This window comes from Gouania willdenowi, chromosome 18, assembly GCF_900634775.1.
Source record: "Gouania willdenowi chromosome 18, fGouWil2.1, whole genome shotgun sequence".
In the NCBI taxonomy this organism is placed as follows: Eukaryota; Metazoa; Chordata; class Actinopteri; order Blenniiformes; family Gobiesocidae; genus Gouania; species Gouania willdenowi.
The window spans coordinates 23,449,130-23,568,267 of NC_041061.1; the positions used below are offsets into that span (position 1 = coordinate 23,449,130).

General features: G+C 40.2%; 3 protein-coding genes across 5 annotated transcripts; all 3 read right to left on the minus strand.

Annotated features, from left to right (window-relative positions):
- Nucleotides 1–11,239: 11,239 nt before the first annotated feature.
- Nucleotides 11,240–12,377, minus strand: LOC114480240 (C-C motif chemokine 4 homolog). The gene is made up of 3 exons (XM_028474194.1): nt 12,217–12,377; nt 12,029–12,140; nt 11,240–11,427 (listed from the first exon to the last, which is right to left on the minus strand). The coding sequence occupies exons 1-3, from the start codon at nt 12,287–12,289 to the stop codon at nt 11,334–11,336; spliced, it is 279 nt and encodes a 92-aa protein (XP_028329995.1). The 5' UTR covers nt 12,290–12,377; the 3' UTR covers nt 11,240–11,333.
- Nucleotides 12,378–15,663: 3,286 nt separating this feature from the next.
- On the minus strand, nt 15,664–79,463 carry tbc1d14 (TBC1 domain family, member 14). 3 transcript variants are annotated; one of them, XM_028474190.1, is made up of 14 exons: nt 78,974–79,463; nt 68,213–68,930; nt 57,116–57,239; nt 39,159–39,283; nt 36,794–36,876; nt 36,600–36,717; nt 36,011–36,117; nt 32,050–32,130; nt 31,892–31,980; nt 31,734–31,805; nt 24,390–24,518; nt 24,192–24,301; nt 18,642–18,900; nt 15,664–17,530 (listed from the first exon to the last, which is right to left on the minus strand). In XM_028474190.1, the coding sequence occupies exons 1-14, from the start codon at nt 79,020–79,022 to the stop codon at nt 17,462–17,464; spliced, it is 2,133 nt and encodes a 710-aa protein (XP_028329991.1). In that variant the 5' UTR covers nt 79,023–79,463; the 3' UTR covers nt 15,664–17,461. The 3 variants fall into 3 exon arrangements, with proteins under 3 accessions (XP_028329991.1, XP_028329992.1, XP_028329994.1); XM_028474191.1 differs by lacking the exons at nt 68,213–68,930; nt 78,974–79,463 and adding an exon at nt 63,661–63,786; XM_028474193.1 differs by lacking the exons at nt 57,116–57,239; nt 68,213–68,930; nt 78,974–79,463 and adding an exon at nt 46,070–46,428.
- A 4,758-nt stretch (nt 79,464–84,221) lies between these two features.
- kiaa0232 (KIAA0232 ortholog) lies at nt 84,222–103,992 on the minus strand. The gene is given in 9 exon segments (XM_028474189.1): nt 84,222–85,026; nt 86,894–86,924; nt 86,927–86,999; nt 87,111–90,483; nt 90,581–90,665; nt 90,762–90,831; nt 93,966–94,103; nt 95,240–95,816; nt 103,713–103,992. Coding segments are annotated over 8 exon segments (4,149 nt in total). The 5' UTR covers nt 95,477–95,816; nt 103,713–103,992; the 3' UTR covers nt 84,222–84,884.
- Nucleotides 103,993–119,138: the final 15,146 nt, after the last annotated feature.

Sequence of the window (119,138 nt, forward strand, 5' to 3'; positions counted from 1 at the left end):
CAAAGCTCTCGATTTACAGGTCGGTCTACGTTCCAACCCTCACCTATGGTCATGAACTTTGGGTCATGACCGAAAGAACAAGATCACGGGTACAAGCGGCCGAAATGAGTTTCCTCCGTAGGGTGGCTGGGGTCTCCCTTAGAGATAGGGTGAGAAGCTCAGTCATTCGGGAGGGGCTCAAAGTAGAGTCGCTGCTCCTCTGCATCGAGAAGAGCCAGATGAGGTGGCTCGGGTACCTAATTAGGATCCCCCCTGAACGCCTCCCTAGTGAGGCGTTCAGGGCACGTCCCTCCGGAAGGAGGCCCCGGGGAAGACCCAGGACACGCTGGAGAGACTATGTCTCTGGGCTGGCCTGGGAACGTCTCGGGGTCCCCCCCGGAAGAGCTGGAGGAATTGGCCGGGGAGAGGGAAGTCTGGGCCTCCCTACTGAGGATGCTGCCCCCGCGAGCCGGAAACGGCTAAGCGGGAGAAGATGGATGGATGGATGGATGATGCTCTTCAACCATTGATCTTTGGGATTCATGCAGATGTATCGACCCCTTCTGGTTTTAAGTCTGAAATAAGAAATCAAAGTGAACTTGATAGTTAGAAAACCTCTAAGACCAGTAGTTCAACATGCTTTGATACACTCACATGACTCCTTGCAGTGGGCAGAGCGGGTCAGTCATGGAATATGAGGTGATGAGGGTTAAGTTAATCCTTCTTAAAAATAACGTAAAGCAGCAGTGTTGAGGCCCGTCTATGTCCGTGGACAAAAGGTTATGATGACATATCAGAAGAAAACGATAAAATAACGTAGATCACAGCTCATCTTAATAATAATAGTCTGTAATATTTACATGGATTTGTGCCTTAATGCATCACTTTAAAGTGCTTATAATCCACACAGCATTTAAATGGGCATTATTATGCTATTTTTCACCCATCCCCATTTGTTGTAAGAACCCAAACAAAGTATTTGAAATTTATTTTCCCAAACTCACCTGTTTTCCAGAGTTTTAGTGCTATAAAAAGTGACTTTCAGAGCTGTTTTAAAAACGGGTGTTTTGAGTTCTACTTATGGATATTCATGAGTAGGTGTGTATGTAGATGTAGACTTCATGCCTCACTCTTGCTGGAGAGATCAGTGATCACCAAAACAATTTTCTTTTTTCTATCCACACACTGTTATTGTTTTCAGCCAAACAACTGCACATTATAGTAAAACACATGGCTATTTAAGCAGCTATTGTGATTGTGAGTCCGTCTCAGCTCTTTATGCTGTGTCTTTGTCAGAGCAGCAGCAGCGAAGTAATTCAGCTGCTTCAAACACTCAGCGCAGTGTTACGCTGCTAAGTCACTTTCTTTTCCTCCTCATCTCTATTAACTACAGGAATAGTACATTTAAGGTGAAAATCATTTGTTTTTGTCCAACAGTTGCATCGCATTGTGTCACAAACACGTCATATCAAGTCAAAGGAGATACGAGGTGATATAACGGATATTAAAAATAGAACTGCTCCCTGGGTGCTACACCGTGGCTGCCCACGGCTCCTTAGGGAGGGGTTAAATCTAATGCACCCTTTATGCTTTGGTTATTCTGTTTTAAAACCAAATCAAAATAACAAATAAGGGTTATTTTGTGTTACGGAGTTAAACCAAAACAGAAATACAAAAAACCAATAATCAAACAAGAGAGTTTTTCTGTTTTAAAAATAAATCTTCTGTTTGTGTGATATTTGGATATTTATGGGGAAACTAGGACGAGAGCGGCATGTTTTAAGCTAACCACACAGAGGGGACCAACAGACAAACTTTTACTCTGCTGCGTTTGATAAAAAAATATTTTGTTGCAAGTTTTCCACCTCACACCGATGGCAGAGGCGTAATTTGTACATAAATACATCAAAAAAAGGATGTTACGTAAAACATGCACATGATATGTGATTAAAGGGACCAGATGTGGTGTAATGACTCTACTGGTGCTCCGCGTTTCTTGTGATCAACTTCCATGTGTGTTAGTGGCTAGCGGTATTATAGCGTGCAAAATAAATATTTTTACTGCCCTCAAAAAAGCTGTAAATGTTTTTGCAAAAGTGTCAAATCATAGAAGTTCTAACATCTATTGTTCCTCAAATCAGCCTCACAGTCGATAGTCAGTCACTAGTTTATTTGGATACAATTTGGACAGTAACACTGTAAAGATCTCCTACACCATAAAACAATTAACTTTAAACGTGAGCATCTTTATACAAGCTAAAATATCCTTGGACTGCATGAAAACAGGAGCAGGACAAGAAAACTGCTGAAATAAATCCTAAACAGTACCATTGTGTGTGGAGACCTGGTCCAGACCAGGACCTGTGGAGGGAAACGAGGTGCAGCGGACCTTTGCTCTTGCTCTAGGGCTTGGCACCTGCCCACACTGCCAAAGGCACCAAAAGCTGGTTCAATGGCTATGGTGTTACTGCGCTTGATTGGCCAGCAAACTGGCATGACCTGAACACCAGACCCAACAATGCAGATGACCTGAAGGCTGCTCTCAAAGCAACCTGAGCTTCCATTACGCCTGAGCAGAGCTACAGGTTGATCACCTTTATGCCACGTGGCACTGATGCAGTAATTCATGCAAAAGGAGGCCCAACCAAGTATTGAGTGCATAGAAATGAACATACTTTTCAAAAGCCTTACATTTTTGTTTAAAATATTCTTTTATTGATCGTATGTAAAATTTAAATTTTCCGAGACACTGAATTTTGGGTTTTCATGATCTGTAAGCCATAATCATCAAAATTTCAAGAAATGAAGGCTTGAAATATTTCACTTTGTGTCATGAGCCTATATCATATATGGGTTAGCCTTTCTGAAATGAGAGACAAAAAATATTTAACATTTTCATGATATTCTAATTTTTTTAGATGTACCTGTATGCTGTTATGATTCTGTTTACTGTTTCATGCATCATATTAATGATAATTTGACAAATCATTTAGTCTTGTAACACATCCTTATGTTATCATTGTCAGGAGTGACTGTCCACCTCTACTAATGTGGCTGCATTTTTCATTAATTGTTTTTAATGTTGAAAACCAATCCTTGTTCTATTTCATAATATTTTGTGAGATGTCTCACTATGGGATGCAACCTCTGTCTGCATTCCTCAGAAGCATTTATTTCAATCTGCTAATTCTGATTGGCCGGTGAAGCGCATCCGACCGCTAGGGGGAGACCAACCTCCTATAAGAGGACGCAGACAGACGTGCACCATTCAAACACCTCTTCTCCTCTCAGCTATCTCACGTTTTTTTTTGCCAGTTTAACTGTCCACAGGTGGATTCTCTTTATTCCAGTCGCCGGACGCTAGCAGAACTAGCACCTGCTCTGGACCACAACTAGTCTAGAAGTGGGTAGAATACAGCTCTTACCTTGCTTTGCTTGGTAGGTGCTGTCCTTCGCTGCCGAAAGGTAATGAACCTCCGAGCCCTGAATGTTCTTTCTCTCCTCACTGCCTATCAAGCCGAACTCTGTGAGGATTTTTCCCCGTCTCAAGACCCGGTGACAATGGAGGAGATATTCACGGTTGCCAATGTGTACCTCCGCACCCAGTGCTGCTCTGTGCAGGCCATGAGGAAGGTGATGGGTAACATGGTTATCCAGGAGCGGGCCCGCTGGCTCGACCTAGCCAAACTGTCCCCGGTCACTTAGGGTCTGCCTCCGAGAGAGGGTACCATCGCTCCGTGTTTGGCTCCTCTCTCAGTGGGTGCACTGGAGTGCTTGACATCTCTCTCCCTCAGGATAGAGAAATGGACAGCGCTCGCAGCTCCGCCTTGTGTGTTACGGACGATATCAAGGGGTTACAGGGTGCAGTTTGCATCTGTCCCTCCCCGTTTTGCCGGCGTGAATCACTCTCGGGCCCACGGGGAGTCGGCCCGTGTGCTACAAGAGGAGATCACATCCCTGTTGCGCAGGGGCGCAATCTCAGTGGTTCTATTCCAGGTACTTTCTGGTCCCCAAAAAGGGGGGTCCGGGATCTGTCCCAACCTGGCCCTGAACAAGTGCCTCAGGAAATACACCTTCAGGATGCTCACGCATTTTTCACTATTGCGTCTGGTGCACTTTGGTTCAGATCTGTCAACCTCAAAGCATATTTCAACATTCCAATATATCCTCCTCACAGAAAGTACCTGTGGTTTGCTTTACAGGGAGTGTGTTACGAGTACTGCGTTCTCCCGTTTGGCCTCTCTTTGAGCCCAAGGGTGTTTGTGCACTGCACAGATGCTGCGATCGCTCCACTGAGGAGGCTGGACATTCGTCTGGCTCGGTACCTGGATGATTGGCAGCTTTTGGCACAATCGGTGGTGGAGGCCAGGGCACACACGTGCATTCAGCTGAATCACCTGTCAAATCTGGGATTTGTGGTGAATGCGGAAAAGAGTGTGCTGTCCCTTCGTTTTCCTGGATTTTTCACTGCGCTCAGTGCCGTTCACCGTGCATGTTTCACCGGAGCGGGTGAAGACGTTTGGGTCGTGTCTCGTGCTGTTTCGGGCGGGCACGTCTGTTCAGTTCAGACTGTGTCTTTGTTTACTCGGGTTGATGGCTTCGGCCATACTTGTGATCCGCCTTGGTCGCTCCACATGGGCTCGATCCTGTGCGTCATGGCGCACGGAGGGTTTTGGTTATGCCAGAGTGCAGCGCAGCTCTGCGCCACTGGCGTGCCCTGGACTTCCTGATGGACGGGGTGCCTATGGGCATTGTTACGTCCAGTAAGGTGGTCTCAATGGACACCAGGTTAACAGGCTGTGGTGGCAATCACGAGGACAGGGCTGTGAGCGGTCACTAGAATGCGGTCCTCCAGTGCGCTCACATAAATTACTTGGAGAGGTCAGCGATGTTCCTCTCACTGATCGACTTCCTTTCGTCTCTCAGGGAACATTATATCCTGGTGAGGACGAACAATACCACTGCGGTGGCGTACATCAACCGTCAGGGCGGGTTGCGCTCTCGTCGATTGCTGTCACTGGCATACACACTGATTCTGTGGAGTGTTGGCCATCTCCTCTCGCTGAGGGCAACGCATGTCCTAGGGATCATAAACGTGGGCATTGACCTGTTATCCAGGGGCACGCCACTTCACAGGGAATGGATGCTGCACCCAGAGGTGAAGCGGCAGCTGTGAGTCTGTTACGGGGTTAGCGTAGACGAGGGGTGATTGCGCTCTGATTCCCTCCACCCTGTCCAGGGTGAGGGAATGTGGTCACACACTGATCCTGGCTCCACTGTGGCCGGCCATGCATTGGCTGGCAGAGATTTACCAGCTGCTGTGTGCACATCCCTGGTAGCTCCTGCTGTGCAGGGACCTGGACTTGGACTTTGGACTTGATTTTATATTGCGCTTTATCACCACACTGAAGCAGTCTCAAAGCGCTTTACATATCAGCTCATTCACCCATTCACTCTCACACACCAGTGGGACAGGACTGCCATGCAAGGCGCTAGTCGACCACTGGGAGCAACTTAGGGTTCAGTGTCTTGCCCAAGGACACTTCGACACATAGTCAGGTACTGGGATCGAACCCCCAACCTCTCGATCAGAAAACGACCCACCTGAGCCACGGTCGCCCACCTGCTGTCATAGGGGAGGGGCACAGTTTTCCACCTGTGTCCAGACCGTCTGGCACTGTGGGCTTGGCCCGAGTGGCTTAATCTGTCAGCCGTGGCATTATCACAAAGTGTGATTTCCACCATACAGAGTGTTCAAGCCCCCTCCACAAGGTCTCTTTATGACTCTAGGTGGAGGCTATTTGAGGGATGTTGCCTCCAGGGAAACCACATCCCTTTTTAGTGCCCGGTGGGAGTGATTTTGTCATTTCTGCAGGACCTGATTGACAAAAACAAAGCCTTTTTCCACTGTGAAGCTGTCACGTTGGCTTGGGGGACAAGTCGGCCAGTCAGCAACCGCTGATCTGCCAATTTCTGAATGCTCCTTATTATTATGCTCCTCCCTGTGTCCAGATCTCTGGTGCCATCGTGGGATCTGGCGGTGGTTGGTGTCTGACTTTTAAACACACAAGCTGTCAGAGACGACAAACAAGTCCAAAGTTCCACAGAAAAAAAAACAAACAGAAGCTTGAGAGATTGAACAGATAGTAAGAAAGTGTGGCAAACTAATGTGGTGCTGAATGAGGTAACTATGTAGCCTTTACTGTATAGTGCATTACCGCATTCTGTATAAGTAGCAAATCAATTTAATTTTAGACGTCTGTGATGCAGTTCACTAATTTCTGTCTGTCATACAAAGATCTACATAGGCCTGACCTCCCAGTAGTGTTGCCAAAGTCACCTTGAAAAAGTAATCATACTACTGATTACTCCAATTAACCTAGTTACTTTACTGATTATTTAATTCTAAAAGTAACTAAGTTAGATTACAACTTACATTATTAGTTTGTTGGTTAACTGATTTTGCCAAAACTTATTTTAATGGGAATGCATTTTAATAGTAATGTCAACAATGTATCATCCCGAAACTACTACTCAAAACAAATACATGTTTTCATAAAAAATAAAATGCATCTGTGCCCGATCAAAACACTAAGAATCTTTAGCCAAACTGGTTGAAAACTCACAAAAAGCCACAATATTCCACCTCCAACATTTTTTATTTTTTCAGTTTGAGCTCATTCATGATTCATGTGCTGATCAATGGAAGACTTAGAAACAGATCTGGAGGCTGGTTAGGAGGAGCTTTTCTCTTGTGTCATAACTATGATTGCAGCTCATCTTACTATTGCAGGCAACGGTTGACAACCTTTTCCACTGTGAAGGTGTATTTGGTGGCGATTTGCCACCTGTCACGTTGGCTTTGGGGATAAGTCAGCCAGTCAGCACCCACTGATCTGCCGATCAGTAGCGTAGGCTCCTCCCCGTGTCCAGATCTCTGGTGCCACCGTGGGATCTGGCGGTGTTTTTGGAGGGACTTAAACGTCCTCCGAACCACTTTTTTTTTTTTTTCTTGATTGCACATGCTGTCAAAGGTCAACACTACAAGAAGTGCAATCATTATGAGACAGCAATGCATGTTTTGTTGTTGCAATAAAATAAATTGATTTATTTTATTGCTTAATTGTGACCATCACCAGCCCTCCCGAAGGAAGGGTGAGAAATCTTTTATTATAAGTAGGATACAAAAAGGGAGAGCAGTGTTACACCTAAGTGGAGAGGGAGGGGGAGGGGGAGGGGAAAGGCAGCAGAGAGGAGAGACTCAAGGTACGAAATAGAAAGAATGGGGAAGAATAGATTGTTTTACAGTGAGGGTGAGATATTTAGTTGTAGAAGTTTATTATGTTTTGTACTCAAGCCAATATAGTGACAAGTGTGAAGCTTAGCTATAATGGTGGTGGCTGTGGACAGGGGGAATGAGTGAGTGGTAGTACCTAAAGCAGGTATTTGGGATTAATGTGTCTAAAGTTAAGCCCAGTATGAGTTTTACCCCACATCCCAAGGCGTGCCAGTGCATCATAGACCAGTAAATGTGCAAAAAAAACGCTACCGCAAACCCAGAAACTGCCCCGAGCCCGCAGATGCAGCCAGGCCATCAGAAAGAGCACCCGGTGCAACCCGCCACCGACCCCAACCACCAACTCCAATGCCCCCCGCCAGCATCCTGCCCCGACCACCCACCGACACCCAAGCACTCAACCCCCGAGGGAAGGGCCCAGAGAGCCCCCCCGCCCGAAACCCCAGCAGCGGAGCCAAGGCCCACTCCCAGCAGACGGCCAGAGCCGCACCAAACGAGCAGCCAGCGGGCACTTGCCGGCGGGCCCAGAGCCAGCAGGGACCAGACCCCAGGCCAGAAGGACCCAAAACGGAAGCAGCACCAAGAGCAGTGCCCCCAGGGACAGCGACCACGCCCATAGTCGCCGAGGGCACCAAGGGGATGCTGCAAGTTGCCGCGCCGGCCCCCAGGCACACCGACCAGGCACCCCAGAGCGTGCCAGATTGCCTTTCCTTGATGCCGTCCACGCAATGAACCCCATCCAGCCTATGTATATATATGTGTATGTGGTGCGATAGCTCCGGAGGGTGGAAGTGGTTGTCCCACCCTCTGGGGGGTGGTGTGTTGAGGTGTAATTAAAATTGGAGGGATTAGTAGGGCAGCCAGAGGTGGGAGTGCCGCCCCCGTGCCACTACTTAGTAGCACAGGCGGCGGCCCTCTCCACCCCCAGCCCCACCATCCAGCCCCCCAAGGGTTGGGTATGTGAGTGTGGTGCAACAAGTGGGTGAGCCAGACCAGCTGGGAGTGAGTGATGTGCCCATGTAGGAGGCCTGTCTGGTAGGAGCCCAGCCCATCCGCATGGCGGGCCACCGGAGAGGGTAGATGGGGCAGACGGGCACGCGGCACTGCGAGCAGCACAACTGGAGAGCCCCCAAACCATGCCGGCCGTACGGAGCACGGCGGGACCCCCCCCACCCAGGCGGAACTAGGCACCAGCCACATCCCCAGCAGCCCAGGAGGCGACCCCCGCTGCCAGCCGACCCAGAGCGGCCCGCCCCGCCAAAGCAGGCGGCGACCGAGCAGGAGAGAGGCCAGCCCCCACACTAGGGCCAGCCCAGGCCCGCACGACATTGCACCCTCCACAGGTGGGCGGCCCCGGCTCCCCGACGAGAGAGGACGCCACCAACCACCCAGGCGGGGCCACCCCGCCAGCCACGGACCGACAGGCAGGCGAACCCATGCACCCCCAGCCAGGCACCGCAACCCCACACCAACGTCGCCAGCAGAGCACCCCCCTCCCACGGAGGCCACCCCCAATAACCCACACACCGACATGAGACACCCCCGACGCCAGCACAGCCTGGAGGACAGTGGGCCCCAGCCACCAGCCCCACCCCGCCCAAGGCGGCGCGGCACCCCGCTGGACCGCGGCCAGTCTCCGGACAGATTACCCTTCTTGCTCCAACGAGGAGAAGAGGTGATTATTTTGAATGGTGCGCGTCTGTCCGCGTCCTCCTTTTATAGGAGGTGGGTCTCCCCCTAGCGGACATCTCACTCATATTACTCATAGAAACAGGGTTATTCATAAACCAAAGTTAAGAAGCATGTTAAAATAATACTTAAATAAGAAAATAAATTAATAAAATAAAAAGCAAGTTCAAGTTAAAAGCAATGCAAATTTGTATGTTTTGCACTACACTATTGAATGATTTTGATTATTATTTATTTATTTCTGTTACTTTTGTCCCACCCTTTTTGTCTCGACTTTGAGGGACAAAAGAAACAATGCGCAATGTCCGGTCAATGTCAAATTACCCTGGACACATTTGATTGATATAGCACCTATTTATTGACCGTGTGTGTGTGTTAGCTCCACTACAACTCAGCTGAAATACTTCCAAAGGCACATAGACTAATGTTGGATGACAGAATTTTTGTATATTCAGTTAACTTCATTAAATAACCTAAAGCACATTTTACTTATCTTGGAATATTTTCTTCAACACGATAGTGATTGTAATTAGCATTGTGGCTTGCTAACAAATTAGCATTGGAATGAAAGAACTAATGACACAAAAGGCAAATTACGGTCTGCTGTAAAAACGTGATTGACTTGCACACTGACTCCACAGGTCAAATAAACAGCAAGAAATGTCAATAACTCCTCAAATACCCAGTCAAGAACAGTTAAAGTTTTGTAATTTTCATAGAAATATGATCAATTATTTTTTACCACCCCCCCAAAAAAACTACATTAAGTCTAAAATTCAAACAAAGGTATGGTGCAGAGAGCTATTCTGATAGATGTGTGTCAACCATACAATCTTTGAACCTAAATATATTACAATGGGCTCCACTTTAGTTTCCCTAATAACTCAAATAAAATAGAATAAAGATAATACAAATACAACAGTTTCTTTTCCTGTAAGAAAATGTAGATTTTTTTTAGATCTACGTGAGATATCCACGCATGACTCGTACATGTGTTACACTGGACTTCCACTGGATGCGTAACTACTCTAACATCATTGCTGCAACAGCTGCATAATCCGCAGTTCGTCAATCCCCACCGCCTCCGTTTGTGATGCAGAACAGTCACGTAAATGCAAGTTGTAGTCATAGAAAAAGAACCATGAAGCCATACAAAGTTCATTGTGTCCTCCAAGATTACCAAAAGAAATCGACTCGGTCCTGCCCTTGTAGATGTTCTGCTTTTGTGGAGATTATTGTGATTTAACCAGGGAAAAGTGCAATATTTATTTGTGAAATACAATCCACTGCCACCTTGTTCAGGGTGTAGCCCTGCCTAGCGCATGACAAACGCTGGAGATAGGCACCGGCAGACCGCCGCCATGCTGAAAAAGAACAAGCAGGTCAGAAAATGGATGGAAATATGATCTGCCTCGGACATGAGGTATTTAAACACACAAGCTGTCAGAGACGACAAACAAGTCCAAAGTTCCACAGACGAAAAAACAAACAGAAGCTTGAGAGATTGAACAGATAGTGAGAAAGTGTGGCAAACTAATGTGGTGCTGAATGAGGTAACTATGTAACATTTACTGTATAGTGCATTACCGCGTTCTGTGTAAGTAGCAAATCAATTTCATTTTAGACGTCTGTGATGCAGTTCACAAATTTCTGTCTATCATATAAAGATCTACATAGGCCTGACCTCCCAGTAGTGTTGCCAAAGTCACCTTGAAAAAGTAATCAAACTACTGATTACTCCAATTAACCTAGTTACTTTACTGATTATTTAATTCTAAAAGTAACTAAGTTAGATTACAACTTACGTTATTAGTTACATTCAGCAGTTGCCGCCGACATCCCTCACCCCCTTAACATTAAATGACAACTGGTTTTGCCAAAACTCATTTTAATGGAAATGCATTTTAATAGTAATGTCAACAATGCATCATTCCGACAACCTACTACTACTACAAATACATGTTTTCATAAAAAATAAAAGTCTCTCGAATTTACTTAATATAAATCATTTTTATTAATAAAATATAAAATAAAGACAGTATGTAGCACGTGACTTGTCGCATACGTGAGGCAAAAATTGTAACTAAGTGATTTGGATAAGTAACTTTAATCTGATTGCTGGTTTGGAATTAGTAATGCGTTAGATTACTTGTGAAAAAGTGGTCATATTACAGTAACGCGTTACTAAGTAACTAAATTACTGGCATCTGTGCCCTATCAAAACACAAAGAACCTTTAGCCAAACTGGTTTAAAACTCAAGAAAAGCCACAATATTCCACCTCCAAAATTTTTTATTTTTTCAGCTTGAGCACATTCATGATTCATGTGCTGATCAATGCAAGACTTAGAAACAGATCTGGAGGCTGGTTAGGAGGAGCTTTTCTCCAGTGCCTCGATGATGTCCTTCACCCATTTAGCTTCGGGATTCACACAGATGTTTCGCCTTCTTCTGGTTTTAAACCTGAAACCAGAAATCAACTTGGGGTTAATAGTTCGAAAACCAACCTGATACCCTATCTTTTTCGTCCCGTGTACCACCTTTGCATTTTGGTCAAATCATATGTACCCCCTCTTCATATCATAGGTACCATCTCCATAATTTTTTTTGTTTTTTAATTTGTGGAACAGTGGGCTCTCTTAAACCCCTGACTGTGTCTTGAACATTGCTTTCCTAAGGCTTAATATACAAATTCAGAACAATAATTGGCATTTAAAGTGGAATTTTAAGAAACCAAAAAGACCATGCAACTTCTATGTGATTACTTCAATAGTCAGCAAATACATAACTATTGTCTCCTTTTGTCAGACGTGTGATAAAATGGCCTCTACAGCATAAAATACTCCTGTTTCAAAAAATTAGTAGTATTTAAGCAATATTTTAATTGTTAGTTTGTGGTGAAGTTGTTAAAAAAAAAAAAAAAAAAAACTAGAAATATCTCCTGAATATTTCTAAGTTAATTGTTAAATCTTTCCGAGTACCCCATGCAATGTGCTCCTGTACCCCTAGGGATACACATAACCCTGTTAGGGAACCACTGCTTTAAGATCAGCGTCATACTCACAGGACTCCTCGCAGTGGGCAGCGCTGATCACTCCAATTGTACGAAACGATGAGGTTTGCGTTAAGCTCCCGTGGATAGAACTGGAAACAGCAGCTCTGAGGCCCGCGTCCATCTGTGGACAAAAGGTTGTGATGACATTTTAAAGGAGAACACTTGTGTCACATAACTATGATTGCAGCTCATCTTACTATTGCAGGCAGCAGTTGACAACAGGGCAGCTCCCATGATGCACAGCAGTAGGATGTAGGGGGTCCTCATCATCTCAATTTAATGTCCTTCAAGAGTCAACGAAGCAGAGGGTGAAAAGGGTTTTCACTTGAAAAGGAGGTGCTGCATCGTATTTAAGGCGATCAAAGGTGCCTCTCCTTTCATGAAGGAGGTGGGCTTGTGGTTTTTTTTTTTTTTTTCAGGTTACTAAATGTTGATTTGACAGAATCTCTCCACACAGGAAATGCACATGTGGTTTGACGCTGAAACATCCGTTTCTCAACGAAACATGTTGATGATAATATCAAAGATGACTGACAGGAAGCAAAAAGGATCAATACTTGTCTGAATTTTAAAATCTAAAAGCTAACATTTGACTTTGTATATGACTGAACATCCCTCATGACATCTGGCCAGTCTCAGAAAGCTAGATTATGATCTTTGGTCATAATCCTGACCCTGGAATCTCTCAGGGTTTTGTTTAAGGACCACCTTTCTTCAGAGTTTAATCATTTGCATCACAAACACATCACCCAGCATTGTGGTCCCCAACCTTTTTCCGCTAAATGTCACATATTCAACCAAGCCGACCAGTGTATATTACAATATTACCTCCACCAAAGAGGTAATATTTTCACCACCTTTTATTTATTTGTCTGTCTTTTAGCAAAAGTACTGAACAGATTTTGATGAAAATTTAACCCAAGATAGACCTAACGCCATTGAAGATTCCAATAAATTTTAGAGGGGATAGAGATCAATTTACTAATTCTGAATTAATATTAAACATAGAAAAATTATCATCATTGGCTAAATTTCAAAATTTAATGTCGGTTCATAATGGACCGCTTTTTATAAAATTGGCTTCTCAATTACTCCACTAAGTTTCATCCAGATCGGATCTGGCTTGTGCATTTAATCAATCAAAAAAATGGGTGGGGGACGGGGGTGCCCATATATTTGGACCTACTGTATTGAATAAAATAAACATTTATTTTATTAAATAAATGTAACCATCACCAGTCCTCCCTAAGGAAGGGTGAAAAAAAGCTTTATTAAAGGGAGAAAATAAAAAGATGGCAGTGTTACACCTATGGAAGAGGGAAGGGAACAGGGAAGAGGGAGTCAGGGTATGACAATGTTAGAAGTGGGGAAGAGTGTGCTATTTTAAGTTGAGAGTGCAATGCAATGTTATAAATTGTGCATATTGTGTTATGGAGTTTCATCACGTTCACCAGTCTGGTGACAAGTGTGGAGAAATTGAAGTGGGTGACATAGCACCCAGCTTACTGTAAGTATAATGGTGGTGGTCATGAACAGAGGGAAGGAGTGAGTGGTTATACCTAAAACTGGCTTAAGAGAATCCGCCTGTGGACAGTTAAACTGGCATAAAAAAAAAAAAACTTGATATCTGAGAGGAGAAGAGGTGTTTGAATGGTTCGCTTCTGTCTGTGTCATCCTTTTATAGGAGGTGGGTCTCCTCCTAGCGGACGGATGCGCTTCACTGGTCAATCGGGATTAACAGATTGAAATAAATGCTTCTGAGGAATGCAGACAGAGGTTGCATCCCATAGTGAGACATTTTACGAAATATTATGAAATAGAACTCCTGTTCACATTTTGTCCTGGCACTGAGGACAACATTGCAGGACTTTTAGTGTGTGTTCACAGCGATCAATCCCAGAGCGGTTAAAAGCAAACCTTTCGTCTACACAGACAACATCCCCAAGCAATCGATTCACGCAACTGCAACAGTGGCTGTTTAGAGTGGAACAAAAACTGTGAACCAAATTAAGGTGATAGAATTCTCGACTGTTTTCTTTCCATTTAACCCGAATCCAGGGGTTCCTCCTATCTTCTTCCCTATTCACTTTTCCATACCCCACTAGGTGACGTCATAACTAATAATCCAATGTCGGCTAAGGTTAGTGATATCTGCCATGGTGAAAAAACTACAAAATACCGACAATGGACTACTAAAAGAGCATTTATAACACTTTCCCCTGTGCCTCTAACCGCTGATATCTCAAATATCACAAGGTTTGAATGTAAATCAAAGGAAAAGAGGCTACAAGGAACACAAGTGAAACTAAAAGAACATTGGTCACATTGAGAATGGTTGCTCACACTCACCTTCCACACAGAAATATTAAATTGTTACATTTATGCAAGATATAGCCAGGCCTACATTACGTTGTAGGCATACAAATGTACAACCACACAAAGCAAAATATGTTGAATAAAACAACTCGGCTAAAAAGGTCTCTGATCCCTTTTTATTGAACAACGGAGTGCTCTGTTTTCAGTCTTTGTGAGTTCCCGTGAGTGCTTGAATGTGCGTGTCCCTTTGAATGTTGTTGTTGCAAGGAATTGTGGGGCAGCTTTATCTGGCCTCCATGGGTAAAGGAAGCATTAGTGTTTCTTAGGCTAAAGGAGGTTATAAAGGAAGCATTGAGCCTCCTTTCCTTAGCTTTTAGAGAATTGGAATGCTCCTCATCATGGCCTCCACTTAAACACTTCTGGGGGTTAAAAAAAAGTTGATAGGAAAGGAGATAGGAGGGACTATTCCCGTTACTATATGATGCATTACTGCAGACAGGCTTCAATGATCAGTGAGGTTCGTTTATGGATGTCTACCATCATCTCGGCATGCTCAGGGATTGGCTCAGACATTTGTTTGTCAGGTCAAGCGTTCCAAGGTCAATGTTGCTGCTTCCCAGTCTGTAGTTATGGTCTGTGCCATCCTAATAGTAGTTATTTTTTTGTGACGACAGCAGAGGTTCCCAATCTTTTTTGTCCTGTGCACCCCCTTTGCATTTTTGTCAAATCATGTGTACCCCCTTCATATCATAAGTACTCTCTCCATAATGTCATATGGTCTTTCATTTGTGGAACAGCGGGCTCTCCCATCCCTTAAATGGGGCTTAATCTACAAATTAAAAACAATGAGTGGAAGTTAAAGTAGAATTTTTTTTTTAAACACCACCTCAACTTTTATGCGATTACAGCAATTGTAAGTTAATGTGGTCTGCTATGTAAAATGTAGCTAATCATCGTCTCCTATTGTCAGAAGTGTGATACAATGGCCTCTACAGCATAAAATAATTCTGTTTCAATAAATTCCAAGAAAAGTTTTTTTTTTTTTTTATTGAGCAATTGGCTAAAAAGGAACTAAGAGCATTTCCTGACTTCTTTTTTTTTTTTTTTTTAAATAAATTGTTAAATCTTTCCAATTATCCCCTGCAGTGTGTTTCTGTAGCCCTGTTTGAATATATATATTCACACTTGTCAAAAAAAAAAATTACAATTTGACTAAGAATACAAACCAAAGATTAAGGTCATCAAATACTGAGCATTTCCAAAATTAACTCAACTGTGAGGGTGGAGGAACATACAGTTGGGTTGTACAGAAACAAGCTCCCATGTGACATTGTGCAGCTTTTTATTACAATAAAAACCACCACTTACATACATTGGATTTCAAGTGAGATAGTTGCATGGTGACCTTCTGCTCTCCCTATACATTTATCTTCTCTACAGTACACAGATCTGAAATTAAAGTCAGATAAAGCAAAACAAGCAAAATTCAACACAAGTTCATATAAACCTGATTATCAAACTCCAGTTTCCTTACATTTAGCAGTGGAACTTTTGTTTGGATCCTCATTGACGATTTTTTTTTAACATACACAACGAAAGAGGAAACTCACATGAACACACTTTAGCTCGCACAGTGGATGAGCTGTTTTAGAGAGCTGTGATGTGAAGGTGAGGCACAGCTCAACTCAAAGGCCTGCTCGGATGTGCAAAAAGTTTTATTGCATTTCTGTGGGGACGCCACAGTACGAGAGAGATAAGTGCATTAGAACGAGTGATAGGTTGAACAGCGGGGAAAGTTAACAGTGACCTCACAACACAAACCTAGACAACCAATCAAAGCAGATTACAAAGCAGCAGCAGTGGTGTTGGAAATCTGACCTCCAGCTTCAATTAAAATAAAAGAAAATAAAGTCGGGAGTTAGTTTGTTTGCTTTTGGTCAAATCAGCTTTACTTTTCTCTAAAAAGTAAAATGCACAAAACCCGTTGGTTTGTAACAAAGAATTGCTTGAAAGTGTGAGAGCTGCTTGTGATCAGTTAATCTATCCTGTACAATGATGGTACATCAGGAAAAATCTACATAACACGACAGAGCAAAACTAAAAGTCAAAATTTGTCAACTCTGTAATGTTTCCTTCACTATAACACCGCAAGAGCTGATTCTGCATTAAATTAAATTAAAAAAAAAAAACACTTAAAACATTAAGTGCGTCACAAAGGTAAGTTGCACAGGAAAACGTCTTCACTTCAGCGCTTTACGGACTAAACAATCAAGTCTGTTTTCGGTTCAAAACATCAGCCACGAACATTGGTTCACTTCATTGGTTGCGATTCAGTAAGTTCAGCGTTCGTCTGCTCTCTAGTGGACACACATTGAACTGTAAGTGCAGGTTAGGGCTTTGCGATAACTTAAATCTTCTGATAAATATTACACACAAACACGAAAAAGAAAGAAGAAAAAAAAACACCTACAGCTGTAACAAACAAACAAATCTCACCCAGTTCTCATTTCTCCAGACTTCACATCACGGGGTTAGAACGTGACATTAAAAGTAACAGCGTGCTTCTCCCAAAAGGCACTGATCATGTCTACAGGTGCTGATGTCTGGAAATGGTTTGGAAATAAACTGATGAGGAATGACCGGAAGAAAAAAAAAACAAAACTAAAAAAAGAAGCAATGAACAGAAGAGTTCCATGTAAGACGTTTCCACACTGCCATATTCCAGGATCAGCCGTCGTGAGGAGCAAATTTAAAGCTACGTTCGCCAAACAATCAAGAAAAATGAGCCGGTCAAGTACAATGTGGTATCTTAGTGGTCATCTGTGGTCTGTGTGTAGGAGTGTGTGTGTCTTACATTCTTCACTCACTCCCAGCGACAGTTTCCTGCTCACACTGGGAGCGTTTGGAGTCGGTTAAGGCCTCGTATTCCTCTGACACGGTCCTGCTTCTCCTCACTCCTTCAGGTTCTGTGTTTCAGTTTCAGAGCATGAACTCAGCGCAGCTCCGACCTAAAGCTGGTGGATCGTCCCTCGGGTCCAACGGGCCCATCAGAGGGTGTGTGTGTGTGTGTTTTTCCCTGAAGACTGGAGATCTCAGCGTGTCAGTGGGAGATGTTCTCCTCTGATCTCAGCTGTGTGATTCCAAACCAAGCTGCGATGATGTGGACTTCTTCTGCTCTGTCAAAGCCTGCAGGACCTGCACAGATGGAGGGAGGGAACACTTAGATAACCTACACAGGTAGGGTGACCATACGTCAGCTTTTACCCACAGATGTACTCTTCACGTTTTGTCCACACCGTCCGGCCACATTTTACAAACTCATCAAAATATCCGGGTTTCCCAGGGACTAATGCTGTGTAATATAACAATATGTCGTAGTCCGAAATAAAAACGTCTACAGTACGACATAACCCTTTGTTTATATCGTAATGTAATGTGTGTAGTCTTGGTCCCACTGTGTTGCTAAATTATCATGAAGCAGGCTAATCTACTCACAGCAACGCTGCTACTTTGCAGTAGCATGTTTACGTCACCCAGAGATGCTGGTTTACAGCACCGTTAGAAGAGCGAGCTGGTCCTGGTCCACGTGACTGTAGTAGGTCCGCCTTGTGTAATCCACCATTAGCTACTAACCGTCAACCACCATTTAAATATCCACAAAGCTGCTGCATTTGGACATTTTTTATTTTTGCACTACAAATTAACTTAAAACTCAGGACACTGGTGGCTTAAGATGTTTTGTTAGTTTGTCCATTATTATTATTATATCTACCCCAAACCCTGTGATTTTCTTTATTTGTAAAACCAAAATAATGCTGTGCCCTTCATTTATGTCAAAGAGCTCCAAACAGGTCTGCAGTTTAACCTGTGACACGTTTATTTTGTTTTTAAAATGTGAAAAATTACAGACTAAAAAAACTGATATAATTAGAGTATTTTGGACAGTAATGTTCTAAACTTTTCATTTATATTTGAGATAACTACCTGTGCAGTTAATACAACACGTTTGTATTGTTTCACAGGTATTGTTCAATGTTTTACAATAAAATAAGATTGGAACATTCAAGATGTATGTTGTCAGTTATACAAAAAAAATCGGCCGGTCAGGCTTTTAAAAAAATATAAAATAAAAAAAATAATAAAAAAATCGGTGATTGGTCAGAAAATTGCAATCAGTGCACCCCTACTTATTTATCTACTATATTGTATTTTTCCGTTACAAGGTAGATTCAAGAATCCTCTTTTTTGGAAGTTAAAACATGGTCACCCTATACAGAGGGCGCTCACAGATCTAAGTGGTGCAGACCTGTGACCACTTGCGGTTGCGGCTGCTCATGTGGATGGCAGCGATGTGCTGGAAGAGCTGATCAGCGGGGATGAGGTCGGGCAGCCGGGTGAGGAACTGGGCCATGTGGATGAAGTCCATGCAGGTCAACACGTCCTGGTACAGACGCAGCAGGCCCAGAGCCGTGCGGAACAGGAACTCCTCCCCGTCCCTGCAGAACACGTCCCACACGCGGCACGCCAGGTCCAGCGGGAGTGACTTACTGTAGAGGGTGAAGATCCTGGAGGGAAGGGGAATGTCAGCCATCGTTAGACTCTTATCATTACAACTCAGACTTCACTCCTCCGAAACACCACATCAACCCCCATCCTAAATGTATCACATTTTAAATATATAAAACTATATCTGACTACTGAATTGGCGAAGGCTCATATGCACTCAATGATATTTAGACATACTGTATAACCTTTTGCAGACATGGGCAACTGGTGGCCCCAAAAATTGTAATTCAAGACGTTGGAAAGATTACAAAGCCTAACATAATACACAAAGTACACAAAAACGCACAAAAAATGGAGTCCAAAAATATACAAAATCACTACAAAAACACAAAATGACGGGAAAATAAAGAAAGCAACAAAAACACAGAATAGTGACCTAAAAAACGTACAAATCAACAACAAAAATGCAGACAATGACAGAAAAATGCACACAATTACAACAAGAACATAATAAAACAAAAACACACAATTACTCCAAAATTAGACAAATTGCCAGCAAAACGCAAAAAACAAGGACAAAATTAAAAACAAGAACACAAAAAAATAACAAAAACACACATAATGACTCCACTAACACACAAAATGACTATAAACTGAAGTTCTACATGAGCTGTCTCCTCCACCTTTAATTGATTATATATGTAAAAAAATAAATAAAAAAAAAACCCTAACACTTGAATAAGGACCAGAGCCTTAACGAGAGGAAACTGTATAGTACAAAAGACAAAATTTAGCTATTGTGCTAAAGCTGTTTGCTGACATATTGATTAATATGTAATGTCCTAATTCAAATAAATAAATAAATAAATAAATGAATGAAGTCAAACTCCTGCCTCCAAACAGCAAACCTATAGGAACAGCTTTATTCTGAAAATACCTCAGACCACCTTTTAAAGTGCAGTTCGCAATGTTGGAAAGCTAGCAAGATTTGAGCTTAAGAGAGGGAAAACTGAGTATGCATACGTGTGCTCACACACAAAAAAGAGGAATATACACATTCCACGACCATACCATTCAGCGTAACCAAAATGTAATAGATCAAAAAATTAAAAACAAATAAACCCTGGTGTTTCCACAGACATTAAGAGTCATCCAGCCATCTTATTTTCTACATTTTAATAAAGTGCAGAATATATTTGAGATATACAAAGTAAAATAAAGTGAAAGCGCAGAGTGTCACAAATGCCACCAGATCTGTTTTATATTTTGGAAGCTGTTAAAGCAGATGGCCTGACGGGGGACCTCTACACTTTTAGGAAATGTTTAGAAGATTTCTGCCAAAATGTAACTAGAGAAGGGCAGGAGTTCAATGGACAACTTTGCATTGATTTAGACTGTCTAGTCAGCCATGTTTGAGATATTTCCATGTGCTGCCACTCAATTCACTTTGGTTGGGGGCAAACGTAGCTCAGTGGTAGAGTGAGTCTTCCAATAACAAAAGGGTTGGCGGTTCAAATCCTGCTCCATCCTAGTCATTGTTGTTGTGTTCCTGGGCAAGGCACTTTACCCACACTGCCTCTTATGAATGGGTATGAGTAGTGCATGAATGTTGGTGCTGAAATGGCAGCCACGCTTCTGTCAGTATGCCCCAGGGCAGCTGTGGCTACAATGTAGCTTACCACATTCTTTATAACTGGTGTGAATGAATATTGGTTTCTGTAACACTCTGAGTCTCATCAAAAAAGTGCTATATACAGTGGTATGCAAAAGTTTGGGCACCCTTGTAAATGTTCATGATTTTCCTTAATAAATAATTGGTTGTTTGGATAACAAATTCCAGTTAAATTTATCATATAGGAGACAAACACAGTGATATTTGAGAAGTGAAATAAAGTTTATTCGATTTACAGAAAGTGTGCTAGAATTATTTAAACAGAATTAGGCATGTGCATAAGTTTAGGCACCCTTGCATCTTATTGATTCTAATACTCTTAGCACTAATTATTGGAACTCAAAATTGTTTTGGTAACCTCAGTGATCCTTGATCTTAGGGTCTGGATTCTGGTGGGAGGTATTTTGGACCATTCTTCTCTGCAGATCATCTCTAGTTCAGTCAGGTTTGATGGTTTCCGAGCATGGACCGCCCGTTTTAAAGCACACCATACATTTTGAATAATATTCAGGTCTGGGGACTGAGACGGCCATTCCAGGATGTTGTACTTGTTCCTCTGCATGAATGCCTTAGTAGATTTTGAGCAGTGTTTAGGATCATTGTCTTGTTGAAAGATCCAGCCCCGGCGCAACTTCAACTTTGTCACTGATTCCTGGACATTGTTCTCCAGAATCTGCTGATATTGAGAGGAATCCATGCGCCCCTCAACTTTAACAAGATTCCCAGTGCCTGCACTGGACACACAGCCCCACAGCATGATGGAACCACCACCAAAGTTACTGTAGGTAGCAAGTGCTTTTCTTGGAATGCTGTGTTCTTTTTCCGCCATGCATAACGCCCCTGGTTATGCCCAAATAACTCTATTTTAGTTTCATCAGTCCACAGCACCTTGTTCCAAAATGAAGCTGGCTTGTCCAAATGTGCTTTAGCATACCTCAAGCGACCCCCGTTTGTGGCGTGTGCAGAGAAAAGGCTTTTTCCGCATTACTCTTCCATACAGCATCTCCTTGTGTAAAGTGCGCTGAATAGTGGAACGATGCACAGTGACACCATCTGCAGCAAGCTGATGTTGTAGGTCTTTGGAGCTGGTCTGCGGGTTGACTGTGACTGTTCTCACCATCCTGCGCCGCTGCCTTTCGGAGATCTTTCTTGGTCTTCCACTTCGGGCCTTAACTAGAACTGTGCCTGTGGTCTTCCAATTCCTCACAATGTTCCTCACAGTTGAAACTGAAAGCTTAAATCGCTGGGATAGCTTTTTGTATCCCTCCCCTAAACCATGATGTTGAATAATCTTTGTTTTCAGGTCATTTGAGAGGTGTTTTGAGGCTCCCATGTTGCCACTAATCAGAGAAGATGCAAAGAGGAAACACCTAGAATTTTCCTACTTAAATACCCTGACTCATGATTGGATTCACCTGTGTATGGAGATCAAGGATCACTGAGGTTACCAAAACAATTTTGAGTTCTAATAATTAGTGCTAAGAGTATTAAAATCAATAAGATGCAAGGGTGCCTAAACTTATGCACATGCCTAATTCTGTTTAAATAATTCTAGCACACTTTCTGTAAATCGAATAAACTTTATTTCACTTCTCAAATATCACTGTGTTTGTCTCCTATATGATAAATTTAACTGGAATTTGTTATCCAAACAACCAATTATTTATTAAGGAAAATCATGAACATTTACAAGGGTGCCCAAACTTTTGCATACCACTGTAAATCCAAGCCATTATTACTATTATTCTATTATTAACTCAGAGATCAGAAATTTTAGAGTTCTGAGTTGACTTGAATGCAGCATTACATTTCTCGGTCAGCTCGGTTCTTTTTTTTTTTTTTTTTTTTTTTTCCAGCTCGGTTCTTGATTGGCTACATTCCGTTCCACGTCACAAACCACGGGGTCATGAGTTGGAAATTGTCAGCTTTCCTCACATACACACACACAAGATATTTGGTTACGACTATTGAACAAGTTTAATATTTACTGGTGCAGCCATTCCCACGAGAGGGTGCCCTGGGAGTGGCCTTCAGAAGAGATTAAATGTCGGAGTAATCAGTGGGCAGGTGTGCCCGAGGACAATACAGCCTTATACATTCAGAAAATTGTGAAGTACTTGTTGTTATTTTGTCATTTTTTTCATCCTACAATACATGGATTGGTATATCCAACCGGACATTTACTCCAAGTATTTATTTGATTCCATCCTACTACAGCGTTAGCACATGTTCATCCGACTCAAAGCAACTTAGTCCCCAGGGGAATCTATAAGACATAAAATATCCTGGCGTTTGCCGTTCTTGATAGAGAAGGGGAAAATCAGGACTAAAACAGCCCAATTATCTCTGTGTGTGTACCCCACTTCAAACATCTTAAGGCAGGCAGACACTACGAATATTTTCAATCGTTGTACTCAGCTCCAGCTCAAAATTATGTGACGCAATTGCAGAGTCCGAATGTGCACAGCTCACAATTCATGTTCTCACACTATATGGACCGACACTCTGACGCGACCCAACTGCTCACACTGTGCGTCCATACACGACACGTCGGGGTCTTGTTTATGGAAATGCTACGCTATTAAAACAGAAGAAGCAAAAAGAAGTGGGTAGACACTCGCAAATCTCAGCAAATAGGGTTTCAAAAAAGGAACATGCGGCGATGTAATGGACCAGGAACTGGCTGGGCACACGTTGGTAGTGCGGTCTGTCAATTTCACAGCAGTCCTATGGTGTTCGTGCATGCGCAGTGGGAGAGTTTGAGGTAAGCCAACTTGTTTGATTTTCTTGCGACCATATGATTGCTGATTGGGTGCTGGTCATGAGGTGTTAATCGCTTCTCGTGACCTTGTGTATACTACACGATGCACGACACACAATTTCACACGCATGAAGGCATCTGATTGGTTCTTTCCATTCGGACAGAATGGTAGGGATTGGTCCAGAGTTTGTCCAGGCTTCCAGCTGTTACAGACGTCTGATTCATTCTCTTCCTTCCTATCTGAATACATCATGTATACTACTCTCAGAATGGAAAGACCAGTTCACCCAGTCGAACAAAAAGTGTTTCTGAACAGGATTGCAGAGTCCACCTCAAGAGTTAAACACGTTAGTGAGGCTATCAGGGTTTGTTGTTTGAATGGATGGATTAGAGTAAGTGTCGACTCCAGTCCATTTAGAATACATTAACATCAATCTAAGGATAGCAACTTGACACCAGTCTGACCGTTAAAAAAAAACATTAACCATGCAATCTAACTATAAAGGCAAGACTTTTGTTTTTGCTCCCATTTCTTATGAACTGAACTCAAAGATCCAAAACTTTTTCCTTTTTTCAACATTTCAGGAACGACTCTTGTTTAAAAACAGTAATCAAGTCCTGTTCCTGTTTAAATATCACACACAGAAATCAAAACTCAACAAGAAAACATGACTGATAAAGATATCACATATTATTGTACATAGAAAAGTGTGTGTGTGTGAGAGAGTGTTTGTGTACCGCAGACTTCAGTGCACACAAAGCCCATCCTGTTTCCTGTGAAACCCACCTGACATTTGTAACACAAACATGCAACAAACACACTGTGTGGTGACTGTCTTAGTAAAGAAAGAACGGCAACAAAATGAAACGGCACTAAAAAATAAAGGGGGAACGACAGACAAACTAGCGACACTCACCAGTCGATTAAATAAATATCAGGGCTCAAGTTGTTTTTCTGGAAATGTGCAAAAAGCTTTGGTAGGTTTTCTTCAAAGAACACTTCAAAAGCTGCAAAGTAGGTCAGCATCTGTGGAAACACACAGCCTCAGCGTACACGCACAGTTTATCTGCCAACGTGAGAGTGTGCGTGTGTGTGTGTGTGTGTGTGTGCTGACCAGGCTGTGGTCCACTCTGAAGAAGGCCATCTGACAGGGTTTGTTGAGCAGGTTGGTGAATGCTATGAAGGTGTCGGCTGTGTCCAGGTTCAGGATCAGCACAGCTGCGATGAATGACATTCCCTGCACCTGAACACACAGAACACGATTGAAACAGTCTTATTATACTTTTTTCTTCCGTCGTTAACTCCTCCCACACTGTTTGTCCGATTTTGACAATTACCTTAATTTCCGGGCTATAAAAAGCACTGTTTTATTGGCAGCATTACAATTAGCAATTTTCTAAGAAAAATCCACACAAATGCCGCAGCCAAACATAGGCCGCACCCTATTGGTTGATGAGGATGCCCTTCAGACAACTCAGCCAATCAGAACGGGCAGTTAGGCGGGCTGCTGTACTCAAGTTAGATTTCACGAAAGTGTCCGTGTTTCAACTGATAAGTTTCCTTTACTACATGAAGTCTCCTCCTCACTAACCCACGACTACAAATCAGAAAATTTACAACTTTTTAGGGTCACTTTTTACTGGAACCAGACTGATACACCGCTTCGGCCGTGAACTACCGCAGACCGATCACAGCGACAAACTGGCTGACTTTAACTGTAGATGGAGCAGAGCTCAGAACAGAATGGATACAGTACAGTATCCAGGCTGTTCTGATCTCCGCTCCGTCTGTCTGTCCTCCTCAGCCTCAGAGTCCAGAGCACCGATCAATCCTGAACAAACTTAACGCAGTGATTTAACAACTTTATGCTGATTATCCCTTTATTACAAACTGGCTGATGTTTTACTTCATCCACTCTGCTGCTGCTCGCTCGCTCTATCTCCGACAACATTTCTACACGTCATTGCTATGATGAGGCACTGTACATCAGGACAAAATGAGTGATCAGAATGATTCAGTGCAAGCAAGAACAATATAATGTTAACAATTTCATTGTTCCACCTGGTCTAATGTGACGGAGCTCAATTTTGTGGCGGCATGAAGCTTATAAAATCGCGTCACTGTTTAAGCCGCAGGGTTCGAAGTGTGAGAAAAAAGTAGCGGTTTATAAGAAATTCATAAAGTTCCTGAGATTTATGCTTGTACTTTTAGAATTTGTAACTTTTTTCTTTTCCATTCATGATGCCATGCATGATGCTGGCAGCTATGGCTTGGAACAGCTAGCTCCAGTTGAGCCTGCCATTGCAGCCCTGATAGTTTCCCAAGATGAGGCTGTGAGACCGGATGCACGCTGCCCCCGGCCTCAGTGCAGGTTGACTGATGATCTTCTGACTCGCAGTTATAACATTGCTGCCTGAATGGGATGGTTAGGTAATTCTCTGTCACACCTGGTACTGGCTTTGTCAAGTACCTTGCAGGATTCCGGGGGGTCGCCTGCAGCTCAGTCCCTCAGCGATGCCTCATTGCAGACATTCGCATTTATGACCAGGGAGCAAGGCAGGCTAATGTCGACGATAACGCTGACTCGTCGCCAGGCTGGCCAAGCGAGGCAGCAGTTTGCCAGTTTGTGCCAGGCTCCACATGCCCCTCCTAGGCAGGGACATTTGGCAGGAATGGGTGCAGATCACCCATACCTACGGCCGACTGCTCGTCCGTCTGGGCAGCCCAGGGGCCTGCAGGTCACAGTGCAGCCACACGTCCGTCTGCTCGGGGGCCAAGGGGTTCTGCACCAAGTCGCCGCCCCCCCCAGAGCCCCAAGGGGCAAGGGGGGCAGAACCTGAACCTCATGGGCCGGTCGTCGGACTCTTTTCTCAAGAGCTGGGAAGAACAGACCACAGACCCTTGGGTAGTGTCCACGCTATCCAGAGGTTACACAATACAGTTCCGATGCCAGCCCTCTACATTCAGCGGGATCAAACGCACTGTGGTCAGAGATCCCGTAAAATCCCTTGTGCAACGTCACAAGGTAGTCACCCTTCTGGGGAATGGTACCATCAGGCTAGTGGAACCGGAGGGTTGCCTCAGCGGGTTTTAATCTACTTATTTTCTTGTGCCCAAAAAGAGGGCGGACTTCGCCCAATCCTGGACTTGAGGGGGTTGAACCGGTTTCTCAAAGTTCTCCCCTTCCATATGCTGCGTGTAGCAGATGTCCTTCGGACTGTCTCAGCAGGAGACTGGTTGGTGACGGTGGATCTGAAAGATGCTTACTTTCATGTTCCCATTGCACATCATCACAGACCGTTCCTTCGTTTCATCTTCATGGACAAGGTTTATCAGTTCAGGGTTCTGCCGTTTGGGCTATCCCCGGCCCCTCGAATATTTACCCGGTGTGTGGCAGTTGCTCCGTCACCGTTACAGGCCAGCGGAGATTCAATACTCCCTTATCTGGACGACTGGCTCGTCATTTCTGGAAGAAATGACGAGAAATCCCTCTTTCCAGAGGGAGCCTCCGCCATCCTAGGCCTTCTACGGCGTTTTCAGCATGGCGCCCTCCTGCAGTATGGCCTGGTCCTGCCACTCATGGGGATGCTGGCCTCGGCATCCATGGTTGTACCACTGGGGCTTCTAACACTGCGCCCATTTCAGGTGTGAATGAACAGCCTGCATTTAGACCCCAGCTGCCACCGGCACAAGGTGGTCAGGGTGTCTGCCCAGTGTTTCCTTACCCTCCGACCCTGGAATAAGGAATACTTAATGTCGGGTGTACCCATGAGGAGGGTAACCTCCCATCGGGAGGTTGTCGAGACGGACGTCTCTCTTATGGGTTGGGGTGCTGTGTGGCAGTCCAGGACTGTCAGGGGCCAGTGGAGTGCCCAGCAGAAGCGGCAGCACATAAATGTGTTGGAACTTCAGGCTGTATTCCTGGTGCTCAGGCACTTTCTCCCTGTTCTGAAAGATCGGCATGTTCTCGTCCGGTTGGACAATACCTCAGCTGTGTACCACATCAACCACCAGGTCGGCACCAGATCTCTGACGTGTCTGCGGGTGGCACACCGGCTCCTCACGTGGGCTTACTCCAGCTTCATGAGCCTCCGGGCAATGCATGTTCCTGGTCTCGGGAACACTTCCGCGGATCTCCTCTCCCCGGATGGAGTGGAGACTTCACCCTGAGGTGGTGGCTGTGATATGGGCCACGTTTGGCAGAGCAGCAGTGGACCTCTTTGCCTCAGAGGCAACGACTCACTGCCCTCTCTGGTTCTCTCTGGGAGAAGAGACCAGCCCCCTCGGGCGGGATTCCCTGGCGCATACCTGGCCAGACGGCCTACTTTATGAATTTTCCTTCACTCCCCCTCATACCAGCTACGCTTCACAGGGCCCAGCAGGGTGGTCTCCACCTGCTTCTGGTTGCCCCATGCTGGCCAGGAAGACCATGGTTCCCACTGTTGCTCAAACTCCTGCGGGGGACACCGTGGCGTCTTCCGGAGATGAAAGACCAGCTGTCTTGGGCCAACGGCCGCATATGGCACCCGATTCCGGGTCGTCTGAGGCTGTTCTTGTAGCCCCTATAGTCGTGGACCCACTTTTGGCGTCCTGCCATAGGGCGGTTGCCCACACAATTTTAAACTGTCGAGCACCATCCACCAGGGCGCTTTACGCTAACAGGTGGAGGCTATTTGTGGAGTGGTGCCACTCTCACAACGAGGTGCCGGGGACACAATACTGCGTTTCCTGCAGTCAGTTTTAGACAAAAACAGGACTACTGTGGTTGCTATCTCAGCCAATCATACAAAGGTGTTTGGCCAGACAGTGGGCTCACATTATCTGGTCAAGCAGTTTTTGAAAGGGTCGCCGTCATGGGCCTTGCAAGTTGTCCTTCAGTCCCCTTCCCAGCTGCCCTTTGAGCCGCTGGGACACACTGATTTGAAGTGGCTCTCTCTCAAGACGGCCTTTCTTCTTGCTGTGGCAACGTCGAAACGTGTGGGGGAGGTGCATGCCCTGTCAGTGAGCCAGGCATGTCTTCGCTGGAAGGCTGATGGCTCTGGGGTGAGTCTCACGCCAAATCCTTAATTTTTGCCCAAACGGTTGCCCCCTCGTTATGTGAACCAGCCAATCGAGTTGGCTGCCTTCAGTCCTCCAGGCTCCTCTGGGGGGGAATGGCGAGCCATCAACACTGTTGTGCCCTGTGCAGGCACTTAAGGCTTACATGAAAGCGACAGCTAGCCTACGAACGACAGACTGCCTTTTCGTCTGCCATGGAGGCTGTAGAAGGGGGATCGCACTTTCTAAACAGAGACTCTCTCACTGGGTAGTGGAGGTCATTCAGTATGCCTATAGTGCACTGAACATCCCGGTGCCTCAGGGCATAAAGTGCCATTCTACTAGAGGCATGGCCGCGTCATGGGCCGCCTTGAGGGGCGTTCCTCTGCAGGACATCTGTGCTGCAGCTACCTGGTCCTCATCATGCACCTTTGGACGTTTCTACAGGGTGAACGATGCTGGTGTCCTGCCTATGGCAATGGCCGTGCTGTCCACAGCTTCAGACCTTGAGTAGGTGAGGATTCTTTCGTGACCTTTCTGGTATAAGTCATCCAGTGCTTTAAGCACCGCCTCTGGCGGTCAGTAAGGATGAAATATAACGAGAGTTACGTATGTAACTACGGTTCTATGAATCCTGGATGACCGCCAGAGCATCCTGTCACTTAGGATCCTTGTGTCCTCGCGAGAAGATTTTGACAGGAACAGATCACCTGATGACACCGGTAGATATAGACTCTCCGTGTCATCCAGGGGTCACAGGTGACTTTGTTGATATAATTACTCGACCTGCGCATGCGCGAGATGGAACATCCAGTGCTTTAAGCATTGTCATCCAGGATTCATAGAACCGTAGTTACATAAGTAACTCTCGTTTTAGAAACTTGAAAGCATGTATCACTCTAGTGTGAGGACACAAGCAGCCGTAATGCAGCAAGATCAGCTGATCAAAGCAGAGCAGACGCTCTACATTCATACGGCAGATGAATTCTATCTGTTCTCTTCACCTTGGATAATGTTTCTCTTAGGTTTACAAGCTACTTATCCCGTCTGTTCTCACTATCTCTCCTTGACTCGTGATGTGTGGCAGACTGGATGCTGACTGAAAGCGGAACGCGCGCAGTCTGCCGAACATACCGAGTCAGAGAATGGTGAAGCAACTCATTATCGAGTCCCACTTTGAAACTTTGAATTATATTTTAGGGCGGTTTCTGTTTTTTTATTTTGTAGCTATAGTCTTAAACTTTTGATCAGCTTCTTTTTTCATTTTGAAGCTCTACTTAGAACCTTCTTATGATCCAACGGTGCAAAATGTAAATGTTTGCAATTTTTCAACTGGCCTTAAAATTTTGATCAGGAGTGTATGTCAAAAATATTTGATCATTGAAGAAAACACTCTCTGTTCCAGCACAAACAGACAGGTTTGAATACTTTTTAAGTCTTGCTGCTGATTGGCTTAAGTCGAGCATCAGTAAATGGAATGAAAGCAGGTTAAAACAATATTAAAAAAACTAGGATTTTTAACTCGTGTGCATCACTTGTCTCAAATGTAAACGTTGCACCTTTCAAAGATCATCTTCATGACTAATTGTGTGTCAGCAGCAGGTTGAGATTTGTGCTCATGTACGTGGTTGAGTTCTTCCTTTACATGTACTGGAACAAAAGAGAACATCTTGAGCTCTAATTGGTGAAAGTTTACTTGTGTGTTCTGCCCCATGCACACACACTTTCCATGTGGGTGAAGTGGTTTTTGTGCAGGCAAGTCCCTCTGTTCCCACCTGAAGGGGGGTCATCCTGTATCTAGGGCAGATGTGAAAGTAATGGATTACAAGTACTCGTCTCATGTTACTGTAATTGAGTTGCTTTTTATAGGTACTTGTGCTTTTTTGAGTATATTTCTAAATCAGTAATTTTACTTGTACTAAAGTACGTTTTAAAATAAGTAAATTCTTCTTTTTTTTTTTTTAAATGATCAAAGGACATTGTGAAACTACAAGAATATGAAATGACCAGACAACAATCAAATGCATCCCATCATAGCCAACCAACCAGATTAAACGTAATGCACGACGCCAAAACAACATTAAGTGGTTAAGAGTTCATAAATTTAGCTATACTTAGAGCCTGATATTTTTTTTTATTTAATTCATTGGTGTATTTTATTTAAAAACCAATTGTACATTTTGACAAACCTTTTATTTTATTCCTTTGTGGAAAATAAATTCAGTTTCAATTATGCAAGATTTTGTCTCTTCAGTGCTATTTAATTTAGCTACTTTTAATTTGTACTTGAGTATTTTATGTATTCCTTATGCTGCGTTCATATCGACTGTGTCTTCTATGGCACAGGACGCATCTGCTGCACAAAACGTACAGCAGGGTCCGCATTATCAAAAAATGTCTTCATTAGCTTCATATGGACGTCTGAAGCGAAGCACCGCCCACCAGTGACACATCCAACTGAGTGAGTTTCACTGCCTGTTGAAGCGAGGAGCTGCGCTCCTTTTTCTACTCTCACAAACAAACGACCAGTGAAAAAAGTCAGTGTGATTAACGGCTAATGCTATCCTAGCTCAGTGCTACAGAAAGAACTTTTATCTGCTACTACCACCTCCTCGCTGATTCTTCTCCACGCCAAATCCTTCCTAGTCCGGTCCCGGTTATAAAGGCCGTGTCATACAGCTCCAGGTGGTCACACACAGCTTCTACTCCATGGTTGAATGGGTGAACAGACCTGTTTCCGTGTTGACGGCCTAACGTCATCGTCAACAAACACTCCGATTGGCTTTCGTCATGCGAAATAGTCGCAGGAGTTCAATATTTTCAACTCTTGCGTAAAATCGGGAGCACGCGCACGGCCAACGCTCTTGACGTGTGGATCGGACCGCACAGGAATGATTTTGCATCTGACTGGGACACATCTATCCATTGACTATGTATGTAATCTGGATGTACGGACATTTGGTGACGCATCCGGTGTGAACGCAGCATGACTTTTACTTAAACTTGAGTACAATTTCAATTAAGTAACAGTACTTCTACTTCAGTAGGATATATCAGTACTCTTTACACCTGTGTTTAGGGACTTTTACTTACAAGTGACATTTTTTTTCTGCAGCCGACATGTCTGACCAATGACTAATGTAATGAAAACAAAACAAAACAAAACCCCAAACAATGTCATGTGAGCATGCCAGCTGCAGGGTTTGAGTCAGAACAGGAAGTCAGTCATAATGTGCACAAAGTCCCTGCAAACAAACCACAACTAGAACAAACCTCAGTGCAAACATCGACTGAGAACTTGATGGATGTTTCACGAGTAAGTGTAGTTAACTCAGGACTAGCCAAGAACCTCCACTCAGCTCTTTAGCTCTCTCTTTATTCTGACTAACAAAGAAATGTGTGAATACTGTGTCAGACTCACATAACCCACATCTGGTCGGTAACATGTGTAAGCTCCCAGAATGCTGTGCAGGACATCGTGATACGGGCCGCCCTGAGGAACAACAACTGTTACATTTAACACCAACACTTTGTTTCTCTCTCATGGAGCTTCAGTGGAGGTTGACATGGTTAATGGACCTGCTGGAAGATACACAGCTGGGGGAACGTTCTGGAGATGTCCAGCTTGATCAACTCCAGGCTTGACTCCCGGTCTGAAGAACCAGCATCTGGAACACACAGCAGAGTGTTGGGAAACACAAAAAGCAGCTGGAATGGACTGTTGTGCATGTCCATACCATCGGGTTCTGAGTCTGAGGCAGGAGCAGCGATGCTCTTCCACTTCTCTTTGGCTCGGGCCAGACAGATGTTATACAGCTCTAAAGGGAAGGCACAGGGACAAACCACAGGACACTGGATCACATCATACATGTACTGACGTTCATGTGTACTGTGCTGCCCTCTAATGGCCAAACCATACACTAAACCATGTGTCAAACTCAAGCCCCGGGGGCCAAATCCGGCCTTTTAGAGCAGTGTTTTCTCAAATGGGGGTAGGCGATTGCACTACAAGAGGTACTTAAGAGAGAGATGAAAATTAACAAATGAAACTATAAAAATTACGGGGTTTTAGGTTGTTTATTTTTAGTTAAAAATAATAATCATACTATTACCAGCAACTCACAAAAAGACAACAAAAAAGACAAAAAATAAAAATATACTGAATAATAAAAAAAACAAACAACAAATGCACAAAATGACACCAAAAATACATGCACTAAGAGAAAAAAAACACAAGATCACTACAAAATACACAAGAATAACAGGGAAACAACCAAACAACACTAAAAACGCACAGACAGAGATAATAATTCAAATATTACCAACAATACACAAAATGACAATAACTCAAAAAATTATGATATAAATGATCTTGATTAGAACATGAAATGAAAAAAATTCAGCTATAGTCACACATCAGGTGGGAGATAACCAGAAATAATAAAACCTCTACATCTACTCAGGAGGCACTAAATACTGTTTCTTTCCACTTATTATCAAAATAAAATTCTTTAAAATGTGTGTTATCACTCATTCATTCCATCATTATGATCTATAGTAGTTTTTTCATAGTATTCTGAGTAAAATGTTGTAGACGGACAAACAAGTTTAAGAACCACTGCTTTAGAGCATCCAATTCGGCCAGCAGGACAAAGTAAAAATAACAGAGGAAACATAAATTATCACCATGCAAAAATGTCCCAATATAGTATACATCTGGGTATTTCTCAGATACTCAATCTTTCCATACAATCTAATGTGAACTCACTACACACTAATGTTGACGTCAAACTTGATATGAGTAGTACGTTAGTACAGCAATTGTTTTGTAGCTAAATCTCAAATATGAATCCTATGTGGTACAAAATAATGTTTGTGTAGGGCCTCCAATTTTCCGTGATCGCGTGAAACAGATTTTTCCCCCTTTCTCTATACATAAAATCAGGCCACAACATGACAAGGAAATGCCTTGCATGCACGTTTTGGGACAATATCACACATTTACAGGCTACTTTTCACCAGAAAACAGGTGAATGAATGTGTAGCAAACTGGCAAATATGTAATATAAACTTGTTTTAAATCTTGTGCTTTGTGTTACAGTTTTACTAGTCATCGTGTTATCCTGTGACTGAAAATGAACGCAGAGCTTCATCTCAAGCATGTTGTTAATGTGTTGTGATGATTAAGTAATTCAGATGATTGAAATCTAAAAGGCTCTGGTACAAAGACGGGTTTAGCTGTTGGCAAGGTTGGGGTCAATTACATTTTGCAGTTACAGCGCATACGGAAAGTATTCACAGGGCTTTGCTTTTCCCACATTTCATCATGTTACAGCCTTATTCCAAAAGGGATTCAATTCATTTTTTTCCTCAAAATTCTACACACAACACCCCATAATTACAACATGAAAAACATTTTTTTTCAAATGTTTGCAAATTTATTAGAAATAAAGAATGAAAATATAACATGAACATAAGTATTCACAGCCTTTGCTCAGTACTTTGTTGTGGCACCTTTGGCAGCAATTACGGCCTCAAGTCTTTTGGAATGTGAAGCCACAAGCTTGGCACATCTGTCTGTGGCCACTTTGGCCCATTCCTCTTTACAGAACCTCTCGACCTCCATCAGGTTGGATGGGGAGCGTTTTCAGATCCCTCCAGAGATGTTCAATGGGATTGAAGTCTGGGCTCTGGCTGGGCCACTCTAGGACATTCTCAGAGTTGTCCTGAAGCCACTCCTTCGATATCTTGGCTGTGTACTTAGGGTCGTTGTCCTGTTGAAAGATAAACCGTCGCCCCAGTCTGAGGTCAAGAGTGCTCTGGACCAGGTTTTCATCCAGGATGTTTCTATACATTACTGCATTCATTTTTCCCTCAATCTTGACTAGTCTACTGGTCCCTGCTGCTGAAAAACATCCCCACAGCATGATGCTGCCACCACCATGCTTCCCTGTAGGGATGGTATTGGCCAGGTGATGAGCGGTGCCTGGTGTCCTCCAAAAACAACGCTTGGCATTCACGCCAAAGAGTTCAATCTTTGTCTCATCAGACCAGAGAATTTTGTTTCTCATGGTCTGAGAGTCTTTCAGGTGCCTTTTGGCCAACTCAAGGCAGGCTGCCATGTGCCTTTTACTAAGGAGTGGCTTCCGTCTGGCCACTCTACCATACCGGCCTGATTGGTGGAGTGCTGCAGCGATGGTCGTCCTGCTGAAAGGCTCTCCTCTCTCCACAGAGGAAACCTGGAGCTCTGTCAGAGTGACCATCGGGTTGTTAGTCACCTCCCTCACTAAAGCCCTTCTTCCGCGATCACTCAGTTTAGAGGGACGGCCAGCTCTAGGAAGAGTCCTGGTGGTTCCAAACTTCTTCCATTTACAGATGATGCAGGCCACTGTGCTCATTGGGACCTTTAAAGCGGCAGAGACTTTTCTGTACCCTTCCCCAATCCAGTGCCTTGAGACAATCCTGTCTCGGAGGTCTACAGACAATTCCTTCGACTTCATGCTTGTTTTGTGGTCTGACATACACTGTTAACTGTGGGACCTTATATAGACAGGTGTGTGCCTATCCAAATCATGTCCAATCAACTGAATTTAACACGGGTGGACTCCAATTAGGCTGTAGAAACATCTCAAGGATGATCAGTGGAAACAGAATGCACCTCAGCTCAATTTTGAGCTTGATGTACAAGTGATTTCTTCGTTTTTTATTTTTAATACATTTGCCAAAAATCTCAAACGTTTTTAAGTTGTCATTATGGGGTATTATGTGTAGAATTTTGAGGAAAAAAGTGAATTTAATCCCTTTTAGAACAAGGCTGTCACATGATGAAATGTGGGAAAAGCGAAGCGCTGGGAATACTTTCCGTATGCACTGTACAATTATGTTCTCAATTGCTAAAGTTCAATTACAATTAAGCACAATTACTGAGCCTGAAATAACTAACCTAATAAAAGTCAACCTTTCTCCTGTGTTAGCTTTCTGTCAGCATCTATTATGATAACGGCTCCTATATCAGCTATAAAATACACTAAAAACAAATATGCATAATCTAATTTCCTTCCTATCTATTGGTTACCTTGTTAGGCTAAATAATCAATGAAAACAAAGGTTTGGTGTGGGCATGAGAGCCTTTTTTAAAAATGTAAAATGGTAAAGCTTGATATAAGACATTTTAATAATGATTAACTACATATGTGTAGAACGGTACATAAAACTGTAATATGATTCCCCAGATTAGTGTTAAATTGACCATTTTTTTTGCATTTTCATGGCAATGACAATTACAAAGTCAATTATCTAAGCTTCATTACAATTTCATTAAGATGGCAACTGTTTTTAAAATTACAATTGCAAGTACAATTACGCCATATTTGTAATTAATTATCAATTCCCCAATTACAATTATAATTGACCCCAAGCCTGGCTGTTGGTGTAGTAGCTGAACTGGTGATCATTTTACCTGGTGACACGTCACAGCAGAAGCATCTACAATAACTCGACTGTGCAAAATTGGAGGGTGACTCGAAGGTTGGCGGTAATTAAAGGTTTCACAAGTAGTGTTTTGAGACCATGTCACACATGTTGATGGTATTTTTCTTGTTAAGCAAGTGGCTGAGGGTCTAACAGTGTGGTGACATAATCTCGCGTGATTTCAGTGTAAATCACAGACTGAGAAGTGCTGTTCCATCACTGTCGTACCGTGGGTGATGTTGAGGTCGTTGCCCACTGCCAGGCTCCAAACCTTGCCTCTGACACTGGGGGGGATGCCCTGCCACCAAAGGTCCCTCACTCTCCGAGACGTGCGCCTGCTCATGTGTGACATGCAAAAATCCAAGACTGTTAGCACAAAAACCACCACAAGGTGGCAGTCATGGCTAACAACACTGAGTGCAAAAGCTCTGAAAAATTGCCTAAAATGTTAATATACAGAATACATTCAGTATGTAATATAGATATCATACAAACATTTTCTCACCATTTAACACCATTAAACTCGAATGAACACTTGAAATTATTTCTAGTGTTTGGTTTAATTTATTGGCCAGTCAGAGCAAACACAGTCTACACTCTGATATTCATTGACTTGAGGTTAAAAAGTGTCTTACTTTGTTCAACACCCCAATACATCTTCAGATTTTGAATCTGACTTGATTCACTTGAGGTTTCCAGTTAAACTTGTGGCCTATTAACTCACATAGAAATTTTCAAATACTCGTTCAATGTGTGATTGATCACTATTTTTGTGTACATTCTGTGTGTATTTAGTGTGCCATCTCCCTGCACTCACATGGCGCTCCAGTTAGGTAAGATGTCCTGGTTCCACGTTTGTGCTGCTGAGCCGATGCTCTCCTCCAGCTTACAGCGGTCTTCCAGCTGCTTCCTCCTTTTCTGGGCTTCCTTCAGCTCTGCACAGAACACAAGAAGTCAAAAGGCGTCAAAGCAGAATCAGGCTTGAACACGCACGTGTTGGGAAACGCTCACCTCTCTTCTTGGCCTGGGCCACCATCTCCTCATACTGCTGTCTGTGCTTCTGCGCCTCCTCAGCAGGCTTGGCAGGCAGATTACTGTTACACACACACACACACACACACACACACACACACACACACACACACACACACACACACACACACACACACACACACACACACACACACACACACACACACACACACACACACACACACACACACACACACACACACACACACACACACACACACACACACACACGCGCGCGCGATTAGGAACTGTCATACGTGGAAGTTTTCCTGTGGTACAAAAAGGGATGCTAGAAAAATAAACAGGCCTATCTCAGGGCGAGTGCGTATTATTCGTTTAAATAATGAAAAGGCATGTGCAGAAGGATTGCAAGACAAATACCATGATGCAGGCAATTCCGTTAGCCTCTACACTTTATATTTGTATTAGGGCTTTCTTCCTATTGCTTCGATATTGATACGATATCAGCATGAATCATACATACTTTTATGTAGATACGAGAAAAAACTGACCCATTATTATTAACGTTTAGATACAATTTAACCTTAAACATGGAAATATTCTACAATTGAATAAAATAAGAACAAAATAAATAAATTAGAAGACTCTGAACAATAACCTCAAAACCAACACAAACTAATTCAGGGTTCTAACCAAAGATTTTCACAGCGTAGGAGGATCGAGTGGTGCACAAGTGTTGTCGGGGGATCCAGGGGAATCCCTCCCCCCAAAAAATTGAAATGTATACCTTCCTGAGGGCTACATTTTGTGAAGTGAAGCTAAAGTTTTTTTTAATTTTTTTATTTAATATTTCTTTCTTCCGGCCTTACTTTAAAGCCAAAAGTTATTTGTTGAATTGGTGAAAGGTCATGATGATGATATATATAAATACAGTTTATATCAGCAATTCTCAACTAGTGGGTCGGGACTCAGAAGTGGGTCGCAGACCTGTACTGGGTGGGTCACAGTCAAAAATAAATAAATACTTAATGTCTCTCATGTTGGATTTGTCTTTCCTTTTGAAAGAAACCTTCATTTGACAGGCATGCTGTAAAAATGCATGTTGCACAGGAAAATGTATATGTTTGTTTAAAAAAAGAGATATATTTTCAAAAAAAAGTGGGTTGCGATTTAATGACCGTGACAAAATGTCTATATTATATATTAGGTCCTCCATTAATAAATACTCACACACACTGTAAAGACAAGAAATAACATTTTATTCAAAAGACCAAGAGGCGCTTTTCGAATTTAAATGAGGTATTATGTGGGACCCGCAGTAACATTGGGACTGTTATGGACAGGTCTGACCCGAATAAAGCCGATGTCTCTTTAAGCCCGAACCCATTTCAACCTGACACTATTCACATCTGTGTACGCGCATGTAGAATGATCTATTGCGAGTAAACATGTCGAGCAGCTTTATGTGGCACTACACGCTACGTCCGGTTGAAGCAACACTGTTTATATTGGACAGTAATTATGGGTTACAAAGAAGAGGATGCACACAGGCAACATGGGGGGCAGCCAAGTGGCTGCAGGGGTCCTCAGGTGAAGTCGGGGCCCCCTACGCTTAACAGAGAACCCTGTAATTATATTCTTAAAAGTGAAAAATTATAATTCAAGTTAACTTCAGTTATAAATATATATATTTATTTAGTTTTTTACTATCAGTTTTTAATTGTGTCCGCTGCTTGATAAAAGTGCTGAAGTGGAAAGTCCAGTGGACTGCTTGTATCAGGGATTTTAGATGCAGGCCGATATCATTATAGAATTTGTTTGCTCATATCGGACCAATTTCTGAGATTAGTATCAGATTGAGACACTTTACTGGAAATCCTGGGATACCTACCCTGAATTCGAATTAGTTGCTAAACTACGTTCACCAAAAACCAATTTTACAGAAGTGATCCTTAAATTAATTTGGTCCGAAATATTTCCTTTGCATATTCTTTACTAGATAGATTAAAAAAATACATTTAATTGTCTTTTTTCACCCTGAATGATCTAGACATGGATAAGAGGATAGCTGCGTTCCCAGTATTCCCAGTCCAGCAGCAGCAGTGCGGTCTGATATCCCTCGATTGTTTCCTCGAAAACAGGATCATCTCCTGGCTGGAGCCCCAAATTTCTGACAGAATTATCCCACATTGTATCCATCTCCGTTTCCACTCACAAAAGAATGTTTCTGTAATGGAGCCCGGCTCAGGGAGGCTCATAAAACTTTCAGCAGCGCATACAGCCAGAGCCTAAACAATGGTGAATGAGGTCTAATGACAGAGCATAAATAGAGCAAAGCTATGCACTGACAGACTGATTGATTGATTGATGTACATCTACGTACGCAGGCCTGTCCTCCAGGATCAGGGCGGTGGTGGAAAGGGGCTCGAAGTCCAGGTTCTTCCTCGCACTCTGCCTGGGAGACGTGGGGTTGTCGGGTCCAGCTCTGCCACTTTTAGTTTCATATTCCTTCAAATTAAATAAAGCAAGCACAACAAAGACAAATAACGAATGTTAACTTTAAACTTGCTTTTCTGGTTGGTGACAGTTATATTTAGAGATAGGTGAGGACAGCAGGGCCCCTGGGGTGTTCACTCAGTGTGGATATTCTCTAAAAATTGTCACTTTGTATTTCTAAGGCTTAGTACAGCAATTCTCAACCTTTTCAGCCCGCAACTCCCAAAATAAAGAATCAAGAGACCAGGGACCCCCACAGTATCTGAGGGTGGTTGAACCACATTTATTTATTGATCTGAATAAAATCCACTGTTATCCAGGAAGTGTATTATTATTTGCTTCATAGTACATAATTATCTTAAAGATGCGACCAAAAATGGTGGAAAAGGTGGTGAAATGTGAAATTGGTTAAAAGTTGCAAATTAGAGTGGCCAAAAACAGACAGAAAAGTGGTAAAAAAAAAAAAACCATTCAAAGTGTCCATATTGGCTTAAAGGTGGCAAAAAAGTAGGAACAATTTGTTTAAACTGTTAAGTAGGAACAAATGGCATGATAAATCGTGAATGTGGTTAAATTGTAAAAAAAAAAAATAAGCATGAAAACTGGTGAAAAGAGGTTAAAAGTGACAATAATGGGTCAACATATGTGACATTAGGTGGAAAAGTTGGGGAAATGGTTTAAAAGTGCTGAAAATGTCTAGAAAGTGGAAAAAAATGTTCAGAAAAGGCAATGAAATGTGATAGGGAAGTGGCAGAAATGTAGCAAAAATGCATTAAAAGGAGCAAAAAATATGGCAAGAAAAAGTGATGAAAATAGGTTAAAATATGGTAAGTTTGCTGTTGTTGCAGAAAAATTGTCTAAAAAAAAAAAAGAGAAGGAAAAAAGGGCTAAAATTGTTAAAAAAAAAAAAAAAAAAGATTCTTAGTTTCTTGAAGGCATCTGGCGACCCCCGCCCAGTGTCTTGCGACCCCAAGGTTGGGAATCCCTGACTTAGTGGACTGTGAGATGCACGAGCCATAAAATGATTCCATATTAAAAGACAAAAAAAGTAAGCTGGTGTTATAAGAATAATACTGGCTTACTTTACTTTTACAATAGAATTAACCAAATTTCTCCTCGAGGATGAATAAAGTATTCTGATTCTAAATTTAAATAATTGTGTGCATTTATAATCGTTTTGCTACATCACCTTGTGTACATGTGAGGGAAAGAAGAGAGAAAAAAAAAAAAATTGTCATTTGGCACTTTCAGGATATTCTGTTTTTTTTCTCTCATTATGTCTACATGTAGACAATGGTTACCTCTACATGTAGAGCAATCTCGTCGTCACTACTATGCATGTTTTATTCATGCAAATGTATTCTTGCATGAAAGCATTATTTTTGATTTGTACGATTTTTTATAAACTTGTATCAGATTAAACATTTGTTTTTATACTTCAACAGCTAACAGTAAACGTGTGATTGTAGAAAATAAAATTCCTTAAATTCCTTCTTAATTTAGTGGGCCTGTGGAGTTAAGTGCAACACTAGATTAGCACAAAATGTAAGGAAAGACCTTAAAAAGGTTTGACAGAGTGAATTAAGCTGCACTAAATAAGTCGAGGGTAATAGAAGCACAGATACACCCACAGAGGGTCTAAAATGGCCTGCAGTGTGCTGAGTAATAATGCAGGATCAGCCTAACCTGGTTCTACTGCATGGCTGTTCACATGGATCAACTAATGGATCACAACTAATGTGATAAAGCTCATGTATTAATTAATCTGCCTCTTTTGTATCAGTGCCTGGTTTCTATTGCCGCTACATGGCAAGTAAAGCTAATCAAATTATATTAGATTTCAGTTTAAGCAAGCCATTAAAATGCTAAGATTAAATATACATGTGTAATTATAAATGAGATAAAACAATATTTAGTTTGAGACTTAATTAACCTAATAGTGGCTTCAAATATCGTACCATTAATAAACAAGTTTAAAAAGTTGCTCCCGTGATTGATCTTTCTCAGGCTGTACAATGGATGACATGCGAACAATGACAAATCAGATTACACATAACTAAAAGTAGCTTTAGTGTTAATAAAATACCAAGTTGAGAGGATATTTATTTTGAGACTTAATTAACTAAAAGTGGCTTTAAATATAATACTGCTGCAAAAACTTTTAAAATAAGTAGCTCCCATGCTAGCTTTCAGGCTGTAAAATGTTTTGCTACATGCTAACATGCGAATGATGACAAAGCAGAATACACACAACCAAATAAAGTTTAAGTGGTAAAAATAGTAGTTTAGTTTAGTAACAGAATTTTTAACAGTAACAGAATTTTTAGCTTTTAAGAAAGTAACCAAAAAGGAACTACTAAATCACACTCAAACGCTACAACTAAGGATGCAGTCACACAGGTTTAGTCCCAAGGCAAGGGAAGGCATGGCAAAATTTGTATGGCGTATTTCATACACAAGGCAACTCAATGTGCTTTACATTATCTAAAAATGCAACAGAAAACATTAAAAAGCAATAAGAACATTACATTCAGCAGCAAAAACACTTAAAATCATCTGTAAAAACATTTAAAATCATCAACAAACTCATTACATCAACAACATGACCAAAAAACTCCCTCTCAGTCATACGCAGTAGATAAAGAGCGTCTTTAACTCTGATTTAAAATGCTCTCGTGAGGCTGACTTCAGTTCTGTTGGCAGTTTGTTCCACTTCTTTGCAGCATAACAACTAAAAGCAGCATCACCATGTTAACTGTGAGCTCTGGGCTTCACTATCTGACCAGTGCCCATAGACTTGAGAGACCTGCTGGGTTCATACCTGACTAAAATGTCACTGATGTATTCTGGACCAAACCCATTCACAGATTTACAGACAAAGTGGTGACAATTTTCATTTTCAATTTATCAGCTTGGTTTGGCTCGGTTTGCGTTAAGAGCGCAATTTCTGATCTGTTCTAAACAGCCTCTGGTTGTTTTACATAGTGAACCACTTGAGGGCGGCGTTACTGCAGTAGAGAATTCTCTTTGCAGAAAAACAGAAACCCAAAGACGACGCTCTCAACAATAGAAGTGTGACAATATCTCGATACGCCGATATATCGCAATATTTTTTCGCACGATCGGTCATCGATATGCTCGCGCTAAGTATCGATTTAAAAAAAAAAATATACATAATATTTTTTTTGATTTAAGATTTATTTTATTATTTTCAAAACCTTCTCTGCTTTTTCACTAAAATGTGCAGGTAGGTCTTCACAGAAATGTTGTCACTGTTTGTTGAAGGAACCAATATATTGTTTACTGGAATATTGCACTATAATGGTGTCAATGGTAAAAAATACCCTATTTTTTTTGTTTAAAGAAAGCACTATTGGAGATACTTATTGTGCATGTTGACAGAAATGTTGCACAAAAATAGTGTCACTGTTCATAGGACACTTTTTCAATTTATTGTCTTTCAGAGATATAAAATTAAAATTTAATTTTTTCACTTAATCTTTTTTTTTCTTGTCCTAAATTATCGTAGATTGCATTCTGACCAATATATCGATAATCACAGTGTTATCAAATCGTGAGATAATCATTATTGTGTATCGCATCGTATCGTGAGGTACCCAGAGGTTCCCACCCCTACTCAACAATGGGTCAAAGCGAGAGCTTAACAATGCACAGGAACTTCTGCCTCCTTTGTTTGTACTTTCACAACATTCAACAATGAAGCAGCAACAAGTTGCTGTGTTTTTAGTAGTTTCAAAGCCCGGCTCTTCCACCATCCCGTGTGCTGTATGTCATCGCCGATACTTCCTGTGTTTAATCTGCTCTGAGAGCGGTGGGTGTTCATGCCTCTCCTCATCGTTCGATGCTTCAATTGTAAACGCTCCGAGACAGACAAAAATAATCGCTCTAGAATTAACCCGTCTGATCCGCTCTAGACTTCATTTACGTGTTCACACCACCCAAAAGAGGCGGACTAACCAAGCAAAAGAATCCTACAGCGTTTTAACCGCTCAAAAAATTATTCTGGATACTGTGTCAACAATACCTTCCAAATCCTCTCCAAAATTGACATTGTCTATCAGCTCACCAAATTTTATTTAAATCCGTTCAGAACTTTTTGAGATATCCTGCAAACAAGCGTCCACATTAACAGACGGATGGACGGGCGAAGGACCAACAAAAATCCTAAAATCTTGTCTAACAAGGTCAAAGCTGCTGCTATTTGGTATAGTGTGTACAATATGGTTTGGCATTGCTTGTGAACGTTATTGTACCTTCTTTGTACAATCTTAGTATCTATAATATCTACCTATTATACCTCTCAGACACAAACTATTGTGTTAAAGAGTAAAACATTTCACATGAACTAGGCTAGGTTGCTGTTTAGCTTCTGTGCACCTGATTGAGCAGCAGCATGTGAATGAAGTGGGTTACCTGGAGCAGTGCACTCTGGGATTCAATGCATACTGCAGAGGAAAAAAAAAAATGATTTGCTAGGGGAGGGGTGGAAGACCACACATCTGCTCAGATGCAATGCAGGGTCTCCCATTAAAGTGAGGCACAAAAAAGTCCCAAAAATAGCTCAGCTAGTGTATGCAAGAAAGAGAGTTATAGAACTAAGACAATATAAAGTAAACCCTTAACAGAGACTTCAGATGAATTAATTTTACAATCCAATGCCTCTTGTTCTCATTGTTTCATGTGACAGTGTAGGGTTTCTGTGATGGCTGAGATAAAACTTTTGTGACAGTGTTACCGGACACTCTTTTCATACATCTAATAAAGCACTAACATTCCCACTGCAGCGTTCTGTTATGTTGTCAGCAATATTGGAAGTCGTAATATTTCTACACCTTCACAGAATATAAATGTATTACCTCAGCCAAAGTGAACCTAATCTGAATATTTGTTTGTTTGCCTTTTAGCAGGATTACGTCAACAGTACTTCACAGATTTTGACAAAATTGTATCCAAAGATAGACCTTACACCACAACATTTTAGAGGAGATCCAGATCAATATACTGATTCTGGATCAATTTAAAAAAAAATAATCAAAAATTAACATCTAGGTTCATAATTCAACGATCTTTACGAAGTTCGACTCCGTTATGTCGGAGTGGTTCCTCAATTTGAACCCCAACATTGAAATAACTCATGCCCTGGGTACACTTTGCCAGAACCACTGCTGATCTGTTGTTTGTTTGTGCTAAGCAGCTAGCTGTTAGCCTAGCAATAATGGCTGATTCATTTGCAGAGCTCCAGGCAACTGGGAACATGCTGTAACCCAGACATAGTCAGATTCTAGTTAATGAAATTAACTGTCGTGAGTGAGATTATATAAGTGCACACATCATCCCATTCTGTGTTGTTATTGCTGGATTTAGGAAAGATTGCATGATTATTACTTAAAAAAACAAATTAAGTATAAACTATAACTTGTTTATGAATTATTATTACAAATACTAATATTTGACACATGATAACCCTTAATACTCCTGTTTTGCATTGCATGGCCACAGAGGACAGTTTCTTACTATAGCAAACCTTAGGGTTAGTCCAAGACAACTTCATCCAGCCAGAAAAATGGGGCTAGAAAATTTAGAAATGTAGTTTATGGTTTATCTGCTCGACATGCCAAAGGCACGTGGGAAGTTTTGATTTTGCTTATGTGACGCATGAACTAAACACTTTGGCACTGCCAGTAAGGGTTAACTAGATGATTTATATTACAATTCAAGGAAGATGAGAGGAAGAAGGAAAACAAAATCTAAATAAGAAAAGGCAAAAAATCCTAAGCTGAATTGGTCACTTAGAGTAAAAGAATAAGGCTTATTAAAAAGTAAGTAAACGCTGAGGTTTTGGATTACATGTTTGTGGGGTATGCTATGCTAACTCGCAACTCAATACACACTATTCCTCTCTTTTCTCAGATCGGTAACACTTTACTTGAAGTTTTATACACAAAGGCTGACATTACGCTGTCATTATGACATGACACTCGTCAGTAGCATGAATAAGGTGTCATGAAGTAATTAAGTGTTGTTCGTTACCCTAACCCTACCTAATCCCACTAGATTCCTCCACCTAACCCAAAAAAGGCCAACATAGCTCCAAAGGTGTCATAATTTAGATAACGACACTGAATGAAAGCATAATGTCAGCCTTATGTGAAAACCTTCAAGTAAAATGTAATTTACCTGTGGAGTAATTCTCTCAAACTACTCCACAGGTGCTAGTTCTTATACGAGAGGTGGAGTCAACGATGATGGTTTGTGATGTAAGAAACCACCATTCAAGCCAATAGCAACATTCTATTGTAATAGCTGGGTCCATAATAATGAACTAATGGGACTCTAAAGTCAGTGGCACCGAGCAGCAGACACGTGTACAGTTGAATCGCAGCTCCACAGGGAAGCCAATACAAAAACAGCAGGAGCATCAAAACATGGTTTACTCCAATGTGACAGGAAAAAAATCTGGGAAATGCTGCGACATGCTGAGGCCAACACACACAGACACACTCAAACAAAAGACAGTGCTTCTGCCTTCCCACGAGTGCTTTAGTAGAGCCAAGCTCAACACCGCAGGCCAAACTCCAACACAAACACACAGACGTGACTCTGACACATCAGTAAAACCTCTTCTCTGTGTGCTACACAAGCATCACCGTTCTCCCTGACAGCGGCGAGCTCCACCAGGCTGTTCAGTGAAACCCGAGCCGGTGCTTTCTCCTCCTCCGACCAAGGAAGGTCAGTGTCCTCTGATTCTAGCTGACAAGCACAGACAAGCTCACTCACCATGAACGCTTTAGTTTCTTACAGAGAGTCAGTCCTCTGGTGGGGGTTCGCTCCCAGAACCCTAATCTCGCGTCATTGCTGCTCTAGAGGGCTCATTCCTGGCAACAGGACACCCGGGAGGAGGAGGAGGAGGAGACGAAGGGCAGGGGGACACAGGAGCTGCTGACGGAGGGACACACCCTGCATTGCAAAGGAAAACAATGATCCTCTCCTCTACACTACTCTGATCTGCTCTGCATCGGGTCTATCACTGCCTCTGCTAGTGTGTGTGAGTGTATGTGTCAGGAAATCAGCACCGCCGTCTGTTGTTAGTCAGCGTCACTGCGTGGAGAAGTGCTCTGCACTCTGCTGTATCCAGGCAGGCATTCTAATCAAACCCAGATTAATAGCTTGGGTTTTCTCAATTCTCTTAATCCAGCCAAGATAGAATGATCAGTTGCAGCCTTTCTTGACAACAAGGAAGTAAAGATTGTCGGAGTCCTAAAGTAAAACCCTTTAAGAATTACAATAAATAAAAAAAAGATGTCAAACAAAAAAATAAACAAGGCAGGTCAGGTTCATTCTCTTCTTTAAACATCAATGTAATCTCAGACAAAAAACTACAAAGCTCCAAAATACACAGATCATCATCATGATATTGTGAAACTATCAACACACTCAAATGGAACCGATTTGGTACACATTTACTCATAAAATATTTTTGCATAAATAGTCATCTGTCAGCTTAAGAATTCATGCGTTTGTGAAAAAGAAATTAAATTCTGAGGTCTTGGCTGTAATATATATATATATATATATAATATAAAATGCATATATAAATAAAATCTCCAAAGAACAATCTATGCTTGTCACACCGGTTGAGTAACTAGCTACTCAATCCTCACTATACCTCTTTATTCACAATTTTCTCAATCCAACCAACTCGCACCGGATTGCAGAGTTGACAAGTGCTAGTCTTTTATAGAACCTAACAGTGGTGGTTTGTGATGCAAGAAGCCACCAAAACGTCACAAACCACCATTATCAGCCAATAGCCAAATTGTATTGTAGTAGCCAAGTTTCAACCTATAGAGGGCAGTCACTCTTATATTTTTACAACAAAATATGTTAAATTGCAATACTTTGACTAAAATATCAAGAGTTGGACAACAATCAATCAACAGCACTTGTTTATAAGCAGAAAAAAGTGGGTTGGGGGGTTAGTTAAAAAAAAAAAAAAAAACTACTTCAGTTGGGTCAGACTTTAAAACCTTAAAACCTTAAGCTGGGATATACGTTTCCTAAAGCAACAATATTACATTTGAAACACAAGCAGTTTACAATCAGAGATGCTAAAATAACTAAGTCAAAGCTTCACTTTTCAGATTACGTTGACCAAAATGCTTTTGAAATCAGACGGCTGAATCTAGACAATATTAAAATTTTTAGGATAAATAAATAGGATTACCTCAATATTTGTATTTTTTATTTTGTCAGAGAACAAGTTGTTTTTCTGACACGAGTGACTTTTTCACCCCAAGCTTTAGAAAACCTCCAACACTGAAATTGAAAAAATTGAACTGGGGGTGGTGGGGGTCCTCCAATATCATATTGTGAAAGAATTTCAAAAAAAGATGGAGCTGCATATTTTCCTGTTGATAATTATACCCATTCCATTTTTTTCTTTTTTTTTTTAAACGTCCCCAAATTAAAAACTAATTACATTACATGTTTTTGATAAATTTAACAACAAATGTAAATGTTCTTTGCTACAATAACCAAACCAAACAGTTGTGAGAGCCTGAAGGGACAGACACAACTACACCATTTAAAGCCCCGTTTATTAAAAACAGCAGGGGCTCGAGGTTAAAAAGTAAAGGAGTAATACATTAGTTTAATTTCAGACTCCTACTTACTCAAGTCCGTGCAGCAACAAAATGGAGAGACTCAGTGGGTGACAAAGTAATTATTTCTCTGTAGCAGAGAGGTTTAAATGTAGCGGGACATTGTAGAAATGCAGTGTTCAAGCATCACAAGGCAAAGGTGCAAACTTCAGCTTCTGTTCTCAAAGGGCAGATAAGAAAAGTGAACAGGGTGTTCAACAAAAAACCCAATGTGGCCAGTAAATTACATTCAACAGCCAAGCAAAAAACGTACATGGGTACACCATCTTCAGGCCCAGCTTGAAATCCTACCTTGTTATCGGACTCCTCAGGGCTGATACAGTTACAAGCACATATCAGATGGGTGCTACAATGTCAGGTACATGTGCTTAGCTCAGAGCCAACAACCTCCAACAGGAAATGTTTCAACGTTATCATTTCAACAAGCTACAGGTTGGTATTTAAACTATGTGTGGACTGGACAGCCTTTTGGGCAGCGCTCTAAATGCAAATGCAGGCTTGTCTAGTGTCTCATGCAAAATAACAGGCATCTCGGGGCTCTGATAATATACTACCATCTGGTTCTTTGCTTTAAAAGCTGTTGTGTTCTCCAATTTGGCTCGATGAGCATTCTGGTTCACCCTCAGCAGAATAAGTAGTGTTTAGTCCCCAGCTGGCCATCTGGCACAGTGCTGACGAAGACTCAACATCCTCAGATTCATGCTGCATACCTGGCCCAAGAAACTGCTTACATGAGTTACGCTATACTCAAGTATATAATTTTAAACTGGGCTAAGTTAGAAGACAGATCTGCTTTATGAGAGATAAAAGACAGTGTAAGCCTCAGATCACTGAGAAAACTAAATAATTTACTCTCAAAAGTTGAAATTGATGCTTGCAAGTTTTTTATTATCTGCATCAAAGATTATTGCTTTGCTTTCAAGGCACTAGTATATCGACAGATTTAACAGTTGATGTTTTAGTGGAATTGGTGATCAATCACATGGCTGTGCAAGGTTTCATGCTAGATGTGAGGGTGATTTGCCGGTTGGCAGTAATTAAAGGTTTCAGAAATAATGTGCTGGGACCATCTCACACATTTCCATTGTATTTCTCCCATTAAACGAGAGGCTGAAGGCAGTGTGGCTAACGTCGCTCTTGTGATGTAATCTTGCGCGATTGCCATGTAATCATCCCAATTTTGTTAATCGTTTGAAGCATATAAAACGTACAATTAATAACAGTAATATATTAACCCTAATCAGCAGGTTTGGTACATTTTCAGCTTTATAGTCAGTGACGCCAAAAAAACACCGAAAGGAAGCGGAAAAGTATAACGTGAAAACCCTGAAATAGAATTGGGAAAATTTTGGAACGGAAAATCGGAGGCCCTACAGTCATTTGACTTCAACTTCGGAAAAGTTTTGTGCATTACATTGTGGGATTGGGAAACCCGTAGAAGAAAGTAAAAGTGGAAAACTTTGTTTAGGAAGTGTTTTTAGTTCATTCTTACCACAATTTCTTGAGTTTCTTCACCATATGAGGAGGATGGTGATTCGCTTGACACCATTTTTTGTTCTGGTTTGTTCAACGTGTTCTCTAATACGACGGCACTTCGATTTCGGCTGTTTTCCAGTGTTTCCGGGAAAAGCCACAATATCAACATCTGCCATCATTTTTAGCACAACTTTCAATTTGAGAAAACAGCAGAAATGTCTCTGTCGGTGTTCAATGGGTCACAATGGCATCAGTAGAGAATGAGAACAACTTTTGGATGAAATACAGGCACAGCTTTAAAAGATGTTGGCCATCGTCACCAGCAGCTCTAAGTTATTATAGTCAGAAGTGTTTCCTTCATTACTCTTTATTCTTATACAAGATATTTTTTTGCATTGTTAATTTAAAAAAAAAAATTAAATTCCAGTACAAAAAGTTGATTGATTTCTATGAATTATTAAGGATGACCTGAAACAGCAACATACAATGAATTACCGTCCATCCATTTTCTGACCCACTTCTTCCTTTTTCCAGAATCACGGGGTTCTGCTGATGCCCATCTCCAGCTCTCAATGGGCGTTAGGCAAGGTTACACCCTGGACAAGGTGCCAGTCCATCGCAGACAATTAATTGACATATTTGCATTGACTATGATTACCAGTCAAATATTGAAAAAAGACTTGTGCTAACAAAAGGTTATTCAATAAAATCAAATCATAGTGTAAAGTAAGTGTGGTGCAACAATAAAGTGTGATCAACACCTGTAATAGAGGGTATCACAAAAATATTATGTAACGGCATCACTGTCACTTCCCACAAATATGGTTTAAGCAGCTGTTCTATTGTGGCTTTATTATATCACTGTTTTTTTTAAGTGTCAGGCAACATAACAGGACTAAAAAAAACCTATTCAGTACACAAATGTGCAGTGGAGCAAACTGTAAAGCTAAATTATCATTAAAACTCAATTCATAACCAGACCATGGCTGTGTGTATGTACCTTCTATTCATCAGTCAGTCACACAGACGTTTGTTAGTTCAGCTCTTGCCTCTAATTCGTTTCTATCCAGAATCTAAACAGAAAGCAGCTGTTTGCTTTTCAGCGTGTGGAAAACTAAAGATTGCCGTCGGACCTAAACGTCACTAAAGAGGAGTGTTTCTGCTCCAGGCTTTGTGTGCACAGTGTTTAACAGTGCAGAATTTCACTGCCAGGTTCTCATATTGTCATTATATTACCTTCAATTTATGGCTTTTCCAGGAATATATTTAAATGTTAACACAGATCGACCACATGCATATCACTGACCCAAGGCCGTAGAATAAGGAGTTGATCAGGGACAGTTTTTATTAGCATTGCTAAAATAATAAAGGTGGAAATCATAGGGTTATGTATATAACCCCGGTTCTATGAGTAATATGAGTGAGATGTCTCACTATGGGATGCAACCTCCTCTGTCTGCATTCCTCAGAAGCATTTATTTCAATCTGCCAATCCTGATTGGCCGGTGAAGCGCGTCCGTCTGGGAGGGGAGACCCACCTTCTATAAAAGGAGAACGGGACAGACGCGCACCATTCAATACAAGCACTTCTTCTCGTAGTTCGAGCAAGAAGGGTAATCTGGTGAGACATCTCACTCATATTACTCTAGAACCGAGGTTGTATACATAACCCAACGTTCTATTTCATAATATTTCATGAGATGTCTCACTATAAGATATGAAAACTCCCGTAGTGCAGACATGCTTATCGAGCGGGACTAGACCCCAGGGCAGAAGTCTGATCACATCAGGACAGCAAAACCGCCTATGCCAAGCATGGGGCGGAAACGTCCAGCATGTAAAAACAGACAAACGTGAGGGGCGAGGTCCAATTCTCCGCCACACATGTCCTGAACAGACACTCCCCTGAGCAAAGCCCAAGATGTGGCAAGATCTCGAGTCGAGTGTGCACGCAGACCCTTAGGTGGCTGCAGCACCACCCAATGTGACAGGCGTTACTTAGTAACAGGCTTCCATTTGCGGGGATTGGCCCAGGAGACAAACAGCTGATCGCATCTCCGGAGGCCCTTTGTCTAGATAAGTACGAATTGCACGAACTGGACATAACACATTCGGCCGCTGCTCACCCTGTGAGGCAGAAAAGGCCAAAAGGTCAATGGGAGAACACCAGCCCACAACCTTCGGCACAAAAGCCGAGTTGGGTCTCAGGATGATCTTCGCATCACCTGGGAAAAGCTGAGCGCACAATGGATGAACCAAGAGCGCATGGATGTCACCGACCCTCTTGGCCGAAGCCAGAGCTAGTAACTAGACAGCCTTAAGAGAGGTGAACTTCAGGCCCACCTCCTCCAGTGGTTCAAAAGGAGGACGTTTAAGTCCCTCCAAAACCACCGCCAGATCCCACCAGAGATCTGGACACGGGGAGGAGCCTACGTGCCCCTTCATAAACCGGCATATCAGCGGGTGCTGACTGGCCGACTTATCCCCAAAGCCAACGTGACAGGCAGCGATCACCGCCAAATACACCTTTACAGTGGGAAAGGCTTTGTTTTTGACAATCGGGTCCTGCAGTAATGACAAAATTACTCCCACCGGGCACTGAAAAGGGATGTGGTTCCCCTGAAGGCACATCCCCTCAAATAGCCTCCACCTAGAGTCATAAAAAGACCTAGTGGAGGGGCTCGAACACGCTGTATGGTGATAATCACACTCTGTGATAATCCTACGGTTGACAGATTGAGCCACTCAGGGGCCAAGCCTACAGCGCCAGACGGTCTGGACGCGGGTGGAAAACTGTGCCCCTCCCCTGTGACAACAGGTCCCTGCGCAGCGGGAGCTGCAAGGGACATGCACACAGCAGTTGGTAAATCTCTGCCAGCCAATGCAAGGCCGGCCACAATGGATCCACCAGGATCACTGTGGGACTGCATTCCCTCACCCAGGACAGGGTGGAGGGAATCAGAGCCAACAGGGAGAACGCGTAAAGAAGCACGCACGGCCAAGCGTGCGCTAGTGAGTCTATGCCGAGGGGAGCTTCCGTGCTGCGCAGGGAGAATAATTTTGTGCACTGCGTGTCTTCTTCCCCTGCGTACACTTCCACCTCAGACTGTCCGTAACTACACCGCATCACCTCTGGGTGCAACATCCATTCCTCATAAAGCGGGGCAGAGCTGCACCGCACTCTGGCATAACCAAAACCCTATGTGCAACATGACGTACAGGATCAAGCCCATGTGAGGCCACCCACAGTTAGAAATTCCTCATGTGAAGGCGACCAAGGACGAATCACGAAGATGGCAGAAGCCATCAAACCGAGTAAACAAAGACACAGTCTGAACTTAACAGACGTGCCCGCCCAAAAACACCCGAGACACGCCCCGAACGTCTTAAACTGCTCCGATGAAAAACGCAGCGCGCAGGAACAGACCCAGGAAAATTATTTCCTGTGTAGGGGACAACCCGCTCTTTTCCACATTCACCACAAATCCCAGATTTGACAGGTGATCCAGCAGAATGCGCGTGTGTGCCCTGGTCTCCACCTCCGATTGTGCCAAAAGCAGCCAATCGTCCAGGCACACACACCCCTGGGCTCAAAGAGAGGCCGAATGGGAGAAGGCGGTACTCGCAACACACCCCCCGGAAAGCAAACCGCAGGTACTTTCTGTGAGGGGGATATACTGGAACGTGGAAAGGCGCGTCTTTGAGGTCGACAGACGTGAATCAATCGCTCTGTCGTACCAGGGAGGAATGCCTGAGCATCCTGAAGGTGTATTTCCTGAGGCACTCCCGGATCCCCCTTATTTGGGAACCAGAAAGAACCTGGAGTAGAACCCCTCCCAAGATCGAGTGGGAGGGCCACGGAGATCGCTCCCCTGCACAGCAGGGATGTGATCTCTTTTCACACCGGCGAAACGGGGAGAGACAGATGCAAACTGCAGCCTGTAACCCCTGGATATCCTCCATAACACCCAAGGCGGAGCCGTGAGCGCCCTCCATCTCTCTATCTTTTGGGAGAAGGACGTCAAGCGCTCGAGTGCACCCACTGAGAGAGGAGTCATACACGGAGCGAACAGTCCAAAAACGCACCGGAGAAAGCAAAAGAGACGAAGCTAGAAAACGAGGGAACATTAGCTTTGTCATTAGAGGAGAAGAGAATGGTCAGACAGTCTTCTTCCTCCTAGACTGCGTGTGTTGTGTCGGCACAGTAGCCGCCGTCGGAGTTGCAGGGTTCCCGGGCCAGGTGGGCGGGCCTCAATGAGGCTGTGACGGAGCCGGCCGGGGAACGGAAAGTCTCGCTGCTTTAAACTGCTGACCCTGGGGAGCAGCCTGAGGGAAAGCCCTCCATCGCACCTGGGGAGGCAGAGAGCTTCATCGTCTCTCTTTCTCCTCGCAGCGCCGGTGCATCGAAGACAAAGCGGAGCCAAAAATTCCTTGTGGAACAACGATGACATCCAGGATGTCACTTTTCTTCCCGTCAGACAGTTTGGCAAGGTCGAGCCAGCGGGCCCACTCCTGGATTACCATGTTACCCATCATCTTCCCCTTGGCCTGGACAGAGCAGCGCTGGGTGCGGAGGCACACATCGGCAACCGTGGATATCTCCTCCATCTTTGCCGAATCTTGAAACAGGGAAAAATCCTCACAGCGTTCGGCCTGATAGGCAGTGAGGAGAGAGAGAACATTCAGTACCCTGACTGAGAGAGCAGCGGCCGTATATGTCCTACCGGACAGGTCCGACTGAAGACAGTTCTCTCTGGACGGTAACACGGGCTTCTAAGGGGACACAGCGGGATGTCGAGGGAGTAGGTGAGCCTCACAGTCGAGGGATGGGGCACCTGACAGGGTTTTTCCCTGTGAGTGGGCAGTCCTTCCAGGGGCGCGTCACCTCACCGAGCAGCTCAGGAAAAACAGGGAGGACCTGTCTCTGAGCAGTGTGCGAAAAGGGAAGCTTCTTCCCCTCGTAGCAGGACCTGGTGGTTTCAGTCACCACGGTGGGCCACGGAATGGCCAGCCGGGCCACAGCACGCTTACACACATCCACTGTGTCCAGGCTGGAAGAATAGGAGACAGGCGCAGAGCTCTCCATCCTGAGAGGCAAAAGAGGCAGCAGGAAGTTCGCTCCGAGCCGGGGTGATGAAAGGTTCGTCCTCCTCGTTCACACCCGAGCCGAGAGTCAGAGGAGTTCTCATCAAACTTTCCATAGTCAATCACGAGGACATCTTCGTGAAGCGGGGAGGGGGTCGCCGGGTTGAGCTGGGAATCCCAGCTGGAATCCTAAGCAGCCGCAGTGTCCATCAGCGGAGCCTCTACCACACTGGCCTCTACAGGGACGTCGTGAGGAGGGAAGGAGTCCTTCTCGGACAGACCAATCTGGCGTGCCAGCCTCCTGTGGAGGGTCTGAGCGTTGAACGTGGCGCAGCCCAGAGACTCAACTGCCATACAGGCATGTTCCAGATCCAGGCCGGTGGGGCAGACTTTGTCTATGTGGGGGTAAAATCTCCGTAAAAGACATGCACAGAGGCAATCCCCGGAACTTCCCGATCCCTCGGTGAGAGGAGCTTTAGTCTCCATCACCACGTGGTGCAGTCGGGAGAGCAGGTGGCTTAGGTTGCACTACCACAAGGTAGCTAGCACAAGTACAAGCAGGGACGCAGGCCAATGTGTGCCGGACCTTCCGAAGCTCGGGTACCGCAGCACCAGGAGCTGGAGCCAGGCTACACACTTTTGTGAAAGCCCAGAGGGAGGACCAATGTGCGTACAGGCCCGTGGGCGCCAAGGCTAGTGGGACCAATATGACAGCGAGGTGTGCTGAGGTCAACGCACCGGCCTTGCGGCAAGGGGCGTGTAGTGGGGCAAACACCGAAGTGAAAGAGCCGCTGGGGACAATAGTGTGCCGGAGCAATAGCGTTGGAAGGAGCCGTCAGCTGGAGCCGAGGCTCGGAGGTTCACCACCTTTCGGCAGCGAAGGACAGCACCTACCAAGCAAAGCAAGGTAAGAGCTGTATTCTACCCACTTCTGGACCAGTTGTGGTCCAGAGCAGGCACTAGTTCTGCCAGCGTCTGGCAACTGGAATGAAGGGAATCCGCCTGTGGACAGTTAAGCTGGCAAAGTAAAACGTGCGATAGCTGAGAGGAGAAGAGGTGGTTGAATGGTGCACGTCTGTCCGCGTCCTCCTTTTATAGGAGGTGGGTCTCCCCCTACCGGCCAATCAGGATTGGCAGATTGACATAAATGCTTCTGAGGAATGCAGACAAAAAATTATGAAATAGAACAAAAGTTCCATGAAGACATAATATGATATCAGTACTTTGGACAATGTTACAATATTTGCTAACATCATAAAGTCTGCCATGAGACGATTTCAATTCGATTCAGGGGACTTTGATCAAACATTATATCCCCATTTAACACAATCGGTTACATTTCACCAACAGCTGGATGAAAATAGCAAACAATTGATTTAGTTTTTATTTTTTAATTGGCCTGGGTCGTGTTTCACAGATAATATTGATCAATGGTGAGTTTCCATTAATTTGACCGGATCATTATTTAACCTATCGATCCAGATCAATGGACCATTACACAACTTTATTTGCATGATAAAGGCAGACCTCCTGTGACTTTACCTTTTTAAATGAAAGGAATATGATACATTTGAAGACCCAGCAATTTGTTTTTGACACAATAGGGGATTTTTTTTTTCGTATTTTTGTGCATTGTCAGTAACTCAGGGTGCTTTATCCTTAATGTTCACACTTACAGTTGTTACAATGCCGTCATCATGTTGGCATGGTTACTTTGAGACTTTTACACAGTAGTTTTAGTGAAAAGAAATGTGTTGCACTTTATTTTATGATGGCAGTGTGTAACACGGGATTTTCTTTTCTTCAGTAAAAATGTGCAAAAACACTAAAAAATAAATAGATGTTTTGAAGAAAATAGTTTTGACTCAATTTGTCCTCTGAATGATCAATATCTTTGGATGAACATATACAGCAACTTGATTTTTCATCTCTAAGTTTAATTTTGATATTAACTGGGTAGAATATCGTGATATATCTCGATAATATTGTATTGTGACCCAAGTCTCGTGATACTTATCGTATTGCAACATCCTTGCCAATAGTCACCACGAGTGGCAAGACTTTCAACAAAAGATTTGAGAAGCAGTATATTTGCCCTTTGTCACACCAACTTCAATTTTACCTTTCCTCTCATTTTCCCTGTTTTTTTAAGGCCATGTTAATTTGAAATAGTACTTTATGCACGACTAGTCATAATGTTGTGTTGGGGTGGTGTGTGATTCCCTTTCGCACAGTGCAGATGGTTCCTCTGTGTATTTAGCCTGGTTTTGACTACGTCCACATGACCTTTCCCCTGAAGAACCACTAAAGTGTGACATTTGATTTAAAGTGCTCATTTAGTCCAAAACATCAATAAAGCAGGAAAGATTCAGTTGAGGAAACATTAACACAAAATAGAGAGACTTTCTCTACCCTGAAACCAATGTAGTAGAGCTGGAAAAGACACAGTGGAACTTCATCCCTGAGTGTTCTTTACTTAATGTCCTCAAATTTTAAGGAGTCAGAAATATGAGTATGTGACAAACAAAAGAGCTGCTGAATATTTTCATTGATGTGAAACACATTTACAGAAAGGAAAATCAATATTGTTTTGTGTTCTAACCTTTTGGATTTTCTTGGGATCCTTGATGTGACCTTCCCTTGGTGGGACTTTCCCAAACAACTTCCAACCAGGATCCTTCTGCTCCTTGGGGTGGCTGTCCTTCACCCGCCGCGCAAACAGGCTCCTGCCAGGGAATGATGGAGAGTTAAACTCAGTTAAACAGGGCAGATCATTACAGCAGTAGCTTAAGGTAGAGTTTCACATTGTGAAAGAAAATCTGTAGATGTTTGAACAAAAGCCACTAAAGCAAGGTTTGTATAATTCCATGCAGCATCATGGAAGGGCATCACAGGGTAAAGCAGTCAGAGTTAAAGGAGTGACAAAGGTCATCTCTGATGCTTCAATAAAAAAAAAAGTGTAAGCAAGTCGAGGATTTTACAGTTTTCACTAAATTCAATCCCAGAAAACAGGTTAACATGGAAAAGCTTTATAGGTAATTAGAATCAAGCAATGACAAAAAAAACCATATCAATATCTTTTTTAGATAATTACAAATATTTTGTTTTTCCTTAAAGTTTTACCAGTAAGATCATTTAGGGTCAAAGGCACTGGTGCTAAATATTACACAGACTTTTATTGCCCGTGTAAGTGAGTTCTGTAGCACGGCTTGTTATACAGTATATATATTATCGTAATATCATAAAATGTGATTTTTTCTTTTTTTTTTTCTGCACATGCTGTCAAAGGTTGGTGGGAGTTTGATTTACCTAAAAAACGTCCAATTGGTTAAAGCAGATAATACTTCTCCTTACTATTCCTGCACTTTAGTGTGTGTAATGTTACTGACTGGTTAAACTTAGTAAGCTTTATTTCATTGTTTTATATCTGTTTATTTATTTATCGACTGTCCTGTTAACTTCAGAAAATGTTTAAGAAGTGCACTTTCATGAAACGTACAGTAAGTTAGATTTGTTGAAGGGGTAAAGCCACAGATTTGTTTGCTTTGTTGTTGTAATCTGTGCTTTAAAATGTATATTTTACATGTATTTAAAGTTTAAATATATCTGAAATTGTTTATTATGAAACAGATTGATTTATTGCTTGTGTTCATTGAAAAATACATGACAAGAGCCCCTTGAAAAAAACAATTGCAATATTGAGGGGGGAAAAAAAACAAAAAAAAAAAACGCACAATTATATTATTTTCCAAAATCGTTCAGCGCTATGTGTGTGTAGAGAGAGAGAGAGAGAGAGAGAGAGAGAGAGATTTTCTGTTTAATGAAAATTGCCAAAAAAAACTATTCACTTTCTGAAACAAGAAAAAAATCTTACTTATTTTTTTTAATTATTTCTCTTTATCAAAAACTGGCCTCAACATGTCGAAGCTTCACATGCAGGTTTCACACATTTAAATGCTTTTTTCTCCAGAAAACGGTTGACTGAATGTCTAGGAAGTGTGACAATCGAACCAATATGTCCAATTCTGCTCAAAATCCTGTTTAATTATCGCGCTACATGTTACAGTGACACTAGTGAACATGTTATCCTGTGATTAAAAATACACAAAGCTTCATCTGAAGTGAGTTTTTAATTTGTTGTGATTAACAAGTGGTTCCGATTGATACGAGTGCATTTAAATCTGGAAAGGCTCTGGTAAAAAAGACAGGTTTAGCTGACCTGGTGATGAGTTTACCTGGTGATACATCATAGCAGATGTGTTGCACCTCCGACAACACAACTTTGCAGAACGTGCAAAACGGAGGGTGATTTGCCAGTTAACTAATTAAAGGTTTCACAAATATTGTTTTGGGACTATTCTCACACATGTTCACGTCATTTTTCTCATTAAACGGGTGACTGAGGGCCTAGCGTTGTGGCTAATGTCATCACCGCAATGTAATCTTGTGTGATTTTAGAGTAATCATCCTATTTTCTTAAACATCTCAAGTATAAAATGTAAAATCAATGAGTAGTTAACAAATTACTCCATTCAGCATGTTTGGTACGCTTTTGTGAAGTGAAATAGCTAGTAAAGGTATCTAAACAGGGAAAGACAAAACTTTTAAAGGCCCTAAATACATACATGAACATACATGCACACACACACAAAGAGAGTTCAGATCAGGTTAAACCTTACATTGAAAAAGCAGATTCAGTTTTTTTTTTTTTTTTTTTAACGAGCCAATCAGAATTTTGCCACAAAAAAAAAAAGTTGTACCAGTTTTTCCCATACAGTCATTTATTTGTAGCAAACCGCCACAAATACTAGTAGAGCTGTTCGTCTTTGGTTTGTGTGTGAAGCATGTCATTACAACTCCTGTACAATTTGGTGGTGGTATGCATTGCCTCCACCAATGCAACCAAAGAAGAAGACATGCTTCTTAAGGCGCTTGGTCTGCCAGAGAAGAAGAAGAAGGTGTTGCAGAAGCAGGAGAGGAGGCCAAAAACTGCATTTTCGGTTTTTAACCGAAACATCGCGGCCGAAACAGGACGTTGTGATGACTCTCAGCGGTCTGCGTGTGTGTCTGGAAATAGGCCAACGTGTCTGTGGAGCGGCCGTATCCCAATACATCCGAGCACTAAAGAGTCTTCTAAATAGAGAGTAAGATGGAGCAAAATAAATCAAAGGTACACACTCAAGTGCCATTTATGTTTCTGTCAGGTCGACACCTGATGCGCGTCTCCAAAAAATCCGATCAGCAGCATTAATTCCCAGATTATAAAGATTATTACTTGAATGGGATTAAAGGAGCGCACAAGATATTATCCACATCACAATAAATGTGGAGAACCTGCTTGGGGATGTGCACAGAGCAGGAAAGGAGAGCAGAGCTCAGAGTCACTGTGATAAAGCAGAAAAGCTGCTCTTCATCACAAACTTAAATGCACGCTGTGTTTGTATGAGAGAACATATTTAATTTGACTCTCTTTCAGCAGCAAAATAAGTTATAGGCCTGTACATTCATATTTAATGTACACATAAGTGGGGTCAAGTTAACATTTTATTTTATATTGTCCATTGTTGGAATGTCAGTGAAAAACATTCTAATTTTAAAAATGGATTTATTCTTTGAAGCATTACCATTAATTTATGCATTTGAAATGCTTTACTTTTTAGTGAGGTTAGTACATAGTCACACAAATGCACTAGTACTAATAATTGACATGATCATTTCTTTCTGTGCTTTGGTTTTCAGCCTTGGTTTTCTCATTTTCAGTTTGAATGCTTAGTTATAAAGACCCCTCGGTACAAAGCTTGAACTTCTATTAACCTGTTTCTTTATGAATGTAGCTGGAAACTCAACATGTACAAGTCAATACACATTAACTCACACTGTTCCTAGTGTTGAGCTGCTGATGCCTGTTGGGCAGTTAAGTTACCTAATTTATTTATTCGACCTTATTATTTTAATTCAAGTTATTTCTAAAGTCATTGTTTTTCCCTTTCCCCCCCCCCCCCCCCCCCCCCCGGGAAAACCCACCACCACAAATAAATTCTGGTCCTGTGGGAAACACTGCTGTACTTTAATAACCCCCCCCCCCCACTCTGAACACTCAACAACCCGACTGGCTGCTCACTGTTTGCCTCACATGTCATCCTCTAAAACTAACTAGACAAACATTAACTACATTTAATGGACGCTGAAAGGCCTGATGACATTTCCGTTTGCCAAGACAACCCGTTTTGATTTTCTCAGCATTTAATAAGTTACTTGTGAACAGTCCTGCTTTATGTACACTATTCATGTGTGTATGTGTGTGTTCAACCTGTGGCATGTAGTCCACAGGTATGTACACATACCTGCCTGGGAGACTTCAGGGTACAATAAAAAAAAAAACAACTATAGTTAAAGGACACAGGCAGGTCTAACTGAATGTCAACAACGTGCAGTGATTACACTGGTGGAGTCTTTGTGATCACACTGATGGAGTCTTTGTGATCTTAGGCGTGACAGTTAACCCACAAACACAGCATAATATGTGCATGAACAACTAGGGCCATTTATCAAACATGTAGATAAAAACTTTTTTTTTTTTTTGCAAATTCGAGTTTAAAAACATTCTTGATTTTTATTTTTTTCTTCCCACCACAGTTTTTTCTGACTTTTTTGTGTTCCGTCCTTGTGGGTTACCGTAGCGCGATATGAGCTAGCCCCCTCTTTGTTTACATTAGTTTACCCTTTGAGTAAGGCGTGTGTGCGCCACAGGCACGTTTGATTTTTTATTCGCACTATGATGAGATGCTAAGGGAAAAATGTTATATTTTTGTAATTGTAATGTTAAATCTTATAAAATATGTAGTTATGTGATTGCTTAATCATAAAATTTAAGCTACTGTGAAGTTGCTGTTGCACTTTTGCTTAAACCTGAGTTAAAGCTTGAAATTGTTGAATGATAGAGCCTCATTTACTTTTTATTTTGGACAATCACAGCTATAAAGTTGCACTTTTGACAATACATCTGATGTCTGCAGTAATTGTTAAGTGCATTGAAAGAAAAAAAACAAAAAAATCGAATTGAAACTCAAAATTGGAGAATTTTTTTTTTTTAGGCAAAAGCGCCCAGCCCTTGGAACAACTGAACTTAGTGATGGTCTAAGCACAAATTCCCAGGCACTCCTGTGGCCACAGATGTAGCTTGCCTGAGCTTTCCAAAAGCGTACAAATTTCCAGTTAATTTCAACAGAAGATTTTAATGTTATTAGTTATCGTTTGGTTGTTAAAAAACTATTATATTTAAAAAATAAAATAAAGATTAGCAAAAATATTAATGCTCAATTGATATTAAGGGATTCAAATCCACTTAGATGTGCACTTAGTTATTTTAACTTCTACAGATCTATAATTTAACTTGTTTTTGCATCTTATCTTTATTCATTGACGGTAGAAATTGCTGCTACATATATTATAAGTTACATAAGTTATATATAATATAAACTAAAATGGGAATGTCTCTGAATGCCATTTGCGTTTAGGTTTCATAATCACCAGGAATCACTGCGGCTGAACCACTGCACATTATCTGTTGTTTCATTTTCCATTAAATTTTCTGTCAATCGTCCCTGTCTTGAGCCAATGATCCGTTTTCAGTTGAGTGCACTTATTTTGAAATAAGATCATAAAACGGACACCTGCATCGCTACAAAGCGGTTCTCGCAAAATAGCCATAAAGTTAAAACGATCACCCTCGTCATCGACAGAGTTGGTATTTACATAGAATAGACATTATTTTGGAATCGATTGCAAACAGTTTGACAAACAATTAAAAGTATTTGCCCAATAAACTAGAAATCACTCGAGGACCATAGTTTTAGAAAGTAAAGTAGCTTTCTGCCGAAGCAGAAAAGTGTCTTCGAGAAGTGTTTTACTTCATTCTTACTGTGATTTCTTGTGTTTTATTTTCCAGAGAAGGATGACCGTCAATAGCTTGACTCCATTTATGTTTAACTTTTTTTAAAGGCATCCATAGTGATGGGACGTTACTCCGCATTTGGCCATTTTCGGCTTTTTCCGTTAGTCAAACGCATTGATTACGGTGGAGACCAAAAAACAACAACTTTCAAGTGTCAATTCTGAACCTTCAGCATTTGTTCGTGAGTAAACTGTCTTCGAAGTATTGATCTATGACAGGGAAGCACAATACATCGATCGTGATCTACTGGTAGATTTAATGTTCTTATTTATTTTTATACTGTTGAATGTTTTCTGATGCATTTTTTTGTTTTATCATGTAAAGCACAGTGAATTTCCTTGTGTAAGAAATACAAATAACTGTAATAGTAATAATAAGTGTAATAGTGGACATATTACAATCTAATTATTTACAATTATAACCCCTCCAACATTAGATCACACGGTAGATCGTGAACAGCTGTCAGTGGTAAGAAGTAGCTCGCGAGCCAAAACAGTGTGTGCACCCCTGATCTATGAGATTACACTATGACTATCTGTTAAAAAATATAAATCTGCAGCAACTTTAATTTCTACTATGGTTTAACAGTGGGAATTATTGGATAAGTCAACTGTGATCAAGGAGTGGTAATCATGAGTGATCCTGTGAGTCACAGTAAAACAATGAAGACCTATCAATGAGCCAACATGAACTGTAAGACTTAAACAGCATTTTCAATCCCTGCCCTCAAACCTCAGGTTATTTGCATTCAGCATGGCACTACAATGCTTGGACTTGAGAGCTGACTGTCTGCCGCTATGCTCCAGTGCTCAAGTGGAACACTGAATTTCCTAAAGCCCCATCAGAGGCTTTTTTTTTTTTTTCAAACTGGCACCACTGATGAAAGCAGGTTGTCATACAAGCATGATTCTGGTTGAATGTCAGGAAATAAGATGTCCCAGTTCAGCTTACAAGAAAAAACTGACGTGGACAGGAATGACTGGGTAGTCCAAGAGCTCCACTTAAGTTTGAACTTTTCTCCTCAGAAAAAACAAAAACAAGCAGGATGGAGAAGCAGCTTCAGGCTCAAGCAAAGCACTGAACCACATCAAGCCATTACTACAATGTTAGTATTTGATCAGAGGGTGCTCCTTCTAATCACTGCAGTGAAGGTACAGCAGATAACTCGCTCACTCTGCTGCAAGAAGCCCTACCTGTCGATGTAAAGGAGAAGAGACGGAGCTGCCATCGGGCTCTTATCACAACACACAGGTCACTAAGTCTCAAAGCTGTGCTTCAGACACTCTGGGTCACAAGAGCTGAATGTCCTGTGATTGGGCAGGTTAAGAACAGCAGGGGAGTAAACAGCTCGTCAGTAGCTTGACCGTGAGCCCGCCCCCCTAGGGAGAAGCCACCAAAGAAAAGGAAAGGGGAGGGATGGTAAGGGACAAATGTGAAGTGCAGTGAGTGAAGGAGAGATTTCTCAACATGACTATAATATACAAAAGAACTGCTGTCCAATCAGAATAAAAAACTCCACACAAAGATATCATTTCCCACTTGTGTTTTCCTGAATGATTCAGGTCTACACAGAAAAAAATCACTCCAAAAATGTTTAACAACAGCTCAAATGGTGCTTGAACATTCTGACATATCAACGCAATTCTCAGTTTAAACTAAGAGCAAAACAAGAGGTCAAATAAAGTAGGGCAGGGCCATTGATTAAGCCCCGTCTGGCTAATTTTGCTTACATCCATATAGCTTTAGAGCTTATTTTCCACTAAAATAATATTTCAAGAGTGGCTACTGTCCCTATTTCTTCCCAGTCTGTCTGCCTCTCACTGTTTCCACTCAACCACCTCTCATCCTCTGAGAAAACTGCCTTGGGTGATATAAAGGTTCAAACCGAATAACAGTTTTTGTATACCGCAAGACCTGTAAGTGTAGCATATGCAACATTGCGAGTGGCTCAATGTTGCTCCGCATAACTCATTGAGAAGGGACTGTTTTTCAGTTGCAATAAGCAACTGAAAAAGCAAGACACTCTCGCATCTCAGTCCTGACTTAAAGTCTGAGATTTTTGAATGGACTTTGTGGAGATTACCGCATTTCTCCAATTTTCACCCACAATTGTAAGGCAGGAATGCTTATCACCGAAAGAACCCAGCCGAAATAGGATGTTGTGATGACGCGACTAAGCACCGCGGTCAGCGCATGCTTGTCTGGATAATAATTCTTACGATTGCAATGCTTTAATATTAGTGAAGTTAGTACATATTCATTGCCATATATTTCGGTGATTCGGCCTTGGTTTTCTCATTTTCGGTTTCCGCCAGGAACTCTCATTTTGATGCATCCCTACTTGTTATGACAAGTTATTGCAGTAAATATTCTCCAAATCATTTGAAATTGTAGTTAACACCATAAAATATCCTGATACTGTATACATTTTAGGCCATACTGCCCAGTAGTATGGGCATAGAAGGAGACACAGCCAGAGTGTCTTTCTGTGTCCGTTGTGCAGCAGAAAGATGCAATCTGCAGAAAATGCCAAAAACAAGTTCTGACAAAAGGTTTGAGCACATCTAATCTCTTCCGCCGTCATAAGGTACGACACAAAGAGTGTTACATCGCTTCTGCAACCCAGATAAAGGTTCATGAAACGGGTCATGCTACTGAACAAACTCATACGGTGCGGTCCGTCATGAATGGAAAAGCCAGAGGTGGTGCAACTTAAACTTAAACATATGTTGATCTTGTGCAGCTTGCACAAGCAATCCATTTCAGACTCCTTCTAAAATATGTGTCAGTTTTTCTCATACCGACTGTTGCCTACTATGGTTCTCTGTTTGAGTAACATAATTTGATTAAGCCTTTTCTAACATTCCACACTACAAAACAAGTCATAAAAGTACTGATATGCACTGCATAAAATCAACATCAGTACTGTATCCAAAGTGAATTGCAGTGGCAAACCCCTAACACTGGATTATCACTCTATGCGTAATCTGCATAGCATATCTGCTGTGTGACAGCAATGTAGCTATATTAATATCTGCACAAAAACAGAAGATCGACAAGACAGGGCTGAGTTGATTTCCTTCTGCTCCTCTTGAACGACACTATGATGTGGCTTTATGGTTCTCTTTGTATTGACTACGTGTGAATTAGGGAGCTCTCCGAATCCTCACCCCAACAGTTAAGCATCACAGATGTTTTGTTCGGCATAAATCTTCTGATAAGTACAGATTTAAAAGATTTTAGGCCAGATTTGTAAAAACAGTGGAGGTTAACATCAAAAGACATTTTCATGGGACCAAATTAACACATTTCTATTATTTAACAACAAATGGTAACCCTATATGACATTAAAAAAAGTCTCCAAATGATGTTTTCAAGAACCAATCTGTCTTCCCATTCATTACTATCAGAGAAAAACCAACATGCTGTTTTTGTGAGATGCTATTCAGGTACCGTAAAGGGGCACATAGAGATCCGCTAAGCACTTGTTTAGTCCGGAGACATATTTAAGTTGCTTTTAGCCGTATTGCTCCTCTTAAAAATCTCAGCACCATCCACATGTGATGATTAGCAGGTGGGAGGTTTCCCATTCAGCAATAGCTAAAAACACCAGGCAAGAGGTCAGCAGAGAGTGAGTCAGGAGGAATATAGATAACCAAAGTAATACATGTGTAGCAAATAGATGTTGATTCAAAGATTAGCATTTGAAATTAACATTATCCCAGCCACACCCGAGTAATGCCTCGGGATGAAGTGAATGTTTACTTAGGTATTTACTCTGTGAATTGTCATTGGTCTCATGATAAGATTATAATATCACCTGTAGCAAAAAATGTTTTCCATGGCAGAACCGGGCTCTCGTTAACCAGGTCCACTCAGACCTTTCCTAGTTGATATGTTATGGTTTCGTATATTCAGACAACTATTCCTCAGGAAATCCACCTTCATCTCCTGACATGCTTTAACTGTCACCTGCCAGTCTTCAGAGGAGTTCTGCTGATCTCCTTTGATGCTTCCTTTGAAGTTTCCTTGACTTCTGTATAATAGTTCCAGTAAGATTCATTCATGTCTTTTTTTTGAATACAAAGAAGAAAAACAAGGCAAATGAACCTTGCTGGTTGGTTCATCTTCTTACAAGAATTCAGCATGTTGACAAGATTTTAGTTTCCCTACATGTTAGACAGCTGATGTCAGGGGACTCCATCACTAACACCAAGAGATTCCTAATGATAATTCCTGGAATTTTAAGGCAACCACAAAAAGGTAGCAAAGACGTGAGAGCAGAAGAAAGGCTTGATAACTAGGTCTCAAAAAGCTACATGTGATTGGGGTCAGTGACTCTGGAGCCAGCAATTAAATTATTTAAAGGAAGTTCACTCCAGCTTTCAAGCTAAACATGTTCAATGAGTGGAAGTCACACCTTTACCTAAAAATAGAAGCGAGCCACCTAAAGAAAGAATTTAGGAGTGTAATGTGAAAGTTCAAGTGACAAGTCACCTCTGCCTCTAGTAGAAACTGTATAGTACATCATCTCATATGGACAAACTGACCAATAAAATGCAACTGTATTGAGAGACTTGAGACTTGCACAGCAGAAAGGTCTCAATTTAAAGCTGAAATGATGGACTTAAATTCAGATTATTAGTCAGTGCGAATTATCTGCATCGATAGTCTCACGAGAACCGCAAGCTTACATTTTGCAAAACAACCCATATTAAAAGCTTTTCTTTTGGTGTCCTACCTTGTACACATTTGTCTTTGTTGCAGAGTAGTGAAGCAACATGGATGTCTACACAGCCTGATAAAGAAAGCTGCATCCTCAACAAAGCTTCTCAAAAGAGTGAAAGTGTTTGGTCTTTAATGAAAATCTTCAGGCTTTGCTCTTTTCTCTTCCTTGAAAACATGTCATTGTGATGAACCTAATCTAAGAGATGGTGTTCTCTGCTCTGTGAAACATGCATGTGGCAGTTTCAAATGAGGGATGTTGCTTCGGTTTCACAACTGGAGTAAAAATGGGAAGTGACTTTAAAGTGCAGTGACTCAGCAGATCGACTGATTAGAACAGAAACTGTTAGAGATTGTTCACATTTTACAAGACTTTATGGAGATGATGGATTTAACGTTCAATTCAGTCCTTTTCATCCTTCCCCGTCAGTTTTGACTTCTAAAAACTCCAAGACCTCAATATAATGTAGTTTCATTATTCGTATTGGAGAACAATATATGCTATGCTATGCCAACTAGCTAGATACTCAATGCCATTTACCTCTGTTCACAATTCTCTCAATCCAACCTACTTGGCAGAGATTGCAGAGTCCAGTCATATACCAAATTAAAATACTCTGAATTAAATGTATTAAAAATGTAAATGTATTGAATTGAATTAAATTGGACTAGAGTCAATCAACAGCACTACTTTATACCTAAATACATTTGTTTTCCAGCAGAAGTTTTTTTGGGGGGGATTAGTTACTGTTTAAATGCCAAATGTTTTTGATGAAATTGCACTTGAAGGTAAGACATAAACTCATCCAACACAAAAGAAAAAGAAACAAAAAGAATGACTCATAACTGTGTGTGTTCAAAACTAAAGACGTCTGTAACCACAACACTACCCCACCCGGCATACTTTGTTAATGATCAACCATTCTACTTAAAGAAAGTGTAAACTTGTGTCTTAACTTAAAAGCTGAGGCCATGTTGAATCGCAGCATTAACCAGTCTACCTAAACTGTGTAAACTCACCCGCTGAATAAACTTGCAAGCGGTCCCAGTTTCTTGTGCCTCCTTTCCTCCGACGACTCCAAGCCCCCTGACACTGAGTTTCCCGAGGACATCATTGACGACAGAGTGACGTCTGAGAAGTGAGTACTGCCGCTCTCGTCTGTCTCTAGGGCGACGATAGCGCTGGAGTCAGACGTGACTGTGAAATTCAGGATGTCTTCGTTGGAGACGGACAGTTCTGTGCTCATGCTAGACACGCTGCACACAGAGACATTGTCACTGCGGTTCAGAGCTCTGCCACCAACGCCGAGCGCTGAGGTAGTGGTTAACCTGAGGCCAGGGCTGATGAGGCGATTACAGTCATAGCCACTGAGGGGGAAGCTAGAGGATTTACACATGACGCTAGAGGGTTCATCGTCTAAAGTCAGGGTGGCAGGAGTATCTTTGTGTTCTAGTGCGAGGCCAGCTTCACTCAGCTGCTGGTGGCTGTGGTTAATGTGTTCGGGGGGGTTTATCTCCAGAGTGGGAATACCAGAGTCCTGGGAGGTCAAACTGTGGCTGTCCATATCCAGGTCTGAGATGGTTTTCTGATGGTTGTTGTAGAAGACAGGTGTGGCGGAACAGGACTGTGGAGTGAAGCTCGGCTCATGGTTGTTGTGGTTGATGTGATCACTCAAGTGAGAGGCGATCACACCTGGGACTACAGAACCGTTCTCTCTGAGGCCTTTTTCAGGCCCACCTGAAACAGAAAATTTGATATTATTCAATCAACCAACAGCTCAAGATCAAACAGTAACTGAAACAAATGTTTGACAGACACAAATCAAACCTATCAACCTAAACCTGAGCAATATATGCAGTTTCCTATTTTTGGTAATATGGAAAGTGACACTAATGATTTGATTTTAAAGATGGGTTTGCATTATATGAAAGTTTTGAACTGAATAATGAAAGGACCTTTGTGGCATTTGTCTACAGTGACTTCGACCGAGTATTGTTCTTCTGTAAAAGCTTGGAAAAAAATATAAAATTTATATCTACATTTTGAGAAAAAATATTTAGATAAGAATTGTGGTCCATATCGGCCAAGCCCCATACAGACCTGCTTTCATAATTAGACTCAGAAGCTTTTGTTTATGTACAATGGTTACCATTACTAATTTACTAGGACCATTTCAAAATTACCCAAATTCTGTTTAACCATTTCCACATCACTTCAAACTTTCCCTTTTGTTTCAGTTTCACCATCTTTCCCTGTTTAGATGACTTTACCGGCTATTAAACTTCCTAAAATCATACTAAACATGCTAAATAGGGTAATACAGTCACATTTTATATGCTTAAGAGAATTTACGTAAACGGGATGATTATGCAAAAATTGTTTTGCGCAGTTTTGTTACTTTTCTGATTGGTGCTACAATGTCTATGGAGTTTTGTTATCAGCATCTCAAACATTTCACGGGAACACACACACACAAGGTAGTTATTTATTTATAATAAAAATATACTAAATGAGTAAAATAAAACAAAAAACTAAACATTTATACAAAAAGTAAACAAAATGACTTCAGAATCACTCTATAATGGCAACCAAAAAGAGTTATACAAAAAATGCACGAAAAAACAACTGAAAGATAAAAAAAACACACACAAAATGACTCCAAAAAACATACATTACAGAAAAATACACTAAACAAAACTATAAAAATGACTCAAAATACACAAAACTAAATATTTATACAAAAAATACACAAAATGACAACAGAATCACACTACAATGGCAACAAAAAACTATAATTATACAAAACGCAACAGAAAGATATGCAAATACACATAATGACTCCGAAAAAATATACATTATAGAAAAATACACCAAACAAAAAAAATATAAAAGTAAGTAAAAAAACAACAAACACATTTATCATGTTCATGTCTCATAGAATTAAACCAGGGAAATTGCACACGCTGTTTTATTTTGCACCCGCAAATAAACCCCTTTATAACACTACAAAGTACAGATTATGTACACCTCTTTGTACATCCAACCTTCAAACACATACTCATTTGGCCATAATTAACTCTACTTAAGCTCCCACATGAATGCATACTTCCAACGGGCACTGTACTAGTTAATACTAAATTTTAATTGTTTAATCTACGCACATACAAGCTCCTCCCCTCCGCCCCTCTCAAAGCCAAAGCTAACCTGCAGGCTAACACAAGGAAAGTTATTGCTAGCGGTCTGAAACATGGCAGGAGAAACACAGCAAAAACACTTGGTAAACAAGTGGCAAGTGAAATTCTCTTATATGGGAACACTTTAGGTTTGATGATGAAGACCTAGAGAAAAGTCACATCACGTGCAAGAAGTGTTTTGTGCAAAAGTGAACGTACTTCATTTTACTGTTTGAAGGATTTTATTTATGTTTAAAGAAACTATATTGTTTTTTTTTTTTTTAAAAAAAAAAAAATAACTTTTTGGTTGACAAATAATCGTTGGAATAATAGTGATTTCAATTAAGACCAAAATGTGATTATGTTTTCTATAATCAAGCAACCCTAGTGCAAATGTTTGTTCATAAATGTGCCTGTGTGGCATTTTGCATCAGCAAATTTAACCCTGATATGTCTTTCTGGCCAGACTTCATTTGAAATAAAATTATTACACACATTACACACCCCTATGTACTACCAAAACCTACCTTAGATGACCCACCATTCACTTAACTGGACATGTACGGTTCTCTTTATGGAGTCCAGGTTTTACCAATTAAAAAGATGGACAATGATTGCTTCACATTGATTATAAACTGGCTATTATTGTGTTTAATATACTTATCCTTTATATTTATAGTCATTTTTGTTTTGTTTTTTCTGTTCTTCGCACCAATTACCAAGTTAAATTCCTTGTACTGTTTTTAAACTGTACTTGGTAAATAAAAAACCTTTCTGATTCTGTGTCTGATACTTAACAATAAATACTACGACATTGTCACATGTGAGTACGGATTTTTGTTGTTCATCTCATTTCTTTATTCAAAACCTATTTGATCACCTGTCACCTGTACATCTACGGCTTTGGACACAGCTTCCTCTATGATGAAAGAGGTAACAGGAAGCGATTGATCATCAAAGACGAAAAATATTCAGATAGACCGATATGGGTTTCTTTTAGGGCCGAAACCAATGTTGATTATTAGTAATCAAGGAAACTGATAAACGATATTCATTTGCTGTGGAAAAAATATATTTTGGTGTCAAAATTTAGAATAACATACATGGGAACACACCAGTGAATACAATATACTGTTTATTTTTGTACACTGAGTCTCACACAAATCATGGTTGAAAATGTTTAAGCAATTAAATTTATATAAAAACAAAAAGTGTAGAGATCTCTTAAACTGAACTGAAACAACATAATCTACAGTATACAAAATCTAGCAGAATTTAGCAGCACATTCTGTGTAGCTAATCAGTAGTAGAGTCAGTAGCTGAATTAACTACAATAGATCTCATATTATGGGATAATTGTGAAAAGCTATAAGCAGAATAAAGCCATCGGTTTTTACTAGAAACATTATTTCCTTGGTTGTATTTCATTGTACTATACATTCTATTAAACAGGAAGTATCGCAATGAAACAATGAATATCACAGTGATTAAAATAAAAATAATAAAATTTCATAACATAGTAAATGTTATCATTGGGGATGAGATTATTTTAACAACCATTAGTTATTTTAGTGAGATGCCGATATATACATCCAATCACACGCACAGTTTTTATAATGGGACAGTCCTTTATTTAGACTGAAGCACACTCATAAAACTAATAGAAAAACAAACTTATTAACTGTAAATATGTAATCAGTCACAACTTAAGGTGCCTGCTAACTGACAGGGACATTAGATACATGCGTGTAGGAGACGGGTGAAAACTAATGCTTAAAGCTGTAACTAGAGACAGTGTGGTCAGCATGGTTCCACACCAGCAGGTTATGAAGTCATTATTGTGCAGTTTAACCCTCAACACGCTACGCACAAATGTGACCAATTTCAAAGAAAGCAAGTCGATATTCCATAACACTAACTGAATTTCACAAATTTAAAATTTATATTCAATATATTGTGTTTTTTGTTGTTCATTCATTGTTATTACGCAACTGAAATCTTCCTAGTCAGAAAACCAGAAACAAAACAGATGTGACTTTAAATACAAAATGAAAATAACTCCAAACTTCACCTAAAAAAAAAATGTATTCCATAAAAATCAGCGTCAGCGATAAACAATATATTTAACCTGATTAAGACTTTTAGTCACAACATTGCAGGAGTCAAATTACGACCCAAGATCAGTTGTATTAAACATACAGGTCATAAAGAACAAAGAACTTTCAGAAATTGTAATTACTGACTCCCAATTTAAAAAAAACGTGTTTATTGCACTACTTTTAAACAAACAATATGTGTATAGTTTACAGTGCAAAATTAAGCTTTAAATAAGAATTATAATTATCTATATATATATATATATATATATATATATATTTTTTTTTTTTTTTTTTTTTTTTAATTAACCCAATATACCAAAGGCTAACTGAATGAATACACTATTACAGAGTGCAGTCTAGCCCATAATATAAATGTAAATATAGCAGACAAACAGGTTTATTTAGTCATGGCAACAAAAATTGTGCGCATGACTAAAATGCCATGAATTGTGCAGCCCTACTTGAAATAAAATGTTTCTTAGCAAGAAATAGATCGATCCAAGAATTTCTATTAGAAACAATCAACAGTGGAGATGACATCAACCTTTGATTAGAGTTTTCTGTGATAATTGTAAACTGTGACAGCCATGAACTATGTCTGACAATGTACCATTTGTTATTAATCAAGCTGTTTGTGCAAGAACCACATTTCATACATTGGTATTAAATATGGTACTGTATTTGTTGTGTATGTATGTACTTTTCAATACATTTCAATACATATTTATCCCAAAACACATTATTGAAGAGCATGCGTGAGCACTTTGAACCAGATGTTATTATTTAAGAGTTTAACTATAAAAAAAATTTAAAAATCACGACCTGTTGTATTTTGTTTTCATTGTTCATATTTAGTTATTTTGTTAGAATTATTAAGATTTCAATACAAATATAGGTTCCCAAAGTGGGGTACGGGTACCTCCAGGGGTATGCAAATTGTCATGGGGTACATGAATGAACATTAAAAACACTGACAACATTGGAAACTAGAACATGAATAGAGCAGTTAATGTTAATGCTAGGTTAATTCCTTAATGCTAAGCTAATGCTAGGTTAAAGCCAATGCTTGGTTATTGCTATTGATAGGTTAATGTTAATGCTTGGTTAATTCCCTAATGCTAAGCTAATGCTATTGCTAGGTTAATGCGTATGCTAGGTTGAAGCTAATGCTAGGTTATTACTATCACCAGTGTAATGTTAATGCAGGATTAATTCCCTAATGATAAGCTAATGCTATTGCTAGGTTAATGTTAATGCTAAATTAAAACTAATGCTATTGCTAGGTTAATGTTAATGCTAAATTAAAACTAATGCTAGATTTGTGCTATTGCTAGGTTAATGTTAATGCTAGGTTAAAACTAGGTTATTATTGTTATTTCTAGGTTAATGCTAGGCTAATGCTAGGTTATTATTGTTATTGCTAGGTTAATGCTAGGCTAATGCTATTGCTAAGCTAATGCTAGGTTAATGCTAATGCCAGGCTAATGCTATTGTTAGGTTAATGTTATTGCTAGGTTAATGTTATTGCTAGGTTGAAGTTAATGCTAGGTCGAAGTTAATGCTAGGTCGAAGTTAATGCTAGGTCAATGTTAATGCTATGTTATTGTTTGGTTAATGCTAAGCTAATGATAATGCTAGGTTAAAGCTAATACTAGGTCAATATTAATGCTAGGCTAATGCTAGGTTATTGCTTTTGCTGAGCTAATGTTAATGTTGATGCTAGGTTAATGCTATTGCCAATGATAAACTAATGCAGTTGGACACAGGCCAGGACCTGCATCTATCCTCACTTGCATTTTCTTCAGGAAATGCTAATTTTCTAGTTATTATTATTATATATTATTCCTCAACAGGATAGGTAAAATTCACTGTAGGGCTACATTGTATATGACATTACATTTATGTTTTTTAAGTGCAGGAGTAGAGGGAGTACATGGATTATGGTTAAATGTCTGAATGGGTACATGACTGTGGAAAGTTTGGGCACCACTGTAATTCCATGCCAAAAAATGTGGGGGGGGGTTTCATACTTTATAGACAAGGTCCTTATTCTACAGTGGATGGGGGTCGACTCGATTTACAATCTTACACTGGCTTTTATTCAATGTCAAGTCATTTTCATATCCATAGAGTCTCCCATAGGATGACGAGAGCATCCTTTGATCTTTACACAAGCCATGAGTTGAAGTGGGTTCTGATTCCCTTACATACCAAGCCGAACTAAGCCAAAGCTCTAAAACCTGACCTGCATCTAGTCATGTGACCACGGCCCTGAAACAGAGCAGCAGGTTGATACTGAGCTGCAGTAGAAACAACCTGCACAAGCAATGTGTGCCACTTTGCACACACACACATTCACACATTGGCAAACAGTCAAGTTTAAACGGCTCAGAAATGTGATTAGTTGTGAATCTTACTGCAAGCTCTATCAAAAGATGGTGTTTATTATAATACGAGCAATTTAGGAAGGGAAAGTTTGGAAACATGATTCGAAAGCAGCCAAGAGTATTAAGAATCTGACTTTCAGGGATTCTATGGTCAGGGTTAGGACTGCAAAATATCGAGATTCAAGATATATCAAGTTTTCTGTTTTGGCGATACAGATAATTACAGTATCACCTATATCAATATTATTTATAGCTATTTTTTTATAAAATGCTCATTTTAGGAGTCTCTGCTTTCACTACTTCTCTGAACAGTATGAAAAGTACAGTTAGATGATGACTGAGTGCATCCTAAACCAGACATTCCCCTAAACAAGCCACACTACATGACTCACTCACACGTGCTGTCCCTTGTAGGGGAAAACAGCCGTGGCACATATTGTGCAGCCGTTTGTTAATAATTAGTCCAGTCCCACTGTGTACTTTTTCTTTTTACCTCCTTTTGTGTATTTGGTTGTCGTATGTTTTTTTTTTGTTGTTCTTTTGTGTATTTTTACGGTAATTGTGGATGTCTGAGTCGTTTTGTGTATTTTTTGGTATGTATGTTGTTTTTGAATTTTTGTTGTCCCATAGTGTATTTTTTCCTCCTTTTGTGTGCTCTTGTTTATTTTTGTTCTTATATGCATTTCTGTGGTCCCATTGTGCATTTTTTTCTCCTTCTATGTATTTTGTTGCCCTAATAAGTATTTGTGTTGTTCTTTTGTGTACTTCTCTGTTGTTTTGTGTATTTTTTGTAGTAAATTTGTGAATTTCTTGTAGTAATTGTGTGTATTCATGTTGTCCCATTGTGCATTTACTTTTAGGGCCGCTAGTTGCCCATGTTGATGATACTTAAGTATTTGGGCTTTTTTAACACTGCAATGTTATTTTAGCCTGTGACATTTTGCGTCAGCAAATTTAACCTCGAATTATCTTTGTGGTATGATTTATTTGAACTAAAAAAAACATTGAGATATGAATTTTGATCCATATTGCTCAGCCCTAGTCAGGGTCATCCTCTATTGTATTGTCTGATTGGCTGCAGCTCACCTAATCAGATAATGCTATGTTCACTTCAGCCAATCACAATCATATGACAGTGTCTCTACAGAGGAAAGATGGCACTGACCACAGAATGCAAGAAAGTCACTCTTAGTACTTTTTGAGGCTTCAAAATCTTTTGTGATATTTCATAGAGCTTGCAATTAAAATTCACTACAGGTACACTTTAAGCCCTGTGAAGACTATATCCTAAAACCAGGAACCCGTCAAGCTGTTTTTATCAAATACTAGTACAGTGCCCGTCGGAAGTATGCATTCATATAGTGGGCGCTTAAGGGGAGTTGTCAATTACGGGCATAATAATAACATACGCTGTAGCATTATTAAGGGGCATATTTGCAGGTGCAAAGTAAAATAACGTGTGCAATTTCCCTGGTTTAATTTTATGAGACATGCGCATGATGAATGTGTTGGTTTTTTTTAATACTAATTTTTTGTTTTAATTATTGTTTGTTGATGCCATTGTAGTGTTATTCTGGAGTAATTTTGTGTATTTTTTTGATGTAGTTTTGTGTGTTTCTGTTGTCATTTTAGTGTATTTTTTGTACACACACAAACACACTAGTATAGATATTTAAAGAGTGTAAGTAGTAAGGTGACTTTTTCATTGATGGATAGAAAAAAATAAAAATAAGAAAATTTGTGAAAACCAACTGGAACTATGCAGTTACGCAGACAATATAACCATAGTAAAAAGAAAAAAGAAAAAAAGCATGTGCTGGTAGAAGCAGTAATTTGAAATGTGGAGTTCTGCAAGTGTGGGAAATCCAGTTAATTCAGGCATTTATGATTTATTACATGACTATTGATAAAACAATTTAATGAGGACTTTTGTGGTAATTATTAGGGGTGTACCGATTGCAATTTTCTGGCCAATCACCATTGGAAAAAAAAAAAAAAGCATGACTTGCCGATTTTAATTTTGGCCGATCCTGATTTAAAAGGAAAAAAAAAACAAATAAATTATAACTGACAGCATACATCTTGAATGTTTCAATCTTGTTTTATAGTAAAACATTGAACAACAGTGAAACAACACAAATGTGTTGTTTTAACTGCACATGAGATAAATGAGAAGTTTAGAGCATTACTGTCCAAATTACTAAATTGTCTCTGGTCTTTAGTTTTTCACATTTTAAAATCAAACTAAACTAGTGCAACATGTTACACTGCAGACCTGTTTGGAGCTTATTGACAAAAAATAAAGTGCACAGCAGTATTTTGGTTTTACAAATAAAGAAAATCACAAAATTTTAGGTAGTTATTATTGGATGAGCTTTTTTACAAGTAAGTATAACAATGTCAACATATTGTCCTATTTACAGTGTCAGGCAATAATCCTAGACCAGACATGGGCAACTGGCAGTTTAATTATGTCAAACCCTCAATGTAAACAAACAAAATGATAACTTAAAAAAGGGTACAAAATGACAGAAAAATACAAGAAAGGTCAAAAAGAGAAAGTGAAACAAAACAATAACCAAAAACACACAAAATGACAACAAAAAACACAAAATTAAACAAAAAAACTGTCAGGATGACTAAAATGACACAAAAAAGATAACAGAAATACAAATACTCAATAAATACAAAATTACAGTAAAATGTACAAAAACAAAATATATGAAATGACCACAGAAAATTCCACACAACTAACCAAATGTTGCACAAGACAAAAAAACAAACAAACAAAAAAAAAAAACAAAATACACAAATTACTCCAAAAACACATAATACAAATGTAAAGATACCAAAAAGGTATTTTAAAACACAACACAAATACACAAAAATGAATCAAATAAATCAAAACAACAAAAACCACAAACTTGGTTATTATTCTAAATGCTAACATGAATGTTGATAATGTGACTATGATCAGAAAATCACATTTTGTGGCCCCCGCTTTGACAAAAGTTGCCCATCACTGTTATAGACAGATAATCCTTAATAATACGTATTGCCAGTATAAACAAACAGAAAATAAATAAATATGAGAAACAGTTATTTATTTGTGAAATCATTAATATATTGAGTAAAACTCAGATGCGATTAGTTACATACTATAAAGTTTTGAAACTAGGGCTACACAATTAATCAAATTTAAATCGTGATCATGATTAAATTAACATTTAAAATGCGTTCTATGCACACTGTAATAATGTATTTAATCAGTATTTAATCAGTCAACCTTTGGTATATTTTATATTTTTGTATTATTTTTCTATAATACTTAAATATTAAAGTTTAATTTTACACTGTAAACTGTACACATATTGTTTGTTTAAAAGTAGTGCACTAAAAACAGATTTTTCCCTAATAGACTAGACAATTGTGATTATAATCACGATTAAAACATTGATCAAAAATAATCGTGATTATCATTGCAGCCCTATTTGAAACTATGATTAAAATAATTTTAAAAATAATAATAAAACGATATATTTATTTACGTGAAAACCCCTGAGATAACATACACGCTCTCAATCTGAAAACAGCAACTTCCGATATAGCACAGAGTAAAAAAAGCTTTTTTTTATTCTGTCAAAGTATCTCATTTTATTTATCTTTTCAAAAAAAAAAAAAAAAAAACAACAAAAATGAAATCAACGGGTTTGTTTGTTTGTGTGTGTGTGTGTGTGTGTGTGTGTGTGTGAAACAGAAAATCCATACATACACTAACAAAGTACCAACCCAGTCAATTGGAAGCCAATGACTGGGTAGACAGGTTGATTGACAAAGTTGTTATCCAATCATAATGTCCACTAATTCACATCAAATGCTAGAATGGATAACTATCACTTGTCTTAGTGTCTGTTTTGTTGTTTATTTACTTTTCTTCATTGTTACAAAAAAGACGGACAAACATATATTCATAGATCTAAAGCTGCCATCTAAGTTAATAAAAAGAAGTTTCAAGTATCAAAGTGATGAGTTTGTTGTGATCGAAGATGCAACGTGTGAGTTAGCGTGCGCGTCATGCCAGTGTCCCAGGAGAGAAGAGAGACAGCCCGGGTGTGACTTACCGCTGCAGCCGGAGCCCCAGTCCTGGAGGCCGGTGGTCCCGTTCGCCATCCCTCCGCTGGGACGCTACAGGTGGGCAGCGGGCTGTGTGTGCTCCATGCTGAGGAGGAGGCGACAGTAGCGCCGCTGTTCTCCGGTTCTTCTCCACGCGGCGGCTTCACCAAACGGTCACAGCGATGCAGGGCGTTCCAGGACGGACTCATCTATCCAGCAGCAGCAGGAGGAAGAAAACAATGATCCTAAACCCCGCGGTGAACCACACTCCCACCGGCCGCTGCACTTGCTACTGCTGCCTCCAACTCTTTCACTTCCACTGCGCTTCCTCAAATACGACTGAACCCGTTTGAAACCAGCGCCGAAACCATCACCACATGACGAGCAGCCCCCGCTCCACCGCACGGTCGGACTACTTGACTAATTCAGTCCGGAATCTGTAACATTTCTCACCTGCGACGACGCGTCCGCCGCCATTTTATCACAAACTTAATACGAGTGCGGTGTAGTCGATACAAGAATGTTCCGCATCGATGGGTTTACCTGTGTGAACCTGCAGGCATGATTAATCGACCGCTGCGGCCTCATCGCTCAAGTTAATCTCTTTAAATGACTTATTGTGTATTTTTAAAGCTTACCAGACATTTAGACTGAACTACACCAGAACAACCACACTTATTAAGGTGTATAACAGACATAGGCAACTGGCGGCCCGGGGACCACACGTGGCCCTCGGTCTGACTTTGTGCGGACCTATAGTCAACCCCCCAAAATTATATTTCAAGAAGTTGGAAGGATTATAAGGCACAAAATAAGTCCCAAAATGCACAAAAAAAAAATAAAAATACCCAACAGGACTCATACAACGCAAAATGGCAACAAAGAGACACAACAACCACTTAAACAAAATTACAACGAAAACAAAAAAGAACACTATACAGAATAATTCGAAAGACACACAAACTGTCAACAAAATGACAAGGAAAAGACAAAAATACAGAAAGTGACCCCCAAAACGCCCAAACGCCAACATAATGGCAGAAAATACATAAAATTAAAAAAAAAAACAAAAAAACACAGAAACAAACAAAATACACGTAATGAATCCAAAAATGTCAAAATAAAACCACAAAACCGTTTTGTGCTCTGTATTAATGCTCATATCAGTCATTATTCTGAATGCTGACAAATGTTGATCCCATTGTGATGGTGTTGCCCATCCCTGGTGAATAGGATAATTTATTATTAAAGCTCAATAGTTACAATTGGTATGTAAATGATGTGTTTTTAAAGTTATATAATTTTCAGAATACCCATATTCACGTTTCTGTGCACTTCTGGTTGGAAAAAAAGAAAATCATTTACAAGTACAAATGTATGAATTGAAACAATATTTAATAATCAAATATTGTAAAATATCTATTAATTGGCTCGAACAATTAAACGACCATACAACCACAATTTGCTTTCTCATTTATGTTTAAGGGATTTATTTACCAGTGCCTTAAAATTGAAATTGCCTTAAACCACGTGTCAAACTCATGGCTCATGGGCCAAATCCGGCCCTTTAGCGCATCTGATTCAGCCCACAGGAGAAAGTGAAAATGAAAGAGAAAACATGAATTAATGTGTAAATGATTAAATAATTCAGTTGTAAATTGTTGCAGAAAACACTAAATGTTTTCAAAACCCTGCAAATTTTCTCATTACACAAAATTAAATACAAATTTGTCAAAAAAAATCAAAGGACATTTAAATTAGAGGTGTCCCGATCCGATATTGATATCGGTCTGATATCAGCCAGAAGATGAATATCGGATTTTATCGGACTGCATCTATAATCACCGATATAAGCTCTCCGATAAAATGTTCCACTCCAGCTCTTCTATCCATAGGTGTCTGTGGTTCTCACTCCAACAAAGTAACCTACTGATGCTGACTATTGTTCTCTGTTTGAGTAACATCACTTGATCAAGCCTTTTCTAACATTCCACACTACAAAATAAGTAATAAAAGTATGTATGATTCGTGCCGATACTGTATCGGATCAATATAGGTATCGGCCAATACAAAAGGCTGCAGTATCGGTACCATATCGGAAGTGAAAAAGTTCGATCGAGACATCCCTAATTTAAATATATGTAACTTTTTGCTTAGATATTGCTGATGCCTTCCATACTTTATGCGTGCTTCATTTATAACTGGAAGTGCAAACTTCAGCACATTAATGTTGAAATTATTCATTTTCCAACATAAAACTTGTGGCCCACTTGTGGTCGAACTGGTCTGTATTTGGCCCTTTTACTAAAATGAGTTTTAACAACCCTGCCCTAAACTGAGAACAGCAAAAAATTTAAAAAAAACCTGGAATGCTAAAAAACAAATGCTCATATTTTTTGTCACAATATTTTCTTGTTTAATATACTAATGTTAGCCTGAAGGTAATTGTGTGATAGGTATCTCACTAAATTCTAACTTTTCAGGTCAACTATCTAGCGCCCTCATGAGGTTGTGTGGATAACACTTTTTTACCAAATTCCCAGTCAGATTGAAGAATCTACACATTCAATTATTTGCTTTATTTCTTTATTAGATGTTAAGAAAAACCACAACGAAACAAAATAATTTATTTTGGGTGTACATGAAAATTGAACACGCCGACTCTGAACAGATGGGTTTCAGGAACAGTGAGGGGAGATGGAAGGGTGAACGCGAGGTGAAAATAAACAAAGAACCCGCTAAGTTCTCAGTCCGGGGGGTGTGTTCCTCAAACCACTGTCAGCATTGTTTCAAAAACACACACACCTCACTGAATGCAACTTCCTGTCACTTCATTTCTAAAAGAAAACAACAAAACATGGCCAAGCAACAGGGAAAAGTGATGGATTCCTTTCAACTCCAACACATGTGTTTGTGTTGAAGCTTGTTGCGCACACTCTGAAACACCACATCTTTAAACTCAAACTCCTGACTTAGGCCAAACAAAGACAGATGGAGTGTGATGTTTGCAGACAATCTACTGGTTTCCATTCAGTACAGATCCACAAACACAAACTTTAAAAAAAAAAAAAAAAAAAGACGGACTTTCCTCCGTACGCCAGGGTATTGCATAGGACTAATGGATCTGGACCTCCGCTCCACATTGCTTATGCAATCCACAATGGCTTAGATCTTTTATTATATTCCTTCTAAAACTAAAGCTCTAAATTGATAGTCGTCTCCACGCCTGCAGATAACTCTGCTCTTACTTTGTCTGTGCAATCAGGTTTTACATTTGGGATGGTGTTTAGATTGAAATTATTCCTGAGTGTCTAAGGACTCAAAGAAAAATGGGATTTCAAAGTTCTGTCATCAATTTAAAAAACTTTCTCTGACGTCAAGAATTTAAAATACCTTCCCCTGCAACAGTGCATTACAGCTATGTATATGTTTAATTATGATTAAAGCCCATTCCGAATAAAAGGGCTGCAAGATAAACCAAGTAATCAACCAGACACGCCCACCTGGGATAAAAACACCCAGTATTCTTGATTAAAAATCAAATTTAATCTGAATGAAACAGACTAAAAATGAGCAACTTCTATTATTTGGGACACAACAAAACTTACTAATGCAACACAAAATAATAAAACAGCCCATGGAAATATAAATATACTTATGTTCAGGGTTGGGGTCAATTATAAATGTAATTGTAGTTGTAGTTGTAAATTCTTTTTAAAGTGACAGTAATTGTTATTTCTTGTATTTTTGTTGGTGTTTTGTTACTGTGTCCCTCTGTCTCTTTGAACTTCTGAGTCCTTATTAAAGTTGAATTTAATTCAGATAATTGACTTTGTAATTGTAATTGCCATGAAAATTCGCTAAAAATTGTCAATTATAATTTAATGCAAAACTGGGGAACCATGTTACAGTTCCATGTCCAGTTCTACACATATGTAGTTAATTATTAAAATGTGTTTCATATCAAGCTTTCTCACATTTTACTATTTAAAAACAGGTTCAAATCAAGGGGTAAACTGACAAAAAAAACTCAGATACCCACACCAAAAATATTAAAACCTATATTTTCATTAATTACATTAATTAGGAAGAATAACAAGGCAACTAATAGACAGGACTTTGACAAAATTGAGGAAGGTTAACTTTTTAGGTTATTTATTTCAGGCTCAGTAATTGTGATTCATTGTAATTGAAATTTAATAATTGGGAACATAATAGTAATTCACTTTCTCAGGATAAAAAATAAATAAATTAAATTGTAATAAATGGTAGCCACTGTTATTGTAATTGAACATGGGAATTGAAAACGTAATTGTAACTGAAAAATTTAATTGACCCCAACTCTGCTTTTGTTGATTTCAAAATAAATGAACTGATGTTTAATCATGGCTAATCCTCATTAATTTGTCCAATCACAGGAAACTAAATGGAACAGAGGTCAAGTGGGCGTGTCTAGTTGAGGGGTTCACATAAATGCATTGAATTTTGTGATAGCTGCAAAGCTTAGCTTCTTCTATGAAACATTGGAAGGACGGGTATAGCAGATTTAAGGAGCACTAATGCATTTGCATTTAAAAATTGTTTTTTTTTTTTTTTTTTTAAATCGTCTTTTCAGACATTCTTGATTCACTGAGATTCAAGTGCTATGACACTCCGAACCTCCACAAAATCTATGCCTACTCAGCCACACACATTGAGACTTCAGTTTAATAGAATATAAACCAACAAAACAAAGCACACCTTGGAAAAGAAACGCATTTGTAACTCAGTATTAGTTGAGTTTGGTTTGATTTTGACAAACCCTGAATCGTCACACGTCTGCCGAGTGAGAATCTTAAATTAAATCTGGAAAAGCATGTTTGGAAATTACAGTTTTAAAGCATAACCAGCAACTTTTAAAACAGTGAATAAAGAACTGCTTTTCAGCAGATTCCACCAAAAGATATTATTGGAATCTGACTGGAAAATAATCAGAATCAGGTGATGTAACCTTCTCAATAACAGGTTTACCATGGAATTGCCAGAGGTTTCTTATAGCACCAGAAGTTGTGCCAAATAACTACAAAATAAACAAAGTCTGATTCAGGAGCAAGACAGGTGCCTGCACAAACAGCATCTATGTTATTTTTATATATATATATATATATATATATATATATATATATATATATTTATATATTTATGAAGGGGTTTTACAAAATAAAAAAAAATGAAAAAGGTTCCCCTTCCAAATTATTTTATAGGCTTGCATTTTTATTTTTTTTTTATTTTAGCTTTGTCATTTTGCCAAGAAAGCTTTTTGAGTTGTTTTTTTTCCGACTTTGCAAAAATAATTTCAGCCTCACAAAAACCACACACTACAACTAGCTTTTGAAAGACTATCACCATTCAAAGGGAAAACGACCTCTTAACTGCACACATTGGGAATTTACAGAAATGTCGATGAAAGTGCACACATGCTCTACATCCCATTCAGAAAGTCATCTCAACAAATGGTATTAAAGAAAACTCAAACTCTTATATTGCTCAAAATAAATCTTAACATCCTTACAATCGTCTTCCTGAACACAAGATAGAAAAGTCGAGACTGTGACAGCAGTGGTTTCTACACAATGTTAGGGTTGAGTATTAGAGGGAGTGGAGACAAGCACACATGCACAACCATTCAGACATCAACCAGAATCCTTGGACAGAAAGCAAAAATGGCAGGAACAAAACTTCTGAGGATGAAACGAAACAATCATCCTCGCAACTTAAACTGTGAGACTTTAATAAGGACCCAAGTAAAGAAAAAACACTTTTTGTTAATCCAATTGTTGATTCGAGCATTTAAATGGGTATCTGTTTGTTTGTTTTTGTTCTTTTTTTTTTTGGTAAAAGAAAATCCAACAGTGTTGTGTGGTAATTAAAGGGGTTGTCTCAGATATTTCTAGGTTTAATCCAGCTCTGAGATGACCCTGAACCTTTGCTGGTCGAGGTCCAGTCAGTAGAAGAAGAACAAAAGGTGTCCTCTGCGACCGTCATCCTCGCCAAATCTGAGGAACTCAAATGTTGCTGCTGCCTGTAGAAGAAGACATGAACAGGTTAAATAGAAACACTACACATTAATGTTGGTCACTAGTTTCACTTAACCCACATCAGACGTTTCCATTCAAAAGGAGGAATAAACCTATTTTACTTTGAGTGTAACAAGGTCAAACTAAGTCCAGTTTCTACAATGATTGAAGTCGCTAGTCATTAGCTGGCTTTCCATTACAGATTTTCTCAAATTAAAAGCAATATTTCTAAATGTCGACAAAGTATAATTGCGCTTTGAACATGTTTCCATTCAACGTTGTTTTGGGCAGGAGCCTCGTAACTACCATGAAATCTCATCCTGCGAGACTTTGCCGCAGGAAGACGGACGCTCCAAACATCCTTATAACTCTCCTTATTCCTTTGTTGTTTCACGTCTAATGTCGCAGTAATTATTTTCAAGTATAACGCTATTAAACACCCCGGTCTCCTCTTCTGTTTACACATACCACGTCATGTTTTCTCAGAGAGCAGGGGTCATGTGACCTTGTACGTCACGTTCTGTGACGTGTATTTGCGGAAAAGGTGTTGCAGCACACAGAGCGGACCAAAGATCCTGGGAAGTCTGCTGTAGCCCTTTCCACTCACCAGGTACCGTACAAGGCTGCTGCCCACGGAGAGGATAGGACCATTTAGGATGTATTACAGCTGGTATCCCACTTGATTTCTACCAGCATTCGGTTCCTGATCAATGGCTCACGGCTCAACTAGTCTGGGACACCCGGATGGACTGATGATTGGTTCACACCTCAACCGGTCTGGGACACTCAGATGGACTATCCTTTTATCCTATTCCGTTTGCCCTTCCGTTCACTAACCCAACAAGTCGAAGCGGATGGCTGCCACCTCTGAACCTGGTCCCTCTGGAGATTTTTTCCTTTCTTCCCACTGTCGCTAAATGCTTGTTCATGTGGATCTTGTTTGGTTCTTTCTTACAATGGACTTTATCAGCCTGCCTCTAAAATATCCGTTATGAGCACTCAGATACAAGAAGAAGATTCCAGACTCTGCTCCAGCACTTCTGTCAAGGAGCCGACGAAAATAAATACTAATAGCAAGAAACATAACTTAAGTGAACTTGAATTGTAATTTCGCAATTTAAAAGTATAATTTGTTTGTTTCTGTCAAAATTGACGCACAGCACCATATTGAAAAGCATAAACCGCATGACAGCCCTCTCGCCGGGAAATTCAAGTAGAAAAACAACCAAGACAGAATAGTTGACTGGCATAAAGTGGTACGCATACTCTGTAAGAAGGAGTTTGCCTTTTACCGGAGCACTTTGAGTTTAAAACATCACTTTGACGCAAAACATTCGTTAGTCGGGGACTCCGCTAGCACTTTGGCTAACTTATCAACCAGCTTGCGGCAAACCACCTTCACAGAACGTTGGGGCCTCAGTAAAAATACCTCGGACAAATTGACGGACACAATTGCAAAAACACTGCAGACCCATTAATATCATCAAAGACAGGCTTTACAAGTTGACTCTCAAGACACCATTGTACAAGGCTCCATCAAGAAACACAATATAATGTCCAAAATTCATGCACTCTATTAAACTGAAAAGGAGAAAAAAAAAAAATCATGAGGATTTAGCTGTAGTCACCCTGACAGGAGACAACTGGACTTCCTACCTAGTTCTTACTGTACATCTAATTACTGCTGCATCGTTCGCATTGAAAATAATGAAGACAGTGGCAAGTGAGTGGGGAATTGATACTAATATCACAACTGCACAAAATGTGACAGCTGCCGCAGCTAAATTTTTACCATTTGAGCATATGCCTTGCTGTGTTTTTAATTAGCGTTGATTTTTTTAACCGCTGACTTGTTCTAGATTGTTCATTTACCTGTACACTGAGATCCAGGAAAGAGGGGGGAACAGAGTGTGCTCTGCCACAAGCACTCCTCCTGCTGGTTGCTCGTTCCTCTCTGTCCACTTATATCAAACGGGAACTAAACAAAACAAATGACAAAGTTAAATCTGATAGTATTAAAGCAACTTCATGGCATATTATATTAACTAAACCTATCAAATATGCTATTGAGTGAAAATCAGCTTCTCACCTCTGGCACTTTCCCCACATTGTCATACGCAATCCCATATTTAGGGACTGGATCTGATGGTGGACACAAGCAGGACCGTTTCTCTCTTGTACACGTGTTTTCTTGAATCCTGCCCACTGAGGTGTTCATCTCTCCTCCTGCACTCGGCTCAGCAGCTGCCGTTTCGCAGTCTGGGCAAATCTCTTGCTCAGCGATTGGCAGAAGAGTACTGGATCCCTCTTGTGAATCCAGAGAAGTCTGGGCACTCTTCTCCATGCCAGACTTTTTTAATCTGGGTAAGAATTTACCAGATTCCAGTTCTGACTTCCCGTAATAAGGACCCTCACATTCTGCATCCTCCTCTAGAGGTTTGAGGTCGGCCTGTGGATCTTCAAATACATCCACTGGCGCAAGGACGGGAAAACTCATTTCTTCTTTATCTGTGTCAGCCTCCGAATCGCTCACACCACCAGGAGACAGCTCTGAAGCTGATATGGGTCTAAAATGAGTCCTGGGGGATATGCGAATAGCCCTGTATTGAGTCCTGTTGATGCCATATATACGTGGGTTGAAAGCTTCGTTCTCAGAGTCGGAGCAAAGAACAGACTTGGGCTTAAATCCAGGACTAAATGAAGCCATGTCCTCGGGCTTGAAGGAACACTCCACGTGAAGGACTTGTGAAAAGGGATTGTTCAGGCTGAAGGATGCAAACGGGTATTCTAGACCTTGCTCCTCTGTGTGCAAGCCTCCGTACGATCCGAGCAAATCTTCATGGAAGATAAAAGAAAATCCCTTGTTTAAAGCATCCGTGCCTCCCCTGGTGGTTAGATCACTCTGCCCAATGGACACCAGGGGCCTCCACAGGGGCCTATGTCCAGGGGCAAAGCAGCTTCCCGTGTTCATAAACACATCAGTGCCAGTGATGGTGAGCATGTCGGAGGTGGAAGAAGATGCGGTAGCAGCGGCACACTGAAGAAGGCTACCTTGGTTATCCCTCTGAGGCAAGACAGCCCAGTTCTTATCCCCACTTAGTGTCTTCAACTCTCCATACACCCCACCAAGGATGAATGATGTGCTCTCTCTGTCTGAGGTTGGGTCCCAGGGCTTGGACGGAGTCATGTAATCCCCTGCACCATCCACCTTGGAGAGCTTGTTTTTGGCCAAGTCCTGTTCTTCTTTCTTGCCTTCCCAGAGGTGATACTCAGATCGCTGCACTGCTCTTTTCTGCGGTGCCTGGATAGAAACTCCTTTAGACTGCACCTCCAGGCAGCTGCAGCAAAAACTGCCCGAATCCTCCTCAAACTGCCCCTCACCAAGTTTCTCAGCCTGCTGTCTTGACAGCGCAGACTTGCCTTTTCCAATCGCCATCCAAATGTCTTTTATGATCCCTGAGCTGTAATCCTCACTTTGCCGGTTTATATTGTCAGAAAATATACCAGTGCTGTACTGCTGACTTTCATCCCCTTCTAAAGCAATTCCACAAACTGACTCTAATTTAGATTTTTTGGTAAGGGTCTGATTGGATGGTGTGCCAACACTGACCTCCTTACACTTCCTGCCAGAGTCCTCCTGCAAAAACTCCAAGATTTCATCCTCTAGATAAGTACCAGAGAGAGGAGGAAGGAGAGAATTAATATCACCATTGCCAATTTGAACTGTGTCCTCTGCCACAGCATTTCCTTGCTCATTGTCAGAGCGGGTCTCCTCTGAGTGAGACCACGGACTGCAGGTTCGTGTAGAGAGGTTTGAACAGTGTTCCGTTTCATCGAAGGCACTATTTTTGGTCCATATTAGCAAACGAGACTGTTTGTTTGAATGTGGGTCGAGACAGCTACTGGAGTCGGTGTTGTTTTCCTGACCAACAATGAGTGAGTCGCAGGGAAATGGAAAAGTTGGGCTGTCATACTGCAGCTCAAAAAGAGAGAAACAGGATGAGTTTATGCCAGCTACTTCACTGGTGGCTTCAGAAACGAGTGGCTCATCCAAACCCCCAGAAAGCTTGCTCAGAGTGAGAGATGCATTATCATGAGGCGAGAGCCGCACGGGAGACTCTCCTACAAAGCTTTCTCCGTCTATATCTTCTGATGTAGAAGGTGAATAACATCCCCAGACGTGAGCCATGTTTTCTAAATCCTCCATTAGAAATCCAAAAGATCCTGAAGCTTCCTGTGAATTCGCCCATATTGCACTTTTCCCTTGCTGCTCAAGGCCATCTAACACTAAACAGCATTCCGCCTCTACATCTCTTTGCTCTTCACTTTTTTGTCGAATCATGTTTAGGATTCGACTTTCTTGTATGGATTCTGAGGCACTAGTATCCAACATGGATTGATAAATGTCAACTTCATAGAAGTGAGTAAATTCTGACAGATGCTTATCATCTAAATCTCTACTATCCTCTGGCTGGGGGCAGCTTGAGGTCCCTGGGAGTTCAGCAATGCTTTCCTCTGTGTCACCAGGACCTTCAACAAAGTGTCCATCTACAAACGAGCCTGCTGCTAGATAAGCCCTCTGATAGCTCTCATTGGCAATGCAAATTCCCTGGAATCGCTCTGGCAGTCTCTCTATGTTGGCTGCCAGGGCAAAACCATCACAAGAGTCTACCTGGCTTCGATATTTTGTTTCCAGCTTGCTTTGTCTACTGTTAAAAGGTATCAAATACTCAGTTATGGGCTCAGTATACCAAAGAGGCTCCTCCATGTACTCCTTTTTGTTTCTGGCCTCGACTCCGGACTCTTTTGCTTCCACCCAGCCTGGATCCTTATGAATCTCCTTCAGCGGCCTCTTCCCCTTCTTGTAAAGCTGTGGTTGTTTCACAGCACCACCTGTGCTACCGCTCCTTCCTGTGTTTCTGCGCTCCTCTTTGTCAACAACTTTCACCTGCAGCTTTGCCTGCCCACTGTTGCGGGTTCTCCTGTTTCGTGCAGCCTCCCTGGATTTAGGCCTAATTCTAACGATCTTGCTTCTGGATGACTTGTAGTCACCCTGGTTACCACTTGAGCTTGAGCCTGCCTCACTGGAACCAGAGGACCAGGACCTGGGTCGGTATTTGGCCTCAGATCGATGTCTCATCTGCCTTTTGGAGTGAACAATGGATTTCTCCTCTGCTGCTGCACCGCCATGGTATCTGTTCTCTTTCTCCTTCTTGCTTCTTCGCTGCTGACCTCTCTCATTCATCCCAGGGGTCATGGCATTGTATGCTCCCTGGTTTTGCTCCTTTACAGCTTCACCCTCACTGTTGCAATCTTTGGGAGATGAGGTATCTGTGCTGGTCTGTGGGGCTGCAGAGGATGAAGAACTTGAGTATGTGCTGGCTTTGGCTTTATTCCAAACTGTCATGATCTCTTGGAGACAAACTGGTTTCTCTGACAAAGGAGGAAAGGCTTCATAATACCTGCAAAGCACATAAAACAAAAAGGTACACATTTTACAGCGCGATAATTGAGATAAGCAGTAAGAGTAAATAAGCTACATCCAGTTTTGTGGCTTACATTTCCACCTGGTCCTTTGATGAGGGAGACTCGGCTCGCTCTGGAGACTGAGAGCCATCGCATTTCTTTTGAATATGTTTCTCCTCTGAAAAAACAAACAAACCCACAAACGTTAAAGTTTTCATCCAACACTGCACTATTAACCTGTTACATTAGAAATAAAAAAAAAATAAAAACCAACCCTTCTGTTTGTTTTGGATGTCCTTCAGTTTAGAACAAAGCTCTTCAACCAGGTTCTCAATACCAGAATTCTGTAGAAACGGAAAAAACAAGACGTATGATAATAGAAACTTGTTTCATAAACCAGTGGATAAAGCAATGATTTACTTTAAATTGTTCTAATTCTCATAGCTTAGCTGTAATTTGTTGGATCCACATCAACAGCTCAAGACAAAAAAAAAAAATCACAACAACAAAGCCAAATACAGACACCGCAACTATCAGAAATCTGAATGTAGATGGTAAAAAGGTCCAGACAATAACTAATCCAAAGAATCTCAAATAAAGTTTTCTTTGGAGGCACTTATTTTGTCCAATTATTGAAAAGGTGTCCAGGGTCTACATAAACTTTTAAGGGCACACCAAAATAATTTGATGTATCTGTGTAAAATAAAAATAGAGTTTTGTTTTTTTGGCCAAAAGCTTGTCTGTTATTATGAGGTATGCATGTCCCCGGTAATAAACAGAGATTCACTTTATTCTGGTGGGTTTCTACAAGCATCTACAAACACCTAGTTATCTTGCTACTAAGCTACCTGTCCATATTACTGAGTAGAAATATGCTTTCTCTTACACTTACATAGTGGGGTTTGATGGACAGCGGAGCACGAATCAGTTATGCAGTGGAGACTTAATACCATGTTAGGTCAAACTCAGCTGTTCAAAGCAGCAAAAGTGCAGACTCAAAACTAAATAAGCTATATAATAGAAACATATTGGTATATACAATATAATAATTTTCTATATCACCAAATTAGAAGTCTTCATACATCTTGATTCTCGATATATTACCCAGGCCTAGTAGGAAAACTATCAATCAGCTCCAAAGAGATTCTGCCAAACCGTTTAACTCCTCATGCGAGGGAGGCAGCAAAATGCTCACACTGTGTATAGTGGGGACAAGGAGCTGCTAAAAGCTAGTGGGGATATGGTTTAGAAATGACCAAAAGAACAAGATCACAAGTACAAGCAGCTCAAATGAGTTTTCTCCGCAGCGTGGCTGAACCTTAGAGAAAGGGTGAGGAGCTCCGTCATCTGAGAGAGACTCGGAGTAGAGCTGCTCCTCCTTCACTTTGAGAGGAGCCAGCTGAGGCAGTACAAGCATCTCGCAAGGATAAGGATCCTTGAGGCCTCCCTAGGGAGGTATGATGGGCATGTCCAGCTGGGAGGAGACCCTAAGAATGGCCTAGGACCTGGTGGAGAGATCATATCTCACAGCTGGCCTGGGAACACCTCAGGATTCCCCCAGAGGAGCTGGAGGAAGTGAGATGGAAGGGGACCATCTGGGCTTCTCTTATGAGGATTTTTCCCACACCACCCGAACCCAGCAGTAGCAAACAAGTAACAATAGCTTGTTACAACTTCCCTTAAAAAAATGACAAACCTCAAACCTCTGGAACACCAATGAAAGTTATTCCTATTTTTTTTTTTTTTTTTGGGGGGGGGGGGGGGGGCGGTGGTAAGATTTAACTTTTGGGATAAGAATGATGTGCCGGGCTACTACATTAACCTACCAGTTATTAAACTTTTTTACAGTCCTGAATGAGAAAATAAAGATCAAAGATTGCAGCGTAAAACAAATTTAGTTTCCAAATCAGTTGTTGTAAATATACTTTACAAAATGTGATTTAATTTTCATATATTTACTGTCTACTTAAATTTACTTATTCAATATTTCAGGGACTACCCTAAAAAATAATAATAATAAAAATACATTTTATTTATAATGCACTTTACATTTAAAACAAATATCAGAGTGCAAAAACTGACATGTAGTTTAGAATAACCACTAACCCACTAAAACTAGTTGACAAAGACAAAGTGCACAAGATGACACTTGGAAGGTCCGTTCAATAACAAAACACACAACCAGTCTCTAAGAAGAGAAAGCATAAGGCAGGGTTCAACACTTTTAAAAGCAGCTGACTTGCACATGAGGCATGCTCAGCCATGACTGTGCTATATTTAGCCGCGTGCCCAAAATGCAGCATTTAAAAAAATAATCAACTCGTAAAAGGGGGTGGTGGAGCATTATTGCTTGCCCCACAATGCACTCAGTAAGACCTAACCTTTATTTTTATAACTCAAATTACCCACACAGAAATTTGACAAATAAATATTGGCATACAGCCATCTAACCCTCTCATTCCCCAACTTTGATGCACTTAAACATTCCTTATAACGCCACATGAGAAAGCCAGCTATTGACCCTCCAGTGTTTCCTTGTGTATCATTGTGCTAATGCTGGTCAGCTGACTCACACCGCTGCAATCCCATGCAGTGTGTGCAGAGAAAAAAAAACATGAGTGCAGAGTCCAGTCCTTCAGCAAGAAGGGCTACTTGCTCTGTCCTTACATAAGCCCAACTACAATCATCCCACTCCACAGCACACCTCTTTAAAGCTGTGCCACAGTGCTGTGAAAGACTGGAAGTGAAAACTTATGTGCAGTAATAACAAGTTAAGCCTTCTGTTTTATGCGTTGTATTTTTCATACAGTTGTAGTCAAGCATTCAGGTGAAAATTGTTAGTATGTCTGATATTGTCCTGCACTGAGGCTGTTTGAATATGTGGCTATGGACTTACACCTCATTAAGGAACATGAGATACAACTAACACGCACAGATACAACCACAGTCGACTCACAAATGAGCGCCTGCATCAACGTCTCTGCCTGAGCATTACACAATGTGTGCCTAAGTTCAAAGAATTGGCAACGGATGCAAGATGCCATTTCTCTCATTAAACAGCAGTGTAGTTTATAGTACATTTCACCATTGTGACAGCTTGAAATCTTGACATGTTTACCAAAACACTCAATGGAAGGGTGAATGTTTTGTTAAACTGAAAAGGAGATTTTTTATTTCTTTAATTTAGTGTTTTTGAATTTTTGTGAACAGCAATGAATTTTCCTCCTTTGTTGGGGACTTTTTTGTTGATTTTTAAAAATGTAATGGTTCCTCGACCTATTTTTTCATATTGTTGTTTTGCAGAAATGTTTGTTTTGTTTTATTCAAACATTCATTAGAATGGCATTTTATCTTATACGTTTGAATTGTTTTGAGTAACAAACAGACCTGTGGCTTGTTAAAAATATCTGTGTGGAACATTAAGATTTGTATTCGAGTACTCCCTGTTTTAGGAATCAGGGAATATTATGAAGCTCACCTCATCAGATGCAGACCGCAGACATTGCACGGCCGCTTGCTTCTTCATTTCCTCCAGGCTGAGGTCGGTTCCTCCTTTCCTCTTGCCCTTGCCCCATTTCTTCCCTGCTCCCTTCTCCCACCCCAAGATGTCATTTTCCTTTGAAACAGACAGAAATGCCAAGTTTTTATTGAAAGAAACACGATTTGCAAACTAGAGAAAAACTACACAACTTTTCTCTCTTAAAGGGGCAGTATTATGAAAAATTCACTTTATAATGGTTTTTCTACAGTGATATGCATTATTTTAGCCTCATTCAGAGGTCCAAAGTTGAAAAAGTTCTGCTTCCTCCCTCCCTTGTTATTACACATTTTGTGAAAAGTCAGCTCCAAATGGGCGAGTTGGATTTTCGCCCCAATATTACATCATAAGGGGGAAACTCCTCCTCCTGACAATCCTGGCTCCTCCTACCCTACATAATAATGTGAGATTGTGAGCTCCTCCCTCTAAAACTACCTCACAGGTAAAACAAACACTGTTGTTTAATATAGATTATACATTATTGTCATATATGTAAAGCTACATACACAAAATGTGATCCAAAGTGCAGTGTGATTGCTCACAATCAGTTCCATTTTAGTAGCTGTTATATCGCCTTTGACATGATCTGAAGTGTTTGTGACCAGATGCAACGCAGCGGTTGGGCAAAACAAATGATTATCACCCTAAATGGACTATTCCTGCGGTCAGAAGAGGTGACGATGACAAGAAAGTGACTTAGCAGCTTAACACTCTGGTGAGTGTTTGAAACGACTGACTCAGATGACAGTTTAATCTGCTGCTGCCGCACACACTGACACCCTGAAGCAGTGTTTTTGTCGGACTCACAATCATAATATTAACTTAAATAGCCATGTGTTTCACTGTAATGTGCAGTTTTTTGGCTGAAAGCAATAACAAGAGTGAGGATAGCAAAAGAAAATCGCTATGGTGATCACTGATCACCCTCCCCAAGAGCGAGGCATGAAGTCTGTCTACAGACACGCCCACTCATACATGTATGCATGAAGGCCCCAAAACAGCCCGTTTTTACAAGAAGCATGAAATTGACTTTTCAGAGGGCTAAAACTCCAGAAAACAGGTGTGTTTGGGAAAATAAACCTATGTTGTTGGGGTTCTTAGAACAAATTTAGATGAGTGAAAAATAGCATCATACTGGACCTTTATTATAAGCTTTCTTCACCCTCCCTCATGAGCTACAATCACTAACAATCCCATTGAGAACAGGGTCCTACCTGGTCCTGCAGGTCGTAGTCATAGCTGTCATGCAGAAGAAGGCTGAGGACATAGCGGGTGTAGATCATGGCATCGATCCCGCACTTCTCCAGCTCCTGGCCAAGCCAACTTTGCACTGGACCCAGTGACTGGAGCAGGGACATCTCTGAGGCAGGCAAGGGTCCCACAAGAGGGTAGGGGCAGGAGAGGTTTTCAGGAGGAGCAGGACCGTCAGAATCGGTGCTCACTGGACGCATGGGAGCTCAGGTGTTGGCCATTCTCTTGAAAAGCAGCATCATGACTGTTGGTACGAGTGGACGTCGGTCAATGGAGAAGGATGTGGAGAGAGGTTGATGCAGAACCTTCCTGGAAGAGGGGGCTGTCACTCCAGCGGGATGCACAGAAGGGGCTCTACATGGGGAGGCATGTAGGATGTTTGACTTTTTTATTGCTTTGAGCAAATAAAAGGGGAGGATTCTACTCATCAGGCATGACTACTGCTGCTGACAGATCTCAGCTGCTGAGCAATAACACAATGTGTTTGCATCTCAGTCACAGAGGTCCATTTTGGGCTACGCCTCACTTCACCGGCACAACCTGAAACAGAGCAAACAAATATGCATCAGTTCCTGCAGAACATTCCACATTTATATTGTAACACATAAAACTTAAACACACATAGTCTCTTTTTAAAGACAAACTGACAAAGTAACTATTTCACAGCCTTTAGAAATATCAGTAATTACAATGTCTCTGTTAGAGGCGGGACAATACACTGAGTTAATGGTGCAATACAATACAAACTAAGAGTTGAAAATAACTGATTACAAGTACTCAAGTTACTGTAATTTAGATTGATACTGTTTAAGTATCCATAAAAGCAACTCAATCAGTCATTTTACTTGTACTTAAGTACATTTTAAAAGTAGTAATTTGTTACATTTCTAAACCAAACCGTTACTGAGTACATTATTAATCTTTTAATTAAAAATGATCAAGTGATGTTGTGAAACTACAAAAAATGTGATAACCAAACAATAAAATGCATCACATCATAGACGACCAACCAGATTAAATACACCGCCCCAAAACAGCATTGAATGTTGGTTATTCTGAATGTAATTCATTGGTGTTAGTATATTTATTTATTTTAAGTTGTACATTTTGACAAACCTTTTTTGTTATACAGATGCCTTTGTGGAAAATAACTTAGTTCCAATTGTGCAAGATTTAGTCTCTTCCTTTGTAAGTTGATACATGAGATGTTTACTGTGTGCAAGGGGACCGTGGCAAGATTTATTACCAAAAATAAATGTGGGGGGTGAAATTAACTAGTTTACTTTGAGTACTAATCAATTGAGCTACTTTTTACCTGTATTTGAGTATTTTATGTATGACTTACTTGTACGTGAGCACAATTTCAATCAAGTAATGGTACTTCTACTTGAGTAGAATATGTCAGTACTCGTTAAACCTCTGAACACTAACGGGTTTACGAGATAGATACGATATTTCGAAAAATGAAGAGACTAAAAAATATTAATTTATTATTTTTCTTATACTTATTAAATGAAAACATATTTGACTGAGCTTTGTATAAGCTTTTCAAGTTTTTAACTGAACATAAAAAAATAAAACTAACTAAGTCAAGACAAGTCATGCCATTCTAAAAGCAGGAACAAACAGCTGATATTAGCAGGATAAAATGAAGACAACAGGGAAAACATGAATCAGTGGCAAAGTTTACATCGGACCTTTAATTCCTCTTTAATTCAGAATAAAAGTTAAATCCTCTTTAAACTGACCTTATAAACACTTTATTCCTAATGCAAATGTAATTACGAATTAAACTTAAATCCGAAATTAGGTGGATGGTTTATTTTCTAGGGATGTAACGATTCACTCAACTCCCGATACGATTCGATTCACGATGCTGGGTTCACGATACGATTCTCTCACGATTTATTTTACAAAATGGGACTGTAGACAAATTTTTTTTTTGGGAAAAAAACTAGAAAATACTGGACTATTTTCCTTTTATTTTTCATTGTCAAAAGAATTCCTTGATAAACTATTCAAAACAATGCAATTTAACTAAAAATAAATCTTGAATGAAATAAATAAAGGAAAAATACAAATGAAAATGAAGCCTATTAATTTAAATTCTGGTTTTATAATAAACAATGCAAAACTGCATAATAGTTCTTTTTCTTTTAAAAGTGCAACTGAAAATGTATTTTGTGCCTAAACAATTGGACTTTAAAAAAAAAAAAAAAAACCGTGATTGCACTGATTTACGTCATATTTGTTTGGACCAGCAGAGGGCGCTGGTAACACAGTGGTCGGTTGGCATGCAGATATCTAGCAGTGAAGAAGAGAAGCTATGCTAGCAGACAGAGCTAAAAGAAAAACGTGACTTTTACAGATATTCAAGTAATATTACAGATATTCTGTCGGTGCTAAAGGGGTAATGAATCATTTATTAACATATTTACACGCCTACACTTGTGGATAGCAATAAAAAAAGTACTGCGATTCAATTTTCAGAAAATCGATATCAACCGTGATACCTATGAATCGATTTTTAACTGCCTTACGATTAATCGTTACCTCCCTATTCAACTGATGATTAAAGAAGAATGAAACAAGCTAGAAACAAAATTAATTTTCTGATGAAATTAAAGACTTTAATCTTTCAGAATCTGGTGTCAGAATTTAGATTGTCATAGTACAAAATATTCTATGGGTTTTCAGTGATGTTGCTAGGTACGCCTCCTGTGTCCTGGACACATAAAAATCTAAAAGGATGCAGTAAATCCACTATCCATGCGTCCCAGGGACGCACCTCACTTTTCCCATGAAAAACAACACATTGTGAAAAACAACTTATGTTTAAAATCACAGTAACTAGCAAAAGAAACCTAGCCGTCAGCTGACCCATTTACGCATTAACTTGATCCCATTGAGTACATGCTAGTTTAGCCAACTAGCCAGTTAACGCAGATTTAATTTCAAAATGTTTCCTGGGACCGCTTATTAAGTGCACCAGTCAGAATAATCCATGTCACTAAAATCTACCTTTTAATTGTATCTTACTTTATTTTTGACATACGTTTTTGTTTAATTATGAGTTTTTTATGTATTAGCATTTATTTTGTTTCCTCACAGGAGTTAAAAACTAAAATTTTCTTTAAAAAATGATAAATATTTTTTAAAAAAAACGTCATTTAAAAAAATAAAGTGGAAAACACGGAATTTGGGGGAAAACAAAACGGAATTCTGGAAGAAAAAAAACGGAAATTGTAAAAAAAATAAAACACATTTTATAGGGCCCTAAGTCAAAGATACAAACTTCTTATTAGTAAGCAGTAATGTTGCTAGGTACGATACATTGTGAACATCAACTTATGTTTAAAATCACAGTAACCAGCAAAAGAAACCTAGCCATTAGCGGACCCCTTTACGCATTAAATCAGCGCAGACATGATCGCCATGAGTTTAGCCACTATAACAACAATCAGCCAGTTAACTAGCTGCTTACAATACACCACAAACATATCTGCATCATTTCATTTTTCTCAACAGACTTTGCACTGTTAAGTTAAATTTTGCACTATAAGTTTCATAGTGATTGACTCAGTTCATTTTATTTAGTTGATCTTCAGACAAGAAGATTTTGGTGAAAATTTATTTTTTGACTGTCATGGTGATGAGAATGTTTTGTTTGTGTTAAAATCAGCACTTTTATTGATAATTTATTTTGTACAACAGACACCATTTTGTTTTCATTTGAATTGTATTTGTTTAATTTCAGATACATTTTGAACATACATGAATATATCTGCTAATTATAGCCATATCATACCACCATTAAGAGAGTTTAACACTACAATTTAAGAAATAGAAGAATATAAGAAAAACATTTTTTTTTTATTGGGGACCCATTGAATTTCCCAGAGACCCACTCAAATCACCACCTGTGGGTTCCGGGGACTCACTACATTTAAAACCTGTCAACATCACTGGGTCTTTAAAAATTAGTCAAAATGCTCTGAAACGGCTGGCACTGAAGGGGTAGAAATTTTGAAAATGGCAGGCACTGAATGAGTTAATCAATGATCATGTAAGAGAAATCACACGTTTTGCAGTTTTTATGCTTCTTGAACTTATTCGTCACAAAAACATGGAAGAATCAAACAAAACAAACTCACGTGACCTTTTAAAAAGGAATTACTTCAATAAACGCTCAATAAGCAATATTGGTCAAATAAACACATATACAGTGCATTTATATCCAAATCGAGGTAAAACAACTTTCAACAAAATTTAACTTTAAAAAAGACAAACCTAATCAAATTTTACAACAAATACAACTTCCTTGAATATGAAGCAAAATAACAGAACATTACTGTATTTTGTAAGTCATATTGCTATATATTTCCATACAATTTGTTTCCGTTGTTCTGTTTACATTAACAGCAGAGCAGATGGACAAAGCACAGCACTTCAAAGAGTAAAAACCAGAATCGGAGGTCTAAAAATTTTCTGAATCGATTTCGTCAGTTTATTCGATGAACCATTTTAGGCCTATGTAATAAAGCTATTTAATCTGCTATTGGCTAAAAAGTAATCCTAATGAAGAATCTGTTGATATATTGTGATTGCATTAAATAGTCACTACAACGTATACAGAGCGGGCTCTCAGAGCTTTTTTTTAATTACTGGGTGTCTCACAGTTCTCACTCATCTTATCTGCTGTTTCTTCCCTTTTTCTGAGAAGCTCTCCACCCAAGTTTAAATATGGTGGTTATTCAAGCTTGAGTTCAAATGTCCTATACAGATATACTTTGCATCAGCGTCTAATTACCCCAACAGGGATGGCTTTGCTCCGAGTACAAATTACAGGAAAAATATTCATCTTTAGGTAAAGCAACAGAGTTTTAAATATCTGAATAAATGCCTTAAACTCTTGAAAATTCTCAGGGATTTCATTTTTAACACAGTTGTATAAATGTAGAAGTGTTTAAACTACAATCATCTTTTTCACTACTTTTTGTTTTATTTTCATAATTGTCCAGCAGGCTTTAGATCAAACAAAGTAAGTGGCTGCTGAGCTAAAATGAGTTTGACGCCTCCGGCCTACAATACCAAGTGTTATTTAAAAGCTATAATCCATTAGCACCCGTGTATGCTGTGCAGAGGGAGTCAGTATGATACACAGGCATAGCCACAGGCACACATGCAACCACACTTATTTGAACAAAAAACACAACACGCATGTTTTTATTTTAATCAAATTGGGGGAGGCAAGCTGAAACGTGCATGCATTGTTGTCGACTCGCAGGTAAATTTTTTTTATTTAAGATAAATTGCCTGAAAGTAATGTAAAAAATTTAAATTGCCGCTCATAAGTTTATCACCACCGAGTAAAGACTGTTGAGATTTCCGCATTTGTTCCAATATTACTGCAGGTCCCACATAATACCCAATTTAAATTTGAAAAGCGCGTCTTGGAATCCGTCTGGAATAAAATGTTATTACTCATCTCGACAGTGTGTGTGAGTATTTATTAGTGGAGGACCCATACCAAGCATGACTAACTAACTACATTCATCATCACCTTCACATAATCAACAAATCGCTTTTAGCTTTAAAGTCAGGTTGGAAAAAATATAAAAACAAACCAACTTGAGCTCACTTCATTCAATTATCCATGCCAGTGGTGCTCGTTATCACAATCCCCCTATGATGTGAAAAATTCCGATGTGAAAAATTCCTGATGAGAACCCTGGAACGCACTCAGCAATCCATCTAACTGTGTGTACTAGGAAGTAGCAAAAGCAACGACTCCCAAAACGCGCATTTTAAAACAAAACAAGTGATAAAATACTTATCTCACAAATATGGAAAAACTGTATAGAAGGACACCATTTTACGGTACTCTATGAATAATATTAAAGGTCCCATGTCATGCTATTTTTCACTCATCTCCATTTGTTCTAAGTAGGATTGTGATGATATCTCGATACGGCGATGTATCGTGATATTTTTCTGCACGATCGATTATCGCCAGGTATCGATTTTTAAAAAAAACCTTTATTTGCTTTTTCACTAAAATGTGCAGGTAGGTCTTCACAGAAATTTTGTCACTGTTTGTTGAAGGAACCAATATTTTGTTTACTGGAATATTGTACTATAGTGGTGTCAGTGGTAAGAAAGACCCTATTTTTTGTTTACAGAAAGCACTATTGGAGATACTTATTTGTTTACATTGGTATGTTGACACTTATTTACAGAAATGTTGCATTAAAATATTGTATAGTGAGGTACCCAGAGGTTACCACCCCTAGTTCTAAGAGCTCTAAAAACATAGTATTTGAGGTTTATTTTCCCAAACTTGCCTGTTTTCCAGAGTTTTAGCCTCTGAAAAGTCACTTTCTGAGCAACTCTACACAAACAGGCTGATTTGCTGCCTGCCTATGCATATTCATGAGTGGGCGTGTCTATAGACGGGACACTTACTTCCTCCTCCCCACACGGTGACGTGAGGCCAAAGGACGGCCCGCCCTCATCCCACCCACTCCGTAGCCCAGCTCATGCTGCTTTATAAACGTGAGACAGAGCGTGGGGGCGGGGCGTTCGTTGGTACATACATCGATTGTAGAAAATACATACATAGTACTGCGCTGAAATGATGCTGAAATGCGCACCTTTGAGGGCGTGTCTGTTTACATGTCAATCACGGCAGAGAGCTTCCTGGAATTCATCATCAAAGTGGGAACTTGTCATCAAATTGGAGCATGGTGTTTGGGCTTGCCCTGCAGTAAGAAAGGCGCAAATCACCCTATAACTAATGATTGAGGGAATCAATGAAAAACACACTTTGGGCATGTGTATGAAGCTCAAATAGCACTTTTATCATGTTTAAAGCACAGAAAAGTTAATTTAACGTAAAATGGGCCTTTTAAATAATTGTATGATGTCAGTTGCACTGTGATTGTATAAATAAAAACAAGCTAAAAATATTGATATATCTCAATACAGGGAATATTGTCATTTTCTATATCACCAAAATAGAAAACCTGAAACATTCTTGAATCACTATACATTGCCCAGCCCTAATTATTGTGTTTTTAAATGTGCAGGAGTAGGAGGTACATGGCTTCAGGTTTAATATCTAAAGGGGTATAGGACAGTAAAAAGTTTGGGAACCACTGCAAGTTTCTGAGAAGCCAAAATTGGCCATTTTTACATATTTAAAAGACAGCTAAATTGTTGCAAATCCTAAACTAAATGACAGCAAGAGGGACCCAAAAAAAAACTACATATTTTGTTCCTCTTTATAGGATGCATCAGGTGTAATAATGAGGAAGGACAGCACATATGAGCTGTGCAGAAAGGGTAAATCCCATCAGTGTGACGACCTGCCCGGCCTCCCGTCACAAGCAGCTGACTAGGACACCGACGTGCTGTGCAAATGGAGGCTACACGCTAGTGATTGGCTGACTTGGCCGTCACTCTACATAGTCATGTAATGATTTAATATCATTGACAAAACAGCAAACATGCGTTATAGTGGCGTGTATTAAGCTGCGGTGCCACTCTGTGTATTTGTAGTGTTAACATTTCACTGTGGGTTGGGTCAAGTTCAGTTAACAGTCGTAAACGTGCTGAGAGGGTTTTCCTCACTCGCCAGAGCCTGAACATGGCTGACCAGTGTCTACATTAGCCCAGCTGTTTCTTCTAGGCACGTTAGCCCCGGCAGCTAACGCCTGAAAACACACTTAATAACCAGCTCAGTGTGCGGACATGTTTTTAAATCATGCCAGGCTAACTTTACGGAGACATGGATTTGAAGATCGCATTAGAAACGCCACCACTTTAACAACGTAATCCGGGATAATGTTGCAGACGTAGAAATATAACTTTAAGAAGCATGTTTGGCTCGCTGACGGTGCCATTACCATTAGCGTCACTTTGCTAATAACAAACGGCAAGGTTAGAAGCACCGCCGACCTTTAGCCAATGAGCCAGGTTAGCAGCCCGACGGCCTAAAATTAACAGATACTCATTAAAAATTAACCCGATAACTTTCACGAGATAGTCAAATGTGTATTAGCTTAGCGCAAGGCATGTGACAAGAGACATTAACAGCTTCCCCGTCAAAATGACCAGATAAACAGCAGCGTAAACCAAACCATTGATCGGTTCAGAATCACAAACACGAGTAATAATAAGTCAGTGTGGTGAGACAATAAACAGACTAGCAGCAGTTAGCTTTAACGTGGCTAAGCTTGTTGTTGTGACCGAGGGGGAGGCGGCACCGCAGCCCCGGTAGGCTACAAGAGGCTGACTGGAAGACGCTTTCCCTTCAAAAATGTGCGCCATTTCGTCACCAAGCTAACGCAAGACTTTAACACGAAGCACAACATGAGAAAACTAGCTCACAGCTTGGACTCGTGAAGTCGCACGCCAACACGCCGGTTTGCTTACCTGCCGCGGGCTGAAGCAGAGCGAAGCGGCAAAAGGGGAGCGGCTATTTCTCTCCCGTTGCCGTTCCGAGTTCTGGAATCCGCTGCGGTAGCATCGCGTATCATGGACGCCGACAGAAATGGCGCTGTGTCGAACGTCTACTACTCCTACAGCGTCAAGGAAACTGGCGACATTCAGGCTCCTAAGTGGAAGGTCATTCCTCTATGGAGTGTGACGCAGAGAACCAAAATGTCTGCCCCACCGGACCAGTTTCATTCATGAGGGAGCTCATTGAATGCGCCACCCTCCGCGTTCGTATCCAGGCAACAGGGCACACCTCTGCCGTCCAGCTCGTGTAGATTGATTCCTCCGCTGGAGTATTGCATCAGAAGCCCAACTAGTGCTTCGACTGCTCTTATCTTTAATGAATATGGCTAATTGAGTAACATAAAACCATAAAGGAAAATACTAATGAAAAAACCCACTAATCAGAGTAATGTTTATAACTTTAGACCGTACAAAGCACTATATTACATAGCAGAGGTGGGCAACTTTTATCACAGAGAGGGCCCCAAAATGTGTTTGTCTGTTCCGAGGGCCACATTACCAGCATTCATGTCAACATTTAGAATAATCACCAATCTGAACATTAATACAAGAACAACCAAGATGTTTGTGTGTGTTTGTAGCATATTTTCCTCTCACTTTGTGTGTTTTTTTTTTTTTTTTTGACCTTTTGAGTATTTTCTGTCATATTGAGTGTTTTTGAAGTCATGTGTATTTTAATTCATTTTGTGTGTTTTTAGAATGCTTTTCTGTGTTTATTTTTATTTTTTTCATTTTATGTTTATTTTTGTTGATGTTTAGTGTGTTATTAGACCTTTTATAAATTTTATTTTTTGTCTATTTTTCTGTCATTTTGTGAAATATTGCAGCCAATTTGTTTTGGTGGCTGTAAACATGTAGAAAGAGGGCCACATGTTCCCCCGTGGACCACCAATTACTCATTTGTGGTTGGTGGTTATTAGAGACTGGCCACAAGTTGAAGATGCTGATTGTCGTTGTTTATAATAAATGGAGGTAGAGAACGTCCACAAAAAATGCTGAAGGGAGAAGTTAAAAAAGGGGGGAATATGTCTGATTATTAGTCAGAATGTGTTGAATTATAGGCTTAGAATATATAAAATAGATTCCTCCAAAACTTTATATGGTTACAGTATTACAGTGAAAAGATGTACATGACATGAGTATGTTTTGCCAAAATCGTTGAATGGTCATAAACAGTGGTCATCTCTAAGTTGCGCGTGCTCAAAAAAACAGCAACTTTTCGCAACATTTAGCAATACACCACGTTTAAAAAACATGTGAATTTTTTTGTCTTACTTTTGACCAGATGTACAGGAATATTTGTGAAATTTGTGATATTTACGTTTCTCATAAAAATATGTCAATGTTAAATCTGGATCTAAATCTAAATGTTACATCTAAATGCAAAATGTTAAATGTAAAATCTAAATCTAAATGTTAAATTTAAATGTAAATGTGAAGTCAAGTAAAATTTTACGGGCGAAACTAAATAGTTAGCTAATATGCAAAATCACTAGAAGAATCAAAATAAAAGTTAATTGACAATTTTAACATTGACAATGACTTTATAGTTTCACAAGTGAAGTAAATATCACAAATATTGCTGTAAATCTGGTCAAAAGCAACATAAGATGTTCACATATACATGTTTTAAAATGTGGTTTGTTGCCAAATGTTGCGAAAATTTGCTGTTTATTTTAGCCTGTGCAACTTTACAATCGGCGCCCCATACCCAGGCTACAGTCTCACACCAGGTCGTGTTCCAAAATACAACAATTTACTCGCCTTGAGGAAAATATTTATAACTTAAGGTCACTGGCTTTCAATTACTATTACAATTGTTCTTCAATTTGAGTCTTGACCGAAGAACATCAACGTTTTCTGTCATGGTAGCTACTGTTAATGTAGTGATTAATAGAAATATTGTAATAGTAGTAACAATTATTACTACTACTGTAGTGTTGTCATTACTATAAGGCTGATTAATAATGTCACATCTCCTTGGCAATAGCACTTACAGTATGTGTTGAGCTCTCGTAACTTGAGGCGGTGACCTTTTCCTGCTCGCTGTGACCTCTGCATGGCACACAGTCTGCACTGACTCATTCCTCACTAATACCAATATGAAGATGTGTTGATTAATTGATGAAAGTCATTTTAATATAGTGTAAAGTTTAAACCAATCTAATGCAAAGACTAGCCCAAATGTTTCAATGCACACTAAAATAGTTCTCCTACAAAACAGTGCATTTTGAACGAAATATTTTCAGTTATTCACTTTTCATTGGTGGATTAGAGGACATTAGTAAGCTCCTGAATCAGACTTTCCCTTTCCAATTTATAAAAAACGTATTTGCAAATAAAAAACACTGTGTACAAAACAATCAATAAAATTGGTTGACATCATTTTATTCATTCACTGCAAATATACAGAGCCCCGGAAGTGATACAAATACTGTATATACAGTATATACTTATTCACTGAGTTGTATATGTTCACTTAAATGTTCAACACGAGCACAGCAAACCCTTATGCCAACACTTAAAGTTTCTACGTGATGATAGCATAGTCGGTTACACAAAAGTAATGCCAGTGTTGCACCAAAATCTGTGACCTTTTGAATTCTGTGGCCAAAGGGGTCGAAATTTCACAACGTCAATATGTTTGTGGTAAACTTAAACTGAAAACAACACCATTTTTTAAATGTCTACACAGGTGTATAACTTTTACGTAAGCATGTAAAACTAAAAAGTACAAAAAAGATTAGGGCAGTGGTTCTCAAAGTTTTTTGATGATGTGTCCATTGCCTCCAAATAATCCTGACAAATCACACATTTTCACATGTATTCAACGAACAGGGAACAAGTATCATGTTTCATAATCAATCAAAAATGAAGAACTAGATTAAACATATTTAAAATGCAGGTAAAAATGAATCATTGTTTGCAATATGGGTCAAAATAAGCTTAAAAGGTGCATGTATGAAATTAACTAACAGGGAAAAAGTAACATGTTTCATAAAGTAAGTAACATCTATCTATCTATCAAGCAAGGAACCTCTGTCTGTCTGTCTGTGTGTGTGTGTGTGTGTGTGTGTGTGTGTGTGTGTGTGTGTGTGTGTGTGTGTGTGTGTGTGTGTGTGTGTGTGTGTGTGTGTGTGTGTGTGTGTGTGTGTGTGTGTGTGTGTGTGTGTGTGTGTGTGTGCGTGTGTGCGTGTGTGTGTTCCTCAAATATCGGTGAATCAGACCTGAGACTTTCAACATGGCTGCTGCTTGGTTCAATGGTGTGCAACGTCGGATTTGTTTGGACTGCAATGATACCGTTCATAGATTATTTCATAAAATTGTCTTAAATGCAGCTTTGCAGAACAGCTCAATGTTGACAGGTAGTCCTGGTAACTCAGGATAAGCTAGAACAGCTCAATGTTGACAGGTAGGAGCAACGTTTGTAACTAAGGTAATAAAATAATAAAAAATTGTGTGTGTTTGTGCGCGCATGTAATTCAGATATAGATTCGCATTAGGAATTGAGTGTTTCCAAGGTCAGTTTAAAGAGGATTTATCTTTTATTCTGGATTAAAGAAGAATTAAAGCGCCCATGTAAACCATCCACCTCCCACTTTTCTATAGCAAGACATACTTCCTACGGGCACTGCATGAGTATTTCATAAATAAATCAAAACTCCAAAACTAAATTAAAGTAATTAAATGCATTAAAAAAACAACAAAATCAAAAAATGAATAATTATTTGAAATCAGCTATTGAAAGTTTGTGTATTTTTCCGCTCCACTTCACATGCTGACCTCAATAATTTTATTTTTTATTTTTATTTTTTACTTTAGTTCTACATTATACATGTTCCCGGTTGTATTTCTAATGCAGTCTACTAATTTAATGCTCTTTTATTTTCTGCTACATTTTTAGGCTTCTCATTATTACTTTCTTTGTGTGTAGGTGTTTTGTTTAGTGTTAATGATCTTTATTGTTAATGAAGAAAGGTTTTTTAAGAAGATTTGCATGGAAATGAAAAATGTTCTCCTGTTTGTCGCGCCCCACCTGACATGTCACATTGAGAAGCGCTGCTATAGGGGCTCAGTGCAAATGTGACTCAAGTTTCGCCAATTTGCAGATAACTTTAGAGTCCTAGTGGCACAATGAAACAAACCATGTATTACATGTACATGAGATACCAAATATTCCAAACTGTGTCACTTTTAAGTTACGTGCATTAAGTATGTAAAAACCAATGGATTTCTGAAAGGAGCTTTTCAAAGCGAACGCCTTTACCCGTCACGTGATCATGTGACCAAGGAGGAAGAATGCACTCTCAGGGATATTCCTGGTCAAAATCGTCAGTCACATGATGGATGAAAACATGGCTTCTTCCAGAGTCACATTACTCATATTTCAAGGGTGAAATGGTGATGGAATGTGATGAAAGCAGTGAAACAGGTTTACCGTTCCGAGTGACGGACAGCCCAGGCAGGAGCCAGGGAGGGGACCCGCACCATGAACGCCATCAAGCCTTAACAGTTCATTTTTTTTTTTTTTATCAAACTGAGTTTTGATGGGTACACAATTTTTTATTAAAATTTTCATTTTTTTTCAGCGCCGCTAGGACTTTAATAGTCTCTACATAGGGGAGTGTTTGCTGTTGTTTTAATCACAAGTTACAACAAAAAAACATGGAAAAATGCTTTTACAAGAATGAACTTCATTTTTTATCAGATAAAGAAATAGTGTAGGCCTCATGGATCAATATATCAAAGATCATTTACTCAAAAAAGATACAACAGGTTGAAATTGTTGTTTCGAAGTACGGATGTCATTTTTAACTAAGTACAATAACTGATAGCTTGATTTCTAAATGTAAAATATCTTCCAATTAAAACAATACTTTTAGATTGAAACTTCTGAAAACTGTGCTTTGACCTATATAATGTGTGAGTATCTTTATCTCTGATGAGATCATGTTTGATCCTGGAAATCACAAATGTCTTATGTATCATAACAAAGGAAGACACGTGTGCAGCCATGGGAGGAGAAACACCACATAACAAAATAGAATAAAAAATGCTGAGAAAACTACGTTCGGGGCCCATGGAGTGAGACGACCCTGACGCCCACAGCTGTGTTTTAGATGAGTGCCTGTTCTCCTATTGACTTGATATTGTTGATTATTGATTCATTTTCTGTTCATCTGTATTAATGTGATTGATTGATTGATTGATTCAGCAAAGCAAAACCTCTGACTATGTCTCTCTTTATGCATTCTCAGGTGCTGAACACAAGAGTATCTCAAAATTCTAACAGTTCCTTTTACATTCAAAATGTGTAACCTCGTTTATTCATTAAACTGAGCGATTTGCTGTTTTACTACAGCATGTGCAGATAATCTTACAAAGCGTGTGTCTGCAGAGTTCAGGTAATTGAAATGCCTGATGCCGGGTGTGTCACGTTGGAGAGTAAAGGAGGTCAGGATTGTGGGGTAAGTTACAAGAGCGGGGAACAAGTTGTTATATAAGCTGCTAACTTGTTACAACTGAAACATGTTTCTGCAGCTCCTGGTGTTTCCCAGAGGCTTATAGTAGCTTCCTCTTTAGATTCTCCACCTAGAGCATAAGAGGGTAGAGCCAAAAGCCATCCACATATCGACCCTTCAGTTTCAGGCTCCTCCAGTGTTTCTTCAACATCAATATTTCACACGTGCAAGAAATGATTTGTAACTTTAAGCTAATGAGTACTTGTGAAAACTCTGGAGCAGCTCTCTTTGCCTTGGCAGCAGTTTTTGTCCATCCATTCTGATAAAAATCTGTCAAAAGTCTCAGCCTGAAGCCAAGCAACATGCACCAACTTAGCATTCAGAGGGTAGAGCTTGCGTCGGCTCTTCTCTGACAGCTTTCTCATACTGCCAGCAGTAATTGAAAGTTAATTTAGGGCAAATGGTATAGTTACAAGATGCCCCATAATGTTTCCTCTGAAGAGTAGGGGGGAGGGGTGTGAATGATCAGGGAATTAAAGGGATCCCACTGAGTTAAAGACGCCGCTGTCATTCCAGCAGTGAGTTCACGAGGCTATCTGAGGTGAAGCTGCTTATCATCTCTTTCAAGTAATAGCTTTGTTAGCCGCAACTTAATAACTACAGACATGTGATGAGCTGTCACTCTGTTTTCATGTCCTCACACACCCTCACACCATGCAGTCAGTGAAATTATTATTCATTTTCACCAGCGTTTGTTAGCAGGATTACGTCAAGAGTATTTCAGTCAGGATCACTTTAGTCAAATTGTTTTATTTAGCATGCATTTTAGATTTGGCGGTAAGGCTCTGTTCTGGGACCTCTCTGCAGCTGCGTGGAAAGCTCTTCCATGAACTACATGGAAAGGCATAAGCAGAGAGAGCGGTCAGAATTACCCCCTGGAACGGAAGCACAGATGTTTAGATGGCAACAGGAGACACTGTTTAAATAGACGGAAGAGGAGGAGCTGGGGTTGGGGTGGGTTGCGCGGCGTTTGCGGACAAAGCGTGCTGAAGTAGGCGTGTTTGCAGTAGTTTGAATACAGCGCTGTGACTAAACTCTAACCAATGGAAAACATGGAACATGACCAGCTGGATAATTAACTGAATTAGGGAATTGCCTGAACTAACACAATGGTCAATTTGACAGATTTTGACAAAAATTTAACCAAAAATTGACCTTACACCGCAACTGTCGGCTCGGAGGCCACATGCGGCTCTCGGCCTAATTCTGTACGGCCCCCAGGACAAACCCATCAAAAATTGTAATTCAAGAAATTGGAAGTAATATGAAGCACAACATAATACACAAAATAACTCCAAAAACACACAAGACCACAGCAAAATGCAAAGAATGTCAACAAAAATACAGGAAGCAACAACAAAAACAGAAAAAAGTTCTGCAAAAAAAGTCCATCAGAAACACAAATTAACCATTTAAACACACAAAACAACAACACATGCATACAACACACATACAAAATGACTTCAAAGACGCACACAATGCCAACAAAATTACATAAATTGTGCACATTCTAGAAATAACAAAAACACATGCAGTAACTCATAAAATACACAAAACACCAGGTGGAATTCCCAAATTAACAGAGAAACACATAAAATGATTAAAAACTCAGAAAACAAGTAAAAAAAACTACAGGAAAAGAAAACAAACAATAATGAAACCCTTTGTTCTTTCCTGTGTTAATGCTCAGATTGGTCATTATTCTAAATGCTGACATAAATGTTGATAATGGGGCTCTCAGATCAGACAATCACATTTTTGGGCCCCGCTGTGATAAAAGTTATTCATTTCCTCCTTACACCATGGAAGTTTCCATTGCACTTTGAAGGTGATCTGGATCAATACACTGATTCTGGATCAGTTTTCAAAACTTAAAATTGCCAATCTCTCATCATTGCCAAAATTTAAAAAATTCATATCACACTTTGTAATTGGCCGATCTTTATGAAATTTGATTTAGTTATGTCGAGGTGGTTCCTCAAATACTCCACCGACTTTGATCTGGATCAAATACGGATTGTGCAAATTATTGTGATTTTTCAGGAAAATGGGGGCCCATACATTTGGACCTACTGTATTGTTCTCAATGGGGCTATACATTTCTTCCATGCCTTTAAAATGTGAGTAATCATGGTACCTTGACCAGGATCACTGATCTAGATAACAGCCAACATCTGGTGAGTGCTCTTGTTTAATCCAGAAAGTGTCTATTTGTACGGTTGCCGTACGAACAACCCCGGGTGCTATTGGTACACTTACCGAAGTACACGCAACAATTTTTAGGGTTAGGGTTGTGGTTAGGGTTAGGTTTAGTCTTAGTCACGTGACCTAAACTGGCCAATGACTGACCTATCACGTGACCTAAACTGACCAAATAGGGGCGCTGCGTACGGATGAAATGTCGGTATATTGATACGGCAACTGTACGGATAGCCACTGCCTTTAATCAGACAGACACAGAAAACATGTAGGATGGCAAAGGTTTTTGAACACTAATCAGAAAAACATAACACTACACCAACTGTTTGCCCTGGTGCCTTGAGCATGAGTGAAAAGTTGCTATTAATAATTGATTCATTGTAAAAACTCAGATTACTCAGGGAAAACATGCACAAACTCCTCAATCTGAGGCAGCTCGAGTGACCATCATCATCATCATCATATTTTTGAATAATTCTGGTTCTTTTTGAAGTCAAATGTTTAACTGATCAAGTTTCTTCTCAAATCGTTTGCTGATGTATCCTCATCAGTTATTTAAGTCATTGAGAACAAGCTCTCTTTTGCTATGATGACCTGGAAGCAATTTAGCGTTAGAGTTAAGGGACTTGCTGAATGTCTCTCACAGAAAATTCAAACCGATGACCCTCGTGTTGTAAGCCCGCTTCCTTAACCATTGGGCCAGCACACCCTGATTGCTACATTTAAGAGACCTTAAAGGGTATGACCTCAAAGTCTTCCCTATTTATACACCCGAGTTACTGACTTAAGTGGGTTAAGAAAGAATTAGCTTAATTATAAAGATTGGCAGTGATGAAATTGTATTTTTTCAGCTGGTTTGGATTCCAGTGCTTTATGCTTCTGAACAGGACACACACAGACAATGATAATAAAAAAAACAAAGCAAAAGCAAAACCAAAACCAAAACCAAAACCAGGAGGTAAAAGTAGGAACAAAAAATAGATTGAAAAAATTGACAAAAGCTGCAAACCTCCCACATAGAAGTTTCATAATTATTTGTCTTGTTGGGGGCGTGTCATCAAATAAAGTCAAATGACGGAGATGAAACCACAAAAGCGTAATTGCAATTTCTCAAAAATAAAATTACAAAGGTTTACATTAAAAAAACTGGTCCCGGCCCACAGCTGCAGTCAGTGGCTCGGTGGTTGTCTATCTATCAGAGGTGTAAAGAGTACTGATATATTCTACTCAAGTAAAAGTACTGTTACTTGGTTGAAATTGTACTCAATTACAAGTACAAGTAAGTCATACATAAAATACTCAAGTGCAAGTAACAAGTAGCTCAATTAAATAGTACTCAAAAGTGAAAACTACTGGTTTCTTTCACCCCCCACGTTTATTTTTGGCGATAAATCTTGCCATAGTAATAGTTGAGTATAATATCTCATTTTGAAACAAAAAATAACAATTAACTCAGTAACTGTTGGGTGCAGAAAATTAATTAATTACTTTACTTCTTTTAAAATTACTGATTTATAATTATACTCAAAAATGTACAAGTAACCATAAAAGCAACTCAATTACAGAAACGCGAGTACTTCTATCTATCTATCTATCTATCTATCTATCTATCTATCTATCTATCTATCTATCTATCTATCTACTGTATCTATCTATCTATCTATCTATCTATCTATCTACTGTATCTATCTATCTATCTATCTATCTATCTATCTATCTATCTGTCTATCTAACCTATTACTCAATCCAAATACATTCCACTGAGGCAACCTACAGTATTCTGGTGTGATGTCGTAACAACATAAGCCCCTCCCTCTATCGTTGACACACGTCTGTGGCTCCTGACTTTTGTCTGCAGACCTGTTTACCAGTGTCTGCTTTCCATCTGAGTCCAGTGTGCACAGTTGGGTCTGACTGATGTTTTGTTTCCTCTGCGCTTCACGGCTGCGCACTCCCCCCATAGGTCACCTCAGGTCATCTACAAGCACCGCCATAACAAGACTCTTGTCTGTGTGGACAAGTGGAAGTATTTTCACCTGTGGTACATGAACTCTGTTGTCTCAGTTCTTTCAGGATGTAGTCACGCACCTTCTGAGAAACATTACCTGACTACTAACAGGGTTACTCACAAGTTTGCTATCCCAGGAATGCAGATCCGTCTTTCCTGTTTGAGAAAGCTTTGCACAGTCTCATTCAGTCAAATTTGAACATAACAATGCAAAATAGACACAAAGAGGTGCAGCTTTACCTAACACCATGCCTGTCTGCCTAATACTGTTGGTTCCTGTTTTGCTTTCAAAATAAACTGACCTGTCAAAGCTTGGACTCCATTACAGAAAGGAAAATCTGACACTGCAACTGTTGCATGTTGGTGTTGTGTCTTCACCAAGTTAGCAGTGAGATTTACAACTGCAAAGCTCATTGTATTGAACTTCTTCAGTTATTTAAAGGTGCAGTCCGCAACGTTGGAAAGCTAGCATCATTTGCCCTAGCAAGACTCGCTCGAGGCTTCACCTCTACCTCTTCCACCCAACGGCATGTCCCCACAAGCACAACACGTATCTGATATAGAAATAAGTAATCAACCCAATAGTGTAGTGTCGGCCGACGCAGATACCGATACTGCAGTGTTTGAAAAAAGATATGACCGTCCTTGAAATTGCAGACATTTTCTCACATGTGTCGGGACGTTGTTTTTTCCCGGTAACATGAAAATGCGGTTCCGCTATTGGTTCAGAGTGGCAGCTAGCGGCATGCACTGAACACATAACCATAAGTGTTTCTGTGATCAGGACTCAAAGTTTGAGGCTGTAAATGGCATCGGCGTGTTAATAGACAGTACTTGTCGATACCGATGCCAGCCTTTTAGTGCCGTATCGGTCTCGACAAAACACTTCTACACAGAAACAGAACATATATGTAAAAAATATACACAACAATATTACAACCCTAGATCGTGACAATATCTAACATCTAAAGTTTTTTTTGCATTTCCAAATCAAAGAATATTACAATGAGATAAGAAAGTAAACATGTGTTTGACCAACAGCAGTTTTAATGATGAAACACAGACACACAATGAACAGGTTTGTTCCAATCCCACACTACTCTGCCCTTCTGAAGATGATGACCTTTCCTACAACATTGCTCTTATTCTGTATGTCAGTGTGTCATAAGTGAAGATATTGCCAAGAGCAGGTGCGGACCACTTTATGGTAGGTCACAGAGTTCGGTCTGTAGTGGCTCTCTGCTATTTGCAGCCAGAAAGACACTTTGTCTCCTCTTGCAAAAGGTCAATATGTGCAGTAAATGTGTGATAACCTCTGTCTTTGTTCTTTGGAATTTATTTGCAGGAGGGGGTGAATCAATGGTCTGACAGCGCTGGCCTGAATTTTAGACTCCCAATCACTGCAGAGGGAGTTCCATCTATTTGTGTTGTGACACAATGATACTAGAAAGCAGAACAAATTGTTCTCCTAACATTCTTTATCTTAAAGGAAATCCCAAAAATAAAAACAACATGGTTGAAATGAACTTTGAAAGAGGAACCAGTAAGGTTTCTTTGTGGCTCCCATTGAGTAACACACGTGTGTGAGTGATGTAATCTGTGGTTATCTCTGACAAAGTGTAAATGTGTCTGCACTGTGGGACTCTTGTAGAGCTGGAGAGGATAAAATGGGACAAAGTCTCCCTGTCATGTGTGTGGCAGTGTGTGTGTGACATGCTTGCGTGTTGTTTGTGTTTGTGTGGTTGTGAGGACCCAGCACAAGAAATATAAAAAGAGTTCCTTATGACGCAATATAAAAGGTAATGTCAATGTAACAGGAACTAACTACATAGACATTCCGTTATGTTAGAAAGCATGTGACTGCATCAGGAAAAGTTGCGTCACAGAGCAGACAAATGCAGATTAAACAGCACAGTTCTCACAGAACTATGTTTGCTTTTCTGTAGATGCTGAAAGATTACTGATCATCAGTTCAACTGTGTTCCTGATCGCGTTGAGCCACAACTCTTGTCTTTTCTGTGTTTGCGCTTCCTAATCAGAGCATTTAAGGAGACAAAAAACATCTAAGGACAATAATGATTGTTCTAACTTTTTACACAATGTAGAATGATGAATTGATCACACCAGTTCAACCATCCAACTCTTATATTTGTGAATAAGTATGGATGTTGTGATTCTGATACTAGTAATGAGGTGTAAACTTGTACGGGTGATGAATGCTCTTTTTGGAATTTTATCTGTTAATTAAAAAGTTTAGTGGGGAAACAGGCCATGTCCATTGTTTATGTTTGAAATACTGAAAACAAATGTATTTGGCTATGAAGTAGTGTTGTTGATTAATATTTGTCCAACTCTTGACATTTATTAAAATTATTTAAATTTGACATATTTTGGTGTAGAAATGCACCTCTATGCCCTCTATGGCTATTACAATTAAATGTTGCTATTCTGAGAATGGTGGTTTGCCTCCTTTTGGTGGCTTGTTGGCCATTTTGGCTCCGCCCCTTCTCAAAGCTCTCAAGTCTCACGCATTTCAACCTGTTCACACGCTCACACGCCACACCATGTATATCTCATGCAGTGAAATTACTCTGCATGAGATATACATGTGCAGTCAGAGCAGAGGACACGCCTTCGTGGAACATACAAATAAAAAAATACAAATAAAATAAAAATAGAAAGTAATTTGACAAAAATAATTAAAATAAACAACTTAAAAACTAACGGACATTTTAGCTTGCAATAATACCTCAGATAACAGTCTTTAAATTAAATTTGATATTCTAATATTTAACAATACAGGACAAAATTGATTTACGTAATGTGGGTTTAAAGCAGACATGGGCAACTAGCGACCCGGGGCCACATGCAGCACTCGGTCTAATTTTATGCGGCCCCCAAAGTAAATGTACAAAATGACAGAAGAATACACAAAACAAGAGTGAGAATACATTAAAAAAAAATACAACATTTCAGGAAAATACAGTAAAAGACAGAAAATACTCCAAAAACACACAACTACTACAAAGATGAACAAAACGACAACATTATAAGACACAAAATTACTCAGAAAAATATAAAAAATTACAGAAAATGACAACAAAAGCACACAAAAAAAACAAGAAAAACACAAAAAATGACTGCACACCCACAGTACTAACAAACAAGCAAAACGACAATAGAAATACACAAAAAATACTTTAAAAAAATGCAAAATGGCAGCACAAATTCATATAAAAACATTTTGTTCTTTCCTGTATTCATGCTCAGATTGGTCATTCTTCTAAATGCTGACGTGAATGTTGATCATGTGACTCTGATCAAACAGACATTTTTATGGCCTCGCTGTGATAAAAGTTGCCTTCCTCTGGTCGAAAGCATCAATGTCATGAAGTAATTAGATAACAAACAGTAAGGTATTTTACCTGCTCCCTGTGAAGTGTCTTGCGATAACACTATACAAATAAAGATTGATTGATTAGTGAAGTTATTTTGAGACGTAATGGCCTCTTTCAATGGCAAAATAAAGAAAACAAAAAACAAGAATCAACAGAAGAAAGTTCATTTGTAGTTCCAAACAAACAACTACATTAAACAACACTAATCATAAACATACAGTGAAGAAAATAAGTATTTGAACACCCTGCTATTTTGCAAGTTCTCCCACTTAGAAATCATGGAGGGGTCTGGAATTTTCATGGAAGGTGCATGTCCACTGTATGAGAGATAACCTAAAAAGAAAAATCCAGAAATCACAATCTATGATTTTTTTAACAATTTATTCGTGTGATACAGCTGAAAATAAGTATTTGAACACCAACGTTAATATTTGGTAGAGTAGCCTTTGTTTGCAATTACAGAGGTCAAACGTTTCCTGTAGTTCTTCACCAGGTTTGCACAGACTGCAGGAGGAATTTTGGCCCACTCCTCCACACAGATCTTCTCTAGATCAGTCAGCTTTCTGGGCTGTCGCTGAGTAACACGGACTTTCAGCTCCCTCCAAAGATTTTCAATTTGATTTAGGTCTGGAGACTGGCTAGGCCACTCCAGAACCTTGATATGCTTCTTACGAAGCCACTTCTTGGTTTTCCTGGCTGTGTGCTTTGGGTCATTGTCATGTTGGAAGATCCAGCCACGACTCATCTTCAATGAGCTGACTGAGGGAAGGAGGTTTTTGGCCAATATCTCACAATACATGGCTGCAGTCATCCTCTCCTTAATACAGTACAGTCGTCCTGTCCCATGAGCAGAAAAACACCCCCAAAGCATGATGCTACCACCCCCATGCTTCACAGTAGGGATGGTGTTCTTGGGATGGTACGCATCATTCTTCTTCCTCCAAACACGCATAGTGGAATTATGACCAAAAATGTCAATCTTGGTCTCATCTGACCACAAAACCTTCTCCCATGACTCCTCTGGATCATCCAAATGGTCATTGGCAAACTTAAGACGGGCCTTAACATGTGCTGGTTTAAGCAGGGGAACCTTCCGTGCCATGCATGATTTCAAACCCTGACGTCTTAGTGTATTACCAACAGTGACCATGGAAACAGTGGTCCCAGCTCTTTTCAGGTCATTGACCATGTCCTGCCGTGTAGTCCTGGGCTGATTCCTCACCTTTCTTAGCATCATTGAGACCCCACGAGGTGATATCTTGCATGGGGCTCCACTCCGATTGAGATTGTCCGTCATGTTTAGCTTTTTCCATTTTCTAATGATTGCTCCAACAGTGGACCTTTTTTCACCAAGCTGCTTTGCAATTTCTCCGTAGCCCTTTCCAGCCTTGTGGAGTTGTACAATTTTGTCTCTGGTGTCTTTGGACAGCTCTTTCCTCTTAGCCATGCTGACTGTTTGGGTCTTACTGATTGTATGGGGTGGACAGGTGTCTTTATGCAGCTAACGACCTCACACAGGTGCATCTGATTCAGGATAATACAGTGGAGTGGAGGAGGACTTTTAAAGGCGGACTAACAGGTCTTTGAGGGTCAGAATTCTAGCTGATAGACAGGTGTTCAATCATTTATTTTCAGCTGTATCACACAAATACATTGTTAAAAAAATCATAGATTGTGATTTCTGGATTTTTCTTTTTAGGTTATCTCTCATACAGTGGACATGCACCTTCCATGAAAATTCCAGACCCCTCCATGATTTCTAAGTGGGAGAACTTGCAAAATAGCAGGGTGTTCAAATACTTATTTTCTTCACTGTACATACACACTCACGCACGCATACACACGCACACAATAAGCACCCCTGCAGTAAGAAATGTTAAATGCTAAATAAATATTGTTATTTGTACGAATGGATGTGTCTTTTATCAGATTGTACCCTAACCGCTGCTGCAGCCAAAGTCTCACTCTGAACTGACTGAGTTCAAAACTTGAGAGCCCTGCCTAAAAACTAGCACCTGTGGACTTTGCAATCTGTGATAAGTAGATTTGATTGAGAGAATTGTGAATAGAGCGGTAAAGAGAGCATTGAGATGGATAATTAGCATAGCATAGTTTGTTCTTTCTAGATTTTATAGTATAGACTGGGTGTGTCTTAATTGCTTCATAATCAAGACATTCTTTTTTATTTCCAGCCTAGATGAACGTCACCTAA

Bases quoted from the DNA above. Each gene is read 5' to 3' on its own strand.
- LOC114480240 (XM_028474194.1), bottom strand. From the start codon at position 12,289: ATGATGAGGACCCCCTACATCCTACTGCTGTGCATCATGGGAGCTGCC. The intron at 12,141-12,216 runs GTAAGATGAGCT...TTTTGTCCACAG, and splicing joins GTCAACTGCTGCCTGCAATA to ATGGACGCGGGCCTCAGAGC. The intron at 11,428-12,028 runs GTGAGTATGACG...TTCTGGTTTCAG, and splicing joins TGCCCACTGCGAGGAGTCCT to GTTTAAAACCAGAAGAAGGC.
- tbc1d14 (XM_028474190.1), bottom strand. From the start codon at position 79,022: ATGGCGAACGGGACCACCGGCCTCCAGGACTGGGGCTCCGGCTGCAGC. The intron at 36,118-36,599 runs GTGAGTGCAGGG...ACACATGAGCAG, and splicing joins TTACCTAACTGGAGCGCCAT to GCGCACGTCTCGGAGAGTGA. The intron at 24,302-24,389 runs GTCAGCACACAC...GTGTTTCCACAG, and splicing joins TCAGAGTGGACCACAGCCTG to ATGCTGACCTACTTTGCAGC.